The 141,888-nt window shown below is 50.1% G+C and overlaps 2 protein-coding genes across 8 annotated transcripts; both read left to right on the forward strand.

Annotated features, from left to right (window-relative positions):
* Window positions 1-1,667: 1,667 nt before the first annotated feature.
* Window positions 1,668-98,493, forward strand: ARHGEF10 (Rho guanine nucleotide exchange factor 10). 7 transcript variants are annotated; one of them, XM_047772231.1, is made up of 30 exons: window positions 1,675-1,744; window positions 8,588-8,667; window positions 15,795-15,893; window positions 24,434-24,652; window positions 25,297-25,584; window positions 26,550-26,613; window positions 29,922-29,998; window positions 31,904-31,960; window positions 35,258-35,421; window positions 37,679-37,795; window positions 40,436-40,550; window positions 43,311-43,417; window positions 47,654-47,731; window positions 47,990-48,169; window positions 50,003-50,119; window positions 51,828-51,920; window positions 59,386-59,556; window positions 61,039-61,184; window positions 61,900-62,081; window positions 73,125-73,240; window positions 73,795-73,922; window positions 74,095-74,195; window positions 75,975-76,096; window positions 76,762-76,848; window positions 78,022-78,242; window positions 79,011-79,168; window positions 80,997-81,139; window positions 87,703-87,877; window positions 93,867-93,989; window positions 96,750-98,493. In XM_047772231.1, exons 3-30 carry the CDS (start codon window positions 15,839-15,841, stop codon window positions 97,229-97,231), a joined length of 4,086 nt encoding a protein of 1,361 aa, XP_047628187.1. In that variant the 5' UTR covers window positions 1,675-1,744; window positions 8,588-8,667; window positions 15,795-15,838; the 3' UTR covers window positions 97,232-98,493. The 7 variants fall into 7 exon arrangements, with proteins under 7 accessions (XP_047628192.1, XP_047628187.1, XP_047628190.1 ...); XM_047772234.1 differs by having other exon boundaries at window positions 51,831-51,920; XM_047772235.1 differs by having other exon boundaries at window positions 15,795-15,875.
* A 13,129-nt stretch (window positions 98,494-111,622) lies between these two features.
* KBTBD11 (kelch repeat and BTB domain containing 11) lies at window positions 111,623-133,385 on the forward strand. Its single transcript, XM_047772238.1, has 2 exons — window positions 111,623-111,774; window positions 126,767-133,385. Exon 2 carries the CDS (start codon window positions 127,600-127,602, stop codon window positions 129,610-129,612), a length of 2,013 nt encoding a protein of 670 aa, XP_047628194.1. The 5' UTR covers window positions 111,623-111,774; window positions 126,767-127,599; the 3' UTR covers window positions 129,613-133,385.
* Window positions 133,386-141,888: the final 8,503 nt, after the last annotated feature.

A 141,888-nucleotide genomic window follows, 5' to 3' on the forward strand; every position in this document is an offset into this window, starting at 1 on the left:
CAACAATTGTAGACTTTGCATGTTAGCTATGATTTACATTAATCATAGTTTGCAGGGAAAGAACTTTACAAGGCATGGGGCTTTGCAGTCACTTAATGTTTGAATTCACTCTGTGACATTTAGTTGCGTTGTCTTTCTCCTAGAAACCTCATGAAGGCACCTTAGGTCTTAAAGATGTCTGGCAGTTCTAAAATTCTGACAATAAATTATTTATATGATTGAGAGATTTGGACAGGAGACAGGAGAAGAGCCAAGGGTATGACTGTTTACCTTGTTGATCAGGTAACAGACAACATTCTTTGTTCAGTTTGTATTCTTCTTCTATTTTTTTTTCTTTTTAGGGCCGCACCTGCAGCACATGGAAGTTCCCAGGCTAGGGGTAGAATTGGAGCCACTGGCCTACGCCACAGCCACAGCCACAGCCACACCAGATCCGAGTGGCACCTGCCTCCTATGCCACACTTTGCACCTTGCGGCAACACCAGATCCTGAACCCACTGAGCTCTGCCAGGGATGGGACCTGGATTCTCATGGATACTAGTCGGGTTCTTAACCCGCTGAGCCAGAATGGGAACTCCTTGGTCTGAATTCTTGTTAAAGATGCTTTGTCTCATGTTTTGTCCTGTAAGAGAAATTATAACAATAACATGCTCCAGGCAAACAACTGCAACAGCACAGAAAGGAATTCTTGTTCAGCTTGGAAGGAACGAAGCATGTGTGTAGACTTTTAACCTCAAACAGGCTCAGAGTATAAGGATATTTTTTAGGCCCAACTATCTTTTTTTTTGGTCTTTCCGGGCCACATGGAACATGGAAGTTCCCAGGCTAGGGCTCTAATCGGAGCTGTAGCCTCTGGCCTACCCCACGGCCACAGCAACACTGGATCAGAGCTCCATCTGCGAACTACACCACAGCTCAAGGTAAGGCCAGATCCTTAACCCACTGGGCAAGGCCAGGGATCGGACCTGTGTCCTCATGGATGCTAGCCGGGTTCGCTAACCGCTGAGCCACGACGGGAACTCCCAATTATCTTTTTTAGGATAATCTGTAATACCACTCCAAGGGCAGAACGCAGCGGGAAGCTTCCCTCTTACAGCATCACTTACTTTCTGGCTCTTACAAGATATGCAATTCTAGAACCCATGTTCACTGGAAAGGTGCCGGGAAAAATAAGCACTTTCAAAAAGCACGCAAGCTTATGTGTGAAATCATTCCATTTCCAAACTCCCAAGACTTGGCGGGTCTGGGAGCAGCTGACCTTCCGAGCAGCCAGGAACGCCCCTGCAGGCAGGGCCAGCTTGCGAGGGGAAGGGGTGGATGCTCTGGGGACAGGGAGGGGGTGGGGGGAGCTGGGGGTGTGGTCTGCCTGGCGCCCCCTACCCAAGGGTCCGCATTCTCAGAGCTCCACCTGGAAATGTCTGCGGTACTGGGGTCCCGCGGAGCACCCCCTGCCTACGCGTGCGCAGCGGAGCCGGGCGTTGGGCTGAAGGAGGGGGCCCGGGCGGCCACGTGGCTCCACAGGAATGCGCGGGCGCGTGGGCGGAGCGCGGCCGAGGAACGGGCGGGTGTGGGAGCCAATGGGCTCCGGGTACCGTCCAGTTAGACCAATCACGGCGTGAAGGTGGGCTGTCTCCTTGTGGGGGGGGGGGGGGGGGGGCCGGGGCGCATCCCTGGGCGGCGGACGCGGGGCGGGGAGAGGGGCGCTCGGAGGTACGGCAGACTGGGGTCCCGTCCGGGCTGCAGGGTAAGTGCGGACACGGGATGGTCTGGGGGCGGAGAGGGGTCCTGCGGGGTGAGAGCGGGCTGGGAATGGATGGTGGTCCTTGATCGGCCCCTCCAGCGAGCCTATCGCGGAGACTCGGAGATTTCTTTTTTCCTTCCAAAGTTGCACTTCTGCCCAACTCCCCCCGAACCGGCCAAATCCTGCTGCTCCGTGGAGTCCGGGCTGCCCGCCTGTCCCGGGGCTTTGCGGGACGGTGCCAGGGCCTCTCCGGGTGCTCCCTGCCCTCGGGCGCAGACAGTGCAGGTGACGTCGGCGATAATGCGAACCGCGGCGAGACCCCACCGGCTGTCAGGAGTGTGCAGGAGGGATCCCAGGCCTGGGCCTGGAGTCTGGATCAGCTCGACCCCGTGAAGCTGCTGGAGGAATGGCAACTTGGGGTGTTTGGGTGGGGACCAGTATTTTATATTTTCTTATAAAGGCAAAAGTCTGAGGCCCACCTTAGGGTGAAAATATTTATTTGCTACTTTAAAACCCTGTGCGTGTTTGCTCTCACCGCCCACCCCCCCCACCATTGCTGCAGAAACTGAAGCAGGTGTATGACCAGTGGTCGCAGGTGCCTTACTGAACCCCACCTGGCAACCTGGCAACACTTCTTCCCTCTGGGAGACCCTCAGTTGTTACTTAAGAATCTGAGTAAATGTTCTAGCTCTTAATAGGATGTGTACATTCTGAGAAAGCAGCAGACATATTTGGTGCAGTGTAATATTCATTTCAGTTACTAGTAGTAAAAATTCTCATTAACACAAAACAATGGATTTTTAGGTTTTCTTTGGTTAAGCCACAAAGGAAAATACTGTCAATGTTCTGGATTTTGTGCAGGAGTTAGTTCATGTCCCTCCAGGTTCAATTCTTGCTTAGAAATGTATTTTGAACATCTGTTTTATAGGAAATAACTTTTATTATCAAGGAAAGGTGAGGTGTGCTCTTTGTACAATTTTAAAATATCATCCCTTAAGCTGTCACAATGCTTCCTTGATTGGCCTGGGATATAATTTAGTGGCCACATCTGCACTCAGGTGACTCAGTGAGGAACTCTTTAAAGTCAGGTGTAGACTTTCATGGTTTCCTGATTTTAGGTGTTATATGTAGTTTTCGCAGGTAGAAACGTGAGCGGAGTGAAATGGGACAGAAGGGGAACACACGTGGTGTAAGATGATGGGCCTCCTGGAAGTGTAGTTTAGAAAGAAGCGGGGTGCGGGGTGTTTGGGGAGCTTTGCAGTACAGAGTGGCGTTCGGGTCCAGGTAGACGTGACAGGGGTCTGAGAGCTGCAGCCTGGTTTCTTTCTGCAGGTGCGGGGCAGGGCCAGTACTGGGCATGGCCTGGGACTCCTGTGTGACATGTGATGACCTTGAGCAGTAAGGCCTGGGAGAGCTGGCAAAGGACCTACTTGTCCACCACCAGTCCCCAACCATCACACCCCCTTTTTACCAACTCAGGCTCTTCAGAGATCCTCAAGCTTCCCAACTTGAGGCTTTTCAAGCCTGTTTGCGTTTATTTCTTTGTGTGTGTGTGTGTGTGTGTACACTTTCCTTTTTTAAATTTTTTATTTATTTATTTTTTGTCTTTTTGTCCTTTTAGGGCCGCACCCACGGCACATGGAGGTTCCCAGGCTAGGGATCTAATCAGAGCTGTAGCTGCTGGCCCACGCCAGAGTCACAGCAATGCCAGATCCGAGCCGCGTCTGTGACCTGCTCCACAGATCACGGTAGTGCCGGATCCTTAATCCACTGAGTGAGGCCAGGGATCAAACATGAAACCTCATGGTTCCTAGTTGGATTCGTTTCCTCTACGCCACGATGGGAACTCCTTTTTAAAATTTTTTAAAATTAAATTATAGTTGATTTACGATGTGTCAATTTCTGCTGTACAGGAAAGTGATGCAGTCATACATACATATATACATTCTTTTTCTCATGTTATCTTCTATCATGGTCTATCCCAGGAGACTGGATATAGTTCCCTGTGCTGTATAGTAGGACCTCGTTGCTTATCCATTCTAAATGGAATAGTTTGCATCTACTAACCCCAAACCTTCAGTCCACCCTGCTGCCCTGCTCCTTCTTGGCAACCACAAATCTGTTCTCTATGTCTCTGAGTCTGTTTCTGTTTTGTAGGGAGGTTCACTTGTGCCACATTTTAGATTCCACCTATGAGTTACATGGTATTTGTCTTTCTCTTTCTTACTTCACTTAGTATGAGAATCTCTAGTTGCATCCATGTCGCTGTGTGCACATTTTCAAAACTTTCATTATAAAGGTGACCAGTCATGGGCACTGCTGTTATTCTTTCATTTCCTGTTCTTCTTTATATCATTAAAGTAATGCATACCTGTTGGTAGAAAATGGGTTGTTGATGTTTTACGGTTTTATTACACAATGTTCAGGAGATTTAAAAAAAATTTTTAGAAGCTTTTTTTAGGTTTAACGTGTCTCTCTTCCACAAACCACCTTCTGATACTAGAAATTACTTTTTAAAGTTAAAATACAGCTCCAAGTGCTGTGCCAGCCTAGAGTGCCCATTGTGGAAGGGAGCTATGGAGAAACCCATGCGTAGGTTGGTGATGCTTTGCGCTCACCTGTGGATGTGGGCCGGTCAAGCTAGCCTTCCTCAAGGGGATTGGTGAGCTGGCCCATCCCAGGCACCAAAACCTTGACTCAGTGATGACTCCTGGACTGGGGACTTTATGAAGAAAACATAAAGCCCTGATGGCCACCTGCAGCAGAGGGTCCTCGCCCTGATGGCCACCTGCAGCAGAGGGTCCAGAAAGCATCAGGGCCCTGCCGGCGGGGCTTTGCTTCCTGGGCTGAGGCTGCTCAGGCCAGAGGCCGGCAGGCTGGTGGTGGGAACCAGACCCTCATGGGTGGATCACTGTTATTTTTTAGAAAGGACTGTGACATTCAAACTCCCAAGTCACAGACCTGAATTTTGCACTTGTGTCAGTGCTCACTGGTGCGGAGTTAGAAGAAAGGCCAAGGGCACACATACTGTTTTATTGTTATTCGCCTTGTTTCTCCAAAGGGAAGATAGGATTGTGACTTTTTTAAGGAATGTGGGGGCCTTCCGCCGGAGAGGCAGTGTCTGTGCTGAGGCGGAGCACTGTGTGTCTGTCTCTTCACTGTGTCAGAGGGCCTTGGGCTCCGGGATGGATGTGGGGCAGCCTGAGCGAGCTTGAAAGTGTAGGCATTTGCTTAGCAGTGTGGGCCAGTGTTGATACAACCCGGGAATTCCAGAGTTAACCAGGCTCCTGTTTCAGGAGCCAGGGTCCGCTTCTTTGTGAGGAGCGCTGAGCTCTGGTGGAAAGAATTCAGTCTTTTCCTCCCAGTATGTGCAGGTCTGAACCCAGCCAGGTGGTGAGAGCAGGCGGTTGGGATCCTGGGGTGGTATGAGGCCAGGATGCTGCGTGGCATGTGTGCATAGGGCTGTGGTCTGACGGGGTGGCCACCTGCCCCCTCCCCAGGACAGGACTTGGCTCCTGGCCCTGAGCCCTCTTGCTGCAGGGGCGAGAAGAACTTGATACAGCAGGGCGCTAGGCAGAGGCCACCCTGATTCATGTACATCACAGAAGCTTGGACTGGACATCTGCGTGGGCAGTGCATTCAGCCAATGGAAGCCCAGGGCCCAGGGCAGTGCCTCTGTGTCAAAGTTCTTGTCCCCTGTAGTGTGACAAAGGCTGCTTTTCAACTGGAACTAGGGTCATTCTCCTGCCTTTGGGCTCTAGGGTCTGCAGGGTTCATGATTCTCCGTCCCTGGGCCAGAACTCAGTGCCTGGAGGGGCAGACATGGGGCTTGCCGCCGGCCTCTGTTCTGGAAAAGCGTTTAGACATGCGATGCTCCCGATGATTTAATAGGAAAGAATGAAGGTGCGGCATTAGCCAGAAGACCGATGCCTAGGAGACCAGTCCCAGGTGTTTGCATGTCTTCAGCATGTGCGGCCCTGCCACGGGCCTTTGTTGCCTGTGGCGGGCATCTCCTGCTTGCTCTGAGCCCCGTTCTGCACTGTGTTGGGGAGAAGGCGAGGAGGTCATGTGTACCCCCAAAATGGGGACAGCTCCTCCTGATGCTTGTTCCCTGCTTTCTGTCCCCTGCGGGCGCACCTGCTGGCCTGGAGCTTCAGGGCTTTAGGACTCCAGCGTCAGGCCATCCCCTTAGGCCTCCTCTCTCCCCTGATGAAATACATTCAATGTCATCTTGTTTTCATGCTTTAAAAAAAATGAAGTTCTTGTACTAAAACTTTTCATAAAAGAAACAGCCTCTTTACAGATGGGAAAAGATGCATATGGTCCCACGACCAGCCTGCTATGGCAGATCTTGGAATGATTTGTTAATTTGACAGGTATATAGTGAGCACTTACTAGGTGCAAAGTACTAGTCAGTCCAAGACTAAGCAGTGACCAGAGGGACCAGGTCCTGTTCTTGTGGGGCTTATGCCCCAGATGGGAAAAGTAGATAGTACTTTAGAAGATGATAAAAATAAAGCAGGATTCCCGGCTGGGGTTGCTGATGGGGAGGGGCTGCTATGCACAAAAGTGGCCAGGCAAAGCCTCACTTGGAAGGTGATATATTTATTGGGTAAAGACCTGCAGGTGAGTGACAGCTGTGCTGATAGCAGGTTTATTTCTAGGCTGTGCTCTCTTCCATTGATATGCGTGTCTGTCTTTATGTCAATACCATTGTTTTGATTGCTGTAGCTTTGTAATGCAGTTTGAAATCTGGAAATGTGATACCTCCAGCTTTGTTCTTTTTTTTTCAAAATTGCTTTTGGCTATTTGGAGTCTTTTGTGTTTACATACAAATTTTAGGATTGTTTGTTTTACTTTTGTAAAAAAAAAAACGCCATTGGAATTTTTATAGGGATTGTACCGAATCTGTATTTTGCTTTGGGTATTGTGTAGACATTTAACAATATTAATTGCTTCCAGGAGTTCCTGCTGTGGCACCATAGGTTAAGGATCTGGTGTCACTGCAGCTGTGGTGTAGGTTGCAGCTGTGGCTTGGATTTGATTCCTGGCCTGGGAACTCCCATATGCCAAAGGTGCGGCAAAAAAAAATTAATTTCTTCTGGTCCATGAGCATAGAATAGCTTTCCGTTTATGTGTGTCTTCTTTAATTTCTTTCATCAGTGTCTTTTTTTTTTCTTCCATCAGCATCTTAAAGTTTTGAGCATATAGGTCTTTAACCTTTTGGTAGTTAAATTTTTTGCTAGATTTTTTTTTTCTTTTTGATGCAATTGTAAATGTGATTGTTTTCTTAATTTCTATTTCTGAAGTGTTCATTATTAGTGTATAGAAATGCAACAGATTTTTATATATTTATTTTGTGTCCCGTAACTTAACTGAACTTGTTTATTCTTTTTTTTGTCTTTTTTTTTTTTTTTTTTTTTTTTTTTTTAGGACTGCACCCATGGTATATGGATGTTCCCAGGCTAGGGGTTGAATCAGAGATGTAGCTGCCAGCCTATGCCACAGCCACAGCAACGTCAGGTCCAAGCTGTGTCTGCAGCCTATACCACAGCTCACAGCAATGCCGGCTCCTTAACCCACTGAGCAAGGCCAGGGATCGAACCTGCATCCTCATGGTTACTAGTCAGATTCGTTTCTGCTGAGCCATGATAGGAACTCCTGAACTTATTTGTTCTAAAAAATTTTGGTGAAATCTTTAGGATTTTCTATATATAATATGTCATCTGCAAATAGTGACAGTTTTACTTCTTCTTTTTGATTCTTTGCCTTTTATTTTTCTTACTTAATAGCTTTGACTAGGACTTCCAATACTATTTTGAATAAAAGTGATAAGAGTAGACATCCTTGTCTTGTTCCTAATTGTAGAGAAAAACTTTTCAGCTTTTCATCCTTGAATATGATGTTAGCTGTGGGCTTGTCAGTATGGCCTTTATTATGTTGAGGTCCCTTTATACCCACTTTGTTCAGAGTTTTAATCTTGAATGGGTATTGAAATGTGTCAGATGCTTTTTCTGCATCTATTGAGATGGTCATATAATTTTTATCTTTCATTTTTTAATATGTTGCAGCACATTCATGGATTTGCAGATATTGAACCATCCTTGCATCCTTGGAATAAATCCTTCTAACATATTGTTGAATTTGGTTTGCCTGTATTTTGTTGAAGATTTTTGAATCTATGTTCATCAAGGATATTAATTTGTAATTAAATTATTGGCTTGTAATTTTCTTTTCTGTGGCAGCTTTGTATTCTGCAACTTTACTGCAATTAGGTATGTACAGGATATTCCTTCCAAAAGCAGTGGAATGGACATTTTTTTTTTTGTCTTTTCTAGGGCTGTACCCACAGCATGTGGAGGTTCCCAGGCTAGGGGTCTACTCAGAGCTGTAGCCGTTGGCCTACGCCACAGCCACAGCAATGCAGGATCTGAGCTACGTCTGCGACCTACACCACAGCTCACGGCAATGCCAGATCCTTAACCCACTGAGTGAGGCCAGGGATCTAACCTGCAACCCCATGGTTCCTAGTCAGATTCGTTAACCACTGAGCCATGACAGGAACGCCCCAGAATGGACATTTCTGTAAGGCACACGTGGGACATTCTCCAGGATAGATCAGATGTTAGGTGACAAAACAAGTTTTGATGCATTTAGGAAGATTAAAATCTCATCTAGTATCTTTTTTGACCACAATGGTATGAAACTGCAAACCAGCCATAGGAGGAAGAGGGGAAAGCCCATCCTTGTAGCTGTGGCTGCTGTAATTGCACTTTCTGCACTGTCTCCTGTGCTGCTGCTTCATTTCCATCATACTGATCATGAGCCTTGGCTCTTGCCCCACAGCCTCCTGGGGGCGTCCTCTGTGCACCTGGCCCTCCTCTCGATGCCCTGTCTACCTGATGCCAGTGCGACCTTCTAAAAAGGTGAGTCTGGCCATGTCAGTTCTCTGATCAGACACCTTCTGTGGATGTCCTCTGCCTTGGACAGGTCCCCATGGTGGGTGGGACAGCCACCTCTCCCCACCCTCCTCTGTCTTCTCCTCAGTCTTCCTTGGGAGAGCTCTGTTGGCTCCCTCCCTGGGGCTGTGCTCTGGCTCCTCTTTCTTCTTCCCATCCTTGGGGTGTCTCAGCCCCTGCAGCAGGGATGGCCGTGGGGGAGACGTAATTGCAGCGGCTGTCTGGACCCTGCTGCTGCTGTGGTCCAGGGTGTGGTCCAAGCCAGCCTCTTGAGGGATGATGTCCCTAGAGTGGGACCAGGTGGGGCCAGGTAGCCCACACCTGGGCTGAGCTGTGCCCTGGATGTATGATGAAAGGCTCTGCTGAGCTTTGGGGGTCAGTGGCTTCATTTGCATTTGACTGATGTAATTACACATTTGCACAGTGTCTTTCCTTCTCTGTGGCATAGCTTAACTATGTTTCTTATAAATAAGGGGAACTCTTTGCTAGAATGTGAGTCCCTGGGGAAGGGCCCTCATGGTCAGTCACCCTTGAACTTCCACCTGGAGCTGCAGTAGGTGCCCCTGCAAGAAGGCCGGGGACAGGTTTTAGCCCCAGGAGTTTTCCCAAGTTACTTCCATACCCCAAGCTGGATGACCGTCTCTGTAAGGATGATTTTTGAAAGTTGGAGTTTACTTTATGCAAGAAGTTGCTGGGTGTATGGGTTGTAGGAGGAGGGCTAGGATCGTTTCCTGCCTTCTCCTTCCTCACTTCCCCCTCCTCTGATTACTGGAGTGATGGGGTGTGTGCTTGCCCTGCATCCTTGGTCAGTCTTTGGCTGGTATGTGCTGCGCACGTCCTTGGATCAGGCACGTGTGGTGTGGGAAGTGGCTGAGGACAGGCACGGCCTGAGAATTAGAGAGAAAGAGACGCCCACCAGGCAGCCGACTTGGGTACAGAATGTCACCCACAGAGATTCAGAGGCCAGTCCAGTGACTCCCCCTGGCAAGGGTAACTTTCTCCTGTTCTGTCTTATGGATGTAATACCCTATGTGATGAAGAGGTTTCTCAAAGACTTTGCCAACTAAAGGCAGAGTCAGCTTTGTCCTTGGTAAGTTTTGACAACATGAAGCCATGTGACTTTGTGTAGGTGGCTTCGGGCTTTTGAGAGAAGGCTCTTGGCTGGCTTGTCTGACTGCACGGCCATGTCTGTGCCTTCGGACGCAGGCGTGTTTCACGGTGAAGCATTTGTGCCTGTGTCTTGTCTGGGTGCTGATCCTGGAGGGTGGCAGGTCACTGTCCCCATGATGTCCCCCTGACTCTGGGGACACATGGACTAGGGGACATGGACCCACACCCAGAGGCGGGGGCCAGGGTCAGGAACGCTGGCACTGTTGGATTTTGGAGGGACTGGTGCAGACCAACCGCAGACCAATCCAGTCCAGTCCCATGGTTTGGGTTTAAAGGATGGAAGAAAAGTCCCAGAAGAGTGAGGGGCAGGAGGGGAGGGGGAGCCTGGGTGGGGCCGAGCAGCATCACCCACCGTTGCCCCCCTTCCCTTCCCTCCCCTGCCCCTCTCTTCCCTCCCTTCCCTCTCCCCTTCCTCCTCCCACAAGGGTTTTCTGAAAGCAGACCACAGTCAGGTAAGGTTCTGGGTTTTGTTCCTTATTAGGGGGCCCTAATAAATAATTAAATGTGTGTTTTCACCTCTGTAAACATGCATGTTATGGACTGGGTGTCAGCCAAAGCCTCACGCACTCGTTCTCTTGGGCCCACATGTAGCAGCATGTGGGGGTCCCTCAGGTGTCTGGGGAGGCTCCAGGGGTGTGTCCCCCTCACCCCCTCAGACTCCCTGGGGGTGGGCGCATCCTCAGGAGTGGGACCATCTCACCACTCCCTCTCCCTCTGTCTGAGCAAGAGTGAGGAGCTCCTGTCCTCTGGAGTCTGGATTTGGCAGTGGGGGGAACGGGACAGTCACTCTGCGACTGTGGAAGCTAGGCCCAGTCCCTGTCCCCCTCTCCCCTCAGCTGGGGCTGTATTTCCACAGAACCAGACCTGCATCCCCACATTGTCCATCCCTCTTCCTGTGGGCTGCCCTCCATCCTTAGGCCCAGGACCTGGGGCTTGTTCTGTTCGGGACCTACTCCTGTGCTCCTGTCACCAAGCTGAGGCTGTGCCTGCTTCCAGGGACAGACTTCCCAAGGAAGAGTTGTGTCCTTTCCTCTTGGTCAGGAGCAGAGCATGGGGGTGTGCAGGAGGGGCAGGGGGAGAGGGAGGGATGGAGAGAGACAGAGACAGAGACAGAGCCAGAATCAGAGAGAGATGGACACAGAGGCAGAGAGACACAGAGGCAGAGACAGGCAGAGAGGCAGAGAGGTGATGGGGGCTGTTTGCAGGGAGGAGGGCCCAGGAGGGGTGAGTGCAGGAGGGGTTGGTTTAGAGATGGCAGTGGAGGTGTGGACCTCAGGGCTGCACGTGCCCAGGGCAGGAGGCAGTGTGCCAGCCTCTGTCCAGGTGAGCCCCCCCTGCCACCCCCCCCCAGGTAAGCCCCCCCCACTCCCCCCAGTTCTAGGGCCTGGTCCCTGGAACTGTGGGGAGGAGATGTGAACAGCTGGTGGCCCAGTGCTGTTTCATGGCTCCTGCCACATGGAATGAACTGCTCCTCTTCATTATTTTCCTTTGGCGGGGAGTGTCCTGGGAAGAGGCCTCAGTCTGACAGGAGTCCCAGTGGGGCCCTGGGTGCTGTCACTTCTGTACCCTTTGTGGTAGAATTAGATGATCACAAAGTAGAGTCCCCTGCACATTGTAGGGGGAGCTGTGCTTTTATGCTTTCTCTTCCTTCCTTTTTGTGAGTGTTATATCTGCCTAAACATCTGGGGTTCCCATGTGGTTTAGCAGGTTACAAACTTGACTAGTATCCATGAGGACGTAGGTTCGATCCCTGGCCTCGCTCAGTGGTTTAAGGATCCAGCCGTGAGCTGTGGTGTAGGTCACAGATGTAGCTCGGATCTGGTGTTGCTGTGGCTGAGCTGTAGGCCGGCAGCTACTGCTCCAATTCGACCCCTAGTCTGGGAACCTTCATATGCTGCAGGTGCGGCCCTGGAAAGAAAAAGAAAAACCTGTGGAAGCTTTCAGTGAGAAGGGCTGGTGTGTTTGGTTTGCTGTGGAGTTTGGTTAATCTTCAGTGGAGCCTTTCAGCAGGACCATGTGCTAAGATCCTGTGAGCTTCCCATTTTTCCTTCCTGGGTCTCTGTGTGGATGTCGGGCCTCCCTAACTTGAGGCTGGTCAGAAACACCTGGTTTTGGGCACAGGCAGCTATGAGCTACCAGGGTCCCTGTCCCCCACATCCCCGGGCTCTGTCCTCAGGTGTGAGGTGTTTGGCACCCTCTGGGCTTGGTGGTGCAGCTTGTCTCCCTGGTGCAGGACTCCGGGTGCCTCTGACCTGCTGTAGCACTGTCTCTGCTGCATGGACGCCACGGGTCCCAGCTGGGCTTGGGGTCAGGGTGGGGGGGAACAGGCTCAGCCCAGGTCTGTCCCCCTACCTTACTGTGATCAAGCAGCACATTGTCGGGGAAGGCTGGATGTTGGTGAAGCGCCCCCAGTGCTTGCTGTCTGGTCTGAGCAGGTGCCCTCTGCTCCCAGCCCCACAGCAGCCGGCAAGGACATCCTGTCATCTCTGTTCACAGCCGAGGTCACTGAGACACAGAGTTTGTCCAGCCGGAGAGTCGGCCCAGAGCAGGGTTTCCCCAGACTGGTTCCAGGCCCCACTGCTTACTTGTCCTGCTGCTTCTGAGTGGAAAGAACCTTGGCCAAGAGTGCGCTGCTGTCCTCGTGTTTGGAGCCCCGAGCATCCTGTGCTCAGGAGACACCTGCTGGGGAGGTGGCCAGTCCCCCACCTCAGAGCATCCATGGTAGCCTCCCTGCACACCTGCAGAGACAGCACACGACACTGACAACACCACTGGGTAAAGACTTGGATCCGTTTCCATGAAATTGTGGGAAAAAAGAGATTGGGAGCTTGCATAGCCGCCCAGAAGTGCAGCACGGGCCCGGCCCCCATGCTTGTCTCTATGGCTGCTGCTTCTGCCGCACGTCATCTTTTTGTTCAGAACTACAGTCTGAGTGCACAGTGAACTCTTTCATTTGGAAGCTTAAATTGGAAAGTGACCCACAGCCTGCAGCCCAGACCGGCATTATCTCCTGCTGCTGTCAGCCCCAGAGGAGCCTTGTGAAAGGAGGCTCGTCCTCTGTCCCTGAAAATACTGTCTGCAAACCTGGAAGGTAATCAGGAAGCTGCAGGTGCCAGGCACGTGGCAGGCTTATGGCGGGAGGGAAGCCTGAAGCCAGTTTTGACCTGGCTGCTGTCAGGGAGCAGGTTTCCTGGGGCTGCAGGAGGTCCCAGAGGGGAACATGTCAGTGCTGGGTGATGCCTGTGGGGTGGGGTGGGGAACAGGGATGTGTGGGGCTCCGAAATTCAGAGGCAGATTGTGTGTGTGTTGGTGCATGCCTGTATGTGCATGGGTGTGTGTGCCTGTGCTTGCATGCCTGTGCATGTGCATGCCTGTGCGTGCATGTGCATGCCTGTGCGTGCATGTGTGCAAGTGCACATGTGTGTGCACGTTCGTGCCTGTGCGTACTCATGTATCTCCTAGAGAGTTCCCTTCTCAAGAAGGCAGCTTCCCATGGCTGCTGATTTGGGAAGAAAACAAGCCCTGAGTTTCTACTTGCCTGAACTTCTCACACAGTAACTCACACAGGCAGAGGCACCAGTCCCAGCTCTGCCACGTGGAATGAGAGCCCTGAGCGCTGTCTTGGCTTCGTCATCCTCAGGCAGGGCCTCTAGGATGGGCTTTGTCCTGGCGTCCGGGGTGCTCTGAGGGCGAGCTGTGCTTAGTTAATAGGATCAGGCAATGGAGTGGGAAAAACCACAGGCATATTCTTCCTTTGTTTTGTCCCACATTAGCAATGGGAAAACAAGAAGCCAATTTGACTGTATTTTTATGTGTTTGAAGTAGAAATGAATAGCGTTCATGTGGTTTAAAGAAAGATTTGAAAGTGAGTAGACAATGTGGTTGAGAATCCTGAATTCTGTAAGAAAAAGCCACTTGACCACAGGTCCGGCTTGTGTGTATGTCTGACTGCTCTGTACCAGCTCTGGGCAGATGACTGGGACATCTGCCTGCGGGATGGTGCTGGGATCACACAGAGGGGCGGTGGGGGCTGCTCTGCTCTGAAGCTCACCCCCTGTTTCCTTCGGTGTTGCCTAAGACCCAACACATGGATGTGCTGAGTGTTTTGTGTGGTCGCCTGGCTGGCCTGGCTCCACAGGAGCTGATGTACACCTGACAGGTGTAAATACATGCCCAGGCATGTTTGACTTGCTCCTGGGGGTAACGGGGCAGTTGTGTGATCCTGAGTCGTCCCACTCTCTGATCCGTGTGCATGTCGCCTCACAGTGACCTCTCGGCCCAGCACGAGGGAGGTGTTAGTTGAGGGTTTGTTGGCTGAATCGGGGGCGGTCATTGTGTCACTGTCAGGAGCCAGCATGTTCCCCTGTTGGATCAGAGTGTGAAGGTGTCAGGTCCTCTGGTACTGTCCCAGCTTCTTTGGGTTCCGGTGCCCTGGCCCTGTGGTCTGAACATGTCTGTCCTAAATGGTGTGGAAACTAGTTTCTCTCCAGGAGGCAGGACTGTCCTCAGTTGCTGTCACTGGCTGTCTCTCCTGTGGGGTCCATGGGGGGTAGGGTGGGCCGGCGCTCCTGGCCTGCCCTGTGCCCTGCCCTGCTCCAGCCTTGCTCCTGGGACAGGTGCTGCCCTGAGTCCCAGGTGAGCGTGTGGTCGGAGGCAGGTGCATCGGCATCAGGCCCTCAGCATCCTGCAGTAGCTGCCCTCGGGTCTCCCCTGGCTGGGCTTCTTAAACCCCCCAAGGCTTTGTTTCTTCCTTAGGGGAGTTGTGTTAACAGGAGAGGTGACACGCTCATGTTGAGCACAGGACATCGTGGGCTGAGCGTGCCTGATGATAGGTCATCCTGGGAAGGCCAGGGACAGGCCACAGGGGCTGAAGAGCAGCCCAGGGCAGCAGCAGGGGACAGGGGATGGGAGACCTCATACCCACGGGCATTGAGTTGTTGACCAGGAGCTGCTCTGTCCCCCCAGGGCAGGTCCACAGGGGCCTCAGCAGCCCTGAGGACTTGAGAGCAGCGTGTCTCCTTTGAGCACAGAACGAGCTGCCTGTGCAGATCAGTACAGGGTGGGGCCGGAGGGGCAGCATCCTGGGAGCATGGGACGCCAAGCTTGGCCCTGCCCACGCCCACGGTCTTTTGTTCTACTCTCCTTGTGGCAAGTGGGCAGATGAGGGGTTGCTCTGGGCGTGGGCAGGCTGTGGCGCGAGGGCTGCCCCCAAGCCTCGTCCAGGACCCCAGACACCAGGAAGGTGCTTCTGCAAAGTGCAGCTTCCCCATTGTGGTGGAACCCAGGCAGGTGTTGGGGTGAGCACTCGTAAACGGGGCCGTGGTTAGCAGGACGGCCTCTTCAAGAGGGAGGGACTGGCCATCTCATGACTTAGCTGCTGTCACACTCGCTTCCAGACCGCGTTTTCTAAGAGCCTACAAGGAAACAGAAAGGGGGGGAAAGAAAGAGAACACGCAGGCATGCAGAGATCCAGCCCAGAGCCAAGGGTTTAGTGACACACTTACTTAAAAGGGCTTAAGAAAGTGGTCAGCCTCATCCTTAATCCTCAGAAATGAATTCTTCACTCAAAGCTGTTAAAGTTTGGTCAAAGGAAGCAGCAGTAGTCCTGGACTTTTGTGTTCATCTCTCCCCTTAGAACATGTATAATATTAAGCAGAGAGTTGAGGGCGTCTCCCAGCCCCTAAATCCCAGTTGCAAAAATAAATTCCTGGCTGCAAATCAATGTGATGTCAAGACACTGGGACTCTCCCTTTCAGTTTGCACTGTGTTATTTCAAAGAGGTTTACATTCTTTACCACTGTAGGTGGTAGGGCAGCTGTGGGTGAAAAATCAGTGTTTTCCTTTTCTCAGGTGGTGGGTGGGGCACCTGGTGGGGTTCAGCCAGCCCCCCGCCTGCCCCTGATGGCAGTGTCTCATCCTCACAGAGTCCCTGTTCCTCTGAAGCCCAGAGCCAGGTGGACGCGGCGGCATGGACCAGCCGGGGCCGGCGACTCCCGCTTCAGAAGGTACCTGTTGCAGGCCAGGTGGGTGGGTCCGAGCAGGCAGGTGAATTAGGGCTCTCTCCTGAGACTAAATTGCTGTCATTTGGGTGTGATTTGATGGGGAGCTCCCAAGGAAGAAGAGGGTCTGAGCAGACGCCGAGGAGGCAGAGACCCAGAGACCCAGTGCCCCCTCGCTTTGGGGGTGTCCTGGCCAAGCACCCCCCTGCACACACTGGTGTCTAGGTTACCTCAACCCACCCCATTAGATGGATCAAACCTGGGTAGGAGGATACAGGTGGGTGACTTCCTGTTTCAGAGACTAGATTCAGGCCGAACTCCAGCTTACTGACTGTCATGTCTGGGGAGCCCCTGGCTGACCTGGGGCAGCTTCCTTTTCCCTTCCTCCCTCTTCCTCCTCTCTCCTTTCTCCTCCCTCCTCCCCTCTTTCCTCCCTCCCTCTCTCCCTCCTCCCTCCCTCCAACTGCCCCTGAGCCAGGACTATGAAGCGGGGGCCACCTCCCTGCAGTGGAGTAGCTGCCAGAGACTGGGGTGCGGTGAGCCCAAGAGGGTGAGGGTGACCTCACCCCTCCCACCTCCCAGCATGGCTTCCTCAGGGTCCCCCACAACTTCATCCAGGTGTGCGTTGATGGCTTCAGGGGTCTTCCATACTAGATCCGACTTTGACAGTTTTTGCTGAAAATGAGACAGGCTGATCCTGCCCACCGCCTTTCAGCCCTGTCAAAGAGGTGATGTCCAGGTGTCCTCCTGTGCCTTTGCAGGGACAGTCCCCAGGCGCCGGCAGTGTGCTTCTGGGAGCTGTGGCTGCGGGCAGCAGGCTCTTCCACAGCTGCCCTCCTGCCTCTTCCTTCCTGCCTGTCACTGAATAAAGCCATTGCTGCCACCTGTGCTATTTTCTTGTTTCTAAGGTCACCAGCCTATGAGCTAGCTCATGGAGTTTTCCTTTCCTCTTGCCTTTGCATTCAGGCGGGATGGGGCTCCCTGGGGTTAGAATACAGCAGGAGGGCCCAGGAGCCCTTTCTGCACCAGTGTTTAGGGCTCCAGATGATGTATGACCTGCTCAGACCTGTTTCCCATCACCTACTCCCTCCTCCTCCAGCACCAAAAGCCCACCTGTCCTGTTTGTCTTCACATTCACGAGCAAGTCTGACAGGCGAGGCTCAGTGATCCTAGGGCCCAGCCCGACCCACCAGGCCATCCACGGGAACGCTCATGACCCCATCCCCTGGCAGAACCACTCTTAGCTGGAACTGATTTCGGCCAGGAGGAGATGGGCCCTGCCACATGGACCATGGTTCATGGTCTTCCTGGAAGGTTCCCTCTGGGGAACCCGGGAAGGTCCCGCAGGTGCCAGGTATTGCCATGCAGTGAGGCTTCCCTGTCTCCCTGGACAAATGGTCCTTTCCTGGCTGAGAGGTGAAAACTTAGGTTTGACTTAGGTGAAAATGATGTAAACATGCTAATACCATATCTTAAGCATGCTAATACTTACATGATTTCCTGGGTAGTTAACTCTTGTGATGATTAGCTATGGGAATAATGGCCTGGCATCTTTTTGATGATTCAGTGATACGTTAATTATAATTTCACCCATTATTAAACTGAAACTACCCTCTTCTAAAGCCTTTGAACATGGCCAGGGGCTAGAAGTCACTGAGGTCTGACCTTCCCAGCACACTGAGCCACAGCAGTGCTTGTACTCTGATCATTTTTCTTTTTTTTTTTTTTTGTCTTTTTGCTATTTCTTGGGCCGCTCCCGTGGCATATGGAGGCTCCCAGGCTAGGGGGTGAATCGGAGCCGTAGCCACCGGCCTACACCAGAGCCACAGCAATGCGGGATCCGAGCCGTGTCTGCAACCTACACCACAGCTCACGGCAACGCCAGATCGTTAACCCACTGAGCAAGGGCAGGGACCGAAACCCGCAACTTCATGGTTCCTAGTCGGATTCGTTAACGACGGGAACTCCCATTTTTCTTCTTTTTCCCTCTTTTTTTCCTGCATAATTGCAGCCGTTGAATATACCTTTTAAAATTGTTGACTCTGTTTCAAGGTCATGTTTAAAGCATGGTAAGTATTTTCCATGTCACTGCGTGGTGGCTGTCACAGCTGTCATGTTCAATGGCTGCATAGTGTTCCATCTGCAGTGTCATTATATCTTCAGGTGAGATAAATCTACCTCATGGCCACTTGTTACCTGTCATCAGGCACCTGTGCCTTTTCTAGAAGTTTCCTTGATGACAAGTCAAGTCGCCCAGGTAAAGTGGGATTTGGAGGCGGGTTGTACAGCAGAGAAGCTTTAGCTTTGAGGGCCTCATCCACGGCTGCTTTGGTCTAAAGGTCGACCCTGAGGTGCAGGAGCTGAAGACCCAGAGCAGCTGTGCATTTCTCCAGGCTTCAGTCTCTGTCCTCTTCTGGAAGAACAGAGCTGGAGTAGCTCCAACCTCAGGAGTTTGCGCTGAGAGGTGAGGAGGTCACGTCCACCTGGAGGCTCTCAGCTCAGCAAGTTAGAAGATGCTCTGGGATATTTCAGGACACAGAACTCACAGTTTGGGGATTTTAAAGTCACCACCAGCTCATGCCTTTCTATAGTTAACAGCAAAACAAAAAAGAGAGTCACTGTGGGGACAGAGTCATCACTGTCACCAGCTTCATGTTGATTCAGGTCAGTTCTCACCAAGTGCCTGGTGACTGGAGGTGAGCTCAGGGGAGGGACGATAGCACAGTGGGAGGTGTTTGAGGGTGAGGGAGCTGGTCTTTGATGGGTAGCCTTGTTCCCAGGACCCTGCTGCTCAGGGATCTACTCCTGGCTGTGACACATAGGACCTAGAGGTGGCAGAGAATGAGGATGCTGTGACTGGCCCCTTGTTGGTGGGGTTTGCATCTTGGTTCTTCTTAAAATTCTTCATAACAGGTCCCAGGGGAGTTGTGACCCAAGACATTGACGGGGCCTTGATGTGAAATAAGAGAAACATCAAGTCTTAAGCTTTGTTATTATAATCTGCTATGGTCTTACAAGCCCCTGAAACAATTTGCATAGCTTTTATCTCTCAACTTAAAAATGACCATTCTGGAGTTCCCGTCGTGGCGCAGTGGTTAACGAATCCGACTAGGAACCATGAGGTTGCGGGTTCGGTCCCTGCCCTTGCTCAGTGGGTTAACGATCCGGCGTTGCTGTGAGCTGTGGTGTAGGTTGCAGACGCGGCTCGGATCCCGCGTTGCTGTGGCTCGGGCGTAGGCCAGTGGCTACAGCTCCGATTCAACCCCTAGCCTGGGAACCTCCATATGCCGAGGGAGCGGCCCAAGAAATAGCAACAACAACGACAAAAAAAGACAAAAAAAAAGACCATTCTTGGAGTTCCTGTCATGGCTCAGCGGAAACGAATCCAACTAAGAACCATGAGGCTGCGGGTTCGGTCGGATCCCTGGCCTCGCTCAGTGGGTTAAGGATCTGGCATTGCTGTGAGCTGTGGTGTAGGTCATAGACGTGGCTCGGATCCTCTGTTGCTGTGGCTGTGGTGTAGGCCGGCAGCTACAGCTCTGATTAGACCGCTAGCCTGGGAACCTCCATATATTGGGGGTTCAGCCCTGAAAAGACAAAAAAAAAAAAAAAGACCATTCTTGTATTTTTTTCCTTTCTGTGTGAATTTCATGCCCTGTCTGTAAAAGCTGTCAGTGGCTTTTTAGCTGTGCCAGAGAACTGTCTGCTCACAGTGGGGAGTGGGGGGAGGGACGACGACTTCTGGAGCCCTGCAGTGAACTCCCTCGTGGGGCAGGGGACCAGATCCAGCCCCAGTGACTCCCAGGGTGCCCTGGCAGTTGTGCGGACTGTGGGCCTTGGGTCCTGTGTCCACCGGGAGTGGCTGCCCTCTCTTGTGCTTTCCTTCTCCCCTCCCTGCCCACCTCCCCTCCCCTCCTTCGGACGGCCTAAAATCCTAACAGACATTCTCATCAGTGCAACTGGGAACACAACATCTTAACTTGCGGTGACTTATGTTTTGCCATCAGTGTAGTGGAGGCTAAAACCGTTTTTCATTGAACTATCCAACATAAATTCTTTTCCTCGATAATGGCAGCGTGGCTCCAGGTGACCCAGGCAGTGATGTGATGTGGGAAGGAGCACAGGTGCAGCCCTGGGAGGAGGGGTCTCAGGACCAATGGCACCCTGTCCCCTGCTTGGAGTAGTAGGTTGCCCAGGCGTCTGGAGTCACTCCTTTACCCAAGGGCTGCCGGGCGTGTGGGCCCCGTGGGGGAGGACAGACTGTGGACAGGCAGGTGCAGGCTAGGAAAGGGAGTCACGGGGTGGTGTGGTCATGCGGGGTACCCTGTCCAGGCTCAGGGGCTTCCCCGCTGCCCCAACCTGAGGTCTGAAGGCTGGATGCACCAAAGCAGTGGGCCGGAGCCTCACGTTAGCAGGCCAAGTCTGTGCCGAGGCTTCGAGCACTTGGTGGGTCCCCCGAAGACCTGTGGGAACACTAGCCATCCCAGTGTGGGTGAAGGGGAGCAGAGCACTACCCTGCTGGGGCACCAGGCCTTGTGAGGCCACCAGAGGAACACCTGGAAGGACAGAGCAGCGAGATTCAGGGACGTGAAGCCCAAGGACTTGGGCGTGATTGGACTCGTGGTTGGGGAGCAGGCAGAGTCTGGGGGCCCTCAGGCTCCTGACCTGAGAATCCAGGGGGACCAAGGCCCTTCCTTTTGAAGAGTCAGTGGCAGGGCAGGAGGACAGGGATCTGCTCCGTTGGGGACCCCACCTGTGGTCCCAGAGGAGATGTGGGTGGAGACATTGACGGAGCTTCCTGCAGATGAGGACCTGGGGGTGGGCATGCTGGGCCCCCCTTGGAGCCTGTCAGCATGGAGGGGAGGGGGCCTGTCCAGGAGACAGTCTGCGGGGCCTCTGTAAGGACCTCTAGGACAGCAGATGTCTGTCCTCTGCATGTCAAGACAGAGATGCGGGTCCCCGAGGCGTCTCTTTGGGGTATGGACGGCTGTCTCCTCACTGTGTCCCCACGTGGTAGCCCCTCTGTGCATGTCTGTGTCCTGATGACCTCTTCACGTCAGGACGCCCGTCACACTGGATTAGGACCCGCCCAGCAGCCTCATTCACCTTCATCACCTCTTTGGGCCTTGTCTCCATAAATATCACATTCTGAGGTCCTGGGCTTTGGTGTATGAATTTGGGGACACAATCCAGCCCACACACAGCCAGCTAGAGGGAGGAAGCCAGGAGGGTGCAGTGTCTGCACCACCAGAGGAAGGTCATGGTGCCAGAGGAAGGTTCACAGTGAGCAGGGGTTGTGAGGACTCGCCGTCCGTGGGCAGGAAGCCAAGTTCAAGGCTTGACTCAGGTGGTGCAAGGGCTGTTGTGTCCAGTGCTCGGCCCCTGAGCTTCTCAGCCTGAGGCCTTTATGCTCTGCGTTCAGCCCGAGGAGGTGCTGCAGGGTGGCCTCCATACCCCCTATCCTGTCCTGGGATCTGTCCCTCGGTTGGTGACCTTGGTGGTGACCAGCCCAGCTCCTGGACCAAGGGGGGACATCACCTCGTCTGCATGTCCCTTCTTGACCTGTGCTTGGCCACTTCCACATCTTTCATGAGTGTGATTTGGAAGCAAGCTGATCTCCAGACACCATCTCCAAGTGACCCATCGCTGAGGACCCCTGAATTGCAGAACCACGGCAGCTTTTCAGTACAATGGGTGTCCTCTCTGATAATAGCAAGGGCTGTGCTTCCTCTGACGACTCTGGCTATCGTGGCGCCCAGCAATTCTGGGTGTTCCTGACGTGTGTGCGTCTCTCCTTTCTCATGAGGATACCAGTCATGTTGGATTTGAGCCCATGAACTCCATTCAGTGTGACCTTGTCTTAACCAGTTACATCCGCCGTGAAATATTTCCAAATAATGTCACATTTTGATGGGAAATTGCCAGTGTATACCCCAGACCTTAAAATTTTGCATGTCCCCTGTCTCAGAAGTTCTGTTACTAAATATTTTATCTCAAAGAAATAATCATAGATCTGTACAATACTTTAAGAATATTGGTGAAGAAGCAGCCCAGATGTCTTGGAGTAGAAAATAGACTTTTCAGATTATGATATGTTCATACAGTGTCATATAGGGAAACCATTAAAATTACTTCGTTGAAGATAATTCAGTAATTGGAAAGAAGTTCCTGCCATGCTAACAAGCTTTTTTTTGAAAACTTAGGTATTTTCCCACCCATGTAATAGAAAATAACAAATATACCAAATATATTGATATTTGTTATCTGGTGAGGATGTAGAGAAATTGGAACCTTGTGCACTGTTAGGGGTGTAAAGTGGGACAGCCACTACAGAAAACAGTATGGAGCTTCCTCAAAAATATTAAAAATAAGAACTACCATATGATCCAGCAGTCCCACTTCTGGTTTTATTAGACTCAAAGGAATTGACAGCAGCACCCAAATAGACACTTGCACATCCACGTTCACGGCAGCGTTCTTCACAATAGCCAAGCGGTAGAAACAATCCCAAGTGTCCATCAACTGATGACAGTTTGAAGAAAACGTAGTCTGTATGCACAATGGAATATGATTCAGCCTTAAAACAGAAGAAGATGTTCCCACGCTGCAGCATGGATGAATCTTGAGGACTTTATGTTCGGTGAAATAACCTCCCACAAAAGGACAGGTCTTGTGTGATTCCACTCAGACGAGGTCCCCAGGGGAGTCAGAGTCATAGAAAGTAGATGGTAGGGCCGGGGCTGGTGGGGGCAGAGTTTCAGTTGAGGAAGATGACAGAGCTCTAGAGATGATGGCGGTGATGGTTTTGCAACATCGTGAATGACCTTAATGTTACTGAACTGCACACTTCAAAATGGTTAAGATGGTACATTTCAAGTTTTGCATATTTTACCATAATTGAAAAAAAGACTTTGGCTTCGATAGTTTAATCCCCCCCCCCTTTTTGGCTTTTTAGGGCCGCTCCTATGGCACATGGAGATTCCCAGGCTAGGGGTCGAATAGGAGCTGTAGCCGCTGGCCTACACCACAGCCACAGCAATGCTAGATCCTTAACCCACCGAGCAAGGGCAGGGATCAAATGTGTGTCCTTATGGATGCTAGTCAGATTTCTTTCTGCTGAGCCACGATAGGAACTCCAGTTTAATCCCTCTCTTCACTCACGTGTGAGAGCTGTCCCTGGACTACTGCAAATGATTGGTGTTTTCTTCTCCACTTTTCTACAAATTTCAAATTTTCTACAATGAATACATTTCTTGCCTGTTTCATTGCTGTTTTTGGTTTAAGGACATGTTTCTTCTTGACACTCTAATCTTTGTAGAACATATTAATCCTCTGACATTCGTATCTAATTAAAATATGAAAGTCAGCCACTTCCTAGAAGCCACAGAAGAAACCAACCACATGCTGGCATTTTCTCTCAACAGCCCTCTCATTCGGGGATTGTATCTTACAACCGCTGAACTTTGAGAATTAGGAAGTCAATTTATGAAATTTATTTTTAAAAAAGCATTGCAATCCCACAACTCAGTAGGCTCCAAAATATCTGGGAGGGGATGGAGCAAAAATGAACTATGAGCAGAAGACACAGGCTCTCCTGTGACCACCGTCACCTGTTTCTCTTGAAAACAAAGTATTTGTAAGTATAATTTATTGACTATTTTTATATATAATGTACAATAAAATAGGTAGACACAGAGGATTTTTGTGCTGTTGCACATTTTAATCCCAGTGTATGCATTTTTCCCTCGAAAAACTTTTTTAAAGAAAGCGACCCTTTAGTGACTTGAGATTACAGGGGGTAGTGTTCTGGTCTTTCAGACGAACTCTGCTTGAAGGACCTTTTTGTTTGTGATGTAAAAGCCCCTTGTCTCAGCAAATCCCTGTATCCTTCTCACTTCCTCCAAAAGCAGTCTTAGAAGGAATTCTCCTGACTGGGGTGACATAGTGGCTCCCAGCCGTGGGTCTACTGCATGTATGGTGTGTGCCCGTGGGGGTGAACAGCAGACAGGATCATGACACTCTGCCTGGGGGATGGCTGAGTTCCACGTGTCCCCCCTCCCAGTGGTTTACTTTTTTTTTTTTTTTCCTTGTTAGGGCTGCACCTGTGGCATATGCAAGTTCCCTGGCTAGGGCAGATTGGAGCTGCAGCTGCCAGCGTAGGCCACAGCAACTCAGGATCCAAGCCACGTCTGCGACCTACACCGCAGCTCATGGCAACACCAGATCCTTAGCCCAGGGATCAAACCCGCATCCTCCTGGAGACTAGTTGGGTTCATTACCGCTGAGCCAGAGTGGGAACTCTGGTTTCCAAGAGACTTTTTCCTAATGTGGCCCCAAGTCCAGAGTCTAAGTGTTTATACTCTCTGCCTTGCCTTCCCATCCAGGCTGTGGCCTCAGGTCCTGTTGGCTGTCCCCAAAGCCTGATGACAGTGCTTCCCCAGGGAGGCTGGGTGCCCACTCCCTGCTGCTGTCCTTGGCCTTGTGGCTTCTGTTTGTCAGGAGCTCCAGAGTCCTTTGCCCGAAATAGTCGTTAAAGCTGTAATGTATGTTCTCTTAAACTTTAGAGAATGAAGTAAAGTGTGACGCCAACAACAACGAGGAGGAGGAAGGAGAACAGCTGGATCTTGACAGTGGAGATGAAATTCCAGAAGCAGACAGACAAGCGCCTGGCGCCCCTGGGGCAGGGGATGCGGGAGCAGACACCCTTGGCCCTGCCACCACTGCTGCCCCCGCCCCCGCCCCCGCCACCTCCACCTGCACCACCCATGCCACCACCGGGTCAGGTATGTCCTCGGGCGCCCCCCAGCAGCCGTCAGCCCACTTGCGGGTAGAGCGTCCTGGGGAAGGTGGCGTTTCCCTTATGTGATGTGAGCTGATATTACAGCATTTAGGTTTGGCCGGGGTTCTCTTTGTTGTGCTATTTCCTGTGATTTTCAGTCGTGTCCATCTGCCTCTTTATATTTGGAGGGAACTGGTATTGCTGCTTTCTTATAAAAACAGTCTTATCAGTATAGTCACTGTTTTATATGAAACATTTACTCAAAAGCATGCTATTTGAGGTGAAATGCAGAAATTTAATGCACATTTTGAGGCTTGGAGGTGGACTGGGCAGTTTTGTTTACTGACCACTGGGCTGGCTGGGTCACCTCTTCACTTTGGCCATCACCACCTCTTGGCATGGTGAACCAGCCCCCACTTGTGGTGGCTTCTAATCTATTTACCCCATTGGAGGAGGCATCCAGGGTGCAGCCAGGCTCTGTGCACCCCCACCCCGAGGTTGTTCCTACCCCACCTGTGCTCCCCAGGGGCATGCTCCCAGGCCTGGGGGTCTCCCCAGCACCTGGGTGTATTGCCTCTTCTCCCCAGCCCAGGTGTGGCGGTGCCCCTGATGGCTGCGTGTTTGCCATGCTCTCCTCTCCATCCTCAGGTGTAGACGGGGCAGGAGCAGACACGGCCTCGCCCTCGGAACCGCCTCAGCTTGGGGCCCCAGCGAGGGTCAGCCCCTATTCCGTCATCGACATCACGCCCTTCCAGGAGGACCCGCCTCTGCCGCCAACCCCAGACCCGGGAGCTGAGGAGGAGGGCGCGACCCCGCATGTGCCCAGCGGGTACTTGGTGCCGGTGCCCTGCGGCTATGCCGTGCCCTCCAACCTACCACTCCTGCTGCCCGCCTACTCCAGCCCTGTCGTCACCCATGTGCCCACGGAGCCTGCAGGTAGAGCTCAGGCGGGGTTGGGTGCACTTGCTCCTCACCTGGTCGCTAGGCTGTGCCCCCAGGCCACAAGTGGCCCCCAGGTCACTTCAGTGACAAGAGCACGGTCCAAGAAGGGCTCAGAGCTTGTTGTTTGCGGGGATTTTGAAGCCTCCTCTGACTGGAGTGTGTTATCCCTTTCTCATCAGCCTCCCCGTCTCCCACCTCCCTCAAGGGCTCCAGCACCTTGTGCATTTGGGTGACATTTATCACATCTTGTTCTAAATCCAAGGTGTGTGTGCGTGTGCATGCACTCTCGTGTGGTGCGTGGATGCATAGATTATAGACTCTCTGAGGTCAGACTGACTAGCTGGGGCCGGTTCAGGGAGCGAGTGGAATGTGGGAGGAGGGGAGTGTGCCTGAGCGTCTGTGTGTGTCTGTGCGTCTTTGTGTCTGTGTGTGTCTGTGTCTCTGTGTGTCTATGTGTCTGTGTCTCTGTGTGTCTATGTATGTCCGTGTCTGCGTGTGTCTGTGTCTGTGTCTATGTGTGTCTGTGTGTGTCTGCGTCTATGTGTGTCTATGTCTATGTGTGTCTGTGTGTGTCTCTGTGTGTTGGGGGGGCACCCTGAGAAACTGGGAGAGGAGGCAGAAGTGCGGCGGAATAGGGAAGTGTCTTGAGAAGCAACAGCCAGCAGGGGGAGTTGCAGGGAGGGAATTGTTGGGGTGCTGGTGGTCGGGTGGCAGCGCTGTGACAGAGTGCTGCTTAAGGAGTCATGATTCACCTCTGCTTAGCAGGAAGGAACACTGGCGGAGGTGAATGCCTGACTCTAACCGACACCCCATCACAGCGCTGGACCCCTCCCCCCTGGGTACCCCAGCCTCTCATCGATAAGAAAGGAAAATAGGAAACCACTCTAAGGATAAAAAGCAATGTCCTAAACATTTCTTTCAGGTATAAAACAATATGAACTTTTCCTCTTTCCTGGCAGAGACACAGGAAGTAGCAGAAGACAGCCAGTTTAATTCCTTGAGTTCTGAGGATCCGACAAACAGGTATCACCCCTAATTTTCCACAGATGTTCTGAGTTCCTGACCATTTCCTGAAATGTTGATGCAGTGATTCCCAGGCCTTCCTGCCCTCCCCCAAACCCTGGCCTTCCTGTCCTCCGTGTCTTCTGCCCTCTCGCCCAGGGACCCCCCCAGACTGAATGTCAGGACTCTGTAAGACATTGACATTATTCTTTGTGGAAATGGAGAAACTGTGAGTCCGAGGCCAAATAGAGGAGGATGATGTGATACTCCTTTCCCCCAGTGGGAAATGGTCCATGTGCTTAACCTTGTAAAGATTTTCAGGATCCCATGGGGAAAGGATTTACTCTTGTCAAACTCAGGGTTTATCTAGAATCCTTAACACTGATTTCATTATAGATCTTTCTTGCATGCCACTTGCCTTCACAAATGCTGTTTCATCTGCTTGAAATTACCAAAATCCCCTCCCCCAGACAAACTCCTACTCACCCTTCAGAACCCAGCTTAAATGTTTCATTTCATACAGTTTCCTCCTCCCTGCTCCCAGAGCTGTGTGCACACACCTATGTTCTAATTTATTGCTTTGTGCTCTCACTCTTATTTCTTGTGTCCCTTTCTGCTGCTATACTGAATTCTTCAGAGGTGAAGACCAGGTTTTACCAAGTCTTAAAACACCTGTCATCTAGCACAGCATTGTGCTAGGTGAATGGCAGGTGTGTTTGTTGGTTGGTTTTAAGTGGCCTTACTGAGTTATAATTCATGAACCATGCTATATTTCACCTAAAGTGTGTCATTCTCTGGCTTTTGATATATTGCATTACTCATTTAAAAATTGTGATAAAAATACATACCATAAAATTTGCCATTTTAACCACTTGAAAGTGTAAAATTCAGTGGCATTAAATATTTTACAGTGTTATACAGCCATCATCTACTTTTGAATTTTTTTGTCATCTGAACAGAAATCCTCCCCATTATCCCACTGCCTACAGCTCCCCCGCCTAGCTCCTGTGACCTCTGTACTGCATTCTGCCTCTTTGAGCTTGCCTGGTCCAGGTAACTCGCATAGTCAGAACCACACAAGGTTTGTCCTTTTGTGTTTGGCATCATATTCTCAAGGTCCATCCATGTGGCAGCGTGTGTTGGGATTTCCTTCCTTTTTAAGGTTTGGCAATACCTCATTGTGTGTATACACATTTTGTGTGCTTGTTTATCTACTAGTGGGCATGTGGTCATTTCTACCTTTTGGCTCCTGTGAATGATGCTGGGGTAGACATTGGCCTACAGCTCTCTGCTCTCAATTCCTTTGGCTTCATACCCAGGAATGGAATTGCTGGTTACACAGTGATCCAGTGGTTAACTTTTTACACCTACCTGTTTTCCACAGCGGCTGCACCATTTTACATTCCCACCAGCCACACGTGGGTTCCAGTTTCCCTATCAGCTCCCCAAACTTACCTTCCGCTTTTTAAAATCATAGCCATCCTCCTGAGTGTGAAGCAGTGTTTCCTGGTAGTTTTGATTTATGTTTCCTTGATGACTGAAGATGATGAGCATCCTTTCATGTGCATATTGGCCATTTGCATGTCTTCTTTGGAGAAATGTTATTCAAGTCCTATTGCCCATTTTTGAAATGGATTTGTTGTTGTTGGATTGTGTCGATATTAACCCATCATCAGATAAGTGACTCAGGAATATTTTCTCCTTCTGTGTGTTGTCTTTCCACTCTTGATAGCATCCTTTGATACACAAAAGATTTTCATCTTGTCGAAGTCCAGTTTATTTTTTTTCATATTATTGTCTGTGGTTTTGGTGTCATGTTCAGTAAATCACTGGTGACAAATGACATGTCCTAAGTTTTTTGTTGTTTTTTTCTAGGAGGTTTATGATGGTAGCTCTTGAGGCTGGGTGGCCTGTCCCATAGCCACCCGTGGGTCTGTAGTGCTGTCATATCCTTTGCTTCCGACCCCCCACCACCGCCCCTACTGCCTGCATGTTTGTCTGCTATTGGAAGTGCTGTGCTGAAGTCCTGGTGGTCGCAGTGAGCTGTCCTCTTCTCCCACCAGTGCTGCCCATCTTAGTTTCGTGTATTTTGAGGACCCTTTCATGATTGTGTATGTGTTTATAATTGTTGCATCTTCCTGCTGTGTTGAATCTTTTATAAATAAATAGTGTCCTTCTTTGTCTCTTGTAACCTTTTTTGATTCAGAGTCTATTTTATCTGACCAGGTTCTACCAAGTTTTACCACCTAGTGTGCTAGTGTGATTGGTACCTGGTAGGTGTGTCTATGACTATTTTTCATTTGCAAAGCATTTATTGAGTGCCTGCTTCATGCGAGGCATTGGGAATAGAACAGTAAGTACACCTTAGTGCTGTCATGCTTCCTACAGTATCCGTGGGGCAGAGGGATACCGACCAGACAGACAATCCCACGAATGAATGGAGCCCCTCCTCAGCCCAAGATCATTATTCTGAAGGGTATGTGGTTCCAGGAGCGTCAGTAAACCTGGGCTGAAAGATTAGGTTATTTTAATTTCCGAACAAACACGGATGAGTGCTTTTTCCTAGAATATGGGTCTAGTTTTTCATCCCTTTCCTTCTCCTCAACCAAATATACCTTTGCAGCCTCACCTCCCGTGTCTCCCTGGCCGTGTCCCTAACCTGGCCCCTGTCGCTATTTCCAAGGCACCCAAACCCTTACTCTTGGCTGGAGCATGTGTGAGCACTGCAGAAGGTGTGGGAGGGCGAGTCCTGGCTCCTTCTGCATGCCCAGCCTGAGCCCCGCATTGTCACTGTTGTCTGTTACCTACACTGAGGCACAGCTGATATTCCTGTAATTCGATTTCAATGATTCTTTTTTTTCCACGTGTTAAGGTTGCAGAGTGTCCCATGTTTGTCTCCAGCTGACCATCCCTAGTTCCAGGCTCTCTTCCTCCTGCTTCAATCTTTGACTCCGCGCGGCTTCTCCCTGCAAAGTGCGCCATGAGTATCGTTACCTTCGGGGCCTGTGTCTCTCTCCCACTGACCTGTTCCCTCAGGTGTATCTCCTCGACCCGGCTGCTTGGGGGCCTGGGGCGGTCCCTCCGCAAAGTCTTGGAGAAAGGAGGCTGAGCTGGGCTGCCAGGAGAAGGGACCACCTTTCCTCACGTCCGCCGTGCTGAGTGGGGTGGGCCTTATGGACCACGAATTTAGAAGTAGCCTTGGTGAAATCTTGAACCTGGCACATCCCATATACTGCCTGGGAAAGGGCTGATGGCACATGCAGCAGCACAGGGGGCCGTGATGCTGGATGGGTTTTCACCTGCTCGATGCTCCCATGTGCTTTCTCTAGTGAGGATCCGGCCCTGAAGGAGGACAGCGCACTGGCCCGGTGGGCTGCAGATCCGGCCAATACCGCCTGGATGGAGAGTGAGTACTGTGGCCGCTGGGCACCTTGTCAGGCTCTGCTGCTGCCCCCCATCCCGTATCAGATCTAAGACATGTAAAGGGCATCTACTTACCTGGAGCCCACACCAGCGCTGATGCCCGAGGCCTGCCCAGGCCCTGGGGTCCATCATGCCCCCGTCAGATCACCTCTGCTCTCTGCATCCTGCACACTCCTCTTTCTGATCCCTTCTTTCTAGTCTAGATTTTGATTTTTGCCCTAACAGAGATTTGGGGACAGTGCCATTAACAAGCCATTCTCTCTTGGGATCCCCAATGAGATGTTTTTTCTTGGCTGAATCTGGGAGCACGTGCAAGTTCCCAGGCCAGGGATGGAACCCACAGCACAGCAGTGACACGCTGGAGGATCCTTAACCTCCAGGTCCCCAGGGAACTCCCATGGTACCATTTTGAAGGGGTGGTGGGTGGTTAAGCAGCCCACTGACCAGATGGCATACCAGATCTATTCTGCGTGTAGTTTAGAAAGCAGGACCAATTTTAGCTAGATTTGTTTTTACATTTTTTTTTAAAGTAAAGATTGCTTTTCTAATTATCCCTTTTAGTATCCACTGGCTCACTAATTTCTTTGTAATGGTTTTTTTGTATGATTGACTTACAAAGTAGAACCATCTTAACTATCTCCTAATTATTAAATTCTCTCCTATAATGTTTCATTTCGGTTTTAATGATGACATTGTCAAAACAACTTAGTTTAAGTAGATGATTCTGCTAGGGGGCTATTAACTCTGGATCATTATAGGATTAAACCATCATCTAGTTATTCTCATGCCATTTTATTTCCAAAGTAGAATTTGTCTGACTTTCTCCCGTAACTTGTTTTTATTATTAGAATAACATATGTATATATATTTGAAAGTAAGCTCTGTACACTAGCAGCCTCTCGCATTACCTAATAGGAGTGGAAATACCGTGGTCACAGTTAATAAATATTATTAGAGGACAACAAGCATAATGTGGGAGTTTGACAATAGCACAAGAACAGGACTATTGACCCTGAGGACATGGGGACAACGACTGTGGGTTGACATCAGAGGACAAGTGAAGCTGTATTTATTTACCTCATTTGTCTCCTGTTGCTTAGTGACCAGTTACCTTTATGGTTTCCAGGGTGGAGGACACTGGTTTGGTTGGTTTCCCTGTTAAGCCCGGAGCTCTTACAAAATGTAAATGAAAAACCCCATTGCTCTACTGCAGGATCTCCTAACAGAGGGAGCATCTGCCCATGGAGGGTCCCTTCTGCTTTTTTTTTTTTTCTTTTTCTTTTTCTTTTTTAGGGCTGCACCTGAGGCATATGGAAGTTCCCAGGCTAGGGGTCGAATTGGAGCTACAGCTGCCGGCCTACACCACAGCCCCAGCAACATGGGATCTGAGCCACACCTGTGACCTACACCACAACTCATGGCAACGCCGGGTCCTTAACCCACTGAATGAGGTCAGGGATCGAGCGCACATCCTTCTGGATACTAGTCGGGTTCTTAACCTGCTGAGCCACAACAGGAACTCCTGTCCCTCTATTTCAGAGGCTGAACACTGCTTTTGTTTTTTCTATCAGAACACATTAACTTCATAAACTTAAAAATGTTTTTGAAGATCTTGTACAGTTGTGTAATTGAACATGAAGTAATGGAATAAGCAGGCCTGGAAACCATAAAACTCCCACTGGGGATGTTTCACAGCAGCTCAGATTAGGGTGTGGTCCTCCTACCCCCTAAGGCTAGGGCTTTGGTCAAGCACCACCTCATGACTGACTAACTTCTCCAGGAGCTGCAGCAAGTTGTAGCCCCAGGAAATGCCAACTCCTCCCCCACCCCCGCCCCCACGTGCCCGGGTCTTGGTCAGGTTTTAAAGTTTCCCTTCCTTTTATTCCAGATCCGGAAGAAGCCATTTATGATGATGTGCCAAGAGAAAATTCAGACTCCGAGCCAGGTTTGATTTGGGGCTGGAATCGAGTTTTATGAGTTGAGTCTGCAGTTTTTCCCTCTGGGTATAAGCGTGCAGCTTACATGCCAGGGCCACAGCCCATGTGGGGCTCGTCACGATCTGTAGTTTATGGTGTCCCCATGTGCACACGCGTGCATGTGTTTATATTACAACTCTCGAGGGGGGTAATTTTTTCAATTACCCTAAACTATCTGAAGGAGTTAGAGATGTGAAAAAATAGGAAGTTAAGACACAGGGAAGCTGGAAATGCCAGCATGTACCTAATAAATGATATGACAACATGGGGGAAAGAATCACTGAGGATTTTCTAGAATTAAAGATGGAAGTTATCAGATTGTAGAAATATGAATTCAAAGCAGAGTGCAGATGAGTCTGCACTGAGGCACACGCAGTTCACGTGACTGAGCACAGCCCCATTGTGACATCTCGGCAGCAGGGGAGAGAGCGTGGCCACCCAGGGAGGAACAGCAGCATAATGTTCTCAAAAGTGCTGAAGGAAAGTGTTCCAGCCCAGGTTTCCACACCCAGCCAAAGTATAAACCTTTTTTTTTCCCTTCTTTTTTTTTTTTTTGTCCTTTGTCTTTTTAGGGCCTCACCTGAGGCATAGGGAAATTCTCAGGCTAGGGGTCGAATTGGAGCTACAGCTGCTGGCCTACACCACAGCCACAGCAACATGGGATCTGAGCCACATCTGCGACCTACACCAGAGCTCACGGCAATGCTGGATCCTTAACCTACTAATCGAGGCCAGGGATCGACCCTCAACCTCATCGTTCCTAGTTGGATTTGTCTCCGCTGGGCCACAGTGGGAACTCGTAAATCTTTTTTTGTTTGTTTTTAATTGTATTGTATTGAAGTATAGTTGATTTACAGTGTAGTGTTAATTTCTGCTGTACAGCAAAGTGACTCAGTTATACATACATATCCATTCCCACATAGGTCATTGCAGAACACTGAGTAGAGTTCTCTGTGCTATGCAGTGGGTTCCCATTGACCATCCATTCCATAGAGCTCAGTGTGCATGTGCCAATCCCAAACCCCCAGTCCATCCCCTACCAACCACTTCTCCCCTTTGGTAACCATAAGTTTGCTTTCAAAGTCTGTAAGTCTGTTTCTATTTTGTGAATAAGTTCATTTGTATAACTTTTTAAGATACCACATATAAGTGATATCATGCGATACTTGTCTTTCTCTGGCTTATTTCACCTAGTATGATAATCTCTAGTTCCATCCACATTGCTACAAATAGCATTATTTCATTCTTTTTTAATGGCTGAATAGTATTCCACTGTATATACATATACCACATTTTCTTTTTTCTTTTTAAAATTTTATGGTCACACCCACAGCGTATGGAAGTTCCTGGGCCAGGATTGAATTGGAGCCACAACTGTGGCAACACTGGATCCTTTAACCTGTTTGGCCAGGCTGGGGATCAAACCCATGGCTCCTTAACCCACTGTATCATAGCAGGAACTCTGTCTTTATCCACTCCTCTCTCAGTGGATGCTTAGGTTACTTCCATGTCTTGGCTGTTGTAAATGGTGGTGTGAACATTGGGGTGCCTGTATCTTAAGGTTTTAACAAGAGAAATAGCCTCTGGGAGTTCCCCTCATGGCTCAATGGTTAACGAATCCGACTAGGAACCATGAGGTTGCGGGTTCTATCCCTGGCCTTGCTCAGTGAGTTAAGGATCCGGCGTTGCTGTGAGCTGTGGTGTAGGTTGCAGAGGCAGCTCAGATTCCGTGTTGCTGTGGCTCTGGCGTAGGCCTGTGGCTACAGCTCCGACTCGACCCCTAGCCTGTGAACCTCCATGTGCCATGGGAGCGGCCCAAGAAATTGCAAAAAGACAAAAAAAAAAAAAGAGAGAGAGAGAGAAACAGGCTCTGTCAGACGGAGGTTGGGAGCTTGACCACTCGTAGACCTTGGAGGAGTTGGTTCCTGCTGTATTTCGAAGGAAAAGCTCCAACCCTGTTAGGAGGCAGGAAAGCGTGGTGAGCAAGTGGGCTGACCCTCTGACCACCTGAGGGTGCTTGCATAAACTTGGAGCCCAAAAGGCATGATGCTGAACATTCCAGGTGAAGTGGTGGGAGATCCCATCCAGAGTATCCCAGCGAACAAGCCAAAGCCCATTTTCACCTGGGAGGATTGTCTCCAGAGCTCAGGGGTCCTCAGCCTGGGCTGTTTCTCTGTCGTTTCCCACAGGATCAGACTACTGATGTGGGCCCTGTGCTCATCCCACTGTGGGCCAGGAGGTGTTAAAGACTAGGCTAGGAGGGACTTTGCCAGCCTCACAGAGGGCCTGCTCTTAAAATTGCAGCAAACTTGCTAATTAAAAGTGGGAGTTCATCGATTGATTCCTCCAGCACTTTTGGATGCTGTCAGGCCCCCAGCTCTGCTGTGGGCTCAGCTAAGGGAGGCCCTGCCAGAGAGTCCTAGGTGGGGGAGACCAGCGCTCATGCTGGGGCCTCCAGGGCCTTAAAATGAGCACACACACCCCCCCAGGCAGTTATTTAAGTAGCTGGTGCAGATCAGGTGGAGACTGAAGGCTGGTTTCTGCAGAACCAGGTTTGAGATGCATTTGGGGATAATTGATCCCCCCTGATCGGCCTTTCCCAGTACAGAGGGGTGGTCTGGGGTCTCAGAAACCAAACGCCAGCAGAACGTAGTCCAGTGGTGCCCCTGCTGGAGGTGACAGCTGTGCTGGTTCGCCCTGGTACGTCATCCCCTGGACAGGCGGCACCTTTGTCATTGTATCCGGTGGCATAAACAGATGTGCTCATCACTAATTCCAGAAGGACTGATGTGATGAAGGCATTTAAATACAGTCATAGATTATAGGTTGTATGGGATATTTTTAGCACAAAAGCAAAATTTATAGTTGTCTGCAGTAAGCGTCACTGGTGTCCATATTTGAATATCTCTACCTGCGATCTATTATCTGTCTAATCTTTTTATATTCCATACACTTATCTAAAAGAAAAATAGAAAAAAAATTCTCTATAAGCAGGTAGTTATTTGGTATAATTGTGGAGGATTCTCATAGCCCAGTGGGTAGTCTTCAGAATGTGGCTGGGGCTGGGGACTTAGCAGAATTTTGTGACACCCTGCCAGTCACCCCAGCGCCTTTCCCTAGGATCTCACCTAAGACTCTGGGCCTCCGAGCTTCTCTGAGATGCTTCCTCCCCAGCTCTTGACAACAGGATAGAATGACAGGCATACACACAACTACAGCTGGTGAACTCTGCTGCTCACATTTCATTTTGACGTTTATGCATTCAGATGAAATGATTTATGATGATGTTGACAATGGAGGTGAAGGTGGAAACAGCTCTCTGGAATACGGATGGAGTTCGAGTGAATTTGAGAGTTACGAGGAGCAGAGCGACTCGGAGAGCAGAAACGGGGTCCCCAGGCCCTTCCTGCGCAGCAACCACAAAAAGCAAGTATGTGCCCAGTCTGAGCGTTTAAGAGTTAGAATGGTCTCATGTTGACATGTAAACTATGAAATGTAATTTTCATTCATGTATTATTTAGGCAATTGTTTTTTAAGATGTTGTTGATATGTAGTTTGAGAAAAGCATGAGGTGTTGGCAAAAGAAAAGCCATCCCTAGGAGTTCCCTGGTGGTTCAGTGGTTAAAGACCTGGTGTTGTCACCACTGTGGCTCAGGTCACTGCTGTGGTGAGGGTTTGGTCCCTGGCCTGGGAACTTCTGCTTGTTGCGGCCAAGGCCAGAAAAAAAAAAAAAAAAAGATTATTTCACATAATCTTGGCAGGACTGGAAGATTAAATTTATACAAATCACTCTAAAGGCCCTAAGCAGCTTGCTATTTTGAACAGTTTAAGAAAGTAAACAGCTCTTGGCTGGATGTCTGTGCTGTGCACACCGAAGGCAGTTTGTGCCCTGTATGGATGGAGCTGGGCCTGGCTGCACAGGCCTGCTGTCCTTTACTGGATGCTGTGAGCCTTAGTGTTTTCAACACAAACAGGAAGACATAAAAATAGAACATGTTCTAAAAGGATGTTACAGGACAAAAGCTCCTGGGCTGCCCAGGATTATCCTTCCTTAAAGGGAGCACATGTGTGTGAAACTCCAGAGACTCCAGAGGGTCCAGGGAGAAGCTGCAGAGGTTGAAGACGTGAATTCTTGGCCTGGTGGGTGTGGGGTGGGGGCCCGAGAGCTGCTTTGTTGAGGGAAGTCAACCACTGAGGTTTGCAATGATCAGTGGTCACCGGCCACCCTAAATATGCTTTTGCTGCTGGGTGTTTCAGCTGTTCTTAAAAGGGTGGATTTGCACAGAGCCACGTCAATGCCTTCTGCATCCTTGGGATGTGGGCCACATGTGCCCAGCGGTTGTGATCTAATGCCTCACTATCATGATGGGATTGATCAGTAACCCCTGCACCTGCCTATACCCAGTGACCAGGCTGGTATGTGCCCAGATGTGTTCTCCACGTAGGTTATACATTATTAGGGGCAGCTTGATGTTCTCCTGTCTGTGATCATGTCACAAAACTCAAGAAGAATCTGTCACGTTGGGGTAGTCAACTCAACTACTCAATGTTATCAACAAGATTTTTTCAGGAACTGAGCCCTCTTCTGTCACCAGACTTATGGCAGTGGAGACTTAACCAATGAATGAAGCTATGGCTGTGACACTTGGCTTGTTATGGCCGAGTGAAGCATTCTAGGTTTAAACTGAGATTTTAAATATGGCGCTACGGTCTGATTTCAGCAGAGTGGTGCCTTGAAAGGAGGTTAAAACACTCCTAAATTTCGTCTTCCACAAGCCTATTGTATTATGTACCAACGGGGCTGGGTCAGGCTATAACCCGTGAGCCATGGACATGGTTACTGAGCCCTCCTTGCTGTCCAGCGAGATCCATGTTCCAGCGCCAGGCAGGGGGAGGGGTCAGGTCTGGGGAGGAGGACCCAGCAGCAGAAAGGGGGCGGGGCAGCCCAGAGCCACTTGAGGGCAGGTGGTCATGAGCTTCCCGTCCTGGTGAGGCAGCTCCCGGGATGGGGAAGGTGCTGTGAGAAGGCCCGGATTTTCTTGTCTGAAAAGTCACATTTCAGAAGCTGCCCAAGTATCACGAGAAGTCCTTGAAGAGTCCTCTTACCTGCAGTCTCAGATTTTATCAGGAATTGCTAAGGTGTCTTTGTCTGGGTTAACATTGGGAGACAGTCACTAAGGAGCAGTGGGCCTTCAGTTTGCACATTTGAGATGTTTGTGATCATATGAGGAACGATTCACCCCAACCCCATGGGCCGCAGAAAAAGCTACATAGTTTGGAGCCTTAAAAATCTACACGCCCCCCCCCAAAGTGTGCCCCTCAATACAACCTTGGATTCGAGTTTCGCCTGCTTTGGTGCCGACATGAAGGAATCATTTTATGCATGTTTTACACACTCGATCATTTTAATTTCACCAAAGCGTGAAGGAACAGCGACGGCACACAGACTTCTTTCTGCGTTGACCTGCTCTCGTTGGGTGGAGAGACCTCACCAAGGTGGCCCAGCTGGAGGCGCGTCTGCCTTTTGATGATGGTTGTACTCACCCCTGTATCTGTTTCCCAAGAGCCGGGGGGCTGGGACGAGGGGCCCCGGGACCAGACGCCGCTGACGTCCCTGCAACGTAAGCTGGTCTCGGAGTCCCCAGAGGGGCGTGTTTGTGAAAAGCTTGTGTCTCTTTGTGCTGTAGCTTTCCCATGACCTAGCGCGTTTAAAGGAGCACTATGAGAGAAAAATGAGAGAGGTGATGGCCAGCACGGTGGGAGCCGTGGAGATCCAGCGCCTAAAGCACAAACATGAGCTGAAGGTAGTGTGCTTCGCGCTGGACGCTTCTGCTGGAACCGGCCGGCCCGTCAAGAGGAGAGTCAGCTGCCAAGCTGGCCGGTCCTGCCGGGCGGTGGTTCTCACAGTGCGGTCCAGGGAACCCCAGGCGCCACCCCAGCGGGGCACGTCCCCCGTCGCTCTGCTTCCCCCATGTGTGGACGGGGGACTTTTCCCCAGGTTTCCTGATGCATGACCCACGCCCATTGGCACTCAGGAGCCGCCGTCTCCACGCAGGTTCCCCAAGAATGCAAAACTATGCAGTTTTTAAATTTTGGAAAATAGAGTGCTTTTCCATAAATATGCTACCTAAGGTAAAATGCAATAAGTTTATTATTTAAAAAAATGACTATTACTAAATTCGACATTTTTCTCAGTTTTACCTCTGTATATAGTAAATATAGATAAAGCAGGCAAACCACAGCCCTTTGACTTCTGGATGACTTTTGTGAGTGTGAAGGGCTCCTGGGACCACAAGTTGAGAACTGCTGGATCTGGATGTGGTGGCGTCACTGTTTTGAGATGTGTTTTAAAAGGGCACTGTCAAGTAATTGTTACTTCATTTGGGTCTGCCATCCTTCTGAGGGTTGTGACATGTTTACACCTGTTTATGGCACTTACCTGAGGTCGGTGTTCACTGAGAAATGTCTTCTGTAATGTCATCGCTAGGTTTCATGCTTTCCGGTGCAGGAGCAAAGCCCTAGGAATCAGGGCCTCTCCTTAGGAAGTAGGCCACAGGTCACTGGGGTAGCTAGGAGTCCAGTGGGGGTTTGTGGGGAGCCCAGGGCTGGGTCATCCGGGGAGTCGTGTGTGGGAGGCCAGGCCAGCAGAAGAGGTGGGAATAAGCACAGGTGAGATGGCAGGATGGCAAGGTGGTAGCCAGTGCAGGGGTGAGGTCATGGGGCCGGCTGAGCACTCCCGTTTCTGGGAAGGGGCAGAGCTGCAGGAAGGGCCAGGTGGCTGGGCATGCTGCTGGGCTGCTGGGCTGCTGGCTGGCCGGGTGTCTTGGGCAGCCATTCCCCTCCCTGAAACCTGGTGTCCATCAGGCTCCCTGGCCGACTCGCTGTTCCTCACTCTGGGGGCAGCCTGCACGGGCTCGGGCTACAGTCCTAGGGTGCAAAGGCTGGGACCTGGGGTGGTTGTTGGGGGAGGAAGCTCAGTAGGGCTGCCTGACAGCCTGCTAGGCAGGGCACATGCGCAGAGTGAAGACGACAGTAGCGGCCGTGGAGAAGGGGATGGCGGGTCACCATCCAGGGTGGTCAGCAGGACATGGATGGGTTGGTTGGAGGTATGCAGAGGTCGGTGCCCAAGTGGCTTTGTGGTGATTGAGCTGGTGGAGCGGGGTGGTGGTGGGCTAGTGGATGAGGGAGTCGGGATCCAGCCTGGGAGGGTCACTGGTTTGGTTTCCGTTGAGCTGAGCGGTGGCCTAGTTGCGTCTCCTCGGGAAGGCAGCCCAAGGCTGGGGATGTCGAGGAATTGTCAAAACGCTCAGGGCTGGAGTCGCGAGTGCCCGACAGCAGCCTGGGCTCCTCGTGGGATAGACGGCCAAGGGCTTGGCTCTGGCGTCCAGGCTGCTCACTGAGTCTGGACCACTGGGCGGCGGCCCTGGAGGCCCAAGTGGGATGTAGAGGCCAGTGAGGGAGTCAGGCTGAACGCTGGAGGTACCTGTAAAGATACTGGAACCCCCCATCCCTGGGCGGTACCTGCAGGAGGACGGGGAGGCAGGCAGTGTAGACAGACAGAGGGTTGGTTTGTTTCCTGCGAGGCCAGTGAGTTTGCTCTGGGCCATCGGTCACTTGGTATGTGATGGCTGGTACTCAGACGTTAGTGTTCCAGGGGTGGGAAGTGTGGGTAAAATGCCAAAACTCGTCATTGGAAGTTTTGGGGGCTCATGGCCAGTCTGAGAATTAGGCTGGGTCCCTGGCTTGAGGAAACCAGAAGGAAGGAGCCCCCTGTGGTGGGCAGTAGACCTGATTCTTTAACATCTGTGGAGGAAGGGGTGTGCCCATCTCTTATGTGGGCATCCCTCTGTCTATATCTGGCTCTTAACTCCACCTGGCCATTCCATTGGGCACAGTGACTCCTGGCCAGGTCCATGTGATCATCCACAAGAAGGGCCGTGAGCTGTTGGACTGGGCTCCCTGGGGCTCAGAGGCAGGGTGGGGAGTGTCCAGGGCTGAGCAGGCCCTGGGGTCTCCCACTGGTGGCTCCGCTGTTTCCTGCCTAAGTGCTTTATCCTCAGGGAACCCTTGAACAAGTGCGGCTTTAGTTTCTCAAACTTCTACAAGGCTCATTGCAAACGTTTGTGATAAAAATGAAGACCGACTTTTAAACATAGCTGGAGACTTAAAACTGTGTTAAGGAAGGGCTCTGTTTTGAAAGTTTATTTTCCTTCTTCTTCTTCTTTTTTTTTTAACCAGCAAAACCAAAACAAAACAGCCCCAAACCACCCCTGACGCACACACACACTCTCACAACAGCCAAGAAAGGCCTCCCAGATCAAAAAGCCAATTTCAGATGACATTTCAAGACCAAACTACTTGACAGTATTCTTTTAAAATGGATTACAAGCAGCAAGTGGCTTTCCTGGAGTCGTCCACCCCTCACTGTGCTCCCCTTTCCGCAGATGCAGAAGCTCATGAAGGCAGCTCGGGAGGGGACCAAGGATGGGCTGGAGAAGACGAAGGCCGCGGTGAAGCGGGGCCGCTCTTTCATCAGGACCAAGTCCTTCGTCTCTGCAGGTGTGCGGGCGCCTCCAGCTCCAATGCTGGCCATCTGGCCTCGGGTGCAGCACCTGCTCATCCCCCAGCCCAGCCTCCCCTCCCAGGGCACAGGTGTGCTCTCTGGGCCAAGGGAGAGGTGGTGGGTCTCACTCTCCTTTAACCAGCTCCTCTCAGCTGCTGAGTGGTCTGTGGCTTCCCCCCAGGGTGGGCTTGCCCTCCCCTAACACCCCCAGTTCTCAGCAGGGCTGCTCCTAGCAGGACAGAACCACAGGTGTGTTCACAGTGCCTGGGCTCTCCTGGGCCTTTACCGCCTGTCCCAGACTGGAGTCAAGCTGTCAGGCTCTGAGCAGGGACTTCAGGGACCTTTGTGCTGGGAGAGACAGTTGGGAGTGAGATCAGAACTTTCAGATTTTGTGACCTGTTTCACTCAGGGCAGCAGTAGCCTGTGTGTCAGAAAGAGCCTCTCAGGTCTGTTCACATTGGCAATGAGTCACAAGCCAAGGACTATCCTGTATCAGAGCGTTTCTGTGCACTGATGAGTTAGGAGATACCTAGTTATGCAGGTAGGTGGGGGTTACATGGCAGAGTGGCCCCTGTGACTTGGACCTAGTCAGGGAGCCTTTAAAGAGGTCACTTCTTTGCAGAGCCCTCGGCCTCTTCCCACAGGACAGAGCTGTGGGCTTGGATAAAGTGTGTGCTCCATGGGAGCTGGCAGCCAGGTCAGGCCCCTGAGGGGGACCCTTCTTGGTAGGGCACAGGGGCAGAGCCCAACAGGTGCAGAGGCTGGGGTTTGGGTCCCCGGATTCTGGGGACTAATGCCAACTCAGGCCTACCTGAAACCCCGGAATAGGGTCACAGGCTAACGAGGTCCAAGGACTGGATGCTCAGGGTGGCTGGAAGCTGGATCTGGGGGACAAGTGAGCAGAGCGGCAGAGGATCGTCCCTAGTCTGGGTGGGGAGAGTCCCTTACATGCACCCCGAAGCTCTGCAGCCTTAGTTTCCTACACTGTGAAGTGGGAAGACTGGACTGAATTCTGGCTCCTGGCTCTGGAAGTTCCCAGGAACATCCAGGAGCTTCTAAAAATAGCATGTGCCTCGCCCACCACCTCTTAGACCATTGATGAATCTCTGAGGGAGGGGTCTGGACACTGGAATGTCCTGTTGTGTTTTTTTTTTAAGATTATTTTTTTAGAATAGTTTTAAGTTCATAGCAAAATGTAGTGATTTTTTTTAAGAATAGTTTTAAGTTCATAGCAAAATGTAGTGAAAAGTACAGAGATTTCCCATGTACCACCCCCCCACACACACACAGAGTAGTGTCACTGTCCTAAAACCCTCTGTGCTCAACCCCTGGCAACCATTGATTGTTTTACTATCTCCATGGTTTTGCTTCTCCCAAATATCTTAGAGTTGGAATCATACAGTCTGTAGCCTTTTCAGATTGGCTCCTCTCACTTAGTAGGTAACATGCATTTAATTTCCTCTGTGTCTTTTCATGACTTGAAACCTCATTTCTTTTTTTTGTCTTTTTGTCTTTTAGGGCCTCACTGGCGGCATATAGAGGTTCCCATGCTAGGGTTCGAATAGGAGCTATAACCACCAGCCTACGCCAGAGCCACAGCAACTCGGAATCTGAGCCGCGTTTGCAACTTACACCACAGCTCACGGCAATGCCGGATCCTGAGTGAGGCCAGAGATCGAACCATGTCCTTGTGGATGCTAGTTGGGTTCATTGACCACTGAGCCATGATGGGAACTCCAAAACCTCATTTCTTTCTAGCTGAAAAACATTCTGTGTCTAGATGGGCCAGTTTATCCATTCACCTGCTGAAGGATATCTTGGCTGCTTCCATGTTTTGGCAGTTATTGTGAATAAAGCTGTTGTAAATAACTGTGTGCTGGTTTTCACATGGTCAGAAGTTTGCAGCTCCTCTGGGTGAATACAGCGGGGCATGGTCACTGGATCATAGGGTGAGCGTGTATCCATCTTTATAAGAAACAGCCCAACTGTGTTCCCAGGTGGTGGCACCTCTCTGCTCTCCCACAGCAGTGATTCTGAGAGTTCCTGTGGCTCCACACCCGGCATGTGCCATGGTCAGTGTCTAGATTTGGCCGTTCTGACAGGTGCGCACCCACTGTAGGCTTTTAAAAGTTCCGTAGACATTTTTTTTTCCACTAGGGTTTTGTGTTTTTGAATTAGATAATCAGATAATCTCTAAAAAATTACCTAGAAATCTCTGTGCTTTCTGGTTTCTAGCTGTTTTGTGGATTCTTTAGACTATTTAGCTGCATCTCAGTTTTTAGAAATGAATTTAGTTTTGTCTAAAATGTTCGATTTGGGGGAAGTTGTGCTTTTCCAGATCTGTAGTGACAAAGGCAGCAAGTTCAGGACGTGACTCCATCTCATTTAGTTTTCACCGACTGAGTGTTCTTAGCTCTTTGTAGCTGCCTTTCTTTGTTTCTGATATCGATATTTTATAGATTAAAAGTTGAAATATGTGTTTCTACTTTGCCATCTAGCTATTCAGATGACCCCTCTGCCTTTTAAAGTTAGACTTCAAGTACTGAAAAATTACGAATATCAGCAAACACTGCATTCCTCCTGTGGGGGGGTATTTTCTTGGGTTTGTTAAGACCTGACTCATCACTGGGTGGCAAGGAATTGTGTAGAACTGAGAAGTCTACCCAAGGCCTTGATTTGACGGCCAGCTTTGCTGTGAGGTGATGTATGAACATACTACTGCAGGGTCAAGCTAGCACGTTGTGTCTTCCTTTAAGATCACAGATCCTGCCTGGAAGAGGAGCAGAGCTTGTTCATTGATGTAGACTGCAGACACCCGGAGGCTGTCCTGACCCCGATGCCGGACGGTTTATCTCAGCAGCAGGTAGGCTGTGCGGGCTGGTACCTGGTGTTTCTGTAACCGGGAGGCTATGCTGGCTGGGAATGATCTGCTGCTACAGACGCCCTGTCACTGCCCCACCTGGCCTCCTCCACCCACCTCCCCTGGGCCAGCAAGGGAAGGGTTAACCCAGCGGCGGGCCTCAGGCCTGGTCAGCAGCTGGGGCCTGGCTCCACATCCCCGTCCTTAAGTACCTTGAGTAATTATGAACATGCATGGAATGTGTTCATCCTCTGTGAACCAGGCCCTGTTGATGGGACAACTTTACAGAGACTGGCCATGAGAGTGTGAAGTGTGTGTGTACATGGCACCTCAGTAAGAGATTAGAATACAGACTCCAACAACTAATGAAGCAGCCAAATATAAATGAAGTTCTTAATCTCTGTAAACAGGTAGCAGAGGGGAAAAATGCAGTGGTTTCCATTTGATTATCTTTGGGTAAAAGGCAAGGAAAACTTCAGGAACAAGGGCCTGAGGGGAGGGGTCGATGGTTTGGGTGGGATGTGATTTGTTTTTCCTTCGTGGGCAACCTCATGCGATTCTTGGAGACTGAGAGAGGTGACAGGCAGGTGATAGAAGGAGATGATATAGCCCCAGAGATGTAGATAGATAGGCAGGTAATAGGCAGATGAGCTAGATGGTTAGATGCATGTGTAGAACCTGCCATGTACACACGTACACACCAATGCAGGCAGAACAGTAGCCCCATAGACATAGGTAGGTAGGTGATAGGCAGATGAGCTGGATGGTAGAAGCACGTGTAATACCCACTACATACACGCATAGATAACGGATGCAGACAGAACCACACAGAAATGCTTCCCAGTAAGTTCAGAGCCTAAGATGATGAGCTGCACTGGAAAGGCTGCCTGGGGCTGTTAATACTCTGTCAGGACAGGATGGGAAGCTGGCACGTGAGAGGGAAGTGGAGGGTCTACATTGTCGGCGCTGGATGGTGAGGGGCCGGACTCCTGCTCGGGGGGCGGGACACGTCCAACAGGCTGTATGTGCCACCTTGCATGACCCTGCGGAGTGTGGGTCCACAGGGAACATCCAGGCCTGGGGCTCTGTATTGGGGGGTGGGCATCGTGTGGAGAATATGGCAGGTCCAGGTCCCACTTGGGTCTCTGACCAAAGCCCTGCTTCGTGCGTGCTCCTGTGTGGAAATGTTGCTGCATTGCCAGTTTTCTAGGAGCAGAGACCCATCTCCGCTGCCCTCTGCTCACTGTCCATGCTCCCAGCTTACCTACCTTGTTGGAAAGGGGGGTTCTGGCTGGGATCGTTTGGCCACCTGGGGCTCTGGCCGATCTCGAGGCCCTGGGACTTGAGCCCTTCTCTCGGATGATAGGGAGGGGCTGGACACGGCAGGAGGCAGGCCTGCAGGGTGGACTGGGGCTCAGTGGCTGCTTGGCATCTGGTCCAGATTGGGACCTGGAGGAGGTGAGGGGTCTTGAGGGTTGGCCAAGAGACAGAGGGGAAAGGTATTTTGAGCCTGGAGTCTTAACAGATGCACACACCCACCAGTCTGTTTTTGTCCCCTCAGGGCTGAGGGGGTGACATGTTGCAAGGCTTCTCACAAGGCTGGTTCTGACTCCAGGCCCACAATTCCTGAGCGACACCCTTCTCTGTAACACAAGGATGTTTCTGCAGTGTCATCCTCATGATGCGACAGGACACTAATGTGACATGTGTGATAGGCTTCGCCTGGTGTTTTGCACACGTCCTCAGCACTAAGCACAGGATGGCCGGGTTACAACAGCAGAAGACGTGTATTTTGGTTTCTGTGCTTGCTTCCCAGCTTGCTTTCTTACCTCCACGATTCACTGCTTGTTCTCTGTGGGATCTTTCTCTTAAAAAGTTACACCCAGGTGTGGAAGCTCTTTAATTATTTTTTCTTCCAACACTGAAGTAAGGTAACATAATGTCATGGTAAATGCTGGATATGGAGCATTCTTTTCATGCCCTGTGGGAGAAAAAAAGAAATAGAAATCCTCCTTTATTTCTTGGTTGTCATTTACTTGAAAAGTAGCATTGATACTGAAGGACACGGCCTGGCCTATGGCCTTTGCCCTCTGCCCTTTGTCCAGGCAGTGGCCCCCTCCTCTGACCCCAGGACCTTGGCACTAATCACCCTCTCAGCCCTGGCGCCTTCCTGCTGGTTCCCGTGGCTTCATAGGAAGCCTGTCCCAGGGCTGAGTTCCCCTCGTGGGCTGTGGTTGGGGTCCCAGGAAGCCTGAGGCATGTTGTTCATGCCCCGAGTTTAACTGGGGGCCAACCTGCGGGCAAGATTTGGGATTTTGTTTTATTTTTTGTCTTTTTAAGGCTGCATCCGCGGCATGTGGAGGGGTCACATTGGAGCTCTAGCCACTGGCCTATGCCACAGCCACAGCAACAGCCATGCAGGATCTGAGCTGCATCTGCGACATATACCATGGCTCACGGTAACACCAGATCCTTAACCCACTGAGCAAGGCCAGGGATCAAACCTATGTCCTCGTGAGTGCGAGTCAGATTTGTTTCTGCTGAGCCACGTCGGGAACTCCAGAATTTGGGGTTTTATTTTGTAGTTTTCAGTTGTCTTAATACCAGTTCTAGGCCCTTTGACCTGGTACATTATATCATCTCAGGACTTAAAAAAATATCTAATAGCTAGATTAGACCCCTCCCAATTCCCCAAATAATTCTGGCTCCAGACTTTAGTCAGTGTTTGGGCATCTGGGTTTGGGAAGAAGGCTGACCTGAATTTGACCACTTGCAGTTTGGGGATGTCTCAGTTGGGGGTTCACCCTCGTTTTAGAGTTGGGGGAGGTCTGTGGGCTGGAGTCAGCCCCCGGGGGGCGGGTTGCCTGGCCCGGCACTTCTCTGAAGCCACACACACCTGCATTTTGAATACATGACTTTCCTCTTTAAGCACCCTAGAAGGGCTGGTTTTTGCCATCATTTTGTGAGCGGAACAGCTCTGGTTCACGTCTTTGCACCTTGTTGACGCAGTGGTGACCAACCAGAGGCGTCCCCATGGAACATTGTCCCTTTTCCACCAGGTGGCGTCGTGGATCCTGGATTGAGTCTGCACTGCCGCCAGGCCGGTGCCTGTGGGTGTGGGGTGGGAGCAACCTTACTGTCATCTATGTGCTCTCTTTTCCCGTTATTGGCAAGAACAACTTGCCAAACTGTGTGTAAGCCTGACAGAAGTGCCAAGAATGGTCACTGGCCTTTAACAGTCATCTTAGGGCCAGAAACTTGTGCTCCAGTAACACAAAGCAAACCTCAGAGGTGACCTCACTGTTGGCAAAACAAGCATCTCAACCCCTTAGGAGCTCTGTACTTGGAAGTGACCTTGGTGACTGCTCCCTGTCTCCTCGCCTCAAGGCGGGAAGGGCCTCAGGACAAAACCATAACCTTCACCTTCCAAATCTTCTTGTTTCTTTTCTAACTTTTTTTTTTTTTTTTTGGTAGCTAACGTTTTATTTATTTTATTTTATTTATTTATTTTTGTCTTTTTGTCTTTTTAGGGCCATACCCATGGCATGTGGAGTTCCCAGGCTAGGGGTCAAATCAGAGCTACAGCTGCTGGCCTCCACCACAGCTGCAGCAAGGCCAGATCTGAGCTGCATCTTTAACCTGCACCACAGCTCATGGCAATGACGGATCCTCAACCCACCGAGTGAGGCCAGGGTTGGAACCTGCATCCTCATGGATGCTAGTTGTGTTCGCTAACCACTGGGCCACAATGGGAACTCCGTTTCTCTTCTAACTTTGGAATAATGATTTTAAATCAGTGTTACTGATAGCACTCTTTGAGTCAAGACTGGAACTGTTTTGGTTTTTTTTTTTTTTTTTAAATACTTAATGTGTCTGTGAAATACCATGCAGTTCCATGCTGGGCATGTGAAATGCAGTCAGTTAATTCACTTCATTGTTGCTGGGTAAGTGGATGAAATTGTTATTAATGCCATAATTTAATTGTGCTGCCATAGTATATAGTTTATAATTTGAGGTTTAGAAAAATAAAATAATTGGAGTGATGGGGGAAGTATGTTTTGTGCCCAAAAAGGTGGTTAGTTAATACACTATCTAAAATATTTTAAGGCCTTGGAAGGTTTCATTTGTCTAAAACTGTCTTGAAAACAAAAACTTACCAAGCCTCAATGTAGAGGTGAAATTTATCTGTTGTGTTTTCTGAGGCAGTTTTCAGCTGTTGTGTTTTCAAATTCCCACCAGGTCGTAAGAAGGTATATTCTGGGTTCGATTGTCGACAGTGAAAAGAACTACGTGGATGCCCTTAAGAGGATATTGGAGGTACCTAAATGTCGTGAACGTAATGGGTGTGTTTTATGAGACTTTTTTATAGATATATTTTTGTTACATACGTATATGTTTATGTATATTTACGAACCATAAAATACTCAAATTTGCAGAATTCTTAAAAGAATTTGAGAGGTGCCTGTACATTGACATCAGAAGTCAGGCGGTTTGTTCTGACGTAGAGTAACGGTGTCCCCTGTTCTCTCGTGCTTCCCGAGAAAAGCCAGTGCCGTCCTTGTTTCTGTTTCTCAGCAATACGAGAAACCTCTGTCTGAGATGGAGCCCAGGGTCCTGAGCGAGAGGAAGCTGCGGACCGTGTTCTACCGGGTTAAGGAGGTGCTGCAGTGCCACTGCTTGTTCCAGATCGCACTGGCCAGCCGTGTGGCTGAGTGGGACTCCGTGGAGATGATTGGAGACGTCTTCGTAGCCTCGGTAACGGAGCCGCCACACCTGGAGGGTCTGTGGGTGCCCCTGCCCTTCTTCTGCGGGTGCCTTAGGGCCAGTGTCCTGCAGCAGGATCCCCGGGACACTGCAGACACTGCTGAGCTGCCTGTGCAGGCGGGTCTGAAGTTGGGAGGCTCTGCATGGGTGTGGGGTGGGGGAGGAATATCGAGAGAAGCATCCAGAGGCTTACGGGGAAGGTTCACCCGAAACCGCACTGTTGGTTTCGGGTACGCCACAGGCAGTTGGAGGACGCCTTTTGTTGCTGAGCCAGGGCTTTGCTTGTGAACGATGTCGTAAGGTTGTCAGATTGGTGCCCTCACAGGGGCTCGCCCTCCAGGAACCGCGGGAAATGCCTTGCGGGAAAATAGCCTCCTGTTTCTCCCATGACCTTGGCACCCTGCCTCGGGTTCTGTGATGTGATCACCGGGCCCTGTGGCGGCCCAGGATGTGGTGGGATTCGAGCAGGCACCACAGCCTTCGCGGCAGGAGCCGTGTCGGCCCTGAGCCTGGGCACTGGGCAGTACTGAGCTGCTTGTCATTGGCCCATTTATGCATCATCCACACTGTGATTGGCTGGTTTCCTGTCCAGAGGCAGCAGAGATGGATAAAGCAACATGGATTCTATAATTGATTGAAGACAATGACATCAGGGGGCTGAGAGCTTAAAAATGTTTGAGTGTTCATATACTTGAAGAGGTGCTCTAATAGGATATATAAAAACTTTTTTTTTTTTCTTTTTAGGGCCGTACCCGTGGCATATGGAAGTTCCTAGGCTAGGGGTTGAATTGGAGCTACAGCTGCCAGCTTATGCCACAGCCACAGCAACTCGGGATCCAGGCTAAGTCTGCAAACTACACAATGCTGGATCCCTGACCCACTGAGCGAAGCCAGGGATCAAAGCTGCATCCTCATGGATACTAGTGGGATTTGTTTCTGCTGCACCACACCGGGAACTCCCTATAAAAAACATTTAAGTGTTCATTAGACCATTAAGGGGTGCTCTAATAGGATATACGAAGCCTTTTTCTGTATGTTTGTGTGCTGAATGAGATAAGGTACATAAATTATGCTTTGAACATAACATGGAAACAGTTCTTACTAAAATTAATTTGCATAACCCCTTTCAGGGATCTTTCAGATTATTTCAGGGATCTTTAGATACTATATTTCTCAGAAATATAATATAGATGAAAGCATTTCTTCTAAGTGGTGACCCACTTTGTCTACTGATGGGTGTCGATGTCCAGCCTCAAGAATATGTGGCATCTTAGAAGATTGATCTCAGAGAGTGAGGCAGATGTTTCTGACCCTTGAGTCCCTTGTGCCTCTAGGAAAATAAGACAGTGAACCTATGTATGTGATGTTGCTCCTCAGCCTGGAGGGCTGTTTCTAGGGGTTGTTGAGGTCTGGATACAGGACCTCCACCTACTGAGGTGCAGGACATCCTGTCTCGGGGTGAAGTGCACAGAGTGCTGGTTGTCAGGGAAGGAAAGAAGGATGTCTGTAATCACCGTCTGTGTACATCTGTGGTAGGAACCTTTCTTCACTGAACCCCCAAAACTGCCATGGGTTTGGGAAGGGAGGCCTTAAAGAGCATTGGGGTCAGCAAAACAAGATCAGCCATCCAGTTAAAAATTCTTAACAAGTTTGCGTAAAGGAAAAAATAATCACACACAGTCATAATAAAGTTTATCTAATGAAAACACCGCTGTGACTGAGGGGTTATGATTAGTGCCGGTTTCAGTCTTTTATTTTAAGCTCGGAAAAGTAGCATTTGGACTCTACACATTATTTATATTTCTCAATTTCCTCCTGTTTCAGTTTTCTAAATCCATGGTGCTGGATGCCTATAGTGAATATGTGAATAATTTTAGCACAGCGGTGGCAATCCTTAAGAAAACATGTGCTACGAAACCTGCTTTTCTTGAATTTTTAAAGGTAAGCACTTTTATTAAAGACTTGAGGGGTTTTAACACTCTCCAATAACAGATTCTGTGTCAAAATACATCATAGGAAAATCTTATCAAATATTCCTGTTAAATGTGTGTTACTTGTAAAGATTTTACCACCAACAGGACCCTAGGTATTGGATCCATGGTAGAAATAAAGATGAATGTTTAGCAGTAACATAGCTTTTTTTTTTTTCTTTTTTTCTTTTTATAGCCGTACACGAGGCATATGGAAGTTCCCAGGCTAGGGGTCAAATCAGAGCTGCAGCTGCTCACCTGCACCGCAACCACATCGACGCAGGATCCTTAACCCACTGAGCGAGGCCCGGGTTCAAACCCACATCCTTACAGGCAGCATGTCAGGTTCTTAACCCTTTGAGCCACAATGGGAACTCCAAGCTTTTTGAAAAAAACCTTTATTTGCACATCCTTCAAAGTGGGTAGCCAGATGGGGAGACAGTTGGAAAGTGAAGGTCAGACCCCAGCAAGTGGCTTTTGGTCCCCATCCTTCAGCCTAAGATGAGGAATAACGGGACGTGGTGCTTGGAGTCTGGCTTGGGGCTCCTTGGCCTCTTTGAGTCAGAGCTATCAGCAGACCTTGAAGGCCGAGCCCATACCAGATGGTGGGAGTCCGGCGTCTGGCCCTCCTCTGACATCAGGTGGGGGCTCCCCACCCTCTCAGGGGTGGCTGGCCTTGAAACCTCCCCCTGGACTGAATGGGTGACACCTGTCCCAGACTGTGACGTCCACTCACCAGGAAGGCTTGCCGCAAGAAGAACCACATTGAAATCCGCTCACACCCTCGTCCACTGGGCCTAGTCTCCTCCTCCCATGTGAGGCTCCAGTTTGCATTATAAAACCTGGGGCCAAAGCCTGTTTCTGGACACGCACGCCCCACCCTGTCCTGAGTCTTCATAGACTCAGGACAAATCCATGGCCCCCTGCAGAACAAGCCACCCAGGCAGTCCACTGGAGGCAGGGCAAGGCCCTTTAAGGGCCCGCGCCACTCCGCTTGGGGATTCTGTCATTTTTCTTTTTGATAATTGCACTTTTTTGGCACTTATAGGATCTGAGAAACTCATTCGCTTCTTAGGGTATTGAAATTAGCTCATAGGAATTCCCATCATGGAACAGAAATGATTCTGACTGGGAACCATGAGGTTGCAGGTTTGATCCCTGGCCTCACTCAGTAGGTTAAGGATCCGGTGTTGCCGTGAGCTGTGGTGTAGGTCGCAGACACAGCTCGGATCTGGCGTTGTTGTGGCTGTGGTATAGGCCGGCAGCTGCAGTTCCGATTAGATCCCTAGCGTGGGACCCTCCACATGCTGTGAGTGTGGCCCTAAAAAGACAAAAAAAAAAAAAAGAAAAGAAAAGAAAAGAAAAGAAAAGAAATTAGCTCATAAATAGCACTTAAAACATTGACTAAAAAAATAGAAGATTTCAGTTCAGAAACCAGATGGGCCTGGCCATGGATTTCATGTGTGTTTGTGGTGTGAGAGGGGACTCGAAAGTGTCAGTGTGTTTGCAGTGTGGCCGTGGACTTGCAGATGTCATCATGTTTGCGCTGTAGTGGGTATGGTTGCAAGCAGATGGGGCAAAGGGCAGGTGTGCGCCCTTCCTGGGGCTGTGTCTGGGGGGGTGGTGGAAGGGGGGCCTCGAGGTCTTAGCCTCAGGTGAGCGGGCCCGTGTCCCCACAGCAGTGCCAGGAATCCAGCCCTGACCGTGTGACGCTCTACAGCCTAATGATGAAGCCCATCCAGAGGTTCCCACAGTTCATCCTGCTGCTCCAGGTAGGGCTCCCCTGGGTCAGCTGGCCCCTTGTCCAGTCTCCATGTCTCCCAAGGCAGGCCCTGGGCCCCTTCTCTCCCCTGGTGGCCATGTCAGGGTGGGGCCTGCAGCGGCTGTCCCACTGGCCCCAGCCCGTCCTGAGCTGCTCAGCTGTTTAGCATAAACTCTAGGGGGTGGAATGGGCTTGTTACGAACTGATGCTCCTCACTCCCATCACTAGGGAAATCCCGAGGGTCTTAGGGACCCTGGGCCAGGAACCTGAACTGGGGCAAAGCCAAGTTTCATTAACCACATGCGCTCTTGCCCTGGGTGGGGGACAGGACTCGGTTGATGATGACGGGATATGCCCAAGGACCTGCCTCCCAAGTAAAGATGCTCCTGGGAATTGTTACCTCAGAGGGACCAGCTGGGAGCTGGAGCAGGTGTTCTTCCTCCCAAGCACTGACTCCCGCTGGGTCCACGTGCAGTGAGACTGGTAGTGGAGGGCATAACCAGGAGGGGCCGCTTCCCCTTACTCATTGGCTACCCCTCTGCCTCTCCTTGTCCTAACCACACATGACACCCCTTAGCTGTCCCGGGGCCCCGTGACCTGTAGTTGCTATGACCCTATAGCCGTCCCCCAAAACTTGGGATCAAGCTATGCCCCTGGCTTTTCCTGGCCACTGGGTCCTAACAGACGGTCCTCCAGAAGCCCTTGTCTTTGTTCCCTCTCCCGTCTTGGACCAGGTAAGTAACAACCTGGTAGCAGCAGTGAACTTCCCTTTCCTCTGCTTAGCTTTCTTCTAGATGTGTGGTACCCTGGGTCCAGGCAGGCACTGCCCCCTACCCTGCTGGTACCAGAATTCCTCCCAAGATGATTCATTTTGCCTTGACAGCATTTCACGTGATTCACAGGGAAACAATCACACGGAGCAGTACACGTTGTTCATCCAAAAGGAAACATAGTCCTTACGTGGGTTCTTTCCAGATGAAGGAGACCAAGAGGCTGAGAGAGAAGGACACTGCTGCCTGAGCTTCTGTGGGTGGCAGGTGGCAGGCAGGGAGGGGGCCTGTCTCGCTCACCCTCCTTGTGTGGACTCAGAAGGTGACAGTGCCCACACTGAGATGTCCCTCTCTGAGGTTGACTCCAGGTGCCCCCACTGTGCTCTGCAGGTGGCCCCCCCGCCCCTCGACATCACCTGGAGCAGTGCCGCTTATGCCCCTGGTGGGAAGAGGACCTGGCCTGGCTGTGGACCTGGGTTCGCTGGTCCCACCCAGACTGAGAACAGCGACTTCTGGGGTCCTGAGTGCTTGCATGGACGGGTCCTTTACTGGAAATGCTGCCTTGGTCCCATTCCCATCCCATTTATTTATTTATTTATTTATTCATTTTTTAAATTACTCAGATGAATTTATCACATCTGTAGTTGTATAATGATCATAACAATCTGATTTCACAGGATTTCCATCTCACAGCCCAGGCACATACCCCCACCCCCCAAACTGTCTCCTCCGGAGACCATAAGTTTTTCAGTGTCTGTGAGTCAGCATCTGTTCTGCAAAGTTTCGTCTGTCCCTTTTTCAGATTCCACGTGTCAGTGAAAGCATTTGATGTTGGTGTCTCATTGTATGGCTGACTTCACTTAGCATGATAGTTTCTAAGTCCATCCATGTTGCTAAAAATGCTGGTATTTTGTTCTTTTTAATGGCTGAGTAATATTCCATTGTGTATATGTACCACATCTTCTGGATCCACTCCTCTGTCGATGGACATTTAAATTGTTTCCATGTCTTGGCTATTGTAAATAGTGCTGCAATGAACACTGGAGTACATGTGTCTTGGAGAGTCATGGTTTTCTCTGGATAGATGCCCAGGAGTGGGGTTGCTGGATCAAATGGTAGTTCTGTGTTTAGTTTTCTGAGGAATCTCCATACTGCTTTCCCCAGTGGTTGCACCAATTTACAATCCCACCAACAGTGTACTAGGGTTCCTTTTTCTCTACACCCTCTCCAGCACTTATTGTTTGTAGACTTTTGGATGATGGCCATTCTGGCTGGTGTAAGGTGGTTTTGATTTGCATCTCTCTAATAATGAGTGACACTGAACGTCTTTTCATGTGTTTCTCATCCATCTGTATGTCTTCTTTGGAGAATTGTCTGTTTGGATCTTCTGCCCATTTTTGGATGGGGTTGTTTGTTTTTTTGGTATGGAGCTGCAGAAGTTGTGTATAAATTTTGGAGATGAATCCCTTGTCAGTCGATTCACTTGCAAAGATTTTCTCCCATTCTGTGGGTTGTCTTTTTGTGTTGTTTAGGGTTGCCTTTGCTGTGCAGAAACTTTGAAGTTTGAGTAGGTCCCATTTGTTTATTTTTCTTTTTATTGTCAATACTCTGATAGGTGGATCTGAGAAGATGTTGCTGTCGTTTATGTCAGAGAGTGTTTGGCCTATGTTTTCCTCTAGGAGTTTGATAGTGTCTGGTCTTATATCTAGGTCTTTAATTCATTTGGAGTTTATGTTTGTGTATGGTGTTAGGGAGTGTTCTAATTTCATTCTTTTCCATGTAGCTGTCCAGTTTTCCCAGCACCACTTATTGAACAGGCTGTCCTTTCTCCATTGTATAGTCTTGCTTCCTTTGTCATGGATTAGTTGGCTGTAAGTGCATGGGTTTAATTCTGGGCTTTCTATCTTGTTCCACTGATCTATATGTCTGTCTTTGTGCCAGTACTATGCAGTTTTGACGACTCTTGCTTTGTAGTATAGTCTGAAGTCCGGGAGCCTGATTCCTCCAGCCCCATTTTTCTTTTTCAGGATGTCTTTGGCTATTCTGGGTCTTTTGTACTTCCAAACAAACTTTAAAATATTTTGTTCAAGTTCTCTGAAACATGTCCTTGGTAATTTGATAGGGATTTCATTGAATCTGTAGATTGCCTTGGGTAGTATAGTCATTTTGATAATATTAACTCTTCCAGTCCACAAGCATGGTATATCTTTCCATCTATTTGTGCCATCTTTGATTTCTTTCATCAGTGGCTTGTAGTTTTCAGAGTACAGGTCTTTTGTTTCTTTAGGTAGGTTTACTCCTAGGTATTTTATTCTTTTGGATGCGATGGTTAATGGGATTTCTTCCTTAATTTCCTTTTCTGCTCTTTCATTGTTAGTATATAGAAACGCTATTGATTTCTGTGTATTGATTCTGTATCCTGCGACTTTGCCAAATCCGTGGGTGAGTTCTAACAGTTTTCTGGTAGAGTCTTTAGGATTCTCTAGGTATAGTATCGTGTCATCTGCTAATAGGGATAGTTTTACTTCTTCCTTTCCAATTTGGATTCCTTTTATTTCTTTTACTTCTCTGATTGCTGTGGCTAGGACTTCCAGAACTATGTTGAAGAATAGTGGCGAGAGTGGACATCCTTGTCTTGTTCCTGATCTCAGCGGGAATTCTTTCAGCTTTTCACCATTGAGAATGATGTTCGCTGTGGGTTTGTTGTATATGGCCTTTATCATGTTGAGGTAGGTTCCCGTTATGCCCACTTTCTGAAGGGTTTTTATCAGAAATGGGTGTTGGATTTTGTCAAAGGCTTTTTCCACGTCTATTGAGAGGATCATATGGTTTTTATTCTTCAGTTTGTTAATGTGGTGTATCACAGTGATGGATTTGCGGATATTGAAGAACCCTTGCATCCCTGGGATAAATCCCACTTGATCATGATGTACAATCCTTTTCATGTATTGTTGGATGCGGTTTGCTAGTATTTTGTTGAGGATTTTTGCATCAATGTTCATCAGTGACATTGGCCTGTAGTTTTGTTTTTTTGTGGAGTCTTTGTCTGGTTTTGGTACCAGGGTGACAGTGGCCTCATAGAATGAGTTTGGGAGTATCCCTTCCTCTGCAATTTTTTTTTTCAATTTTTTGAAATAGTTTCAGAAGGAGAGGTGTTAGCTCTTCTCTAAATGTTTGATAGAATTTGCCTGTGAAGCCATCTGGTCCTGGACTTTTGTTTGTTGGAAGTTTTTTAATCACAGTTTCAATTTCAGTTCTTGTGATGGGTCCATTCATCTTTTCTATTCCATCTTGATCTAGTCTTGGAAGATTGTACTTTTCTAAGAATTTGTCCATTTCTTCTAGGTTTTCCATTTTATTGGCATATAGTGGCATATAGTAGTCTCTTGTGATCCTTTGTATTTCTGTGATGTCCATTGTTACTTCTCCTTTTTCATTTCTAATTTTATTGATTTGAGTCCTCTCTCTTTTTTGCTTGATAAGTCTGGCTAGGGGTTTATCAATTTTGTTGATCTTTTCAAAGAACCAGCTTTTCGTTTCATTGATCTTTTATATGGTTTTCTTTGTTTCTATTTCATTGATTTCTGCTCGGATCTTTATGATTTCTTTCCTTCTACTAACTTTAGGTCTTGTCTGTTCTTCTCTCTCAAGCTGCTTTAGATGTAGAGTTAGCTTGTTTATTTGGGCTTTTTCTTGTTTCCTGAGGTGGGCTTGTGTTGCTATAAACTTTCCTCTTAGAACGGCTTTTGCTGCATCCCATAGGTTTTGGAGTGTCGTATCTTTGTTGTCATTTGCTGCTAGGTATTTTTTAATTTCCTCTTTGATTTCTTCGGTGATCCATTGGTTGTTTAGTAGCATGTTGTTGAGTCTCCACGTGTTTGTGTTTTTTGCAGTTTTTTTCTTGTTGTTGATTTCCAGTCGTATAGCATTGTGGTCGGAAAAGATGCTTGATATGATTTCAATTTTCTTAAAGTTACTGAGGTTGGATTTGTAGCCCAGGATATGGCCAATCTTAGAGAATGTTCCATGTGCACTTGAGAAGAATGTGTATTCTGTTGCTTTTGGATGAAATGTCCTATAAATATCTATTAAGTCCATCTGGTTTAATGCTTCATTTAGGGCCTGTGTTTCCTTATTGATTTTCTGTCTGGTTGATCTGTCCATTGCTGTAAGTGGGGTGTTAAAGTCCCCCATTATGATTGTATTATTGTCAATTTCTCCTTTTAAGGTTGTTAGCAGTGGCCTTATATATTGTGGTGAACCTGTGTTGGGTGCGTAGATATTTAAAATTGTTATAACATCTTCTTGGATTGATCCTTTGATCATTATGTAATGTCCTTCTTTGTCCCTTAAAATATTCTTCATTTTAAAGTCTATTTTGTCTGATATGAGTATTGCTACTCCAGCTTTCTTTTGATCCCCGTTTGCATGAAATATTTTCTTCCATCCTCTCACTTTCAATTTGTATGTGTCCCTAGAAGTGAAGTGGGTCTCTTGAAGACAGCATATATATGGGTCTTGTTTTTGTATTCATTCAGGCAGTCTATGTCTTTTGGTTGGGGCGTTTAGCCCATTCACATTTAAGGTAATTATTATGTATGTTCTTATTGCAGTTTTATTAATTGTTTCTGATTTGTTTTTGCTGCTCTTTTTTCTTTCCTTCTTCTCTTGTTTCTTTCTGCCTAGAGAAGTTCCTTTAGTATTTGTTGTAAGGCTGGTTTAGTGTTGCTGAATTCTCTCAGCTTTTGCTTATCTGAGAAGGTTTTGATTTCTCCTTCAAATCTGAATGAGAGCCTTGGTGGGTAGAGTAATCTTGGTTGGAGGTTTTTTCCTTTCATCATGTTCAGTATATCATGCCACTCCCTTCTGGCCTGCAGAGTTTCTGTTGAAAAATCTGCTGATAGCCTTATTGGGGTTCCTTTGTATGTTACTTGTTTCTTTTCCCTAGCTGCTTTCAGGATTTTCTCTTTGTCTTTCATTTTGGTCAGTTTGGTTAGTATGTGTCTCAGGGTGTTCCTCCTTGGGTTTATTTTGTATGGTACTTGTTGTGCTTCCTGGATTTGAGTGAGTGATTCCTTCTCCATGTTAGGGAAGTTTTCTGCTATTATCTCTTGGAATATTTTTTCTGTCTCCTTCTCTCTCTCTTCTCCTTCTGGCACCCCTATAATACGGATGTTGGTGTGTTTCACGTTGTCCCAGAGTTCTCTGAGACTCTTCATTTTTTTTCAATCTTTTTTCTCTTTTCTGTTCTGCATCCGTAATTTCCACTAATCTGTCCTCCACCTCACTTATTCGTTCTTCTGCCTCCTGTATTCTGCTGTTAGCTGCTTCTAGTGAAATTTTTATTTCAGTTGTTGTATTTTGCATCTCTTCTTATTTAAGTTTTATATCTTGTATCTCTTTGGTCGGAATTTCCTGTAAGTTATCCATCTTTGCCTCCAGTTTATTTCCAATGTCTTGCATCTTCTTCAGCATCAACAGTCTAAAGTCTTTTTCCTGGAGGCTGAGAATCTCCTCGTGGCTTAGCTGATTTTCTGGGGTTTTTCCTTTCTCCCTCATCTGAGTTCTAGTTCTCTGTGTTTTCATTTTTATAGGTTTTTGATGTGGTGACCTTCTTACAGATAATAGAGTTGTATCCTCTCTTACTTCTGATGCCTGCCCCCCTGTGGCTGAAGTCAGTATGGGTGTTTGCTGTAGGCTTCCTGATGGGAGGGGCTTATGCCTGCCCCCTGGTAGGAGGAGCCGATTCTAATCCCTCTGGTGGGTGGGGCTTAGTCTCTGGATGGGATTAGAGGCACCTGTGTGCCTGAGGGGTCTTTAGGCAGCCTGTTTACTGAGGGGCGGAGCTGTGATCCCACCTGGATTGTTGTTTGCCCTGGGGCTTCTCAGCAGCTGGCTGACGGGTGGGGCCAGATTTTCCCAAAATGGCCCCCTCCAGAGAAAGGCACTGCTGCTGAATATTCCCGATAGCTTTGCCTTCAATGTCCTTCCCTCACAACAAGCCACATTCACCCCTGTTTTCCCAGGATGTCCTCCAAGAACTGCGGTCAGGTTTGACCGATTCCCTTTGAGACTTTGCTTTGCCCTGGGACTCAGTGCACGTGAAAGTCTGTGTGTGCCTTTTAAGAATGGGGTCTCTGTTTCCCCCAGTCCTGTGGAGCTCTTGCGCAGAAGCCCCACTGGCCTTCAATGCCAGATGCTCCGGGGCTCTTTCTCCCCATGGCAGATCCCCACACGTGAGAGTTTGTTGTGTGGCTCAGAACTCTCACTCCTGGAGGTGAGTTTCTGTGAACCAGTTAGTTTCCAGTCTGTGGAGCTTCCCACCCAGGAGGTATGGGGTTGTTTATATCGTGAAATCGCCCCTCCTACCTCTTGATGTGGCCTCCTCTTTTTCTTCTGGAGTTGGATATCTTTTTTAAGGTTTCCAGTCCATTTTGGTGAAATGTGCTCAGTCTTTAGTTGTGAATTTTGTTGTTTTTAGGAGAGAAGTTGAGCTCCAGTCCTTCTATTCCGCCATCTTAATCCTGTCCCCTCCCATCCCATTTAATAAGTCAGCTTTGGTTTTGCAAAAGGAGCTTTGAATGTTGAGCGGAATTGTGTTTCCTGGGTTTGTCACCCCCTCCCAGGGCTTGTCTCCCTCTCCTCAGCATCAGGTGATGTCAGGGCCCTCTTGCGACACCTCCCCTCACTCAGCTTCCCCTGCAGGACATGTTGAAGAACACTCCCCGAGGGCACCCTGACAGACTGCCCCTCCAGATGGCACTGACGGAGCTCGAGACACTCGCCGAGAAGCTGAATGAGAGAAAAAGAGATGCTGACCAGCGCTGCGAAATCAAGCAGATAGCAAAAGCCATAAACGAGCGGTACCTGAACAAGGTGGGGCTTTTCCTGTCTGCTTGGCACTAATGAGCCACCGCCCTCCTTGCCGTCTGTTCCCAGTCTCCTGGGACCTTTGCAGGGAGTCCCCTGGGCCAGAGCTCAGGGCTGAGGTGGACAGAGAGCCTGGCTCAGGACGCAGGAAAGGGCACACCAAGCCTTCCCGGCCTCTGTCCGTCTTTTCCCAGAAAAGGGGTTCACAGAGTGACAGGTCCTTATATGGACCCAGGACCCCAAATGGATAAGAAGCATTTTTTTAGCTGAATTTTACCTTCAAAATGCAGCGTTTCATCTAAGTCATACCTAAAACATGGACATTTACACACGTGTTTATCTGCACCTGTCCATGCTCAGACTGGACAGTATCATCATCAGGAAGGGAAGTCAGTATGAAAGTAGTTCTCTGCAGTGCTGAATCTCAGCTTCATTTACAAAGCTCTCTTCCCGCCACAATAACCTGATTTTGCATAGGCTTTGTCATTTTTATTTAAAGCTCCAGTGCACCGCAACTGTGTTAATTATACATAGTAGTCGTTGCTAAAATTGCCTTGTTTTTGTCAGCAGGGGTAATTTCCTACCATGCAGTGACGTCAGTAATTTAATGACAAGAACAAAAAATCATACAGTTCAGGCTTAGGTTTCCCATGATTTTCCACTTGATTTATGTTGGAACTTTTTATAAGCAGAAAATTGCATCCACTGGTATTCCTGACATGACTTGTATTGTTTAAAATCATGCTTCCCCGTGGTACCTGAACGTTTAGGAACCCACAACAGTCTGGGTGGGCTTGCAGGTGACACATCAGTTACTGCTATGTCAGTGACCTGCAGCCTCATCCCCATGAGCTGCAGGAAAGTGAACAGGTGAGGATGGCTGGCCATCATGGACGTCTGGGCCAGACACTCTGGATTTGCCACTGGGCTACACTAAGTCTGACTTTATATATTTTACTAATTAATCTGAAGCATCTTTCCCAAGAACCCGGACTCTCTTATTTGGCTCAGTGAAGTCAAACATGAGGTGCCATAAGCAGGCAGGGTGACTTCTTCATGATGCCACCCTTTGGGAAAAGTAAAATTACAGAATAACTCCTTCCACTTACAAATGTTCTGGGCTGATTTGGTGCTGCAAGTAACGGAAAGAATGGGGCGACTTCTGTGAAGACTGGAGGGTGGAGGAAAGAGAAGGCACACACCGGCTGATGGGGGAGAACAGGCAGCCCTCCATGGCCAAGTTGGTGTCTCTTAGCTGGAGAAACTGCTTATGAAAGGAGGATAGATCCTGCCACTGCTGAAATTAGTTTTTTTTTTTTTTAAAAAAAAAGCAAAAAAGCCACTTTCTGAACCCCACACAGAACATACGTGCTTCCCTTTGCTTTGCTGCCGCTGCTCACGGATTTCGCACCACCTCTTCCTCATCCTTTTTCCTTTTCCTGGTGACCTGGTTGTGGCCACTGTGTCAAGTGTGGTCTGAATATTCAGCTTCTCAGCAGCGGGAGCCGCTACCTCGTCCGTTCTGACGACATGATAGAAACTGTCTACAATGACCGCGGGGAGATCGTGAAAACCAAAGAGCGCCGACTGCTCATGCTGAACGACGTGCTGCTGTGCGCCACGGTCAGCACACGGTAAGGAGCAGGACTGCAGGCGTCTGGGGGGCCGGTGACTGCCTTCTCATTGGGTCTGCAGAGGTCTGTGTGCAGTCGACCCCTCCCTCAACTTGGGTTCAGGGATGTCACCAGGTTGTTGCAGGTGGAGATTAGAGGCATGTGGTACGTTAACTGTTTGAACACGAGGCTGATGGTGGAGCTGGAAACTAAAGTGAACTTCATTTCTAGCTTCCTGAATCATCCACTGTTCCTGTTTTTATCATCATTTACATTCTTTCTCATTAGCTGCTAGCTGCATACACACACACACACACACACACACACACACACGTATGTATTTCTTTTTCTTTCTTTGGCCGCCCTGTGGCGTATGGAGTTCAGGGGCCAAGGATCAGATCTGAGCCATGGTTGCAACCTATGCCACAGCTGCAGCAACATCAGATCCTTTAACCCACTGTGCCGGATGAACCCGCAGAGAGGCGGCCGATCCTGTTTTGCCACAGAGGGAACTCCTATAAACATATCTTCAATGATTTTTTTCTTATTAAATATAGATGTATTCATCTCTGAAAGCCCCCCATAGACCGGGACCTGAGTGGTCCCTGCTGGTGAGAAAGGCAGAAACACCATGATTCCCCACTTCAGATGATTCTCCCTTGAGTGGCTGAAGGATAAAAGTGTCACGACTCAGGCTTGTGATTGTCCCTGAACTGAGGCTTCCTGGCTGTTACAGGACCTCCCACGACAGCAGTGCCGGCGTATCCACCAGCCAGAGGTATTTATTGAAGTGGAGCGTTCCTCTGGGGCATGTGGAAGTGATCGAGTATGGTGGGGACGAAGGCGTGGGAGAAAACGGCCGCTGTCCCCTGGTGCATGTGCCCGAGAGCCTGGCCGTGGTGGCCAGCGCCAAGCCAAGTAAGTGACGCTTTACCAGTGCTTGTGGGTGTGAGGCCGGTGTCGATGCAGAGATGGTCCCAGAGTGTGTGGGTCTCGGTCCTGGCTCTGCCTAGCCTTGACCAGCTCCTGCAGCCTCTTCTCCTTCTGTCTCTGGGAGGCGGGGCCATCTGTGCCCCTCACAGAGAAGAGGGGCCAGGGGTCCCCCACTGAGCTGTGCAGCAGTCTATCACACAGTGGTTATTACTAAACTATTTTGAACTAGAGCTCATTACTTTCTTCTTTTTTAAAAAAAAAAAATTAATTAATTAATTTATTTTTTTACTCTTTTGCTTTTTAGGGCCGCACCTGAGGCTTATCAAGGTTCCCAGGCTAGGGGTTGAATCAAAGCTATAGCTGCCAGCCTACGCCACAGCCACAACCACATCAGTGTGGGATCTGAGTCATGTTTGCCACCTACACCACACCTCACAGCAATGCTGGATCCTTAACCCACTGAGCAAGGCCAGGGATCGAATGTGCATCCTCATGGATGCTAGTCAGGTTTGTTTCTGCTGAGCCATGGTGGGAACTCCTAATTTTATTTTTTATTTTAAATCCTTTTCCTTTTTTGGCCATCCGTGGCATATGGAAGTTGCTGAGCCAGGGATCAGATCTGAGCTGAAGTTGCAACTTGCCCTGCAGCTGTGGCAACACCAGATCCTTAACTTCTGGATTCTGCTGGGCCAGGGATTGAACCTGTGTCCCTGCACTCCAGAGATACCAACGAGCAGCAGGAAATCTTTTTTCTGTTTTTTTAATCCAAATAAAGCCTGACTAAATTTTATTTTATTTTATTATTTTTTTTAATTTTTGGAAGCATAATCTTTTTTTTTTTTTTCTTTTTCCCCACTGTACAGCAAGGGGGTCAGGTTATCCTTACATGTATACATTACAATTACATTTTTCCCCCACCCTTTCTTCTGTTGCAACATGAGTATCTAGACAAAGTTCTCAATGCTATTCAGCAGGATCTCCTTGTAAATCTATTCTAAGTTGTGTCTGATAAGCCCAAGCTCCCGATCCCTCCCACTCCCTCCCCCTCCCATCAGGCAGCCACAAGTCTCTTCTCCAAGTCCATGATTTTCTTTTCTGAGGAGATGTTCATTTGTGCTGGATATTAGATTCCAGTTATAAGTGATATCATATGGTATTTGTCTTTGTCTTTATGGCTCATTTCACTCAGTATGAGATTCTCTAGTTTCATCCATGTTGCTGCAAATGGCATATGTCGTTCTTTTTTATGGCTGAATAGTATTCCATTGTGTATACATACCACCTCTTCCGAATCCAATCATCTGTTGATGGACATTTGGGTTGTTTCCATGTCCTGGCTATTGTGAAGAGTGCTGCAATGAACATGCGGGTGAACGTGACTCTTTTAAGTAGAGTTTTGTCCGGATAGATGCCCAAGAGTGGGATTGTGGGGTCATATGGAAGTTCTATGTATAGATTTCTAAGGTATCTCCAAACTGTTCTCCATACTAGCTGTACCAGTTTACATTCTCACCAACAGTGCAGGAGGGTTCCCTTTTCTCCACAGCCCCTCCAGCACTTGTTATTTGTGGATTTATTAATGATGGCCATTCTGACTGGTGTGAGGTGATATCTCATGGTAGTTTTGATTTGCATTTCTCTTATAATCAGCAATGTTGAGCATTTTTTCATGTGTTTGTTGGCCATCTGTATATCTTCTTTGGAGAAATGTCTATTCAGGTCTTTTGCCCATTTTTCCATTGATTGATTGGCTTTTTTGCTGCTGGGTTGTATAAGTTGTTTGTATATTCTAGAGATTAAGCCCTTGTCGGTTGCATCATTTGAAACTATTTTTTTCTCCCATTCTGTAAGTTGTCTTTTTGTTTTCTTTTTGGTTTCCTTTGCTGTGCAAAAGCTTTTCAGTTTGATGAGGTCCCATGGGTTTATTTTTGCTCTAATTTCGATTGCTTTGGGAGACGGACCTGAGAAAATATTCATGATGTTGATGTCAGAGAGTGTTTTGCCTATGTTTTCTTCTAGGAGTTTGATGGTGTCCTGTCGTATATTCAAGTCTTTCAGCCATTTTGAGTTTATTTTTGTGCATGGTGTGAGGGTGTGTTCTAGTTTCATTGCTTTGCATGCAGCTGTCCAGGTTTCCCAGCAATGCTTGCTGAATAGACTTGCTTTTTCCCATTTGATGTTCTTGCCTCCCTTGTCAAAGATTAATTGACCATAGGTGTCAGGGCTGTAAATTTTATTCACACACTGGCCTCTGCCCCTGAATCATGGAGCACTTAAAGTATGGTAGATGGAAATTTCCCATACATTTTTTATATATAATATGAGCCTTTGTATTTAATGATACGATGTTAACTGTAAGTGTATTCCATAACCTTTTTGATTGTTTTGGTTTTGACATGTTCAGAAGGAGGCGGTTTTTGAAAGGCTGGGCTTTTCTGAGTGAATATGCAGGTTTGGATTTGGGGGAACAAGACACAGTGACTATAGGGCCCCATCTGACATGGGGTCTCTTTCATTGTCTCTTCCTCTTCTTTGTCTGATGTTAACAGTCATTCATTTCGTTGACCTGGTGAATAAGCTAGTTCCTCAAGCTTAAGTTTCTAAATGCCTGAGTTGCTGATGAGAAAACCATGCTCCTGTTTACAGAAATGTGCATACGGTCCTATTAATGGAAATCCCAAACTAAATCACATGTTTTCCTAAGAAAGGGCCAGCTGGGGTGGGGAGGAGGGAGATGGGGAGGGGAGGGAGGGAGGCACAGTCTCCAAGTTGACTGGATGTATTAAAATTTTACTCAAGAGCAGCCTTGTGTGTTATAAGTTCTTAGAAATCCATTTAAATTACCTGCAAGGGAGTTCCTGTCGTGGCTCAGTGGTTAAGAATCAGACCAGGAACCTCAAGTTTTCGGGTTTGATCCTTGGCCTTGCTCAGTGGGTTAAGGATCCGGTGTTGCCATGAGCTGTGGTGTAGGTAGCAGATGCGGCTCGGATTCCACGTTGCTGTGGCTCTGGTGTAGGCCAGTGGCTACAACTCTGGTTAGACCCCTAGTCTGGGAACCTCCATATGCTGCAGGAGCAGCTCTAGAAATGGCAAAAAGACAAAAAAAAAAAAATTACCTGCAAGTATAGCAGATCCTGTTTGTCTTGGGTTTGTGGACAACAACAACAGCAAAACGCCTCTGTGTATTTTATAATGAAGCAATCCCGAGATGTGTTTATGGTCAAGATCACCTTCCCGTGTTCAGATCTCCAAGGATGCCTTGGACTTGTGGGTCTGTGCTGTGATACAGGGAACGCTGCTTCCTCTAGTTCACCTTCTGGTTTGTGGTTCCTGCAAAGCCAACTTAGATTCGTATCAGCAATGTTAAAAAGCAAAAAGCAGGATGACTTAATTTTTAAAGTACCACAGCCAAGAATGAACCTGGAGTAAGTTTACTGCTGCCTTTGGGTCCTAAGTATTGCCATGAACTTTCCATCAGCCTCAGCGAACGGAAATCCGTGGTCTTCGTTGTCCATCAAAAGGAAGTGTGTCACTTTGCAGAGTAGGTCCTTTCATTCTGAATTTAGGGAGAACTTTGTCGTCATATACTAAGTGAAGGGGACTTTGGAAAATACTTGAAAGCGTTTGGGATGGTGTTCTGCAGACTGCCACGATTTCACATTATTGTGCCTCCATGAAAAGCAAGGACATAATCTCAGTCAAAGCAGGTTTTCAGGAAGCACCTTTTTGCACACTGTCTAACACAGGGAATTTAAGGAGAAACTTGTTCTGTCTCAGTAGAAATCTGTTCTCTGTTTCCTGGGCAGAATCCGTACCTTGAGGTTGACGTCTCTAATCCGTTTCTCTTGGCCTTTGAGGGCGGAGGGCAATGCCATTCAGTGTGATCTGTTACTGTCATGCCTTTATCTTAGGAAACTGAGATGCTAGTAACCTAGTGAGTGTGTGAGGGACCTTGTCCAAAGTTAGTTCATCCTTTTCCTGCTGAGCTTGCTGTCTTCCTGGTTTTCCTTCCAGTTCTATAGCCAGGCGTGCACTTGGAGTTCAATAATAGTAGGTATTAGATGAATGCAAAGAAGAGCGGATTCATTATCGAGTTTTTAGTGAATTGGTGCCTTTTCACCCATCTGTCTATGGAAGGTCTGTCCTGAAGGGAGTGACCCTGAATGTGGGGTCCGTGCTGGGCAGACCTGCCAGCAGGGCACAGCGTAGGGTCCATCCCCACACAGATGCAAGCACAGGACAGCTTGGCAGCTTGAAAGGTGACTTTCCCAGAGAAGGAATGAGCAGTGGAATTTCTGCAGATGGAGGGTGGGGTGGATTGACGGGGTGGCTGGTTCATTCATTCAGCTGCTGGTTGCTGACCAGCTGGCCACTCAGCCACCTGCCCTGGGGGCATTGGAAGAAGCTCATGTGTCCTGGGATGGCGACCAGCTGGGTGACGAGAACCTCCCAGGCTGTGGCTATACCCTGGATCCGGGGCACCCCCGAGGGTCTCTTCAGGGGATAAGGCTCCATGCATGGGGATGTGAGACTGAAAGGAGCCTCGGGTCATCCTCTGACTCCCTAGGATATGGAGACATACTCTGGTGACCAGCCAGGCTACCTAGTCCCCACAGGAGGGACCCAGAGCTCTTGAGTGGTCCCCAGACACCCCCCTCCCAGGACCTGACAAGTTGCCATGGAAATGGGCCTTTTCCATCTCTGGTCCTCTTACTCTTACTGTTTTGATTACCCACACTGTCGGACGCCAGAAGAACAAAGGCTGAGCTCAGAGAAGGAAAACACAAGGATGCCAATAACACAGTGAAACATCTGCCATCCGGAATAACCAAGAGCAGAGCGAGGCGATTGGCAGAGTTTAGGCCATGCCGGCCTCTCAAGGAGGAAGAATTAACATGCCCATTGTCCACTAACACATCTGTCTCTTTAGCAGGTTGTTACAATGGCAGCATGACTGGGCGGAGTCAGTCCAGGCGTCTTGGAAGGGCGCAGAGTGTTCACATTGCCCAAAGCTGTGTGGTTGTCTCAGTTCTATATTAGATGTGTTACTTTTTAAAGCGTGTTTTTTTTTTTTTAATGGTATTTCCATAGACCACAACTCACCCACTTTAAGCACACAGTGCTACCAGCAAAGGTGCCAAGTGGACAGACAGTCATGTGGGGTGTGGTGCTGGGGTGCGCTGGGGACTGAGTCTGGAGTTCAGGGGCAGTGCTGACTTAGGGTCCTTGCCCACAAACCCAGTCAGGCCCATGGGCCCAGATGTTCACCTGGCTTCTGAGTTTGGTGTGTGGACTTCTGTACTGTAGCTTCCCTAACCCTAAAGTGGATTTTAATTTTTAGCTCCAGACTCTGAAAGGAGGAATATGGCATCTTTAACATGCCTTCTAGATTAAAGAAAACTTTTTTTTTTTTAACAAATTCAGTTTGCTAATTCTGTGTGTGTTGGAAGATGGAACTCAAGTCATGACCCTCCTTTTTTTTTTTTTTTTTTCGTCTTTTCTAGGGCCGTTTCCACGGCATGTGGAGGTTCCCAGGCTAAGGGTCTAATCGGAGCTGTAGTCACCAGCCTACACCACAGCCACAGCAATGTGGGATCCGAGCTGCGTCTGCAACCTACACCACAGCTCACAGCAACATCAGATCCTTAACCCACTGAGCAAGGCCAGGGATCGAACCTGCAACCTCATGGTTCCTAGTCAGATTCGTTTACCACTGCGCCACAAGGGGAACTCCATGATCCTCCTTTTCAGGCCCTGGCACAAGAGTGTGATGCTGTCCAGCTTACACAGATGCCAGAAATGGTCTGTGTGCTCGCTGGTGCATCTGGCCATGGTGGAGGGTTTATCCTGATCTGACCAGGCTCATCTGGAGAGGGACAGGCTAGTTGGAGCAGACAGCGGGTTGACTGTGTGCATAGAATCCACACTGTTGATCTCAGCACAGGCTGAGCCCGTGGATTTCCTGGGTGGGTTCCTAAGGATGAGCCCCTGGCCGGCCCCGGAGTCACGTAAGTCATGTTCAGCTGGGCTGCCCCGGTGTCTGCGGGCTTTATGGACCAGCTTCAGGTTCACACCCGCTGCTTCTCTTCCTTATGACTCTTCTGCGAGCATGTCCCTAAGTTATTTGGAGAAGCTGAGTTAGAAATCCCCGTTCCTAGTGGGTAGACACGTGACTGAAGTTCAGTGTGGAAGGTTGTCTGTTGTTCAGTGATGAAGACAGTGTGGGCCTCCCTGCCTGGCAACCGCAGGAGCAGCTGGGGGAGCCGCGTGGGAGGCTTGCACCCCAGCAGCACCAGCTGGAACCTGCATTTGTTTGAATCCTTCTTGTCCTTGGTCATGATGTGTAATCGCCTTAAACTGTTCCCTCTGGTGGAGGTCTTGCACCCTGGGGTCCCTGGTTGGTTTGAGCTTCCAGACCCCCTGAACTTCTGCAAAATTTCAGTCGCTTCTGTTTCTCTTTGCTCTGTGCTGTCTCAAGAGGTGGGTTTAGGAGAAAATGAATTTCCCTTTTGCCAGAAATAAGGTGACTCTGTATTTTCTTCATTTATGAACCTTATAACCTCAGTTCAGTTTTAACAAGTAGACCCTCCTAGTTGGCAAGGAATTGTGTCAAGTGGGTGCAGGGGAGGGCGTGAGAGGCGGTGTCCCAGCTCGGGGGCCTGGGGGAGTGGCGAACTGCTGGGCCCTCGGTGAGTCACTTACACGAGATGGAGAAACCATCGTCTTGTCATCAAACGCTTCCCAGGGAGAGGTTCTGAAAGTGTTTCAAGAGGTGAGAACAGGCTAGATGTATTTTTCAGGAGTACTTGGATGTGCACATGTTGAAGCATGTGATTCGTACCAGTCATTCACGATGCTTTCCTTACTTAACCCTAACAGTTGGTGGTAAAAGCTAGAGGCACAGCTGGGCCTCTGTCAGGAGGTGACACACACCTGCACCCATGAGGGACCCGCCACGGCGCTGGGGGCTTGTGCGTGCTGTTGGGCCAGGGTCCAGGTGTGAGCTTTCCTGTCTCAGAGCAAGAGGGTGAACCAGCAATGACTGCGGTGGCCTATGGGCGTCTCAGGGTGGTCTCCCTGTCCTGGGCAGCCTGCAGGGCAGGGATAGGGGCAGCGCTGCAGGCAGACAAGGGAACTCTGCAAAAAGGACAGCAGGCCAGCCATCCTGAAATGTTTACCAGTGTTCCCTGCTAGTTGAAATCTAACACAGATGCCTGGGTCCCTGCCTCTAGCTGCAAAGGGAAGGTCGGGGCGGTGGGTGCAGCATCCGGGAGGGAGATGGTGAGGACAGAGTCGGGGAGTTGGTGAGGATGGAGGGGGGTGGTGAGGAGGGAGCAGGGTGGGGAGGGGGGAGGGGGGTGGTGAGGAGGGCAGGGTGGTGGTGAGGACAGAGAGGGGAGGGATTTTAGGTCAGGTTGGGAGACTGGGGGTCGGGGGGGAGGCCAGAAAGGGGCAGCAAATTCCCATAAAATGTGAGACCAAAGCAGTTAACCCAGCTGACGGCAGAGGCAGAGGAGTGGCCCCGTCACTGAAGCACACACGTTCTTCATCAGACTGTATCTGGAAAGCCGTGGGTCCAGGGCCCAGGCTGTGGAGGCGAGGTCTCCCTCTGCAGGGAGCCAAGCTTTATTTTCAGGTGCGGGAAACTTGGCTTTTGGTCGAGTCCATTCTGGAAGGAAAAGGATGGAAGGTTCCTTGTTAGATTGTGGCTCCTTTGTGTGCACTGGCCTCACCCTGGGAGGAAGTGGAGGAAAGGAGTACAGGGCATGTGGGCACAGATCCAGGACGGGGAGCTGGCAGGACAGGGTCTTCAGTGCGGGGACCTCCACAATCCCAGGTGGGAGGGTGGGAATGAGGCCGACAGACGTGTGTGTGTTGGGTCACCAGACAGTACCCTCAGCATATACAGTGTTTAACTGTCGATTCTTCCTCAGTAAAAAGACCTTGATCCTTAAGATACCAAACTTCTGAATTCAATTTGGAAAGTTCCTGGCAGGGAACTTGTGCTGAGGACTGGACAGTGCTGCAGGGCAGCCTGGTCGTCCCAGCAGATGCTCACTCAGCCCTTGGCACCACAGGACCCCTCACCGTCCCTGGCTGGACCCGTCTGCAGTGGCCCATTCCCCCCAGCTCTTGCCTGGAGTCCCCGGTCCTGAAATGTCCCACTGCCCAGGCCGAGGTGTGATGAGGGGCCTCAGCCTCTGAGCTGCAGCATGCCCACCCTCACCCCACCCTGGATGTTTCTGGGCAGAGTTCCCTTGGCCACGGCCCCAGTCCTGTGGGCCATGTGGACTCCACTCAGCTTTCAAAGCCTGAGTTTTCAAGCCAGTGGCAAAGGTTTCCATGGAGATGGGCACTGTGAGAAGCCCTCCACTCCCCCGACCCAGGGTGCTGGGCGTTGTGACCAGATGGTGGGAAACCCAACCAGCAAAACTCTTGATTTGCAAATTTGTTGTTCATATAAATTTTGCCAGAAAGAGAGGTTCTTTCCTAAACTGAAACTACCCTTTGAGAAAACAGGAGGGCTCTGTGTTGCTTTTTTCAACAACGTGAGTGGACTCTCTTCTTATTGTTCATCCTCTGTATCCTTAGGATCTTATTTGCTCTTTGTGTCCCCAAAGTGCCCTTTGATAAAGCATCTCCCATGCTCACAGGTGTATACTTGACTGTGTCTGCACATGTTGTGTAAAGGCAAAGAAGCTCCTTTTAGCCCCACTGTGGAAGATCCTCTAATCCTGCTGGAAATGTGCACCTCCCTCTCCATGTCTCCCTCCTGTGATGGGGACTCAGTGGCAGCCCTGGTTCTACCCCATGAGATGGAACGGGCGGGCAGAGCAGCTTTGCGGTGGAGCCAGGCCAGTCCCGCTGCTTCCCGTTTCCTGTCCTTTCCGTCCCTGGAGACTGTCTGCGTGCCCACCCTGGCTCAGCAGACCATGTCTTCTACAGTGACCCAGTCCTGATCCCCTCCATAGCCCCTGGATGCAGGGCTTCATCCTGCCCCAGCTTCTCCCTCTGGTTGGACAGGATGGCTTGGCAGGTCCCAGCTGCAGGGCGGTGGACAGAGGGCAGTGAGTTTGGTTGGCAGGAGGCTCCTGTGACCAAGGCTGCCTGAGGCCTTCTTGTTTTCATGCCGTGGACCGTCCACCCACTCCAGCTCTTCCCTGCCTGCTTAGAAGGCCCACAGAGGTATCCGACCTTTCCTTCTTTCCTCCCCACCACCACTGTTCCTCCCTCCCTCCTTTTTAGGGCCACACCCGAGGCATATGGAGTCCATATGGACTCCAGGCCAGGAGTCCAATCAGAGCTGTAGCTGCCAGCCTACACCACAGCCACAGCGACTCAGGAACCAAGCCACATCTTCGACCTACCCCACAACTCAACGGCAACCCCGGATCCTTAACCCACTGAGGGAGGCCAGGGATGGAACGCAAAACCTCATGGTTCCTAGTCAGATTTGTTCCCACTGTGCCACAACGGGAACTCCCAATTTCTGTTTATTTAAGAGCCTTTTAGTTACAGACACAGAAGGCAGAGTCCTAAGTCACTTCCAGATCTCTGAACTGTCCCTCCAGGATGGGATGGTCACAGAGCGCTTCCGCGTTACTCCATTGGCCAGGCTAGCATTACGCTGATGTGCATATAAATTCACCTTTTACCCACTTCACTCCTGGAAATGCTCCAATAGCTTCAAAACCTTTTACGTGTTAACCGTTTGCCTGATTTCCCCCCAAGCTTAGATTGTTGGACTAGATGATCAGCCTGAGTCGGGGGTGGGGGTAGCCATTCTCAGGCACTTGAGGCCAGTCCACTCACCTGGCTGATGGCCGAGCTCCTCCTTGTCCTTTAAAACCGCTTCAGAGAACGTTCATTGCAGAGCTCCTTTTGGTGTCGGATGACTGGGTTATTGGAAGTTTGGTTCAGATTAAATGTCATTTCTAGAGACTAGAAACTTCTTACTGGTAGTAATTACATCAACCATGCTTTAAAAATACCAGAAGTGATGAAACATGTCAACCCCAGATTGTGAGACATTCCATGAAACACCCACATCCTTCAAAAACGTCAAGGTCAGAGTTCCCGTTGTGGCGCAGTGGTTAATGAACCCGACTAGAAACCAGGAGGTTTCGGGTTTGATCCCTGGCCCTCCTTGTTAAGGATCCGGTGTTGCCGTGAGCTGTGGTGTAGGTTGCATATGTGGCTCGGATCCCACATTGCTGTGACTGTGGCATAGGCCGGTGGCTATAGCTCTGATTAGACCCCTAGCCTGAGAACCTCTATATGCCTTGGGAAGTGGCCCCAGAAAAGGCAAAAAGACCAAAAGTAAAACAAAACGTCAAGGTCCTAGAAGTTACTATTGTGGCTCATCGGGTTAAGAACCCAACTAGTATCCAATGATGGATGTTCAATCCCTGGCCTCACTCATTGGGTTAAGGATCCGGTGTTGCTGTGAGCTGCGGTGTAGATCAAAGACAAGGCTTGGATCCTGCGTTGCTGTGGCTATGATGTAGGCCTGCAGCTACAGCTCTGATTCAACCCCTAGCCTGGGAACCTCCATATGCCGCGAGTGTGGCCCTAAAAAGAAAAAGAAAAAAAAAAAAAGTCAAGGTCCTGAGGGAGGGGCACTTGGGACCTGACCCAGGTTGGAGGAGATTTAAGGGGCACCAACGGCTTAGCACCTCATGGGACCCAGATGGGGTCCAGGACGTGGAGGAAGTGGGCAAGGGGAAGTGGGCAAGGCTTGAGGGATCCGCTGTGGTTAGTGGTGCCGTGATGTGACTTCCCAGACTGCACCCCGATTCTGTGGTTCTCCAAGATTTAACCCCCGGGACATGGTGAAGGGAGCTCTGTGCTACTGCAGCTTTTCTGTGTGTCTATTTCAGAATAAAAAGTCAGAAACAGGAAAACCTCTCATTATGTGATAACATTCACCTTTTAAAGGTTCTGGAGGAGTTAGACCTTGGTCTTGTCTCCTCCCTTGAGTGCTGGTGCCAACTTGGGATCTGTCCTCTTTGTCGTCTTATTTTGCAGACAGGGTTTACATGGGGCCAGGGCAGCTGTATCAAGATCTGCAGAACTTGCTGCATGACTTAAATGTCGTCGGTCAAATCACTCAATTGATTGGAACCCTGAAAGGAAACTACCAGGTAAGAGTCGTAGCCGTTCAATTAAAAATTCCCTCTTTGTTTCTAACTCACTGTCAGCATGTGCTCCTGTGTCCTCATTCTCCCGGAGGTGAGCATTCATCTGACGGTGTGTTTTCTCCTCTTTCTGGGTAACTTGTCTTCCTTTTGAGCTGACTGGAGCACCAGTTCTCTTGTAGGTGTACCCCTACCTAACCGCCACCAGGCGTGACTCCCATGCTCACCTCAGATGGGTGTCCCAGGTCTCCCTGGGTTTTTCACATTATATCATTGCATTTTCTCTCACTCAGGAGGGGTGTGCCTCAGTAACACTTTATTATTATTATATTTAATGGCTGCATCTGCAACATATAGAGTTCCCAGGCCAGGGGTCAGATCCAAGCCGAGCCATGTAACCTATGCCGCAGCTGAGGCAACACTGGATCCTTAACCCACTGTGCTGGGCCAGGGATTGAACCTGCATCTTCATGGATACTTGTTGGGTTTGTTACCACTGAGCCACGATGGGAACTCCCTCCTCGGTACACTTTAAATGGGCAAATTCGTTTCCTTTGTAGAACTTGAACCAGTCAGTGGCCCACGACTGGACCTCCGGTTTACAGAGACTTATTTTGAAGAAGGAGGAGGAGATCAGAGCAGCCGACTGCTGTCGGATTCAACTACAGCTCCCAGGGAAGCAGGACAGGTTGGTCACCTGTACAAGGAAGTTCTTGGGGCTGGGGCCGGGCACGTGGTTCTCTGTCCTGACCTGCATGCCCTCGAGATTCAGGATGCTACCCCACAGTTGGGACACGTGACTGGATTTCATGGGGTGGAGCCCACTATGTGGGTGACCCACCCTGCCTTCTCTCCGGCAGGTCTGGCCGGCCGACCGTCTTCACAGCTGTTTTCAACACCTTTACTCCCGCTATCAAAGAGTCCTGGACCAATAACCTGCAGATGGCCAAGCGCGCCCTGGGTAAGAGGGCGAGGATTTCAGCCCAGTGAGCCACCTTCAGAAAGAGGCAGTGAGAGTTCCTATTGTGGCGCAGTGGAAATGAATCCGACCAGTATCCATGAAGACATGGGTTCAATCCCTGGCCTTGCTCAGTGGGTCGGGGATCCGGCATTGTGAGCTGTGTAGGTCGCAGATGTGGCTCGGATCCCGTGTTGCTGTAGCTGTGGCGTAGGCTGGCAGTGGTAGCTCCAATTTGACCCCTGGCCTGGGAATCTCCATATGCTGCAGGTGTGGCCCTAAAAAGCAAAAAAAAGAAAAAGAGGCAGTGTCCCTTCCTATTTTATGATGAAATGCACACCCAGGAGGATAAAATTGAGGTTGAGAGGTAGGCATGACAGTATTCATCCAATCACATGAAAGAGTGTTTGCAAGTAGGAAAAATTAACCTAGCACCTTTACAACTGTAATTTAAGGGTTGTAGGGGAAAAAAAAATTATTATAAGAAAACGTTAATGTTAGTGGGGATTGTTCAACCCAAGTAAAAGCCCTTTGAGTCAGGAGGCCCAGCCCAGGTGCTGGCCACACAGGACAGGAAAGTGATGGTTCATCTCACCCTGTTTCCTCAGCCTTCACCTGCGAAGTAAAACACAGGCCTGGACTGAATTGTCCCGCAGGAAATATAAGGCCTGTAGTTCTTTCAGAGATGGGACTTGGATCATTTCTTGTCCGGATGTCCCCTTAGGCTTGCCTTCTTTTGATCTGTGTCAAAGAGACAGACGGTGGGTAGCATCCATTGACATGCATACATATGGAGTTGCCAAAGGCACAGGTTTGTTGCTCAGAACACCTGGAGGTCCTGCCTCTCTGTGTGAAACTCTCATTCACATGCAAACAGTCTGAAATATTAACTGAAAATAAAATTCAGAAGAGAGATGGGCCTGGGTTGCTGAGGTTGGTGGAAGGAAGGCCCTTCTCATCCATGGAGCACCTTCTAGACTGGCCCTTCTCCATGGAAGGGGGAGTGGAGCGGGGCTCCTTTCTTGATCCTCAAGTAATTTCATGGTTTGTGAGGCCAGGTTCAGTCTCCGTGAATGAGCAAGCAGCCCAGCCCCTGAAGATAAGCTCCCTTTTACCTTCAGATGCATCACATGTTCAAAACTGAGATGGACAACTTGCTTTGCAGTAAATATTTCTTCATATTGTGGTACTTTTGTATCCCAAGGTGTTGATGCCATGTTAAAAAAGTTCTCACTCTGGGAGTTCCCACAGTGGCTCAGTGGTAATGAACCCAACTAGGATCCATGAGGACATGGGTTCTATCCCTGGCCTCAATCAGTGGGTTAATTGCTGTTAACTGTGGTATAGGTCACAGATACGGCTCGGAGAGTACGTTGCTATGACTGTAGCTACAGCTCCAATTTAACCACTAGCCTGGGAACTTCTATATGCCGAGGGTGAGGCCCTAAAAAGATAAAAAAAAAAAAAATTCTCACTCTGTCGCTAGTATTTGAATCTAAACATCTCAGTTGCTTTGGGAAAAAGATCAAGGAAAATGGACCCAAGTGGTTCGGGGAGTGCCGGTTCCCAGACATCTGGACGGGCGTCTTCTGAATGGGGCCAGTGCTCCCCAGGCAGAGCAGCCATGTGCCGCCACACCTCTAAGGAGTGGCTGTGCTGTTTTCCAGGAGTAAAAGCCTAGTTCTCCAGTCTTATACTAAGCAGGGTGCCCGGACCTCCTGTCCCCGCATCTGTTGACGTTGCCGACCGACCTCTGTTCCCTTTTCTCGGGTGTGATCACAGAGGAGGACAACCACCTGGGCTGGTTCTGCGTGGAAGACGATGGGAATCAGATTAAGAAGGAGAGACACCCCCTCCTCGTGGGACATATGCCAGTGACAGTGGCCAAGCAGCAGGAGTTCAAGGTGATTGGCTGGTGGGCCGACAGGCCAGGAAGGGGCACCCCTCCCCAGGGCTGGTTGGTTTCCAAGTCACTTAAGAGTGTTGTGGTTTGAAGCTGGAGCCAATGCTGGGCTCCCCTTGCCGAAGCACCCCGCGTGCTAGGCACTGCGGCTCAGCTGTGTCAGGTCCGTACCCTTGCTGGGTGGCACTCAGCCTCCAAGTGCGTGGGTTGCTATCGGAGGCCTTCTGGTTGGGAAGTGCAGTGCCTGCTCTTGGCTGTTGCAAAGCCCATCTCCAGGGGCATTTTGGTAACGTCCCCGCATGCACTGCAGGGGCTCATGGTTGTGTCACACGCTGATCAGCAGGAAAGACATGGTTACTACTCACTCCTGGTCTCAGCCAGACCTATACCCCCTTCAGCCTTTGGCAGAGCCCACCCCACTGGGGACTGGCTCCCTGCATTTACGTCCACGGGGCCCTGGGATCCGAGGAGCATCGCACTGCAGACAATGGCTCCTTAGGTGTTTGCCTCTAAAAAGCGGATTTCTGAGACTCACCTATTGATCCTCCCCTCTTAGTTCTTGGAGCTGCTGTGGTTTACGTCAGAACCTGTCATCTGTGTAAGACGGGCTTTCTGGCTCCTCCTGGTCCCGTGTTCATTTGGGCCCTTGGTTTTGTTCTCCTTCAGATCGAATGTGCTGTGTATAACCCCGAGCCTTACCTGAGTCATGAGAATCAGCCAGACTCGTCCTCCACGGCTCATGGTTTCCTGTGGGTGAGATGCCTTTGTCTGGTTTCAATGCAGTTCGTCAAGAATCGATAGCCATGGCTCACGTGATGAGAAACCACAGGGTGGAACGTTCCCATAGATGGTTAATATTGTGTTTATGAAGCAGGAAAGGGAGCTGACTGCTTTTGGAAAAGATGTAGAATTCTAAGGAATTAAAATGTTTCTCTCTTCTTTTTCCTCTAAAACCCTACCATATTAAATTCAGTCTAAAAACAACGAACTTAACTGATGGAATCATTTAAATATTTTTTTTTCCATTTGAGCAGTTAAATTGTACAGGATATTTTTTTTCCCCTTCTAAGACCATGCTCGCCTCTTTTTCTTCTTTTTTCTTTTTTTGCTTTTTAGGGCCTCGCTTGAGGCATATGGAGCCTCAAGCTAGGGGTCCAGTCGGAGCTACAGCTGCTGACCTACACCTCAGCCATAGCAACGTCAGATCTGAGCCGCGTCTGTGACATATACCACAGCTCATGGCAATGCCAGATCCTTAACCCACTGAGTGAGGCCAGGGATTGAACCAGCACCCTCATAGTTCCTAGTCAGATTCATTTCTACTGGGCCATGATGGGAACTCCCATTCTTGCTTTTTACACTGGAAACTTAGCAGTTGAAATTAATTTGTTCAGGGAGTTCCCTGGTGGCTTAGTGGGTTAAGGGTCTGGTGTTGTCACTGCTGCCATGTGGGTTCAGTCCCTGGCCTGGGAACTTCTGCATGCTGTGGTACAGGCAAAATAAAGTGATGCAGATTGAATTTCAAGGTGTGTCATGTCTTTCGTTGTTAGGTTGTGAGTAGTGCTCATGCACACATGCACACACACACACACACACACAAAAAGAGGTTTTTGTTTTTTGTTTTTTAAAAAAAGAGATACCATCTGCTTTCCAGACTCTGATTTGTGCATGGATAGGCCTTTGCCATCCTGTGGTGCCAGGTGTGTGTCTCTTAAAGGACATAATGTGACTTTTCAGAAAACAAAACTGCCCTCATTACTAAAATGCAGAGTAACCTAATGAACCTGTTGCAAAGGGAGCTAGGCTCTGTGAGCAGGTTTTCCCCCATGGAAGCTGGTTCCCCAGAGAAAGCCTGTTCCCCCACTGTGTCCGGTGTCCCCTGGGTGGGAGTCCCAGAGCCCTTCTCATCTCTTGTATCTCATCCAGATTGGCAGCTGTACCAGCCAGATGGGTCAGATCGCCATCGTCTCCTTCCAAAATTCCCACCCCAAAGTCATCGAGTGCTTCAATGTGGAGTCCCGTGTCCTGTGCATGGTATATGCGCCCGCTGAGGAGAGGCCCCGGGAGCCTAGCGCCCCCGAGCCCGAGGCCACGGCGGGTCGAGTACTGGGTGTCCCTGCTGTCTGCTTGGGGACGGAGGAGGGAAGGTGGGTCCATCACCACATCAACGGCCCAGCGGCTTTGTTAGTGGGAGGTGGTGGGAGCCCGGCTGGAGGTGCCTCCCTGACCACCGAGTCAGGGTTTATGTGATACAAGCAGGGCCAGTGAACGAGGCCCCTGGAAGTCCTCTGAGCAACCCCACGAGAAGTTGACCTTGACAGGGAAAGTTCTGGTCTGCCCAGCATGGACGTGCTCCGTTCTTGTTGGTGCTTTCAATGTGTGTCCCTCTTACACTTTGGAATAAAACAGAGCCATGCTCTGTTGTGCTGACACTGGGCATTGTCGGAGTTGAAAGGAGGCCTAAGATGTGATGTTCCTAGATTTGTAGGGAGGACCAGGCTTTTTTTGTTTTTGTTTTTAAATAGCCTAGGTCTTCTCTTTTAAAAGAAAAGGAGATCACAGTGGTAGTGGTCTTGGTCTTTATTTTATTTTTTTGTCTTTTTAGTGCAGCACCCATGGCAAATGGAGGTTTCCAGGCTAGGGGTCTAATCAGAGCTGTAGCCGCCGGCCTACGCCAGAGCCACCGCCACGTCTGCGACCTACACCACAGCTCACAGCAATGCCGGATCCTTAACCCACTGAGCGAGGCCAGGGATCAAGCTCACAACCTCATTATTTCTAGTCGGATTCGTTAACCACTGAGCCACCAAGGGAACTCCGGTCTTGTTCTTTAAAACAGCTGAGTAGTTCTGGAAGGAGAGGGGAGGGCCGGGAGGCTGGCAGTGACTGTGGCTCCCTCTCTCCTTCTTCCACAGCATTTCCATTTACAAGAGCAGCCAAGGCTCCAAGAAGGTGCGGCTGCAACACTTCTTCGCTCCTGACAAGTCCACAGTCCTGAGCTTGGCCTGCACACCTCAGAACCTGTACGCCGGCCTGGTCAGCGGGGCTGTGGCTGTCTACACCAAAGCAGAAGGCCAGTGTCCTGTGGGCATCTGGGGTGGGGGCCTTGCGCTCTGGATGGTGCCTCTCGTCCCCCATGAGGCACATGTGACCCATTAGGGAGGACGGAAACCAGAATGCCATCTGCCCATCACACTGCAAGCTGTGTTCAGCCAGTGCCCTGCTGGCTCCCGTGGTCCTCAGGCCTTTCCCACAGCTGTTCCCCAGTGCTGTCCTGCCCTCACGTGAGGCCCTTCTGTGTGGAGTGGCTGTCACCCGTCCATGCCAGCCCTGCTCCCTGGTTCCCGGCCTGGGCCGTTGTCTCATCCAGGGAGAAGTAACCTTCAGCTTAGTTCAGGCCACCCCAGGCTGGTCACCCGAGGGATATAAACAAATAGACCCAGATGTAGGGCTGGGCTAGCTGGGAGCTGGGTGCTGAGGAGCCCTGGGAGGAGCCTGCGACTCCCGGGGTTGGGGGGAGCTTCCTGGAGGGGGCACAGGGAGCCCTGAGGCTGGTGATTTGCAGCAACTTCCTTAAGGCAGGTTTGGGGGGTCACCTCAGGGAGGAAACCTTGCTCTCCTGGAGGACATGACGTGTGTTTAGAGTTAAACACACGTTTGTGCAGATTTATGTGAGCTTCTCTGAGTTCCTCTTCTCTGTGACCTTTCCTGCTTTAGTGGCGAGGCTTGCTCACTCAAGTTGTTTTTTCCTCTGCTCTGGCAGAGATTAAATTTCATGGCAATTATTAACTGTTTGAAAGTTTGAAATTACCCTAATTTCTATCCGGTCTAGTAAGCCACCAACTTGATTTGGGATAGTTATGGCCATTTCTTCCAGTGCTATGAATTTACTCAGGCTTTATTTATTTAATTGGGGGAAGGTAAACCTTTATTTTTTTTCCCCAGAATGATTGAGATAAAATTGACACGTAATGTTATGTGAGGTTAAGATGTGTGATATATTGATTTGGTACACACACATTGCAAAATGATCACCACCCTCTGCTGGCCCCCACCTGCATCACGTCACATACTCACCATTGCTTTTTTGTTGTGAGCACATGTAAGACTCACTCTCAACCACTGTCAGGCATCAGATCCAGATATCTGTTGTTACCTTTGGTCACAGTGCTGTGCTCGCTCCTCAGAACTTCATCTTATAACTGAAGTTTATACTTTCCCACCATCTCCCCATTTCCCCACTGTAGCTCCTGGCAGCCACCATTCTGCTGTTTCTATGATTTTGGCTTTTTTAGATTCCACATACAAGTGAGAATTTGTCTTTCTCTGTTTGACTTATTCCACTTAGCATCATGGTCTCAAGCTTCATCCATGCTGTCACAAATGGCAAGATTTCATTCTTTTTTATGGCTGAGTAATATTCCATTGTGTGTGTATGTATATATACATCACATTTTCAATATCCATTCATTCATCGATGGCTTAGGTTGCTTCCGTGTCTTAGCTCTTGTTAAATAAGGCTGCTATGAACGTTGGGGTGCGTGTATCATTTCAAATTAGTGTTTTTATTTTCTTTGGATAAATACCCTGGAGTGGAATTGCTGGATCATAGGGTAGTTCTGTTTTTCATTTTTTGAGGAAACTCCAGGCTTTTTCCATAGTGGCTGCACTGATTTTCATTCCCACCAACAGGGCATAAGGGTTTCCTTTTCTCCACGTCCTTAGCAATGCCTGTGATTTCTTGTCTTTTGATGGTGGCCATTCGGACAGGTGTGAGGTGACATCTCACTGTGGTTTTGATTTGCATATCTATAATAATTAATGTACTTATTGGCCATCTGTGTGTCTTCTTTGGAGAAACCCAATGTGAACTCAATTAAAACAAAATATTTTCTCTTAAGATGGCTCCTGGAATTCTGAACCTCAAACAGTGGTGAAATTGGGCGTCCTGCCAGTTCGAAGTCTACTAGTGATGGAAGACGCGCTGTGGGCGGCCTGCGGAGGTCAAGTCTCTGTGATCAGCGTGGAGACTCATACTGTAGAGGTGAGCCATTTAAAGTGACTGTGCAGTGTGGAAAAGCCCTCAGAGCTAGTCCAGCCAAGTTCCCGGGCTGAGGGTCAAGGAACACCTCTCGAAGGTGGGGAGCTCAGGCAGCATCTTGACTGTGGCCTGTGCTCAAAGCAAATCCCTCCTAATGGCTTAGAAAGAAGGATTAACTCAAAAATCCCACAATCGTTTTCTAGCCACATCCATGGAATAATTGTCCATTGTTTACCTGCTAATTGATACAAACGTTACCTTAAAAAAAAAACAAAACCAAAAAAAACCTGTTCAGTGTGAACGTAAGAGTGAGTCTTCAAGGACATGTGGAAAATTAGTGTTGGATGGAAAAGGTGTTTCAAGTCAGTACGATAAATGGGTCATTCAGTAGAGATAATGAGACAACAGGCATGGTCTGGAAGAACCAGAGATGTCTTTCAGGCTCCAACCCTTTCCCCTTCTAGATATTCTGGAGGTAGGAATGTTAAAACATATAAAGCCACAGACTCACAAGATACAAACAGTAGAATGGATGTCACTTTGCAGTGAGAGCCACTTTCCAGATGTATCATATACCTAGAAGTTGCCATGATAAAGAATATGATCAACTTAGGAAAGTTTTATTTTTTTTTGGTCTTTTTCTAGGGCTGTGCCTGCAGCCTATGGAGGTTCCCAGGCTAGGGGTCTAATTGGAGCTACAGCTGCCAGCCTGTACCAGAGCCATAGCAACGCCAGATCCGAGCTGCATCTGAGACCTACACCACAGGTCACGGCAATGCCAGGTCCTTAACCCACTGAGTGAGGCCAGGGATCTAACCCGCAACCTCATGGTTCCTAGTTGGATTTGTTAACCACTGAGCCATTACAGGAACTCCTAGTAAAGTTTTAGAACCTTTTTTTTTTTTTTTTCCCACCCAGTAAGTGTTGTATGTATCAATTTTTTTTTTTTTTGTCTTTTTAAGGCCACACCTGTGGCCTATGGAAGTTCCCAGGCTAGGGGTCAAATCAGAGCTATAGCTACTGGCCTACACCATAGCCACACAACACAGGATCTGAGCCTCATCTGTGACCTACACCACACACCACAGCTCATGGCAATGCCAGATCCTTAACCCACTGAGAGGCCAAGGATGGAACCTGTGTCCTCATGGATGCTAGTCAGGTTTGTTACTGCTGAGCCACAATGGGAACTCCCTGCCCGATGACAAAGCAGTTCCTTGAGAATTTTGCCTGGAAACTGGGTGAGTCTGAGCATGTGGGGCATGGGGTCATCTACCTGCTGCAGAGGAGCTTGGAGTCCTCTGTGGTCACTGTCTTGTGGCCTCTGTTCCTTTAAGCGCTCAGGGGAGGCCGTGGACACCTCCCAGCTCATGGGGGGCCCATCTGGGCTGTGCTGGCGCAGCCTGCCACCGTGACCGCGATCGCGGAGGCAGTCGCGCTTGGCTTGGTTTCTTGGAGCAGATTTGCGTGTGATCTGCTCACCACCATGCTGTGTGTGGTGGGGGCCATAGAAGGATTTAAATATGGAACAGATGTGATGAAATCTGTCTTCTCAAAGGGTTTTTTGAGGCGTAAAGGGGGCGAGATTGGAGACTGAAGACGCACTGGGAAGGTTAGTCCAGAGCCCCGTGAGGAAAATTCCACTCCGCATTGGAAGGGTGGATTGGGAGAACTTAAGGTGGACGCTGCAGGCCCTGGAGGTATGCAGCTGGGGGTACTTCTGTGAGCAAAAGCAGCCAGTTGTGAAGGCCGAGGACAGCGAGGCAGACTGTCCTAGAGGGCTCAAGCTCCACCCTCTGGGGGCTCATACTTAGGGGGCAAGTGACCTGCCAGGCTGAAGGGAGAGGAAGGTGGGTTAATGGCCATAACTGAATTAACCCAGCACAGAGCAGTGAGTGGGTGGACCCAACCTGCTTAATTGGAAGTGGGTTGAGGGAGTTCCCGTCGTGGAGCAGCAGAAACAAATCTGACTAGGAACCGTGAGGTTGCAGGTTCGACCCCTGGCCTCACTCAGTGGGTTAAGGATCCAGCGTTGCTGTGAGCTGTGGTGTAGGTCGCAGACATGGCTCAGATCTGGCATTGCTGTGGCTGTGGTGTAGGCGGCAGCTGTAGCTCTGATTTGACCCATAGCCTGGGAACTTCCATATGCTGCCGGTGCAGCTGAAAAGGACAAAAGACAAAAGACAAAAGACAAAAAAAAAAAAGGCAGCAGGTTGAGGACCAGTAAACCATGACTTCCTGGCTTCTTCCAAAGGAGGTGTCAGCAGTAATCGTGGAATGATCAGCAGCTGGCAGAGCCAGTGCCTTTGTGCTCAAGTAGCACCAGTGTTTCTCTAATGTGCTGTGACATTTTTCTTTTTTTTTGGTCTATTCAGGGCTGCACCCATGGCACATGGAAGTTTGGCATTAAGGGTATGAAGAGAAAGGGGAGTGTGAGGGCATCTGACTAGAAATAGCAGAGGAAGGGGGAACCCTGGGAGAGGGTGGCCTCACAGGAATACAGAGGGAATGTTCGAGAAGTCCAGTGCCCCTGACAAGGCAGGAAATATCCCCTGGGGGGTTCCTGTTGTGACTCAGCGGGTTAAAAACCTGACATGGTGTCTGTGAAGATGTGGGTTCAATCCGTGGCCTCACTTCAGTGGGTTAAGGATCTGGCATTTCCGTGAACTGCGGTGTAGGTTGCAGACAAGGCTTGGATCCTGCGTTGCTGTGGCTGTGGTGTAGGCTGGCAGCTCCAGCTCCAACTCAACCCCTAGTCTGGGAACTTCCATATGCCGTGGGTGTGGCCCCAAAAAGACAAAAAGAAAAAAGAATAATCCGATAAGACTGACCAGGAAAAGAAAGGACTCAAATTACTAAAATCAAGAAGGAAGGCAGGGACTTTTACCAATCTTAGAGAAATAAACAGGATTGCTAAGGAGAACCATGACAGTTATATGCTGGCAGATGAGATGAGATGACCTGGATGAAATGGACAGGTTGGTAGAAAGGTACAAACTGCCGAGACGGAATTGTGAAGAAGCCGGAAATCTGAATCTCCAAAGCGAGAAAGGATATTGGATCAGTAATCAAAAACCTCCCCACAAGAAAAGCCCAGGACCAGAAGGTTTCACGGGTGAGTTCTTCCAAACGTGTAAAGATGAACACCAATCCGTCTCAAATTCTTCTAAAACATTTAAAAGTAGGGGATACTTTTTCTTTCTGTAATGCTAGCATTACCCTGATACCAAAGGCAAGCAAAGATATTCCCATCACAGACAGATACAAACCAGCATCCTTATGAATATTGATGCAAAAAATTCTCAGCAGAATGCTACCAAACCAAATTCCACAGCATAAGGGTTATGCTACCATGACCGAGTGGGATTCGTTCCGGAACACAGGGACAGCTCAGTGTAACAACATCAATGTGATACGCCACATTAACAGAACCAAGGGGAAAACCCACAAAATGATCATCCCAAATTGATGTACAAAATGAATTGGACAAAATCCATCACCCTCTGGTGATAAAAAGTGCTCAGAAAACTGAGAACAGAAGGTGACCTCTCCCTCAGCCTCACAAAGGGCCTCTGGGACAGGCTGGTGGCTGAGTACACTCCTTGGTGAGATGGAAAGCTTCCCACTGAGATGAGGAATGTTGAGGTTGCCCACTCGTTACTTCATTCATCATTCTGGAGGTTCTGGCCTGAGCAGGGGGGCAAGAAAAAGGAGCGGAAGGGGATCCGGGTTGAAAGGAAGAAGTAAAATCCTCTCCATTTGCAAATGACATGATCTTTATGCGGAAAATCCTAACAAATCCACAGAAAATGTTAGAAGTCATAAACAAGTTCAGTACACAAAAATCTTTAATTTCTGCACATTTCAGCAGCAAACAATCTGAGGAAGAAATTAAAAAAACAACAACTTGGAATTCCCTGTGGCGCAGCAGGTTAAGAAGGATCTGGCATTATCACTGGAGCAGCTTTGTCGCTACTGTGATGTGGGTTTTATCTTTGGCCTAGGAACTTCCCCGTGCTGCGGGCATGTCCAAAAAAAACCCTTCATTTATAATGACATCGAAAAGAACAAGACAGAAATCAATTTAACAAAAGTGTAAGATTTATATACTGACAACTACAAGACAATTGAAAGAAATTCAGGGAGACCTAAATAAATGAGAAGATAGCCATGTTTATGGGTGGGAAATGACAAGATTGTCCAGGTGGAAATCATCCCAAATTGATCTGCAGATTTAACATGACCCCATTCAAGTCCCAATGGCCTTTTTTAAAAAAAAAAAAAAAAAAAAAAAAAAACTTGACAAGCAGATCCTAGAATTCACATGGAAGTTCAAGGGACCCACAGTCGCCAAAACGGTCTTGAAAAAGAACAATTGGGGGACTCCCACTTCCTAATTTCAGATTTTGCTTTGCAGCTGCAGTAGTGGAGACAGTGTGGTGCTGGCACAGGGACAGGCAGACAGACCGATGGGGCAGAATTGCCAGCCCAAAAATAAAGCCACCTGTCCATGGTCAATTCACTGTCAACAAAGGCGCCAAAACGATTTGTGGAGAAAGAATCATCTTTAACAGACAGCTCTGGAACAGCTGTACATCCACACGCAAGAGGGTGAAGCTGGATCCTTTACCTAACACCACACACACAAGTGGAGTAAAATGAGAGTTCCCATTGTGGCTCAGTGGGTTAAGAACCCAACATTGTCTCTGTGAGGGTGTGGGTTGGATCCCTGACCTTGCTCAGGGGGTTAAGGATCCAGTTTTGCTGTGAGCCGTGGTGTAGGTTGCAGATGCGGCTTGGATCCTGCCTTGCTGTGGCTGTGGAGTAGGCCGGCACCTGCAGCTCCCATTTGACCCCTAATCTGGGAACCTCCATATGCCTTGGGTGCAGCCCTGAAAGGGGAAAAAAAGGGGGTGTGTAAAATGGATTAAACCTAAGTGTAAGAGCTAAAACTAACCCTACAGGAAAACCTGAGAGTAAATCTTTGTGACTTTGGATCTGACGCCTAAAGTGGAAGCAACCAAGGGGGAAAAACAGATAAATTTATCTTTATAAAAATTAAGACCTTGTGTGCTTCAAAGAAAGCTATCAATAAAGTGTAAAGACACCCCACAGAATGGCAAAAAATATTTACAAATCTGCCAAGAATATGTAACAGTTTATATAACTTGCAGCTCAACAATAAGAGTAGCCCACTTAAAAAAGGGACCAGGGATCTGAACAGAGGTTTCTCCAGAGGAGATATGCAGTTGGCCCTTGCATACCTGGAGGGATTTGCAGCATCATTAGTCCTTAGAAAAACGCAAACCCACACGACCGTGAGATCCCACCTCACCCTCTAGGACCACAAAAGTAGGAGAAGGATGTTAACAGGCACAGGAGAGGGTGTGGGGTCAAGGCTGCAGCCTTGCTGGGGGATGGGACACGTGGCAGCCCTTGAAGGAGAGCCTGCCCTTCCTCAGAAAGTGAAGCATGGAATCACTACGTGACCCAGCATTTCCGATCACATGCATGTACTTGAGAGAACCCAATGCACATGTTCACACACACACACACCGGAGGTGCCAAGGGCTCAAGTACTGCCTGCCCTGCATGGCCAGGGCTGGGCCCAAGAGAGCAGGTCCTTGTCTTTTCTGGATTTCCCTGTTCCCTCCTGGGATGGTGCAGTCGGCTCTGGGATGGGCATGTGGTGGTGCCCCCTTCCCCCTGGGATGACGATCCTGCCAGCTTCCTGACTTCAGGCTGACCCTGCACCCCTCCCCATCCCCGGCTCTGCACCCCCTGTGCAGGGGCCCAGGATGCCCACCCATCCTGGTTTAGGGGCCCAGGATGCCCTCCTTTCCCCGTGCAGGGGCCTGGAATGCCCCTCTGTCCCCATGCAATCTTCAGTTGAAATGAGCTGTGATGCTGGTGGACGTGGAGTCTCCTGTCCGACTAAAATCAGTGGTTCACTGTCTACGTTCAGTCTAGCTCAGGGACTGCCGCACGGCATGGGTGAGCATGAAGATTTACCTGGCGAACTCTTTCCGTGAGGGTGGGTGTACAGGGATGGGTGAGCTCGGCCTCTCCAATCCCTGAGAGGCAGTGAATACAGTGAATACAGCTGCCCAGCACCAGCCTGTCATAGTTCTGCCTCTTGGGTCCCTGTGGAGCAGGGTTGTCCGGAGGGACAGTGGGGCAGTGAGGGTCAGACAGAGAAGCAGCAGGTGGCCACTGGGAACAAAGCAAGGGTGGTACAGCTCAGTATCGAGGAGACCCTGAGCTCCACAGGTTTCGCAGTCGGCGGGCATGCACCCTTGTTCCTGCTCAGGTTTAGGGGCACTGGTGGGTCTGCATGAGTCTGGGCGCACAGGTCAGCATCCAAGGGTCTGGGTGACAGAGCCTTTGCTGGGGATGGATGAAGGCAGGGGACATATGGCACTGGCTGGACACCACATGGGCAGGACCAGGCACTGCTTGAGGTTTAAGGAGCAGTGCAAAGGGTGGGTCTGCCACAGCTGATGGACATGGGGTGAAGCTCCGTGCATCCCAAAGCCCGGCCATAACTCTCTCCTTGGTCTCCACAGAGTCAGCTGGAGGCCCACCAGGAGGAGGGCATGGTGGTCTCGCACATGGCCATCGCCGGTGTGGGGATCTGGGTCGCCTTCACCTCAGGGTCCACGCTCCGCCTTTTCCACACAGAGACGCTCAAGCATCTCCAGGACATCAACATCGCCACTCCCGTCCACCACATGCTGCCAGGTGGGGCTCCTGTTCCCCTCTGCCCGCTTCCCCCAGGGCCAGGGCTCAGGACGTGTCCGGTGACCCTGAGGATGTTTGCACGGGGGTGAAGCAGGGGGACACAGACCTGAAGTTGAAGAGCAGAGAGGAGGAGTCTTGCTGGGGGGGTCACAGGGCAGCTCCGCTGGATTCCATCAGCAATTCCCCCCACCTCCGTGGGAAGGGTGTTTCCCAACAGGGGAGTAAAACCAGCCAAGGAGCAGAGGTGGGTGCAGGAGAGGTGTGTGCATGTGTGTGTGTGCACACATGTGTGCCTGGTGTGTATATGGATACACGTGGGCTTGGTGTGTATGAGCACGTGGCTAGCGTATGTAAGCATGTTGCAGGTGTATGCACGTGTGTAGCTAGTGTGTATATGCATGGCCTGGTGTGTATGAACATGCACCTAGGTCTCTAAGCCTGTACCTGGTGGGTGTGTGTGTGTGGCTAGTGCATAGCCACGTGGCTGGTATGTAGAGGCATCTAGCCAATACCTACATGCATGTACCTGTTGTGATGATCATGCCTTTGTTCTGTATATGCATGTAGCCGGTGTGTGTTGGCCTGTGGCTGGCATATAAGCCTGTGTATGGCATGTGTACATATTAGCTGGCACGTGTCAGCCTGTGGGGAGTGCGCATGAGCACAGGTGGCCGGGCTGAAGGAAGTCGGTGGTGGTTTGAGCAGGTGTGTGGCTCCAGGCTGAGTCCTGGGAAGAGTGTCTGTGTCGGGGGTGGGGCAGGGGAGCCTGGTGTGGTCCAGGCCTGGCTAGAGGCGGCAGGGAGAGAGCAGGCACTAAGGAAGTGGGCTGCAGTGCTGAGTGTGCCTGAGAGGTGGTGGGGGTGCACTGGGATCCTCAGAAGAGCGCAAAATTGGGAACAGACCGAGACACAGAGGGGGTTGAGGGAAATGGTGCATCCATCTGGTGCTGCTGAGCACAGACCCAGCAGGAAGCTGGAGCTCAGGGTCTGGCAGGTGGGCCAGAGGTCAGGGGGGTCAGTTTGGGAGTTTGTCCTTTGGGGAGTGATGAGGGACAGGGTTCAGAAGGGAAGGGTTGGCGAGAAGAGCATATCAGACATGCTGGAGAGGGATGGGAGGGGGAGGGGGTGGAGGGGGAGGAGGGATGGGAGGGGGAGGCCAGGGAGCTGCCTGCTGGTTCCAGGCCCTGCTAAGGCCGAGGACAGACTAGGAGCTGATGCGTGAGTGTGCATGCAAGCAGAAGGATTTAACCCCTCGGGCTGGCTCTGCACAAAGCAGTTTAAAACAACCAGGTATCTTTGTTCAGTGAGGAAATGGAGCCTCACCTATTTAGGAAAAGACAGTGGTTCACAACTTCCAGCACTTTGCTGTGGGACCAGCACAGGCTGAGGGAATGTGTTTGAAGCTGGGTTGTAGTTGTTGGGATGAAACTTGTCCAGATTTTTAGATGCCCAAGCACAGCCCTTTCTCCAGGGAGGCCTGTGCTCAGAGGTCCATCCACACCCATGGGAGGAGGTGATGTTGGTGCTGCAGTAAAGATGCCTCTGAGCCCCCAGAGGCCCCTGCCTGGCTGCCCCTCCCTCCTCCCCCAGGTCCCTTCCGGAACCCACTGGTTGCACCCACCTGCCCTGCCGTGGGGCTTTTTAGAAACTGCTCTCCACCGCATGGCTGTTCCTTCCTCACCCACGTTGGGCGCACCCTCCTGGGCCCTGTTGGAGAAGGGGAAGTTTGCCCCCAACCCCGTGTGGGATCCTCCCTCCCAGTTGCTGTTGGTCCATCCCTCGATGGTCTGGTTTCTGATGTTTTCTTATCTGGGGACAGGCACCCTTCCTCCTCCTTAGAAGCGTCTGCCCCTCAGGCCAGTGTCCCAGGGGCCTGTCTTACGCTCAGACACCTGAGACGAGAGCAGGGAGTCCAGGTCATGGAGCTACTGCCATCCTGGACACGCATACATAGAGCCTCCTTCCAGACCTGTGTTCCTGCACTTGCCAAGTGGATTTTGTTACGTGCACATACCAGCAATATGTAAAAGTGTCCTTTATTGCTTTCACTGGAATGTAAAATTCCAGGATGTTCTAGAGAGGAAGACTTCTCAAGCCAGAAAAACAAAATTTAAAAAAATTATTATCCTGTAACTCACATCTTTTTCTGCAGTGAAATTGATGAAATCTGTTCAGTCCCCTGGGGTCTTGCTCTGCCTCCCGGGGGCCTCTGACTGTGTGACCTCGGTTCCTTCTCTTCTGTTTGGAGACCAGTTCCAAGCCCATCTGCTCAGCTCTTTGCCCTGAACCACATCAGATGTGACAGCCACGCAGTGGTAGGGACACCATGGATCAGCACACATGCAGTTGGTCAACCTCAGCCACAAGGAGGGTGCTGGACATGGGGCAGAGGAGTTTCCCGCACCCCGGCCCCGGTCACGAGTCAGTAGGAACTGTGTCAGGAAGCCCTGTTTCCCTCCTTGTCCAGGACAGTTGAGGCAGGATGTTTTTATGGAAAAGTGCTGAGACCTCCTGACAGATGAGCCGTTTCACGTCCCTCCAGTGACTGCATTGCCTTCCAGGGGTGACGTAACCAAAGGAAGGCGCCAAGTTTTTCTATTAAAAAAAACAAAAAAAAAAACCAAAAAAAACCTCAGTGTAATTTTTCTAAATACCGTCAACCACTTCATAAGGGGATTCAGCAGCTTGGACAGGGCTCTTGATTATTTATGATCCTCCTGAATGGGAAAATCACCACCTTTCGAAGTACTAGTCAGTTAAACTTTCACGTGTGAAATTAGAGGTGAGCCCTAGGCTACTTTGGAAATGGAACAAACCACACCTGCAGAGCTTGGGCTCTTAGTCAATTCTGAATCCTCTCCAACCAGTTGCAAAGAAGAACGGCTATTGCGGTTTTCCAACTTCCTCCACTTGTGCTATGATTTAGTGGAAGTTTGGGGGTCCTTCAGGGGCTCCTCCCACCACCCAGAGTATTCCTCTTGGTCTTTCCCATGTGGAGAGAGTTTTCCCCATTTTTGAAATGTTTCATAACCTTCCCCCCTCCCCGCCCCCTGACGATGACTTCCCCCGTCCCAACACCGCACAGGGCCCCTTTCTCTGCCTTTGAACTGTTTTGTGCTTTCTCTTTGGAAAGATCCACTTCTGAAGAGAGGAACTTCTTTACAAAGACCAGAGAAAGTTTCTCAGATTTTTACCACATATAACATAACACAGATGTAAAAGCTGCAGCAGGGCGAAAAGTCAGATGTTCCTAATATGCTATTTACAGGCAAAGAAGTGGAAAAATTCCTGAAGAGGATGAGATTACTTTTCAAAACGAATTTCTGAATGAAAATAAGTGGTAAAGTTTTATCCTTCATAATTTGAAAGTAAAACCTGTTTAATGTTTTTGTTAGTGGTTGGAAATACTTAACATATTTTACGAGGCTCTGTTTGCGATATAAAAATGTAACCTTGGAGTTCCCATTGTGGCTCAGCGGAAACAAACCCAACCAGTATCCACGAGGACACCTGTTTGATCCCTGGCCTTGCTCAGTGGATTAAGGATTCGGCGTTGCCGTGAGATGTGGTATAGGTCGCAGACTCTGCTTGGATCCTGTTGCTGTGGCTGTGGCTGTGGCATAGGCCAGCTAGCTGCAACTCTGATTCTACCCCTAGCCTGGGAACCTCCATATCCCGCAAGTGCAGCCTTAAAAAGACAAAAAAAAAAAAAAAAAAAAACTACTGAACTTGAACCCAAAAACCAAAGGTAAAAAAGATGAAGAAAAACGAAGAACCTCAGAGAAATATGTGATACCACCAAGCACATCAACATTTCCAAGAGGAAGTACCAGCAGAAGAGACATTAGCAAAAAAAAAATTTCCCATTTTCCCCTTTTTAGTTTTCTTTAAAGCCAAGTGGTAAATTGAAAGTATTTTAAATGCTTCTTTAATAGCCCTAACAATATTTTTAAAATTACAGATTCTCTGTGAAAGAAAATCTAACTCATAAATTCCTTTTTTGAAGAAGAATTAAATGAAACTCACAGTTTCCCAAACCAAAATATTTCAGGATGATTGAATAAATTACAAAGCAATTTACTGGTGCAGTTTTCACTTATGTGCAGGACTTGGAACCTAAATGAGAGTGTGGGTGGAATCACGTTGTAGAAAAACCCACAGCCAACCTCTCAATCCAGCCCTGAGAGCATGTGGAGAGAGTCTGCTTGTTAGTACTGTTCCCAGTACTTTTGTGTATTAAAGAGGACATATAGTCACATTTAGGACCACAGGATCGTCCCACTGCCGTTTCTAAGTTCCTTCCAGGACAGTGGCTTCTAAAGTGGCTGCAAGAGGAAGATCACATCTGTGTCCTCCGTCCACCCCACTGTCATGACGTTGACCACTTGGGTCAGGTCTGCTGTGGCCCGTTTTCGTCAACGTTGAAAAGTACGGTATTCAAATGCAAAGAAGTCCACCACCCTGTGCAGCAGTGAAATGACACAGCACACGGAGCAGCAAGCCAGGTCCCACTGTCACCTCCCCCAGCTGCTTCCATCTCTTCCACCAAAGCTTTACCCAGGCTGGGGGCGGGGGGGTGGGGGTCGGATCTGCAGACTTGCTCTCTGTATATGAGCGGTCACGTGGAAGTGTTAGAACACTTGGCCTTGAGTGAGCACTGATGCTCTGGAAGCCGCACCTGTGTTATGGGGACATGGCCTGGCCCCCAGGCTCACCTCCAAAGGGCTGCCCAGGACAGGACCACCCGCCTCTGGATAACAAGGCTGAGAGCCATGCCCAGCGCCGTGTATCTAAACCACCTCTGCATGTCTCACTGGCTTTTGGAAATGACAGCTCCTGGAGCACGTGGAGACTGACACACAGCTCCGAGGTGTCTCTACAGCCAGCTGCTCCCACGGGCACATGTTCAGAATTCCTGGGAACTTAGAACATTAGCTTTTTAAAAGAAATATTTCATATTTAGAAATAAAACTAGGTCTTTAGTTTTTGTAGCTGTTGTTTTGGTGTGGGTTTTTTTTTTTTTTTTCCATTACCTAATCGTAGAATGACTTTTGTGGACATGCTAGCCAGCCTTTGGCTTTGGCATGAAAGCATTTCTTCTCATGCTTTTTATCTAAGATGAAATTCCGGTCCTATACAGAGATACTGGAAATGACCCATCTCTAGGGAACAGAAGAATCCAGTTGTTGTTCAGTGTTCTTTGCTCCTTCTCAGGAGGGGACTGAATCGCTCCCCTCTGCTCTTGAGTTCAGCACTGAGCAGAGACACCAGGAGTGGTCTACAGCTCCTTTTGGGGGGCCACGCTGCTGTGGGTGGTGTCGGAGCTGCAGTGAGATTCTGTACAGCCCGGATCACTCCTGACAGTCACCAGAGATGGGCACCTGGGGTGAAGCTCTGCTCTTTCTTTCACTCCTACTTCCTCCCCTTGTCAGCCTGGTCAGCCTCTCTGGGCCCTAGAGCCTTGGCTGGAAAATAAAGCAGAGCAAATAGCCCAGAGCTTTGGAGGCCCTTGGGCTCTAGTGTTTTCTATCAGTGTTTCCCAGAGCCTGAATGATGTGGTCCCTTCCCGTTCCTGGCGCAGTCCCCTCCCTGCTCCTGCATGGGCTGTGTTGCTGAGCACGGGCTGCGAGGGGAGCTATCCTAGTCTCCTTGTACCTGTCCAGGTGGGCTCTGCTGGCAGGGCTGCCGTGTGAGGGGTGTGTGTGTGGCCCTGGCAGGAAATGGATAGTTTCTTGAATGGTTTGGGGTTTTGCTTGGCCCTGGAAGTGCTGCCCAGCAGTGCTTAGCAGTGTCCCAGGTTCATAGCTGCCCATCCGGCGGGAGTACAGCCAGGATGCCCCCTGTCTCTCCCCAGTATGCCCAGGGCCCCGGTGACATCTGCCAGTCTGGTAGTGCTCTGGTGAGTTGGGCAGTTCCGGAGCCCTGCTCCAGCCTGTGCTGCTGCAGAGGCCAGGCCAAGGGGTGCAAGCCTCTCCTATCTCTCCATCCAGGGCACCAGCGGCTGTCAGTGACCAGCCTACTTGTCTGCCATGGCTTGCTGATGGTGGGCACCAGCCTGGGCGTTGTGGTGGCCCTGCCCGTTCCTCGTCTGCAGGGCATCCCCAAGGTGACCGGTGAGTACACCAACCATGCGCCCACACCTCCCCAGCCTCTGTCCTGTACACCCTTTAAGCGTGTGGGTCTGTGTCCAGCCAAGTCATCCCAGGAGTTGTTAGACAGTGTAAATTATTTGGGCTGTTTCTTCCCTGCCCCCTCTGTGCTATGAAGTTTGTGTCTGTTAATTTGTTCAATTCGTACTTTTGTTTTCCTCTTTTTCACATCATGGCCTAGGCAGAGTCTTGTCCCTAAAATGTGTTTTCATGATAATTTTTGGCCACCTGTGAGTTTCTATCACGATACACAGTTTTGCTAAAAAAAAAAAAAAAAAAAGGATGCTTTTTAGGTTTTGCACAGAAGGAAGCCCAGTATCAGAGAAAGCTCAGCTGTGCTTCTTAGCACATTTGGGAGGAGTTCAAGTGGGCACAGCCTTTTTGGAAAGCAGTTTGGCATTAAGGACCATGAGTCTTGAAACTCTCATGTGTCAGGAGTCAGGGTTTCCAGTTCAGGCATCTGTTGAGAAGCTGCCAAATCTATGAACAAAGCATAATGCCAAAAGAACAGGAAACAAGTTGAAGGTCCAAAATTAGGGGTAGGGGAGATATTGAAGCAATGGTGGTGCAGCCGCTTTAGAATGTAACATAGCCAGTGGAAATGATGGTTGCAGAGAGCTTTGAATGATACAGGAAAATCTTAATACTGCAAGTTAAGTAAAACCAAGGTCTTAAATTTTATGTTGATTGTGTAATAACTCAGAGAAAAATATTTGTAGGGAACTCACCCAGATGTTGATAAAGACCTTTTTTCTAAGTCTCTTCCTTCTGTCAGCACTGGAATATTCACTGTGACTGCAGACACGCCTTCCTGCTGTCATGAGGCCTTAAGGGTCTCCTGCAGGCAGCTTGGTGGTTGCGATAAACCCATGTTTTGTCGTCTTCCGCCTGCTAGGATTGTGGAATTCCAATTTTGTTTATTCATTTCGTAACTTCTGTTCTCCTGTGGTCTACCTGTTATACCCACAGCAGCTACATGTGATGAATACATCATTTTCAGTGATAAAAAGGCAGGAGTGGGCACCCCTCCACCACAGCCAGACATAACCTTTCTCCTGCCAAGGCTCATCTCACATTACCGGACCACTGATTTTATTCTCTCTAGTTCTGGCGATTTGTACCTTAAAAGACCATTTTTCATCATGTTCCTCTGCAGTGCTTTGTTTCAATGTTATTTCCAAGGTGCATCCTTGGTCATGTGACTGTGGCTCACACAGTTCACCGCTGTGTGGTGTGGCTTTGTCGCCCATGTGAGGTGTGGTGGGTATTTAGCTGTTTCCAGTTGTGTGTCACATGCAGGGCTTGGTCGCACACAGGTCCCTTTGGACGTCTGTCGGGCTTGGGGTCCCCGGAGTGTAGGAAGCACAGGCTCAGGCTCACCAGGTGGTCACCTCCATCCCCGCGTCTGGGCGTCCTCACCCTCCATGTGCCCCCAGCACCCGCTGGGAGGGTTCTTGACTTGCCCTTCTGCTTGCTGAGGAGTATGCCTCAGCCCGGGAGGGGGGAGGGGGGCCCCTGGGGCATGTCCCGCCTTATGTTGTTGGTGGAAAGGATGTAAACTCCCCTTACTTGTTATATCACCTGCGAGGTGCTTAAAGAATGGACATCCACTCCCACTGACATTTGGAGTTAGGGTGTCCTGGGCTCTGCTTTTCATAAAGAGACCTCTAGGGAGTTTCTGATGATGATTTTAAGATTCAGTTCAATCACCTGTAAACTGAAAAGTCTTCATTTTAATTAATACCATAGGACTAACTTATTCTAAACCACAGAACCTTTTGGTAATAAAGAATGGCAGGAAGCTACTGGAGTTTTAGTGATCTTATTCCTCAAATTGACATCTTTCAGGCATTTCATTTATTTTTTTAATTTATTTTTTGTCTTTTTAGGGCCACACCCATGGCATATGGAGGTTCCTAGGCTAAGGGTCTAATTGGAGCTGTTGCTGCTGGCCTATGCCAGAGCCACAGCAATGCCAGATCTGAGCCATGTCTGTGACCTACACTGCAGGTCACGGCAACACTGGATCCTTAACCCACTGATCGAGGTTAGGGATGGAACCCGCAACCTCATGGTTCCTAGTAGGATTCATTTCCGCCGCACCACAACAGGAACTCCTATTTATTTTTTACTTTTTGCTTTTTAGAGCTGCACCTGTGGCATATGGAAGTTTCCAGGCTAGGAGTTGAATCAGAACTACAGCTGCCGGCCTATACCACAGCCATAGCGATGTGGGATCTGAGCCACATCCACAACCTACACCACAGCTCATGGCAACACCAGATCCTTAACCCACTGATCGAGGCCAGGGATCGAACCCACATCCTCATGGATATTAGTCGGGTTCCTAACCCACTGAGCCACAATGGGAACTCCCAGGCATTTCATTCTTTTAAATCAAGATGTAGGAAGGATTTTCCTAAGTATATTATCTTAGAGCAGGTGAGAAGGCCTTTATGCAGAGAACAGGAGAATGGCCTTTTTCTCACTTTAAAAGGATGATGCGAGTGTCAGAACTGGGTGCTGCTGATGAAAAGCCAGGGGTTGTGTTACCGAGCATGGTTTTGAGAGTGTTCTTGGAATGAACTAAAACTGCGAAGGAGCAGGATCTGGAAGCTGTTCTTGGCACTGTCTTGTGTGGGTTCTAGGGTTGTGGATGGAGTGTTGGGCTCCTCTCTGGTCCTGCCTGATGTGCACACCCCACTGAGCCCTGTCCTCTTTCAGGACGAGGCCTGGTCTCCTACCATGCACACAGCGGGCCCGTCAAGTTCCTGGTCGTGGCTGCCGCTGCCCCCAAGGCAGACAAGGACAAGCCCAGGGACACCCCGCCCCCTGATGCCGACCCTCAGGATGAAGACCAGAGGGATGCAGCCCCCTGCCCGAGCCAGAGCAGCCCGGACGCTGTGTGGCTGGGGGCTTCGCCAGGCCCCGGGCCCCACGCCAGCGACTCCTCCTCCTCTTCTGGGTCCCTGGGCTCCGGCCCTCTCGAGCCCCGGCCAGAGGAGAGCTTCGTCCAGGACCTCCTACGGCACACGAGCATTGCACCCAGCCGTGGGCGGCGGGCCAGGAGGGCGAAGGCCAGCTCCGTGTTGGTGGCCTGTGGGGGCCAGGGCCACCGGCGGATGAGCAGGAAGGCCAGGCAGCAGCGGCCGGAGGAGATGACCTCCACTGTCATGGTCTGGCAGATCCCCCTGCTGAACGTGTGAGTCCAGAGCAGTGGTCGGGGATGGCCTTTTGGCCACCCAAGGTGTCTATACTGGTTGGGGTCAATGACCAATCATCTGTGGGGCAGAAATGTGCAATATCATCAAGGGGGCATCTCCTGCCAGCCCTGTCCTCCTCCCCACTCTGCAGAGCTGAATATGGACGCCTGTGGTGGGGGCGGCGGCAGAGGGGGGAGTGGATACCTCGATGAGTGAGCGGAAGTCCCCAGAATGGTGCCCCTCTGGCCTTGTGGTCCTTAATAGACACAGCATCTGGACCTCTCCTGTCCTGTTACCTGGAGCCTCCAAACCCAGAACTCTGGCAATGGCATGTTCAGTAGTGGACAGGTTATTAACAGTTCTCAAGTAATTATACTTGATTCAGATTCACAACTTTTATTTATATTGTCTATCTTTTAACTCCAGGATAGAATTTATAACAATGAAGAAAGCCGGGTCATATATATACCAATCCAGGTGGTGTTACTTGCTTTCTGAGGTGAGCTGGGTTTTCCAAAGTGGTATAATGCGTGTATTGTATATTTTTAACAAAGTAGTATTTTTATATTGCATTTTTCTATTAAAAGAATTAACAGAGTTTTAGTCAATATATTGTCTATAACATTTCACAAATAATGTTTGCTTTGAACCAAAATGCTCAATTCCTATCAACACTTAGACTCAAGTGTCAATGCCAAAATACCTGTCCATTCCCACATTAAACAGCATTAATATCACCTTAGAGACAGGTGTGTTTTAGTGTCTTGAGACCCATGGAGGTGTCTCTGTTGGTCCTTTCTGCTGTTTTTGCACCTGTTGACCAGGAATGCTTCTGGCTCTGAATGTATGTCCTGAAGGACACACACACAGTGCCGTCATGTTGGGCGCCTTGCTGGTGGCAGCCATGAGCAAGGTGGCCCTTGGTGGCATGACCTGGAACTTTGCGCCTCTTCTGCAGATGCGCGGGTTTGCCTCTGCGGTTGTCATGTGTGAGTAGCCCATATTTATCCATGAGTTCTTTGTGCTGCACGTGTATCACGTATCCATGTTCAACTTACTGGAAGGTCAGGAAAACTAATGCAGGCATTTATCTGAGAGAAGTTTCTCAGCACTTTACAGGTGACTAAAGATGCTAATTTTATGACTTAACCAAATATTGTCCAAGGTGCAGATGTACCCCATGTGAAAGTAACATCTCCCCAGGCTTTCTTAAACTGTTAGCTGCTATCTTATTTCATAAATAAAGTGTTTTTTATTTAAAAATACAGCATTCTGAGTTGCCTTTTGTCCTGTAAGACACAAAAGGGCAGTTATGTTCAGGGGGCGTCCTGATGGTCCTAGCCAGGGTGGCACCCCTAGTTGCTGGTTTGGGAGATAACACGTAGATTCCAGAGATGGTACAACATACGTGTAAAAGAACCCTTTGAATCTGAAGTTGGTGCCAAGAAACCCTCTAGAGATGCACACACCTGCCAGTTTTTATTTTGAGTGGTGTCATGAGGTGAATGAATTTAACAGAAAGAGAAGTATGTAAAGTAAGACTAAAGCTCCGTACCGTTTGCCCTGATTAAAGAAGTATAGTTTCTCGGTGTTTTAAGTGATCAGATAAAACAGAAGTCCTTGGCTATGCCTTTCACTTAAACTTTGACACACAAAGCTTGTGTGATCTTCATCAATACCTCAAAAAACTCAACTGACAACTACCACGTTTTCTTATACCTTAAATAAGTAAAAAAATTAAAATGGTGCCAATTGAGATTTCCATTCCCATTGCAATATTGATAACATATTTAGAAAAGTCTTGCTGTCACGTGCTGTCCATCTGTCACTTCACTGGGTTTTACTTCCCAGCTGTGTGGTAAGGCTTTCAATATCACTCAATTCTTATCTTTCCATTAAAATGTGACACTCTTCCTTCTCAAAGTACAAACTTAGAGGTCAGCTCCTGAAGAGTTCCCTCTCACAGAGAACTTGTGTGCAGAGAGCGTTTGGAGATACTGTGAACTGTCACATAAAGAAGCTAGCACTTTAACTTGTCAGCAGCTTCCAGCAGTGCTTTCTCGTGGCTCCTAACATCCTGTAGAGTATCCCTGGGTGTCTGGTCTGCCGTGTGCCTAGTGTGTGAGCTGTTAGTCGCCTCAGGGCTCTGACCATGGGTCAGCGCACACCTCTCCCAAGCGGACTGCTGGGCTCAGCAGGTGATCGTCTTCCTGGAGGTCAGCTGATTTGTTCAGGAGAAAGCTAGCTCCGTGTATAGTACGGTCCCCATCAGGGAGTTGGGGGAGTGGTAGGTGAAGAGGGTGGGAGCTGAGTGGCTCTGGGTCCTGTGCCCTGTTAATTGTGGTCTTCCCCTCACCCCTGGGCATGACAGCTCTGTGCAGTGACAGGTAATTCCCAAACCCCTCGGGAGGCGCAACCCAGGCACCTCCCAAGGATGTTTTATGAGTGCCACGCAGAGTTACAGACAACGCTCACAGTGGTTCCAGCCATCAGATGGCTTCCTTTCCACAGATTCTGTGGCATTTAAGTGAGTTGTTTTCAGCAGTCATTGAGCAGATGCATGTAGGGGTGTGTGTGTGTGTCTCTGTGTGTGTGTGTGTTGCCTCCTCTTCAGCCCACATTCCAGCCCCAGCTGATCTGGAGCCCCCTCAGGGACCCTTTTTGACTCTATCCAATTGGACCCCCATCAGGGACCCTTTTTGACTCTATCCACTTGGACACCCCCCCCCCCCCCCCGCCCCGCAGCACCTTCTGTTTCCACCTCTGGCCGGGAGCACAGTCTTTTCTGTGATTTGAGCCTCTGGGATAATCCATTTCCTCGGCAGGGTCACGAGGAGGCACAGGTCCCAGGTGGAGAGGAAGTGGGGGGCTGCAGCGGGGTCAGTGGCTGTGGCTGTTAAACGTGCAGCAGCATTGAGAGCAGGAGCCTGGAGAAGCTTCCGGTCAGAGCTCCAGACGCTCTCTTCCTAGTGCCCCACCTCTGGGCAGGGGCCTGTCCTGAGGGAGCAGAGCCCGCGCTGAGCTAGAGGACGGGCCAAGTCAGGCAGGACGGTTTGGCCGTGATGCAGGGCAGCTGCTTTTCCCTCGGCCAGGCTGTGGGGAAGTGGGGTCTTTGCACAGGGACTCATCGGATTTGATTTTCTATAACCACATCCCAAAATATCTTTTTCTGAAAATATATTTTTTTTCTTTGTAGGGCCGCACCCACGGCATGTGGAAGTTCCCAGGCTAGGCGTCCAATTGGAGCTACAGCTGCCGGCCTTCACCACAGCCACAGCAACACAGGATCCGAGCCACGTCTGTGACCTACACCACAGCTCACAGCAATGCCAGATCCTTAACCCGCTGAGCGAAGCCAGGGATTGAACCTGCCTCCTTATGGATACTAATCAGATTTGTTTCCACTGAGCCATGATGGGAACTCCTGAAAATATTTTCATAAATTGAATTTGATAAGAATGTCATTGGGATCATTTATAGCCACAGGTTTCTCACCTGTGAAGTGGACATAACTTAAGCCCTGGTGACTTTGCATTTTTTGGTGGATTTAAAATGTATGTGCATGAAAATGTTTCATAAAACTTGACTTTTCTTTTTAATGAATAAAGGTTTCAAAGTAGCAGGAGCTCTGTGTTGACATAGAACATAGATGCCAAGTCATGGCTACTGAGCCGAGCGATGTGTGGGGATTGCAGCCACTTCACTTATTTTCTTTTTTAAAAAAAGTGAGTCAGTGTGTAAGAAAAGAGAGTAGGTGGTTGCCTGGTGTTCTTCGGTGGTTTTCAGCACTTCGCTGATGGCTTCCTCACCTGTGTGTCAGTTCTAGTCCAGGCCCAGAGCAGGTCCTGCTCAGAAACCGCTTCTCCCTTCATGCCCCCAGCCACTCTGCACAGAGGCTGGGCCTGTGCATGTGCACATGCACGTGCACACGTGGACGGGCACATACACACACACCTGCACATACAGTGCACTCAAACATGCACACAGTGCCTGTGCACACACAGACACACACACCCCTGCACCTTCAGGCTGTTTTGGGGCTTCGAGGAAGGAGCAGACAGCCTGGGGCTCAGCCTCCTCCCTGCTGCTCGGAGTCTGAAAGAATTAACCCTTGTGAAGCGGGTTAGTGAGTCTTTGCTGCCTGACAGCTTTCATGGGGATGAAGGCACGTCTTGGCTGAGCCTTAAGGGGGAAAATGCCTTCCTGCTCCTTCCAGGTAGGGTCATGGAGCCTCTCCCACCTTCTAGGCCTGCAGCTGGAGACAATTCTGCCAGGTTCTGAGAAGAACATGACAGTTCTGGTTCTGAGTTCAGGCAGGTAGAGCAGGGTTTTATGTTCTCACCTGTAAGTGCGCAGCTGTGACCCTGGATAGGCCCTCTTTCCTCCTGCTACTTCTCCAGACCCTCATCCCCTGGCCCAGCCTGGGGGTCACAGCCACGCAGGCATGGGCCAGGGCAGGTGTGATGACGTAGTGCCACAGACAGCACCTGGGGCTTGGGGCCTGGCCAGGCGGCGGGGCTGGGGAATGGGGAAGCTGGTGGTTAGGTGCACCAATGCTCCAGGCGATGCCAGTGGCAGGGTTGGTGTCAGCCCATGAACTTTCCAGAGCAAGGAGAACAGGGTTGGACTCGGGGGCGGGGGGGGGGGGGAGAGGACTTGCTGGGCGGCTGGGGCTTGGCCAGAGTTGCAGAACCGCACTGCCTGGAGCCCAGCCAGGGCAGGAAGCAGCAGAAGAGCTGGGAGCACGAACCTCACAAAAGCCACCCACGGAATTCAGTGGTTTTATGTGATCTGGGAGCTTCCCCCAGTGCTCACTATGACTTGCCAGTGACAGCTGGGCACACGTCCATGTGCCTGCTGCCTGGAAGTTTCATGGCAGATCGCCGCTATTTGTGACTTAGAGGGTCTTGGTAAGTCGGGACAGGTAGACCACCTTGTCTGGCATGTGGACAGCTGAGGGTGCAGGGCTGCCTTTCGAGAGGGTAACCAGGCTGTTTGCTGCCTGACAGCAATGCCAAGAGCATGTGGTAAGTGTGGGTGGGAGGCCAGGGGGTGCACAGCCAGACCCAGACCAGAGGCCATGGGTGCCCCACCCACCCACCCATGGGCGTCCTCAGACGCCACATTGAGTGCAGAGCCGGGAGAGCCCCAGCGAGGGATGTGCACCAATCTGAGACCCACCACGAAGCTGTTTTCCCCAGTTGAGTTGTCAGGGGCCCGACACCTGTGCCAGGTGAGGCAGGCACAGAAGTGTGGTGCCCTTTGGTAAGTACAGGGGAGTGACCTTGATTTTCTTCTGCTCATCAAAAATAATTGCTTTTCTCCCTTTTGGGGGCTAACATGTGGGATTCCTATTTTGCCTTTTGTTCAGTTGTTTGAAATCAGGGCAAGCTCACCCTCCGACCCAGGAGCCATGGGGCAACATCTGGAGACACTTGGTGGTTACCACCTGGGGGTGTGACTGTCACTGGTGTCCATTGCGTAGGGGCCAGAGGTGCTGCCAGATAGCCCGCAGGGCACAGGATGTCCTGAACGTCCCGGGGCCGAGGTAAAGTCCTAGGAGTTCGTCCCCATTTTACTCCCAGGCAACTGCAGACGCCACACAGCCTGCTTTTTTTCTGCCCTTAGCACATAGGACCCCGTTCTGTTCTCCAACATCCTCACTGATCTGTCCTACTTTAGCAGTGCTGTTCTAACTTAAGTATAAAAACATCTTGTTTGGGTCAGGAAATAGAGGTTTTCCTGCAGACTAGCAGGTGGGAACAGGGAGAAGGTCCTGCATTCAGACACCCACACTTACTGATCTTTAAGCAAGATGTACCATCACAGTAAATCCGCAGCCTAGAGGGGATTTGGATTCATAGCCCGGAGAGAAAGAAAAACCTCATGCTGCCAGGAGACATCTTAATATACCAAGTGTTTAGGTTCAGCATACATGCATCCAATTTTACAGGCTCCGATGGGCATGGGCTCTGTCTTCCATGTATCCAGAATTAATGACAGATGCCAGTGTCCACTGCCGCTGGAGGGTCTGGCCTCAGTTCTCTCTGACTTGGGCCTATGGGCAGGGGTCTTCTGCAGTTGCTCAAGGGTGTGGAGGGAGGAGTGGGTGGGGGCCTCTGGTCAGCAGGGCGCCTGCGGGCATCCAGCCCCACCCCAGCCACACCCACCACCTGCCTGTGGCCCTACACACATCCAGCAGCTGAAGACGAGGCGAGGACCAGGATGCAGGTGGAAGTGTGACTTGGGGGGGGTCCCTCAGCGGCTATAGGCCCCCTGCCACATTTCATCCACTGGGAGACCCCTTGGGGCAAGGGCAGTGAACCCTGGGAGCCAATCAGACCTCCTTGAGCCCTTTTCTGAGAGTCCCCCAGGTCTTGGGAGGCATGAGGACAGCAGGGGGACCAGGGGCCTGGGGGAGGCCTTGCCTGAAAGCAGGAGAGGAGAGGAGAGGAGGTGGACGGGGACAGAAGGAAAGTCCTGCTGGCTCAGGGCTGATTAAGGGGTGAGGTGACAGCAGAGTGACTGGATGCTCAGCAGAGTTCCCAAGGGCTTACTCTCCAAACTGACTTGTCAAAAATAAGCACATTTACTGTTTCTTTCCAGTGATAAAAGCAAAACCACATACCTTCAGAAGGAAATAAAAAGCACAGAGAACAAATCATCAGGCAGAGATGATCCCAGAGGTTGGCTTTTAAGCCGTCATCTCTTCTTCTCTAAGGCTAAGCTGTGGCCTGCGTGTCTGTGTCCCCCCAGATCTGTGCCCCCAGTGTGACAGTATTAAGAGGTGGGGCCTTGGGGAGATGAAGAAGTTATGAGGGTGGGGCCTCATGACAGGATTAGTGCCCTTAAAGGAAGAGGTAGCATCAGAGCAGGCTGACTCCCTGCCATGTGAGGATGAGAACACAGGGAGAAGGTGTGGTCTGCAGGCCAGGGATACAGCGCCTACCCCCCCACGATGCACCCCTGCTGAACCCACCTTGCTGGCACCCTGATCTTGAACTTCCCAGCATCCAGAACTGTGAGAAAGAAGGAAAAGATTAAGTCTGGTATTTAAGACAAGCCTGAGCCAACTAAGACAGGGCACAGTGTAAATACAAAGCTACAAACAGATGAAAAAGTGTTGTCCACACAGCCACTTGCGGGTCAGGCCCTGTGACGGGGGCTAGACTTGCAGAGGAGACCTGGGGGCTGTGCACACGGAACCAGATAGCCTTGGGCCAGCACACCAAAGTGACATGGAGCTCCAGACAGAGTTGTGGGGACAGAGAGGTGGGAAGGCTCCAAAAGAGGCTTCATGAGGTGGTAGGCCTTGAGGCAGACGTGGGAGAAGGCTAGCTGGGTGGTGGTGGCCCAGGTGGGAGGAATGGTGACTGCAGAAGGACCAGAGATGCTGCTGGGGACAGAGCACAGGAGTGGGGAGGCGAGGCTGGCCACCTGTAATTAAGCCTCTTTGTGTACTGACATTTCAACACAAGGGGTTTATGGATGGCCTTGAAAGCACCACCCTTCATGCTGGAAGGGTTTGGAGGCATGAACAGGATTACAGATGATTTCTAGGAAAAACAGACCCAAGCTGGGTGGCACTGTCACCTTCCCAGTGGCAGGAAAAGGTGGCAGACCTTTTTCAGATGAAGCTTCACACCTTTATCTGTTTACCCAGGACATTGAGGAGAGGAGGGGATCCTGACGTGGGAAGACACAGCAGGAGTCAGAGCCCCTCAGGGCCCAATGGCCCTGGGGTCTGGGGGGTGAGAGAACACAGAAACCACTGGAGTTGGCAGGGTTCTGCGGTCGGCCCCTCCCTCTCCTCTTCTGCCTGGATCTCCCTTGCCGAACCAACCAGATGGTTGGAGATGGGGCAGCAAAGAGGAAGTGGCTGGAGGGGCTGTGGCTGGTGGGGCACACTGCCAGCCTGCATCTATGCCCAGGTGGCCTTTCCTCCCCACAAAGTTGCTGGCTGCCTCCTAGGAGGGTGAACGCAGAGGCCTGAGGGAAACAGCACTTATGTAAACACATCAAGGGCATGTTTCCTCCTGGAGGGCTAGGGTTTCAAAGGAGAGGACCTACAAATTGCAGGGTAACATTTTTCAGAAGTGTTTTCCTGGCACTCATTTGAATCCCAGAGCAGCAGGGGAAAGGGGCCCACCTGGCAGGCTGTTAGATTTCCACGTATATTTATTGGAAATAGTTTAGAACCCATTTTCAAACATTTTATCCCCTCTCCCCCAGGTGCATTGCTTAATTCCACAATAAGACATTGTTTGGAAAGAGGGAAATACCCCCACCCTGTGTGCTGTGGTCTCTGCAAGGGCGTGAGAAAGCGTCAGTTTCCCAAGGACGAGCCAACTGCCTGCTCACCATCACCAGGCGTCCTCGAGCTGGGCTGCTCCAGGAGCCGTGTGGCCCACTGCCAGTTCACAACCCCCGCCAGGAAGAAAACTGAGAGCAGTGTGTTGAAACGTGTACAGAAGTGTGACAGAATGACAGTGCCTAACTAAATACTAAAGAAATGGCTTTGCATTTTGCATGTCATTTTTTATATTTTCTTTTTCTAGCAACTCATTTTTATTGTATTTTGAAAAGGTCAGTCCATAATGGATTGAAAATTGGAAAAAGATAACTGATTTTATTCCATCAGACAGTCTGAGAAGCAGTGCTTATGTAGAGAAGACATGATACCTTTGTATGACTTTCTCAGGGCCTCTTAATAAAGTACCACAGGAGTTCCCGTTGTGGCACAGCAGAAACGAATCCAATGAGAACTATAAGGTTGTGGGTCTGATCCCTGGCCTTGCTCATTGGGTTAAGGATCTGGCGTTGCCAGTGAGCTGTGGTGTAGGTCACAGACATGGCTCGGATCTGGCATTGCTTTGGCTGTGGTATACGCCAGCAACTGTAGCTCTGATTTGACCCCTAGCCTGGGAACCTCTATATGTGGCAGGCATAGCCCTAAAATGCAAAAATAAATAAATAAATAAATTACTTAATTAATAATAATAAAATAAATGTACCAGGTGGGGACTTAAGACAACAGAAGTGTATCCCCTATCAGTCTGGAGACAGAAGTCCAAGATGAAGGGGCCCCTGGGCCACAACTCCTCTGAAGGTCCAAGGGGAGGGGTCTTCCTGCCTCTGCCAGCCGCTTGCTTTTGCCAGCATCCTCAGCATCCCTTGGCTGGGGCTGCACCTCTCCACTGTCTTTGGCTTCACACGCTTCCCTCTGCTGCCTATGTCTGTGCCCCAATTTGTTCTTTTTTTTTTTTAGGCCACACCCACAACATATGGAGTTTCCTGGGCTAGGGGTTGAATTGAAGCTACAGCTGTCTGCCTACACCACAGCCACAGCAACATGGGATCTTAGCCACATCTGCCAACTACATCACAGCTCAGGGCAACGCCGGATCCTTAACTCACTGAGCGAGGTCAGGGATCGAGCAGGCAACTTCATGGTTTCTAGTCAGATTGGTTTCTGCTGCACTATGATGGGAACTTCCCCAATCCGCTCTTCTTATAAAAACACTGGTCATACTGAATCAGGACCCAGTCTAAGGGCCTCATTTTAACTCGATTGCCTTCATAAAGATCCCATCTCCAGGAAAGTCATGTTCTGACTTCCAGGGGGTTAGGATTCCAACATATTCTTTAATAGGTGGGGACACAGTTCAACCTGCAAAAACCTTTAAATTGGGGTTAACCAGAATAGGCTACCAGATTAAGGGTCGTTATTTAGTCTGTAGTTTGGAGGATTTACTAGTTAGGCCTTGACTACGTAAAGATGAAAAATTAAACGTTTTTGCAGTCAGTGTAGTACCAGTGATGAGGTCCGTAATAACGTGGTTACTTTTGATTTGGGTTTCATCCTGTTTCAGTCAGGTTGTCAAAACCATCACCAACACTCCATAGTTGGAGATAGCAATGGTATGTGGAATGGTCTTATTTGACAACAAGACCTACCCCAGTTCCGGGCCCCCTTTCAGGAACAAGACCACCGGCCAAGGTCTGCAGGCTGTGCAGGCCCTTCTGCTGGATCGCTGTGTCCTGCTGTCTCTTCCTAGGGTTATGGCAAGCTTCATGACTTTCCTGTCTGGAAACTTCCTCCAAGCTCACCTCTGGAGGAGGAATCTTGAGCCAGAAGACATCTAGGACAAGACTCCTTGAGACACACAACCAGCCCCCCAAGGGCAGTGAAGCGCCAAGGTTAATCCGAGCTCTTGCATGAAACATCCTTGGGATTGGGGTGAAAGACAGTGTGGTAAAAGGAAACTGCAAGATGGGCTGGGACCCCACTCCTGTTTTTAACACCGTATTCCTGTGACACAGAGTATGCTTGTTGTGCTCGTAAGCCTCTTAATTTACTCTCCGAAGCTTGGATTCATTCATTCACTTAGAAGGACCATATTTCATGGTGAATGTGAGGCCTCTGGGGTTGTGGGGGTTAGAATTCCTGCCCCACCTCCCACAAAGCGAAAATGTCACATAAACTCTCTGAGAGTGAAATGTCCTCAACTTTAAAATGGAAATGGTCTGGGACTCTGGGGTTAATAGATGCAAACTATTGCATTTGGAATGGATAAGCAGTGAGATCCTGCTGTATAGCACAGGGAACTATATCTAGTCACTCGTGATGGAGCATGATGGAGGATAATGTGAGAAAAAGAATGTGTATATGTGTGACTGGGTCACTTTGCTGTATAGTAAAAATTGACAGGACACTGTAAACTAGCTATAATGGAAAAAATAAAAATAATTTTAAAATAATAAAAAATAAAATGCAAGTGGTCCTTACCTCTTGGAGTCCTGTGTACCCAGGTGTGTGTGTCTATATCTAAACCTGGGTATTTTGCGAATTACACCTACACTTACCGATAGAAGTACCGTGTAGACTTAGGGAAGTCATATTTAATTGCAGATAATTTGCTCTCACACTGTGAATGCATACCTTGAAAAAATTTTTTTCATTTTTTAAATTAAAGTATAGTTGATTTACAATGTTGGATCAATTTCTGCTCTACAGCAAGGGGATCCAGTCATACAATAGCTTGAAAATATTTTAGAATAATTATTCAATTTTTCTTTCTTTTCCAAAGGAAGATTTACTAGGATCAGCACTGGCAAACTTATTGGCCATTTAGTGATGGTAATGTTTACTCACTTGACGAGGATGTATCGGCTCCCGGCAGCTCGCCATCTGCTGAGGGAAAGTACCTGCAGGAGCGCCTCCCGTTCCATGCAGACCACTGTGCAGGACACAGAGAGGCGTTCGGCCCAACTCGGAGTCCCCTGTTCACTGATGCAGCAGTTGCTAAGGGTGACTTTGCCTCAACACAGTGGCTGTTGCATGAGCCTAGAAAGACAGGCCACTGTTGTCATATTCAAACCAGGATAACCAAAGCATTGGGTGGGACCACAGACTCAGCCAGTGCCTGGACCATCTATGTGTGGCATCCGTGGTCAGGAGTCACAATGTCTCAGAAAGCTGGGCCACATCTTTGATTCTGAACGTGAGGTTCTCAGGCACTGGCTGATAAGGAAGAACTCAGACATGAAGAAGAGCCTCTGGTGTTTAAGGAATGGCTTACTGAAGGATGCAGGTGCATCCCGAGGTCATCAGAGCTGAGGGGAGTCCTCAGGCTGGGGCTGGGTGAAAGCAAGGGGTAGGGCAGATGGCTTCCCCTTGCTACAAGATGGAGAGGATTCTGAAATGAAGCAGGGAATGTGCTTTCCACGTCAACACACAGATATTCTAACTAATTTTTCATGCCAAGAGACTCAAAGTACTTTGTAGCAACTGGATCAATTCCTGACAGCTACTGGAATTTACTTGCTTTTTTTTTTTTTTTTTCTTTTGGAAGGCTGGGGGAGTGCATGAACTCTTATGGGCTTTTAAAAGCTTGGGGGAAATTGTCTGTTATCTGGTATTAGCACAGGTAGGAAAACACTATCCAGGGTCCAGAACAAGCCACTGTGACTCACCAGCCATCCCTCCTCTTCCTCCAACGATGTAAACTCTATGGGGAGCACAGACTGGAGAGGTAAGAACATTTGCTGGAAATCACACAGGGGATGGTGACAGAACTAGAAACAGCAAGTGTGAGTGGTGCTTCCCTAGGGTGAAGGTCAGAGGCACTAAGTGATTGTACCTGTCACCTCGGTGTGTCCCGAGGGGAGGGCAGTCACGCCCCCACCTTACAGAGGTTAAGTGTTTTGTCCAGAATCCGCAGACTGGCAGTGCTGAAATTGGGGTTTGAAATCCCAGCTACTGAATTTCAAAGCCTTGTTCTCCGTACTGCTCCATGCAGCTTCTAAACAGGTTTCAGAGTCCCTGAGCCTGGAACCCAGGTCCCCAGTCACTGCATTCAGGGCCCTCTAAACTGCTGTACCTAGGACGACTAGGAGTTCATTTCTATTTTTCAGGCACAGCTTTACACAGTGATATATTTGCATACTTCAAGTCTACCATGCATAACTAGGCTCTTTTGAGCAGTAGAAGATTTGAATAGTGAAACAGAGCTCCCTGGTGGTTTAATGGTTAGGGCTTTGTGCCTTCACCACGGCGGCCAAAACCATGGTGGAGTTTAATCAATCCCTAGTTTGGAAACTGAGATCCCACATGAAGACACTGCTGCAGCCAAAAAAAGAAAAAAAGAAAAAGAAAAAAAAAAGAAATAGTTTTATTAAAATATACTCAAAATAGATATTTAAAAAATATTTAAGATGGCTAGTCCTTTTTCCTGACATTTTTAAACCCCAGGTTCAACTTCAGGAAGCTCTGACGTTAGAATGAACTCCTAATGAAATACATGCCATGTTCCTCTGCAATTTCCACTGACCACATTGAGGCCACAGTGCATTTTAAAAAAATAAAACATCTGAAGTCTGAAAATCAATGGAGTTCCCGACACTCCTTCTCTACTAGATAGCATAGAGGTTGCATGGATGTTTTAAGTGAATTCATTTATTTTTTCATTCCTTGAATAAATATGTATTGGGAACCCAATATATGCCAAGCATTGTAAAATCCAGTGAGAAGAAAAGTTAAACATGACTTATGAGTGGGTCTCTGGAGCTGGCAGAGTGGTGGAGAGGACAGACCAGGACCTCAGTGACAACAGCACCTGTGACTGGAGAAAGCTGGGTGGTCACTGGAGGCTGATTCACAAAGGTGGGTGGGAAGGCCAACTGAAGCTCTGATGTTGGGGGTTCACCCAGCCCGTTTCCTGAAAAGACGGGGGAGGTGCTGGGGAAATGCATGGGAGCTCCCCTCCAGATATCTCCACATCGGTGATGTAGGTTGAGCTGCTTACATGCATGTAAACAGGTTAAAAAAATGCACTGGAAAGATCCCATAGATGCTGAAATATTTCTGAAGTAAACTGGATAAAATACAAACAGAGCATGATGGGAATTATTTCAACCCCCAAAAGGTCTTTTTCCGCTAGGTAACTGATAATTTAAAAAAGTTATTTCCCAATAGTTTACTCATTTTCTGCCTCGTGTAATCCAAATCAGGATGTATTCTTCTTAGCAACAGAAAGAAGATGTGTTTTAAGGATGTTCTCAGGGTATTAACTCTGCTGCTGAAAGTCGAAGCACTCATATATTGGCAGAGAATGTGGAAGGCAGAAATTTTAAAAAGAAAAAAAAGTAAAAGCTCAAGGCTCTCTGTGACTATGAAAATTTAATCATTTTCCACAAAACCTTTAAAAATAGCACTTACCATCAGGGGTCCAGTCTTAATTAGAGCTGACCCGGCAGGAAGTAGCTGTGTGCAGGGAGAGAAAGCAGCCTGGATCTGAGGGCATTTCGTCCCTCTCCGATGGCAGGTCTTTGGGAAGCTGGTTCCTCACGGTGGGACCCTCCTCGCCCTGCGCGTCGCCCTATGCCCTGCACCCGCCGCGGGGACCTGGTGGCGGCGGGGGTGGGGCACGTATCTAGATAGGAGAACAGGTTTCAGCATTTTCTCCATTCGAGTGTTCTGAATGTTTTCCTTATTCTGGAGTCTGTAAGGATGTGGGCAGCTTTTTAACCACTAAGTATTTCAACAACGCATCATCCCTGATTTTACAAAAACATAAACACTAAATAACATTATTTCACGGTTTGGTGGCGCGCGGGGAGGAGGTGGTCCTGGGACACAAGAGGGTGTGGCCTTTGGCAGGACCCCCGGCGCACCAGCGGGGACCTGTTTCTAGCTTCTTGGCTTCTTGGTGTGGTGGTTGTTGGATTCAAACTCAGCATCCACGAGGTGCCGCGGGGTCCAGCCCATAGCTCGCGCCCCTCCATGTGTGTACAGGGACGCGCCTCCAGTGGGCGCCGCTCCCCTCCTGGAGTCGGGTTTCCGCGGAACCGCTCTGCACCTGGAAAGGGTTAAGCGAGCGGAGGGAGCGGGCGGGCGGACCGGGACCCGGGGCTGCGCCGGCGCGCTCAGGCCCAGAGCCTGCGCGGCCGAGAGCAGGAGAGCTGGGGCCGCCCTCCCGCCCGCGTCCCCGCCTCTGGGCGCTGCTCGGAGCCTCTGGGCGCTCGGCGCGGCCTCCACGGACGCGGTGAGTGCCAGGCCCGCTGCCACCACGGCGGGCTGGGGGCGCAGGGGCACTCCCTGGGCCGGGCCTGGTCGCGCGGGGTCCCGCGGGGCGCCCGCAGGCGGGCGGGAAGATGCCCGGGAGCCCACAGGCACTCGTACAGGTGCGCGGAAGGCGGCGCCCCGCCTCCGGGCGATCTCACAGGTGCGCGGGAAGGGACCCGCGCATGCGCGTGGGTGACCCCGGCCAGGGCTCAGCATCCCGGGCTCGGGTGGGCGCCGGGTGGAGGGCGAGGCACAGAGCTGAGAGGTAGGGGTGGGCCCTGAGGCGGGGGGAGGCGGCGGCGAGCCCCCCCCCTCCCGCCGAGAGGCGGAGGTTAAGAGGGGCGGGGGCTCAGGGGTGGGCGCTAATCGGGACGGGTAGCCGCTGGGGCGGGGGTTGGTGGCCAGGATGGATAGCGGTCGAGGGTGGCCCTGCTCGCTGTGGGGGTGAGGGGAGTAGGGTGTGCGGACCTCCGTCCCGCCCCCGAGCGCCGCGTTGCAGGGGGCCGCGGTGGGGACTCCCCTAGGGCGCTCCTGCGGGAAGCGAGTGTTATCCAGCCCCCGCACCACGCCCACGGGGACCGCATCCGTGGACACAGCCCCCGGGGCGCCGTGTCCATTGTGGTTCCCGCCGCCGATAGCGCCTCCGCTCGCCCAGCCGGGCGGGAGCCAGAGTGGGGGCGGAGCGGCCCGCAGCCCGGCGGGGAGGAGCCAGGCCTCGCGCCTCGCGCCGGGTGACTAGCGCCTGGCACCCCTTCCTCGAGGACGGCCAGGGCTGTGCCACCCTGCCTTTGGAGCTTCCATTTCGAGTGGCCGCAGGAAGAGGTGGGAGGTCCCTCCTGGGCCTGGGACCTGGGGGAGGGGAGGAACGTGCCGGAGTTTGTGCAGAGGCATCTCGCCGCTTCTCCTCCATCGCTGGCTCTAACTGCCCTGCAGCCGTTGGCCAGGACCCCCACCGCCGCCAGGATTGTTCCGGGCTGGTGGGGTGTCTGGGTAGTGCACACCGAGTGCTTTCTTTTCACTGAGCCTTTGCTCCACTGACCGATCGACCAGACAGCCCACCAGCAGTGCTTGTCGCTTGCGTTTGAACGTGCCTGACATCATGATGACGCGGGGGCGGGGGTATTTTTAAATAAAGACTGTGTAACTAGTTCATTGACAGCATGGACTTAAAGATGTAAGGAGTGGAGGTTAAATGCGTTTCCGCATCAAGCCTACCGCCCCCACCTGTACATGCTGGGGGACCCCAGCCTTGGGGGACGGGGGGCACAGGCTGGTGCCATTCCAGCGTGGCAGCTCCTGTAACATTAAATAAGAAAGGTTTCAAAAAAAATTCCCCGCTTCTTAGTTCCTACAAAACCACATTCTTTATCTTCACCCACCCTCACATCTATTCTAGGAAAGAAAAAGAACAAATCAGTGAAATAAGCTTTATTTCTACTCAACCCACTGAAAGCACTTTACAGTCAGATTTAAAATGCCTGCTCACCCTCTCAGAGGAAGGGCCAGTTCACTCTGTTCGGGGCCTGTTCTCAGACTGCCTCCTTCCAATTCTCCTTAACCAGCAGTTACTCAGCCTCTAATTAGGAACCCTTAATGGATCCATGTTGCCCTTGGGCCTTTTATCCCCAGCTAATGGTGTCCTATTATTAGAATCCTCCCCACCCTGAAATGCAAGGGAGCTCTGCATTGTCATCTAGTTGCCCAGGGTCAGTCCAGTGTCTGCACATGTATGGTAACTGGTGTTCCATCTCTCTTTTCTGGGTCTAACAAAACAGAAATTTAAAGAGAGAAGGTTTTTAACCCTTTTAATATCAATTCCATAGGCAATGCTGATAATGTAATTAGAACACAGAGTGGAAATGGTTGAAAGATTTTGCTTATAGGATCTAAGCGTCTGGACTTGGGAGGAGGTCTTTGGACTACCTGGCTTTGTGTGGTCCTTGTGCCTTCTACCTGTCTAGGCATTCCTTCCTTCACATGCAGAGGACCTGGCCTGTTGCTGGCCCCAGCCTTAGGAGAACAGAAGGATCCGGAAATGTGGTGAGGCCGTCCATCATCTCCGAACATCTTTCTTGGCAGTCCCCATTGCTTGATTCCATTTCCATCCATTCTGATACGAGTAGCCACACGGGCAGCGGGAGAGCAGATAGCTCTTTAGCTTAGAGTCCACTTCCATTCTCAGACTCATCCCTCTGCTGAAACCAGGAGGCCTTCCGTGCTGCGGATCCTCCATCTGGGCTCAAATTTCAGTTGTTTTTCTAAATACCAACAGCATAAATTGTCGGTAAGAAAACCTCAACAGTGAGTCTGGAGTTACTTAGGCAGCTGTAACACCCCTCAACGTCCTTATATCTGAGGCATCGTGACCCAGGAGGACGGCCTCTGAGCTGGCCTCCAGGGTGTCCTGAGGAGCCATTGATGTGCAGAGCACAAACCAGCCCTGTCATTTTTCACATCTTCCCTTGGTGACTCAGGGGGAATCTGGAGTTCAAGGGATTATTTCTCCACTGTGGCCTTGATTTGGGTTTTTCTCCTGGAATTATTGTAATTATGCTAAAATTATAGTGTTGGCACCAGCACATCTTTGCCAAATAGTTAACAATGAGCAATGACTTTTGGAATAAAGCAAAAAACTTCCAGGAGTTTGCCTTTTGCCAGCTTCTGCTAGAAAGGAAATTAAAATAAACAGTGCCTTGGAAATTGAAGCCATTGCATGTCTTATGCAATAGTTGATGGTAATCAATTTCTTTCACAAATATTTATCAGATGTCAACCCCAGGTCAGGGTCAGTTCTAGGTGCTAGGAGTACAATGGCGTTTAAAATAGACATAGTCCTCACCCCCACCCCACCCCTTGCAGCATAGAATCTAATAATGTGAAAGGCATGAAAAATATAACCATGGTAATTGATGTGTAAGAACACGTAGGCAAGTGCCCTGAAGGAGAAGAATAAGCCCCGTGAAAGCATCTGACAAAGGGATTTTGAGCTCAGTCTGAAGGATGAGGAGGGCAGGGGAGGTCCTAGGGAAGATGGCGCATAGAGGAACAGGACACCCTGGAGGAGGAAAGGAAGGCGGAGGTGCACCTAGACCATGTGCCATAGATTCGTAACCTAATACGATTTTTATCACTTATTAGCTGTGGTATTTTCTCTTTGTAAATTGATGGACCTTTATACTTTAGGACTTGATAGAGTGGAACGTGGCTTTATTTTACAGAACTGAGATCTATGGAATCAGGAAGGGAAATCATTAAGTGGGATGGCGTGGCTGACATGTTTTCTAAGCTGGTAACCACCATGTCACTGCTGGGATGCTGTTAGTACTGTTTTCTGTGAAGTTGGAATCGTGGGGGCCCTTAGTGTGGTCCTCAAATCTACTGCCTTTGTCCGAGCCACTGTCCTCTCTTGCCCCCACGTGGTAGCTCCTGGGGGACTTCACATGGCTTCTCCTGCCCCCTTGGTCAGGAGAAGCCATCAGAGTGGTCATTTAAGATACTTATTATGTGGGCTGGCCAGTAGCTTCCTGTTGCCATGGGCTGCAGTCCATGAACATGGGCAACAGGACACTTGTTCTAGTTGACATGGTTGTTCAATGACCATTCGAAAAACTTTGTGGTTGCCATAGACTGAATGTGTCCCCCAATTCACTTGTTGAACTGTAACTCCCCCACCCCTGAGATGGGATTAAGGTGGCGGCAGCGGGGTGGTGGTGGTGGGTGCTTTGGCAGGTGATACAGTCAGTGAGGGTGGAGCCTCCATGATGGGTTTAGTGTCCTTATAATAGAGACCTCACTGAGCTCCTAGTGAGGACACAGCAGGTAGACACTGGTGAGCCAGGAAGTGGCTCATCAGATACTATGGAGAGCAGCCTGTATCCCCCATCACCTGACTTGAGTGTTAATCCATCTGCAAACACCTTGCAACAAGGTCTAGATGGACATCTGACAAACATCTGGGCCCTGTGGCCCAGCCACGCTGACCTCTAAACTTAAGCATTACAGCCCTCCTATTCAGAAAGGGGAACAGAGGCACAGCCGGCCCTGGCCTGGCCTGTGGCAACCCCGCCCTGCCATGGGGCACGTGCTGGTTCCGTCTCACTCCTGGGAGTCACTCCCAGTGCTCTTTCTCTGCCTTCTGGACTCTTGGCTCTACCCTCTGAGTCATCCATCCTTTTTCATGAGAGACAACTAGTGTTGGCAGCCGCATGGTTTTCTCAGTCTGTTTGTTTCCTGGCTTCATTTTGTGCTCTTTCTGTCCCATTTACTCCAAGCTGGCAGTATGTCTTCCTGTACAGTTATCTTAAAAAAATCTTAGTGGGTTTTCTATGCATCTATTGGGATTCCTGCCATTAGACAACAGTCACAGCCACAAATCCATGTATATCCTTTGTCTACCTTGGACTTCCTGAAAAATGCTGTGAAAAAATGTCCTTAAAATTCCTAGAAGCTCTATTGTTTATACCAAGATCCTTGCAGGCCCTGCCTGGCACTCCACCCTCCCATACGTGGGCAGTAACAGCCTGCTCTGTGCACACTCACCTCCAGGCCAGGAGACTCCAGTGAGCAGCACATGGGGGCCCTGCCTGAGGGGACTACAGCTAGGTGGGGATGCCCCCTCTTGTAGGAAGTGCTGTGGTCCGATGTGCTTGAAATGAACCAGCCACCCAAGCCCACCCAGAGCCGCCGCCACGGACACTGCATAGACCCTGAGTCACAGTACGGTCAATGGCACAGTCTGCCTTCCTGGAGCTTTCAGTATGGGGAGACAACAGACTGCACCCTGCTACCAGTGGCTGAGTGAAGGCTGGCAGATGTGATGTGCACTGCCTGCATACTCTCAGACGCGCCGGTGGCTGAGTTTTGACGAGGGGTCAGACCGTCTCCTGAGCCCATCATCAGAGGGCTAGGGTACAGAGCTTCTGGAAGGTGACACGCCTGTGGGCGCAGGTAGGCTGGTGTTGCAGTTTGAAGGGGTGTCCCATCCTCAGGCTCTAAAAGAGCATGTTCTAATGTCTGTGGAAGATTCTGTAAAAACCTAAAGCCCTTTCAGGAGCCCCATCGCTGCTCACTAGGGACCCTCAAAGAGAAGGAGGCCGGCTGCCAAAAGCAGGATGGGGCAAGAGAGGGCCCAGGCCCCAGAGGGTACATCTGCGTGTGGCCTTGGGACCTCAGGGAGGTGCTGACGCAGTGGAGCCCCCATCTCCGTGGGGAGGATGTGCTAAGACCCTTCGGACAGGAGGTGGGGAGGGCTGGCCTGGAGACACGTCCCCGTGGCATCCCAGGCCTGAATAGATAGGCTGCAGGAAACCGCTGCTCCTGGGGTCTGCTGGTGCTGGTGCCACGTGCAGGAGTCACAGCCTTCCCCGGGGCTCACTGTGGCGTTTGCCTACGTGGGAGCACTGTTTTCCAGAGTAATCATCTTTCTGACACTGAAGTGACCTCTCACTCTGAACCCACTGCAGCCATTAACTTTAAACCCACATTTAGGGGGAAATGCAATAAAAATCAATATGTTGGCAGCCTTCATCTACCAAACCATACTGAGCCAGAGGTTCAAAGCCTCTGCAAAGAAGCTGCGTAATGACAGTTTCCTTGGATTCAACCTCAAATTAATTTTAAGTATTTGGTTTTTGCATCCATTCACTCCTGACTGTGTCAGGACCATCTGTCCTGATGTGAAATGGTCTCTCCTGACACTCATGTGGGTGAACGTACCAGTGTCAATGTCTGCCTTTGATTTCCGCATAAGGACATTTTTTCACAGCATTTTTCAGGAAGTCCAAGGTAGAGATCAACAGTGGCCAGATATCAACAGTGAGAGATGAGCTGTCCTTCTGTCTTCCTTCTCGTCCCATCCAGCCACCCTCATTGCTTTGAGGGCAGAGAGCAAGCGCTGACTTCGGATGACTTACTTCGCTGTAGTCTCTCTGCTAGGTGCCTCCTCTCTACATCCAAAGAGAAGGTGCTTCTGCATGACTGGGCCTCCAGATGGGACCCAGGCACTTTCCCAGGACCTTCTAGGCTTGAAGAGGAGGTACCTGCTCAACAGCATCCTGTCCTGGGAACTGTGCTGACACCCTGGTGATGCCGGGGTGGGGGAGGGGAAGCAGGGCTCCGCTGTTCCATCTTAACCAAAGCAAAGCAGGACAGGCATCGCAGAGCCAGTTTCTCTCTTGTTTGCCATCTACTCTAACAATGGTAAATCAACAATTGAGATTAATACAAGAGAAATCTGCTTGGCTTCAGTCTGCCAGGAATGGGCCTGATCTGTTATGAAATCAAGAGCTTAGAGCTTTACAGATGACAAAATGTGAGTTTTTATTTAACTTTCCCATATTTGAGTGTGGCTGGAATTTTGAACATATGAATAAGTTACTCAGCTCTTCCACACCAGGAGCACAGTCATGCAAGGGTCTCCTTAACTGGTGAGTACCTTCTCCCACTCACGTTTCAGATTGTGCTCTTTGCATTAGTCCCAGAGGCAGACCAGACTGACTGCTTGACAAATATGGTAGCAATTTAAACATGTGGAATAACATTTTAAGTTGTAAATTAATATTCGAACACCATAAACAATGTAATAAATATTCCTGTATCCAAGTAAGACTTGACACACGTTATCATCTGGCCATTTGTGCTTTAATGCTTTAGGAAACCACATGATGCAGAGCTGGCAGCCCCTCTCTCCTCCTTTCCCACCTAGAGGACCCACCATACCAGAATTCACACCTATCCTTTCCGCACTCCCTCAATACATATCATATTTTTTCATGTTTAAATGTACATAAATTGTATTCTATGGTATCTTTCTGCAGTCAGCAAACCTTTAAAAATTCAAAAGTATGTTTTTGAAATGTATTCGTGTTGATATGGAGACCTATGGTTCATCTATTTTTACCTGTGTGGTCATTTTGGGAATGATAGAAAATTGGTCCAGAGGTAGTTTCATCAATTCTTTTTGTATGAAAGGACACAAAGCACCCTCCAAAACACAAGGCAGATCACATTACCTCCCTGCCACCTTTGTTCTCTTCTTTAAATCCATCAGAGGAGTGCCATTGTCATTAAGATGACAGAACTCTGTAGAGGAGCCCTGTCCTGCTGACAACAGGGCTCCCTGTCCACCCAGCCTCTCTGAGGTTCTAGAACTGGTCAAGCCTGTTTCCATATAAAAAAGGTTATTCCCTCTTTCTCTCTCAGAGGCGAGTAGAACCAAGTCCGTCCAGTTATCTCAGATTCCTGTTTATGTTTCCTTCACAGCACTTGCCTACTGTGCTTTGGAATTGCACTAGAATTCATATAATAATGGCTTATATTTGCCTTTTTCACTAGACCGTGAGCCGTGTGGGGGCCAGGACCAAATCTGCTTGATTCTTGCTTTTGTCTGGGACCGAGGGCATTTCCTGGGACGCTGTAGATGCTCAGTGTTTATCTGCTCAGTAAATGAACAAATGACTGAATATTGTTAATTATTATCAACATTGACATGTCAGTGGGACTTGAACATATTGAAGAATTGGGAAAAGTGTGGGGTTTGTGTGGTCCAGGTGGCCTCTCATTTCTGGCCGTGTCATTGGTCAGACCCACACCTCTGATTTCAGGGGGTGTGCAAAATTGACTGATGTGAAAATAGTTAAATTTACCCAAATTGGGTAAAGCTCAGAACTGGGTCTCAGAGCTAGAAATCTCCAGGCAGGACTGCATTTCATGTGCCTCTTTCCAGAGGCTCAGGGACTCTAGGGGTCCCAGCGCTCATACTCTGTGCTTGGCTCAGTCAGCAAGACATGAACCTTGAGCCACAAGCAAAGGCAGGTGCTTCTATTGCGGAATATTCTGTTTGCTCCCTGAAGGCATGTCCAGAACCCAGCTTGTAATTTGCACTCACCTAACTTGGAGTCTCTTTTGAGCCAATGCAGATTTATCCTTTTCCACTTTCCTTCCAGTTCTTCAGGGGCTGATTGCAGTGAGCACAGGACTGTGTCATAATGGGGACGGAGGGGGGCACTATCTGCTGCTGGTGCCTTTGATGGTGGCTGAAGGCACAGGCCTCCCTGAGCGTGGCAGCAATGCCCCTGAGATCCACCCTGCTTAAAAGTGTGCTGACTTCAGGGCTGTTGTTGATTCAGGAATCAACAAAGGGCTGTCTTAGGAATCACCAAGCTCTCACACTGTGTGTACCTCTTGAATTAAAACAGAGACCCACGATCTGATGAAGGAAGCAGAACATGGACTCTGTTAAGACTTTCATGACCCAGCAGCCCAGCTGGATTAATGTAAATTTAATCTCTCTACACTGGCTTCATCTTCCCCCAAATAGCTGGTAACCAGCAATGGCCAAGGGCACAGAGACATTCGTAACTGCCACCACCCTCTGTCATAGCCCAGTACCCTGTGAGGCTGGCCGCAGAGTGGGGCTCTGCTACTCAAAGCATGAGGCTAGGGCCAGAATCCGAGGCTCCTACCCAAACTTCTGAAGCTCCTGATTGGTGGAAGCAAGCCCTGGGAATCATGTGGTCATGCCCTTAGTGACCAGGTGCAAATCCCAGGTGTTTTCCCTGTGGCCTGTGTAAGATGCCCCAGAGATGCGGAGGGGAGGATGCCCGGTGGCTTTGTCTGCTGCTAACCCTGGTCTTTTGAGACCAGAATCTTAGTGTCTCTGGGCCTTCAGCATTTTCTCATCTCGAATCAAGATCATAGCCATTCCTTACCCATCCTCAACATGTGAATCCTGAGGACGGGAAGGAAGGTTGCCATGAAGGCGCCAGGAGCTGGTCTGGGGACAGCCTGCAGGGACCATCCCTCTGTCCTGCCGGGCCTTTCTCTGAGCTGGGGACCATGTTTTCCAGGTCAGAATCTCATAGTACGTGGTTATGAGGAGCTGGGGCCTATGCAGGGCTATGCTTTTTACAAATATCCATTTCTTCCCCACAGCGACCCGGTGAGGCAGGTCCTTGTTTATACTCAGAAGTATTTCAGTTTCCAGGGACAGGAATCCATGTTGGCTGACGCCAGACACAGAACTTACTAGCTCACGTACCTCAAGGCCCTTGCAGGGGGTGACCCCGTCCAGAGAGCCCTCCTCTCTTTCCACCCCCTATATCCTCTCCGTGTGGGCAAAGCCCTTCTCCTCCATCAACCTGAAGGCCGGGTTGCTTCAGCAGGAGGACATGGCCTGAGCCAGGCTGGCTCTCCTAGACCAAGCTCAAGATCTGCAGCGCTGGGCTCGGCTGGACTGGAGCCTCCTTCTCACTTAAAACCACAGCCCTTTATGATCATGAGGCCAGTGTATATTTGTTTTAGAACATACATAAACTGGACATAGATGATAACAATATCTATCTCATCCAGCATCCACGGACAACTGCTGATCCTTTTTAAAGAACTTTTTTGTGAGCTATTTATCATTTTTCATATTTCATTGATAATACCCTTGTTACAACATTCTTTGTATAGTTTAAGAACTTGCTGTTGTATGACTTTTTAATCTGGTTGTTTTTAGAGTTGTTTTTTACCAGTTTCCATGGTTACCATCCATCCGTCCATCAAGCCCTTCCTGGTGGCCCTTGAAGAACCCATCCCTGCCAGGGTTAGAACAATGAATTCCACATTCTCATGGAAAAGGATGACACACAGACATAGGAGGTACTAAAATAAGTCGTACCATATAAACACAGATGGCACAGTTGCAGGAGCGGTGAAAGTGAGGAAGGCAGCGCCAGTGACAGAAGGTCCCTGGGGCCTGAGCCTGAGACAGAGCAAGGATTCTGGCTCAGAGGAGGACAGGTGGTTCTGGGGATTGCAGGGAGAAGCCTAGGGTGAAAATGCACACGGATACCCCCACACGGGGTCTACCCACAGGGATATGGCTGTGGGGCTGGGTTCCTAGACAGGAGCGGAGGATTGACAGGCGTTCCAGGCAGAGGGGCCAGGAGATGAGGGCAGAGAAGACTCTGGAGTGGATGGCTCGGTGCCTCATTTCCCAGCGGAAGGAGGTTGCACTTTGAGACTAGATCTTACATAAAAGCTTTTCTTTTGGAAATTCTCAATAATTTTACTTCTTACAGCGATGCCTTGCCAGAAAAGTCACCCGCTGTTATTTCCCTAAATCATGCCCACGCGGGCAGAGCTGGTATGAGCTCCTCCCCACCCCCACCCCAGGTCTGCTTTACTTTCGAAGGTGAGAGCGTCACTGGGATCCTCTCACAGGGTGTGCTGGGCAGCCAAGCAGACCCCGGAGTGTTTTGCAGGCACCCATCCCCCCAGTGCACAGACGCAGCGTAGGGGTTGGTGACGGTGGAGGGCTTCAGAGCATCCACCAGGGCCTCATGATGTTTCTTGTTCTGCCACCCACGAAGTGTGGGGCTGATAAATTGTGTGACGTTGGTGAAATCACCTCACATCTCATTGCCTGGGAGCTAAAAATGACGACCCCACAGAAGGGTTGCTTGCGTGGGTCTCCTGTGTCCTATGATGTCACACACGTGACAGCAGTGCCTGTAAAATACACAAAATAGATGCAGGCTATTTTGCTATTACTGGTGCACTCAGGTTACATTACAGCCCCTTGAGTCTTGAGTCTTAAATGTCCTTCATTAAAAGTAAATTAAAAATCAAATTCGGGCAGAATTGACTCTGATTAACATCCTAGACCTATGGAAGGACATCACTTCCCCACTTAATTATTTATCACATCAGGTTGCTTACCAGACCCCCTGGTCACACCTCAGCCTCACTGAGCACATGGCCTAAATATGGCTTTGGGTTCCTCTCACCCATACTGCTGTCTCTTTGCCTGAAGAGTCCAGAGCCTTGCAGACAAGACCCAGAGCCTGCGCCTTCCACACCTTCCAAGACCACAGAGCACCTGCCGTTTAGCAGCTGGACAGCAGAGTTCTTGGGATGCTTTTCGGAATGAATACATTTTGTGGGCTATGCTTCCTCGTGGCAGATCCCAGACACGCAGCTTTGATGGTCTTCCTAGGACCATGCTTCCTACAGAGAAGAGTGCCGAGCTGGGTTCTGGCTGGAGTGAAGGTCACTGGCTGTCCTCCCACCCCCTGTCCCAGCAGCCCTGTGCACCCAGAACTGCCAGGTCATTTCATTTGGGCCCAAAAAGGAGTGAAACTTGGAAAACAATATCTGTTGTGAACAGCTGAAGCAAATCAACACATTTCATGATCAAACAGAAATCCCGAGGTTTTCTGCAAGTTTCTAAGACTTGATGATATTTCTTCTGTTTGTTGTTTCCTTGGTGAGTTAACCCCAGGATTTACTGACTATTTACTGTGGGAACAGGGTCCTGCCCTGGGGGGGGGGGTGGCAGCAGGCGACAGGCACTTTCCTGTCACAGGCTGGACACGGGGATGACACTCAGCTGGCATGTCACAGAGGACACGGAGGAGGAATTGGCTACAATACATATATGTGGCAGAAGTTTAGATAAACTTCCTAAGTCTGTTCATTAATATTTTTAAAAAATATTATTTAAAATTTTAATTTGATTTTATTTAAAAGGGAGATTCTCTTTAGCAACCTGTATTATTATAACAAAGCATATTTAATTTTAAATAAATCTCATGTCCATGTTAGGTACATAAATAATGTCCTCATTAGGAAACAGTCTTTTTAAAAAAACTCATATTGACAGTGAAGAAATTTGTAGAAAGAAACTTAAAAAAAAAAATCTGTTTAGGGAGTTCCTTTGGTGGCAGAGTGGGATAAGGATCCAGTGTTATCTCTGTGGCAGCTCAGGTCGATGCTGAGGCCAGGGTTCGATCCCCAGCTTGGCATAGTGGGTTAAGGATCCAGTGTTGCTGTAGCTGGGGCATAGGTTGAAGCTTTGGCTTGACTCCCATTCTTGGCTTGTGAACTCCTTATGCCATGGGTGGAGCGCCCCCCAAAAAATTCCTTTTAGGTATTTGCAGTGTCAGGAAGAAATTTATATCCTTCGGGGGGAACGCTACTTAAGATTTATCTATTTTTTTAGGGTTGTGCCTGCAGCATGTGGAAGTTCTCGGGCTAGTGGTCAAATCGGAGCTGCAGCTGCTGGCCTACACCACAGATACAGACAGCAACACAGGATCTGAGCCACATCTGTGACCTATGCCTCTGTTGGGTGGAGAGTCTGGTTATTTTCTGGTTACCTGTGTGGGTGCCACCAGAGCATATAGTCTTCTAGGAGCTTCTTGGGGGAATTCTGATTCTGGAACCACCTGCAGCCTTGGGGGAAAGTCCCTCTGAAAATCCTGGACTTCCAGCCCAAAGAAATCTGACACTAACGTATTAGACTTGCTGACACCTCAGAAAACTGATGTACACAAAATGGGCTGATGCATGCATTTTAAAGCTGAATCACAGTAATGGGACAATCTAGGCAAAAAAAGATAGTTCTTAATGTTGAGTTTCTTTAGCATCATTTGATAAAGGAAATGGCCCATCTGCTTAATTTCCTCATTACTCCTGTGGATCTGACCATCTATCCTGCAGGGTGGGTGGGGGCCAGGACCTGTCGTGCTCCAGGACCTTCCTTCAGAAAGTGGCCCCACTGGGTGGCTCCCAGTGTCTGGGATCCAGCAGTACCACCTGCAGCATCACAGTGACGGACAGTCTCCTGACACACCTGACAATGTCTAGGTGTCTTTCGTCTCCTTGGCTGACTGTGTGGTGAACAGGGACTCCTGAGCTGGTCATGGGGTGTGGAGCTGTCTGCCTGGATGAGCGGCTGTCACGCTTCTATTGGATGGGATTGAGTGACTGTGCCAAGGTCTCACCACCCCCACCTGCAGTTCTGCCAACCTGTTCTGTGGTCTGTGCCTGGGATGCCCAGGGAGCTGGCAAGGACGTGCCTGCTTAGACCTCTGACTACTTAGGTTGTATTTGGAGAGCTTGCTTATTGTACCTAAGACAGAATATATATTTACCCTGATTTCTTCAGGCTTTACACTGATTCTCTGGAGCTTTTTAAAACATAAGAATTCCAAACTTAGGCTTTTCAGATGTGTCCCTGCCTTTCCTGTGAGTCTGTGATGACATTCTCAGGCTGGGCTTTTGCACATTCTGATGAGAGTCAAGCCAAAGAATGAGCTAGGAAGTTCTAAAACCCTTCTGGCCAAAGAAAAAGAAAAAAATACTAGTTTTCTGAAGTCCAAGGTCTTCCTCTCGTTCTAAGAGAGTATGAAAAGAACGACGCAAATAAGAGAGCCAGTTCCTGAATTTATTTCAGATATTGAGGTTCATGTGTGTACTTGGGTAAGATATGTAAGTATGTCTTTCTTAATTGTTATCTAACTTTCCCTCGAATGACTCCGCTAAGAAAGCACCTCTGGCGTTTTGGGAACATGCCAGAAACTTTGCTTATAAAATCCTTGCAGGTTTCCAGTCTGTCATCACATTCCGGTTGCTGTGGGCCAGGGTTCATGTCCATCCATACCGAGCCTCCCAGGCAGCATCACCAGTCCCGGCACAGCTGAGTAAACATGCAGCACCTCTGCACCCTGCACACCCTGGTCAGAGTGTCAGCCCGTCCCCACATTCTGCACACCGCCTAACCACGTGTCCTGGATAGTGCCTTGCACGTGGTGAATATGCCCCAAAGGTTATGTTAAAGATTATTGGAAAACAGGGAAGGGGGAGGGGGGAGGGACAGAGACAGAGGCAGAGAGGAAAGGAGAGGGAGATTGAAGGTCTTGAATTTTCAATTCTAAGACACTTTTCTTAGAATAATGGGAAAGCTTTTTTAGTAACATGGTAGCAAGAAGAGCAGGGCAAGCATGTATATATTTATACACACACAGGCATACACACTCAACCTGGAGCATTTATAGAGATCAGGTGACAGTACTAAGTGTGATTAGTAGAAACTCGGAAGTTGAGGGTAGGTGATTAAGTACCACTTTATCTCATGTGAGAGGCGAACACATCCCACAGTTTGATGACAAGCCTGAGCTGTGTTGGGTATGTTTTCTTGTCCCCAGTCTCTCTGGGAGCCAGAGTTCAGTTCGCCTCTGCCCTATGGTCCCTTCTAGCCTGGGGAGTCTCAATGAAGGTTTTGCCAATTTAGGAAAGATATTTTACTATATTTTAAAATAATTCATCTGCAGGTGCTCACGTCTGCCAAGTACTTCCGTGGATTTTTTTTTTTTTTGCTTTGGCTTTGGCTTTTCTTTTGCTGCATGTGTTGCATTTGGAGACTTGGCTTCTCCAAGGTTTCTCAGAGACATGATTCCAAGAATGAGCAGTTCAAACAGACTTCAGCATTGGAGCCTCTGAGGCCACCACCAGAAAAGAGGCCTCAGTACCTGTCTCCAAATATTTGCTGTGATTCTAGCTGAGATAACTGTAAGATTTCAGGAAAACTGTCACACAGTAAAACTCAGAAGGTTTCCTAGGCCAGTCATGCTTTCTCACTAAAAGTTCTTAGTTTTACATATATATCTCATTAGGTTGAAAACAGGAAATGGTTGATATTTGACTCCATTGACCCACAAACCCAGCCATTTCCTACGTTTTAACCCAATGTATTTCAGGCCCATGGCTGAACTGCTTCTTCTTTATAGGCATCAAAAATCAGGAGAGGAACTGTTTTTATTTTTTTCTTTTGTTATTATTTTTAAATGTTTACTATAGTTGATTTACAATGTTCTGTCCATTTCAGCTTTACAGCAAAATGACCCAGTTATATGTATATACATATGTATGTATATATATGTATATATATATGTTCTTTTTTTATTGTCTTTGATCATGTTCCATCACAAGTGATTGGATATAGGACAGGAACTGTTTTTAATATCTAAATAAACTCGTGTATCTTATTTACCAGGCTTTCCACAAAAAGTCAAATCCTCCCTCCCACCGAATCTGAATCCTGACACCTGGAGGTTGTGGAGGGAACTGGGATAGATCCACTGGCACAGAATAGCCCTGCTGAGAAATGCAAATTCAAACACCCTCTCTTTTTCTCCTGTAAACAGGAATACGAAGAGTGTGGTGACATGACATGGAAACACCTGACAGTCCAGCAGAGGAAGTTGCCAAGGAAGCCTCCTGATGGAGAAACGAGAGAGGCCCCTCCAGTGCGCACAGCGGTTGTGTTTTCCTAACACCCATCAGCGAGTGAACTATGCCCTCCCCCTCCCCCCGGGAGAACACCGCCGGAGGCAGGAACTTCAAGGGGGGGCGCCGGTGCCCAGACATACACACAGGTTCTCTGGATGACCATTCATAAACCTTCATCGCAAATGGGAGTCACACACAAGAAGAAAGCTCCCTGGGGCGGCTCTCTGTACAACAGGAGTGAAAATCAGGGTTGACCGCAGCCTGTCTCTGATTCGTTGGTCGTCGGTGGAGGCAGAGATGTGAGGCAATGTGGCGTGATAATCACTGAGTCCTTGGGAAGAAAGGGCCTGGCAGCTCAGTTCTGCAGGGCAGAACCTACAGACAGAGCAGCGGCCGTGGCTGCAGGGCCGTCCTGCCTATCGACTCGAGCATCTCCAGGCGACGTGGAGACTGAGGCACAAAGACCCTGGCAGACAGCTTGTTGCAGGGCAGTAACCTTGCCGGGTTCACAAGTTCAGCCGAGAGAGCGCTGCAGTCGACACGCCCCTTTCTCTCGGGAGAGGAGAGCCGGAGGGCGCGAGAGGAGCGGCGTGTGAGCAAAACCTGGTGTGGAGGCAAGTGAAATCTGATCGCTTGCCGGGAAAGCGTGTGAAGCCGGGAACCCCAGAGGAGCGATCGACCTTGAGCTGCCAGGTCGAAGTTATGCGGGGCTGCTGAGTGTGGGGGCCGCAGCTGGAGAAACGCTCTCATGGAGAACCCGGTGGCCCCCCGCGTCCTCGGCGCCGAGCCCGGGCGCGCCTTTGCGCACGGTGTGTGCGGCCAGGCCGCGGGTCGAGGCAGCGCTGCCGAGGCTCCGGGAGAGGGCAGCCTGCAGCTGCCGGATGCGGCCGCGGGGGAGGGCGCTGCGTCCCCGGCGCAGACACCCTGCAGCCTCAGCGCGTCCCTGTGCTTCAGCTCCGGAGACGACTCCCCGCCGCAGTCTCGCGCCTCCGCAGCGGACAGCGCCGGGGCCTCCCCGCCCTCTCGACGCAGCGGCCAGCGGGTGGTGGAGAGGCAGTGGGAGGTCGGCAGCGCGGGCGCCGCGTCCCCGGAAGAGCACGCATCCCCTGAGGATCCCGTGTCCCCCGAGGAGGAGCGCACGTCCCCGGAGGAGCCCGTGTCCCTGGAGGAGCCTGTGTCCCTGGAAGAGGCTGTGTCCCTGGAGGAGCCCGTGTCCCCGGAAGAGTCTGCGTCCCCGGAAGAGCCCGGGGACCCTGCGCCCGTCCCCCCCGGCGTCGGGCCGGAGCACGGGGAGCCTGACCTTCTCATCGAAGTGTCCGGCCGTCGGCTGCGGGCTCACAAGGCGGTGCTGGCGGCGCGCAGCGACTACTTCCGCGCGCGAGCGTCGCGGGACGTGCTGCGGGTGCAAGGCGTGAGCTGGGCGGCGCTGCGGCTGCTGCTGGCCTACGCGTACACCGGGCGCATGGCGGGAGTGAGGCCCGACAACGTGGCCGAGGTAGTGGCTGGCGCGCGCCGCTTGCAGCTGCCCTGTGCGGCACAGCGCGCCACCGACGCCGTGGCGCCTCAGCTGAGCCTGGCCAACTGCTACGAGGTGTTGACAGCGGCCAAGCGGCAGCGGCTGGCCGAGCTGCGCGAAGCCGCCTACCGCTTCATGAGCGACCACTACCTGGAAGTGCTGCGCGAGCCCGCCGTCTTCGGGCGCCTGTCAGGCGCCGAGCGCGACCTGCTGCTGCGCCGCCGCCTGCGCGCAGGTCGGGCCCGCCTGTTGGCCGCGGCGCTCGGGCCGGCAGGGGAGCGCGCGGGCAGTCGCCCGCAGAGCCCGTCGGGGGACGCGGAGGGGCGCGGCGATGCCGCGGTCTACTGCTTCCAGGAGGTGGCAGGCGAGTGGCGCGAGCTGACACGGCTGCCCGAGGGCGCGCCGGCGCGGGGCTGTGGTCTGTGCGTGCTCTACAACTACCTCTTCGTGGCCGGCGGCGTGGGGCCCGCTGGGCCCGACGGCCGCGCGCGGCCTTCGGACCAGGTCTTCTGCTACAACCCGGCCACCGACTGCTGGAGCACCGTGCGGCCGCTGCGTCAGGCGCGCTCGCAGCTACAGCTGCTGGCCCTGGACGGCCACCTGTACGCTGTGGGTGGCGAGTGCCTCCTCAGCGTGGAGCGCTACGACCCGCGCGCCGACCGCTGGGCCACTGTGGCCCCGCTGCCCCGGGGCGCCTTTGCCGTGGCGCACGAGGCTACCACTTGCAATGGCGAGATATACGTGTCGGGAGGCTCGCTTTTCTACCGCCTGCTCAAGTACGACCCTCGGCGCGACGAGTGGCAGGAGTGCCCGTGCAGCAGCAGCCGCGAGCGCTCAGCGGACATGGTGGCCCTGGACGGCTCCATCTACCGTTTCGACCTGTGTGGGGGCCGAGGCGACGCTCCGGCAGCCGGGCCGGCCGGAGGGGTCAGTGTGCTCCGCTACCACTGCCTGGCTAAGCAGTGGAGCCGCTGTGCATCACATCTGCGGCCCCCGGGCGCACCGTCAAGCCTGCAGCCCTTCCGCTGCGCCGCGCTGGATGGCACCATTTACTGCGTGAGCCGTGCGGGCACCTGGCGCTTTGTGCCACCCCGAGACTGCGAGCCTGGCGCCGGCGACGCGGGCCAGGAAGGCAGCTTTGAGCTCCAGTCGCTCCGAGCCCCTCCGGACGCCCGGGGCCTGCTCTTCCCGTTCGTGCTCAACCTGCTGGAAAAGCCGGACAGAGGCGAGGAGGGCGCCGCGTAGGGTGGGCCGGGGTCACGGAGGCCCCAACCAGGAAACTGGAAGGGGTGAAGGGAGTGGAAGTGGAGAGGAGAGAGTCGTGGGTGGGCTCTGCCCATGGGGGTCATTTAGCCGCTCAGCAGGTGGGAGCTTATCGCGGGGCCTTGAAGACTTCTTGCAACGCTGTGTAAAGGTCTCTTTCCTATTCTGCATTCTTTTTGCTTTGCTTGCTTAATCGGCCGATGGCGTAAGATGTAGGATGTGTGCAAATAGACAGACTTACAACTAAGATACAAAATACCTGTGAAGGAAAGAAATAGAATCAGATTATGCTTCAGGGTACAGTGGGTGGGGCCCGGAGTGTACCCAGGTGAGTCATGGTCACCCCAGGAGTGGCCAGGAGGCCAGATGAGTTCCGTGGGGGTATTGGGTACTGTTGCTTATTGCACCATGAGAGGGCCCCTCGGGGACCTTGAGGTCACCTCCCAGAGTTGAGATCCTAAACTAGGCCAATGGGAACTGTGTCAGTGGAACCACAGAAAGAAGGTCACACTTTTTTTGGCTTGAGGTTTAAAATTATAATGATAAGTAAAGCTCTTAAACCCTTTCTAATTTAGTTTTAAAAGTTCCAGTCGTATGTGCTGAAGCTTTGGTTGGCTCAACTTCAAAAGTAATAAGCATTAAAGGTAAACTCTTTGATTACCAATAAGCTCTCCTGTCCCGTAAGCATTGGAAGTTCTTCCTCCATCACTTAGACCCCCACCCCCGGCCTCAGAGGCCCACACACCTCAACTTTGGTTTTATCTCATGCTTAACCGAGGTGAGTTTAAGTTTCCAAATTCAAGGATGTTAATAATTATGTTCAATGATATAGTATGATTTACCATTGTTTAAAGTCTTTGGTGACTAAATGTTTGCCAAAGAGCATGTCATCAGGAGAAAAGCTGACCATGAATGTGGTGCTTGTCTGTTTTAAAAGGGGCATTTGGTAGCTACCAGATATGGTCAGACACTTTCATATTTTATAGTGGACTCTAAGACAGTAGTGCCCCCCCAAAAAAGGAGGTTAAAATCCCTTCTTTCTAAAAGTTCTAAAGAAAAATCTGCAGGTACAGTTTGAACCCACTACCTGTGATGCTATAAATGTGAATTCTGTAACTCCGATGAGGAATATTCATTTTTACAAGCATCTTTCTAAGAAAATGTGGCAGAATGACAATGAGCTTATTGACGTAAGGTGAAATAACATACTTATAAGGTAGTATAGTAAGTAAACTACATTTTTCTACTGTGAATTCCAAAATACCTTAATAGAATTAACCTGAAATTCACTACTTTGACAGGGCACAAGGATTAAAAACAGATCAGTTGGTCTTTCCTCATTTGTTCTAAGATTTTACTTTCCAATTATGTATAGACTGGGTTGATGAAGAGTTTAAGGAGAAAGTATACACATAAATAGAGGCAAAATGATCTGAATTCTGAGTCAAATCCTATTTTTTATTACAATAGGAGAAGTAAACATTGAGAGTTACTGGCACAGAAGTAGATGAAGTCATGTGTACCTTGCTATGATTTACTCCTGATTCTAGTGATGGGAGTTGACCTCTTTTGTCATTTGGTGGGTATATGGAACTGGGTTATGCTTTTGAAAGAGGCTGTGGTGATGAAGTGATCAGTTAAGCATGTTTAGGAAGGACAGCTTGATTCTGCATGTACCAGAGGGTCAGGAGTGGCTGGTGACTTGTGTGCCTGCTTATGGCTGCTGCTGACCTAAGAGCATGGTTCATCATCTTCTGCACGAAAAGCAGGCTTCCTATTGCCTGACTTCTTTGGCCTTTTTGTAGGAGTGGACTGGAGGACCAATAGGGAAAAAAAAAAAAATTAAGATCCAAAAGAAACAGTGTTCTTTTAAAGACAAGTGTTTCACATGATAATGTTTTTCTCTAGGCTTTCATTATTTATACTAAAACTTTGATATGAAATGGAACCAATTTAATATTTTCATTCTTTCCATAGCAAACTCATGAGCTAGTATCACTGTGATTTTGAGAAATCATTTCTATGATGTTCACTGTTTAAAAACATAAAGGCTGAAATGGGCTTCCAAAGTAAACGGACCCAGAGGAGAATGGGGGGCGGTGCGTGTTAGAGCCAGTGCAGACAGCCACGTGATAAATATTATTTCATCCTTTAACTGGATGGAGGAATGTCTGTATGAGACATAGCATCACTTCCTGTGGGAGCTGGCCTCAAAGTGCAGGAACTTGTCAGGATGAAATACCCAAGAGAGCTCAGGATGGGTGAAGGCTGCAGAACCTTACAGACCACATTTCTAATAGGAACATCACAAGAACAGATACCAGAGGAGCTGGCATGCTATGGGGACCAGTTTATTTTGCTTTTCTGGGGCCAGTACCTGGGGTGTGAGGCCAGAAGGGTGTGCACCGATTAAACAAATAGAAAAGCCACCCCATCCAAGGTCATTAGTTTGGAGGACGGCTGGCAGGAGGGGGAAGCACAACCGAGAGTTGCCTCTGGTCTGTGTTCCAAGGAAGGATCTTGTCACATCACCTGTGTCACTCTAAATCTCTATCCAACTCTGTTTAGAGAAACTGTGCAAAAATAGCCCTGCTCTTCGATCAATTAAGAGTCAATGAAGGTAATGCCTTTACCACATCCATCCATAATTCTCATGAAATTATGAAATCCATGCACACTGACATTCTCAATATTTGAAATCGCAGTGGCATTTTAAGGGGAAACCTTGTAATTCACAAAAGCTCAATCTTTTGGTTAGTTCAGAGGCAATGACTTTTGTATCGTTGGGTTAAGACGTCTTCATTTTTTCTGTTTTTCACTCTTGGTCTTGGGAATAGCCCAGGCGCCAGGGTGACTCCTGGCGCTTTATGGAGCTGGCTTTGGAACTCCAAATAGAGTTTCTCATTATTTCTCAATCTGTGGTGGCATCTTTTCCTTTTCCTTGAAGAGAATAAATGCTGTGGAAATTCTTTTGCTCCTTACTGAAAACTGCCTGTATCAGTTTTGCTACAAATATTTAAGATGAATTACCTGCTCCATTTCTGTTAATTTCTGTTGTCACTTTAGTAATTCTAGTAGCTTCTGTTTAATCTATTGGTCTCTTGGGTAACTTCCTGTGAAAGATTTTGAAACAGTATTTTTGGTTCGTTGCCTTTTCCTGAAGTTAAGATGGTTTCAGGACATAATCTATTGTAACACCTTCCTGGGGCGAAATGTAAACAAAAGTGCTATTTTGTGTTCTGTCTTATTTTCCATGCTTTCCCAGCTTACAAAATGTTTTATTTTGGTGTTAAAAGAAATCAGTGTTCCTATTTCCCTTTCCCTCTGCCATAGTATTGTTTACGGGAAGGTAGTAGGAGCTACCGGTGGGAGTGTGTCACATTCCCGTGGCACCTGGATCTGTGTCAGCAGCCACCCTTTCCGAACCCCGGTCCAGGTAGATGCCTGAACTACGCGGCTTCAGCTCAGCGTGTAGCTGGCAACTGCGGCTGCTTTTTATCTCCTTGGGGAGTGGGTTTGAAAAGAGTTGAAACAAAAAGGCCAGGTGTGTTCTCACAGGAGAGGAAAGCTCCTCCAGGGCTTTGGAAAGGTTTAAGCGCCGCAGGTCTACCGCGGATTAAGACGCGTGCCTGTGGGAGAGGGTGCCGGCTGGCTGCTCAGTGTCCCAGTCCTGGGCACGGATCCCTTACAACCCTGTATATGTGTGTTTGTGCCGAAATGAAATAAATCACAGGGCGATGCCAGCGCTCCTGAAATCTCTGGGCCCTTCTTGTGTCTTTTCTGGAGCGCAGAGCCCTGCCTCGGCGTCCTCTCCTGGGGAAGGGCTCCCTGGTGCTGGAGGACTCCTGCTCCGCCCTCCAGGCCTGGGGCTGGATCCCCCATCCCTGAAAGAGCAGGGGGGCGGGGTCCTTCCACCTTCCGGTTCTAAAGAAGTGGGTCTAGGCCTGCGCATCAGGTGCCTTTGGACATCTCTGCCCCCCCTCCCCTCCCTTGGCCCCTTGGCCCCTCTGGCTGCACCGCTTCCTGGAGAGGCCTTTCTTTAAGCTGTGGCGTTGCCACAGGAGGGGCCAGGACCCAGGCTCAGAGGAAGAAGTTTGTTAACGTTTACAGAGTGGGGAGGGGTCCAGGCGTACCTGGCTTTGGTCAGGGATGCAGAGTGAGGGGAAGGGCCTTCACTGGATTCCCCTGGGAGGGCAGGCAGAGTGGACAGCTGGGAACTGGCCGCTGTGAGTGGTCCCGAGGGCTTCTGAGAGCTTCATTCCTCTGCCTGAATCCCCAGGGAGGTGTTGGCCTGTGTGAGGCTGCACAAGGGGCTTGCCTGGGTGGGTTCTCTATGGAGGTCGTGCTCTCTGCCCTTTGCTGTCTCTCAGGAGGCCCCGGCCCTGGGAGGGGGGTCTCTCCAGAGTCAAAGTATCACACAGCAGAGAAAATCAGAGGCACGACTAACACGACTGTGGGTCCCACGTCCCAACCCCTGCAAGGGTTTGGGGTGCCAGTGGGTACATCAGGTGCAGCAGCAAAGCACACTCACTGGGTTTCCCCATGTTCCTCCCGGCTTCAGGAGAAACACCTCTTCCCACTGAAATCCCAGAGGGCACAGAATTGGGGCCAGAGGGGGTTCCTCCGGCTCCCCTCCCCCACCCAGCCAAGTTCAGAGTAAGTTGAGAAATGGGCTCACTGATCAGACAGACACTTCAACCAGCACAGGAGGGGAGAGAAGGGGGGCCTGTGCTCCCTGAATCAGGTGGTGTTGGCCTGTGGCCTCTTTCAGAGGGTGCCGGCCTGCAGACCCACAGGAGTGGGTGGATGAACCCGGGGTTTATTTTCTGTCTGTATGATGTTCTGACATCTTAAAGCTCCAGGCTGGGAAGGGATGGCCCCTCCCAGCCAGCAGCTCCCCCATGACACATGCCAACCACCAGCCAGGCCTCCTCTGCCTCCCTGCCCCCAGAAGGCAACATTCCTCTGCCTGAATCCCCTGGGGGCCAGGCAGCTTGAGACACCCCTGTCACCCAGAGCCCAACAAAACCATTAAAATTGGCCAGTCTTACATGTTACCCCACCCTGCTTGTCCCCTGGAGAGCCCACTAAAGGCCAGGCCTCGGCCCCCCTGCATCCTGCCTTCTGCCCCCTGGACCCACCGGGTGCCTCTCCCTTGCCCTTGGAGGCGAGCCTGCCCCTCCTCTCTGGGGAACTGGGTGATATTTTTCTTTCCTTGGCACTGACTCCTCCATTGTCACATGTCACCTCTACAAACCGAGGCCGGCACAGTGGGCATGGATGATGCCTGTTCCTTGCAGGCGCAGGTCCCAAGGAGGGAGCCCCGAGTGGGAAGGGCAGGGCCTCCCTGATGTCTGGCCCTGGGCTTCCCCCTCCCCTAGGGCGGAGGATTATGGAGGGGCCGAGAGACAGCGGACATGCCAGCTTGGACATTTCCACCTGTGGCAGGAGGATGGGGGGGTGACCATCTGTCTCCTGGGGCAGCATTTCCTGCTGTGCTGGGGCTGACTGTGTGGGGCTCCCAGCTCACCAGGTGTGTGTGGGGGTGTTAGAGACTGTCCACTGCACCCTGTTTAGTTTCCAGTTGGAGCCTGGATGAGCGTGTCAGACATGGGCCATTGCACATGAGCTTCCCAGTACTCTCTGCACAGAATCTCCCACTGCAGCTGCTTGGGGGAGGGGCGTGCAGGGTCTGAGACGGAGCAGGGCAGCCAGGATGGGGTAGGGCCCAGTGCCAGCTCTGGAGGAGCAGTCAGAGCCCCAGGATGCGAGGGAGAGATGGCCTGAAGGCCCGAAGAGAAGGTACTGTGACGGGGACTCAGTGAGGCTGTGATGTCAGGGTGGTGGGAAGTCGTCTGTGCCACCTGCCCGGGAGCCTGGACCCCTCGGCTAACACATCACACTCTTCTCCTTCCGGAAACTAATGATTCCATCACAGCCAGTGCTCCTGACTCCGCCTCCTGGAATGAAAGTCTGTAAGATGGTGTTCCCCTCAAACATTCACACCCAACAAGAGTGTGCACTCGTGTTACTGTTACTTTGTAGGGATTCTTTAAAAATTATCTTTCCTTGTAGAAACCTTTACTTTTTCATGGGGAAGATGCTGCTGACAGGATATTTTTAAGCAAAGGGTGGAAAAGGATGCTCACCAATCTGAACTTCCATTGTTCCTTCTGCAAAAATATCCTTAAACCTTCACTTTCCCATGGCTATTTGTTTTCCCCTGCCGAGTGCTGGGGTTTTTATAATCAATGAAAATGACTTTCTCGGTCTTTGGCATCTTTTACATTAGATATAATGGCACGAAACACATGGGCTTTTCAGACAGAGGTGATGCATCTGACAGGGAAAGTTGGAGCGGATGAAGGACGTGGGAGGAAGTCACCCAAGTGTGATAATCTTGCTGAGTGAGAAGGATGGCTGTTCTCTAACCTCTTCAGACAAATTAAGTTACAGCTATTCTTATGAAGAAGAGTTCCTTCTGCACAGTTCTTTAGAGGCTGTGAAAAAAGCCCTCCTTGGGCTGGGAGCCCATGCGTGTCTCTACCCCGGGGCAGTAACTCTAGGGGGTCCAGGCACTGCAGTGGGGGAGTGCCTGGAAGTTGCCCCCCACTGGTTCAGTACATCTTAGAAGACACCCCAGACATTTCAGCTGAGGAAATTAAGCCTTGAATGCACACAGCGTCATCCCACCCCACAGAGGTCATGCTGAGAGCACACCATGGGAGCGTTTCAGAGGCAGGGCCTCATTGGTCGTCAGAGAGCTGAACACCACACAGCCTCCTCTGGAGCTGGTTGTAACTCAGCAGAAGAACCATTGAAGTGGATCGTTCCCAGTCTGTGTGAGCCTGGTTCTGCCTCCTGCCCTCTTGCAGGACAAAGTGCTGGGCCCGTGAATGGTCACATTTCCCAAATGGTAGAATGTGGATTCTAACACCCCTCAGTGAGTTTACAAGGTTGGGCATGGGCACCTACCTGCCATGGTGTTCGATGGGGTTACTGCTTAACAATATGAATTCCTATGTCTCTAGAGACAGACTCCCGTTGAATGTGTCTGAGCTGGAGCCAGGAACCTGCATTTTTAGCAACCAGCACAGGTGGTCAGACACCAGTGGTCCTGGTGGCCGTGGTCTGGCCCCGTGGCTCGGGGCTCTGCTCTCTGCTGACATCCCCACTTGCTCACCCTTGCCCAGCACCCGTCGTGCAGACACCACCTGAGGTTGGTCAGTTTGGATGACCCCAGAGAGGTAGTGGTGTCACAAAGCACACGTGGGGTGAAGGAAGGCACGTAGTCCCACCCACGGCAGGGGAATCCCAGGCAGCTCCCGGGAACTGCAGCTCAGAGTCCAATCACCCAGTAAGTCTGGGTTGAGAAATCAGAACCACTGTAGGATGGCAGTGGCCCTTCTGGAACCTTCCTGACAGGTGTGCTGTGGTGCTGCTTCTGACCATGAAGGTAGCAACCAGATGAGCAGTCCTTCTGCCCCCACCCTACATGGCCTACGCCCCATCAGTGTCCCCACCAGATGGTCCCTTTGTCACAACTGATGAACCTCCACTGACACATCACTGTCCCCCTGAGGCCGTGGTTCACCCTGGGTTTCACTCCTGATGTTTGACAGTCTTTGGTTTTGGACATATTTATAATGATGTGAATTCCCTATTATAATATCACACAGAGCAGTCTCACGGCTCTAAGTCTCCTCTGTGCTCCCCTGGTTATCTCTTCCTCCCACAACCCCTAGAAACACTGATCTTGTGGCCGTCTCCATAGTTTATCCTTTTCCAGGACGTCATGGAGTTGGAATCACACATGGGGCCTTTCAGATTGGCTTCTTCCACATAAGTTTAAGTTTCCCTGATGTCTTTTCAGGGCTCAATTCTTTTTAGCCCTAAATAGTCTTCTCTTGTTGGGATGTTCCACAATTTATTTACTCATTCACCTTGGACATCTTCCAAACTCTGGCAGTGACAGGTAAAGTGCAGGGTTTTGTGTGGAACATGCAGGATCTTAATCCGTGGGCAAGGTCCAGCCCAAATCTCACCCTTTGGCCTTTGTCATCACCCTAAGGACGACCCATTCCTGGGATGGGCTTGTCACACCCCAGCATAGGCCCTCTGGTGCCAACACACCCCCATGGACCCCACACTCCAGACCTGGCCCACAGGCCTCTGAGACCTGCCTCTGCCAACCTCTGCACGTACTCCCTGCTATTCCCCCATCTTCCCACTTTTCCAGGCACTAGGCTGTCTGGCTTCCTGACATGGGCCCGCCCCAACATATTCATTGGTGCTCCCCTCTGCCTGGATCTCTGTCCCCACATCTCCCAGCCTCGTCTCCCACTTCTCTCTCTCAGTCCAAACTTCACCACCTCTACCCCGGCCACTGTCTGCTCAGCGTGTTTTGTTTTTCTTGATGGTTCTTGTTAATGTCTTTGTTGTTAATGTCCAGCATATTGTGTCCTTATTATTACTTTCTGTTATGTCAGGCATTATCTATTTATATCATTTCTTTATTATTAACATCCACTATGTCCCATATTTCTTACTATTACCCGCCTATGTCTTCATTATTATCAGTTTAGTTTCTGTTGTTAGTATCCAGTGAGAGAGCGGGTCTTTTTCTGTGACTGTGGTCTCCCTTCCTCACTGGAAATCGAGCTTCATGAAGACAGGGGAGCAGGGGCTGGTCTCACTGACCCCTGTGTCCCCAGATCTCGGTTGGTGCCTGGGACAGGGCAGGTACTCAGCATGTACTTGCAGAGCTGTGGAAACGCCGGGAAGGGAGTGATGCTCTGCAAGAGAGCATGTCCTGAAACCCCTGCCAGGCCCTGGCTCACAGGACCTGCTCACTGAGGGAGCCGAGTGCGTAGCCGACACCTGGACAGAGGGTAAGACACTGCGGCCACAGGAGTGACCCACACCCTCCTGGCCATTTTGCATTTTGGGGTAAAAGCTATGTACAGAACAGCCCTTAGAAGGCCCAGGAGCAGGTAGGAGAATCTGCCAAACCCCAACGGCCAAGTCCACATGCTCACCATCCACCCCCTGCTCTTTCTTTACCAGCTGCTCTGGCCCCACTGTCACGTGCCTGTGCCCACAGCTCTCATGTCCCGGCCCCCATCCTTACAGGGTCCAGGCTCACCCCCCCCCCCAACACCTGATGCTCAAGATGACATCCTGGTGGCCATCCTCCCTCCCCCCAGACCAAGGCTTGGGTTTGAGCCAGTCCTCCTGACCTTGAAACCCCTCGAGGACAGACAAGGGACCTCAGTTAAAGTGGTGACAGTGTCTCTTCAGTTCCTACCCACAGTGGGAAGGGCCAGGGCCCCCGGGATTCACACAGAGGTGACAGCGACTTCCAGGGAGGCTGAGGGAGCAGGACGGGACACAGGGGACCCGGGGACGGTGCCAAGGCCCGCTGTGTGTCTGCAGGTGGCAGTTTCCAGAGTCAGGACTCTGCCCTCCCCAGGGCCTGGGACCCCGGCCCTGTCCTTCCTGAAGATTCTGTCTGGAAGGCATGACTCTAGGGCCCTTGACAGATGCTCCTGGGCTGTGGCAGGTCCACAGCTGTCCCCACACAGAGGAGGAGCTCACTCTCATCAGCTCTAGTTAGTAAATGCTCTTGGGAGGGTCAGGGCTGCAACTGGCACAGACAGTGGGCTCTCCTGGCAGCCTGGGGCCTCCTTGGGGTCTGTCCTCCTGGGACACAGCTTCGAGGGGCTGGTGGCCCTGTTGGAGTTTGGCGGACAGTCCTGGTGTTGAAGTCTGGATGGAGCTGTGGGGTCCTTGGGCAGAACAGGCAGCCCTGTTGGGGGCAATGCTCAGAGACCAGTGAGATTCAAGGCCAACCCCACGCCTTTTCTGCAAATTCGATATTAACCTTTCTTATGCATTCTGATAACATCTTCTACTTCCATGGCATAATTTGGAAATGCTCTAAAATTTGAGCAGTGATGGTATAATTGGGCTTGCACATATGATCTAAGAAAAAAAAATTAATATCTGAAAAATATACATCACATCCTTTGCCGCAGTTTCAGCATTGTGTCGTCATTGAAATGTACTGCACACGCCAAGTCAGGCTGCCCTGTTTCCTCCTGGGTTTTAGACCACGGGCTCCTCTGGATAATGTAGGAGTAACTTGATATCGGGTCTGTGGGTCACGAAGGCTGTTTTCCTTCAGCCGGCGTTCCTGGGATGTGGGAGGTCAAGACCGAGGCCTCCGTGGCCAGCGCAAAGCTGCACAACAGCTGTGGCCATTTAGAGTGTGTTTACTCTGCAAATGAAACTTTGGGATGCTAGAGGGAACTTACAGGAGGATGTGGTCACGTCTGCTGCTCTAAAAGCAGCTTCGATTTGGGTCTGAAAGGCCCAGGACGGCAGCCTTTGTGAGCTGTGGCTGGTGGAGCCCAAGGCCATGGTAACCAGACGTAGGGATGGCAGTAAATCTTAGTTTCTGTCAGGGTGCAGAGTCCTGGAATCTCCTCCAAGGCAGGGCACCTTCGGGGCAAAATCAGCACCTTCAGGGCAGCTGGCTTGGGGTGGGGACAGGACCCCAGCGTGTCTCGTGTGCAGACCTCACCCGGCAGTTCCCATTCCTTTTCTTCTGCACTTTTCTGCCATTCATCCTCAGTGTCCTCCTCCTTGGAAGGACTTTACAGCCGACGCCCTGATCTGCCAGGCACTGTTCTGCACACATGGCGCGTCCCATCCCCTCTTGCTGGTCACAGACCCTGTCTGTAAACACCCAGGGCAGGGACACAGCAGAGCAGTGTCCACGGCCGCCTTTGTGTGTGTGAAAGCGGCTGTGGGAACAAAGGACAGACAAAGGCTCTTTCTTACTGTGGGCTCTGGTCTGAATTCCTCGCGTTTCCTCGGTTCCAGCGGGATGGCATCCAGGAGCAAATGCGACAACTGCTCCCAGAGCAGGGACCACAGTAGAGAAAAGCAAGAGGAAGCTGTTAATTCCTCACAGCTCTCCTTAGTGGTTAAAGAATTTTCTTTGATGTCGATCTCTGTGTCCCTTTGTCACAAAGTCGCAGTCCAGGGGGTTTGTGAGCGTGTCAGCAAGGTCCTTCTCTAAGCCTTGGCTCTGGTCCCCACCCCCGCCCTGTCCAGTCACTAATTGTTTCTGATACTTTCTTTGGCCCAGTTCAAATGCATTAAACTCAAATGGCTATTCGGATTCTAGGAAGGGAAGGATCCTATCAAAGCGGAAGTAGGAGCAGTTATTTCAGCAGTTCTTGAGTTCCTGCTGTGCCATGAGCATGAGCAGGCCTAGCACAGCTGTGCCCCCGCCGCTGGTATGACTGGGGTCCTGAGGGTCAGGGAGGGCTTCCTGGAGAAGGCAGTACCAAGCCCAGTACAGGACAGACCCCGGGACGCCATAGCTGGGGGACTGCTGTTGGTGGCAAGCCAGACAAGCGAGGGATGGGCAGGTGGCTGAGCAGGGCTGGCTGTGGGCTTGGCGTGGTTGTGGGGAGCGTGGGAGGTGACAGGAGGGGGAGACAAGGTCATGGGGGCCAGTGCTTCCAGAGGGCCCCTTGGGTCTTGCCTTTGACGCGCGATGGGCCTTCAGAAGGTCCTCGGCCTCGGGCACTGGTGGATGGAGGAGCGGGATGCAGTGAGGGTGCCTGTGCCAAGGCCATTGGGCTGTCCACCCATCCCCACGATGTGTCCCCATGAAGCTGAGGCAGGGAGGACTCAAGGGTTAGGACCCATGGGTCTGGGATCAACCTGCCTGTCCGGCAGGGAGGCCAATGCTGTGAGTGAGCAAGACAGGCGCTCAGCACCCTGTGGGCGGAGGGCTGTGACCGCAGCAGAGCCCTGAGACCCTTGAGTGCAGGGTGGATGATCTTCTGCCCCCCTAGGAGCAGGGACCAAGCGGGGAAGGGGGGGGTGGTTAGAACCATCTTGCAGGAGAAAAGCAAACTCATCAGTGACTTCGACATCCTGAGGGACAAGCATCAAAGACCAGAGGCCCCTGACTGCCTCCCTCAACCCCCATCCCTCCGCTTTGTTTCCCATGAACCAGGGCTTAGCACAGGTGGGAGACACAGTGGGACTCAGCCCTCGGCTGCCCCTTGGCAGGAAGCAGAGAGCCCCCAGTCCTCAGCGGACTGGATGTGGACTGCGTCAGATGAGATTTGAGATTCCAGAAACTGCGGGGTCGTGGGGGAGGGGGGAGCTGCCAGGATGCCCCTGCCCACCTCCAACTGCTGCTTGTTTTTGTTTTTCTCATTCTGGGTAGCCAGT

This window comes from Phacochoerus africanus, chromosome 3 (genome assembly GCF_016906955.1).
Source record: "Phacochoerus africanus isolate WHEZ1 chromosome 3, ROS_Pafr_v1, whole genome shotgun sequence".
In the NCBI taxonomy this organism is placed as follows: Eukaryota; Metazoa; Chordata; class Mammalia; order Artiodactyla; family Suidae; genus Phacochoerus; species Phacochoerus africanus.

Coding starts and splice junctions, on each gene's coding strand:
- KBTBD11 (XM_047772238.1), top strand. CDS start 127,600: ATGGAGAACCCGGTGGCCCCCCGCGTCCTCGGCGCCGAGCCCGGGCGC.
- ARHGEF10 (XM_047772231.1), top strand. CDS start 15,839: ATGGACCAGCCGGGGCCGGCGACTCCCGCTTCAGAAGGTACCTGTTGC. Junction 26,614..29,921: donor TCTGAGGATCCGACAAACAG/GTATCACCCCTA, acceptor TGCTTTCTCTAG/TGAGGATCCGGCCCTGAAGG. Junction 78,243..79,010: donor TTGGGGACGGAGGAGGGAAG/GTGGGTCCATCA, acceptor CTTCTTCCACAG/CATTTCCATTTACAAGAGCA.